At 34.4% G+C, this 142,130-nt stretch overlaps 15 protein-coding genes and 1 long non-coding RNA gene across 27 annotated transcripts; 10 read left to right on the top strand and 6 right to left on the bottom strand.

Annotated features, from left to right (window-relative positions):
* The first annotated feature begins 7,947 nt into the window (after positions 1–7,947).
* Positions 7,948–26,468, top strand: LOC110660496 (alpha-N-acetylglucosaminidase-like). The gene is made up of 19 exons (XM_058140305.1): positions 7,948–8,325; positions 8,467–8,543; positions 8,680–8,891; positions 9,042–9,163; positions 9,918–10,003; positions 11,239–11,333; positions 11,620–11,701; positions 12,016–12,122; positions 12,226–12,256; positions 12,441–12,558; positions 12,674–12,721; positions 13,143–13,252; positions 13,457–13,559; positions 14,237–14,335; positions 24,507–24,617; positions 25,041–25,273; positions 25,363–25,600; positions 25,695–25,773; positions 25,926–26,468. The coding sequence occupies exons 1-19, from the start codon at positions 8,104–8,106 to the stop codon at positions 26,180–26,182; spliced, it is 2,430 nt and encodes an 809-aa protein (XP_057996288.1). The 5' UTR covers positions 7,948–8,103; the 3' UTR covers positions 26,183–26,468.
* Positions 26,469–27,505: 1,037 nt separating this feature from the next.
* On the top strand, positions 27,506–28,081 carry LOC110656889 (uncharacterized). Its single transcript, XM_021813870.2, has one exon. The coding sequence runs from the start codon at positions 27,572–27,574 to the stop codon at positions 27,935–27,937; it is 366 nt and encodes a 121-aa protein (XP_021669562.1). The 5' UTR covers positions 27,506–27,571; the 3' UTR covers positions 27,938–28,081.
* A 4,037-nt stretch (positions 28,082–32,118) lies between these two features.
* Positions 32,119–37,961, top strand: LOC110660453 (aminoaldehyde dehydrogenase 2, peroxisomal). Its single transcript, XM_058138903.1, has 15 exons — positions 32,119–32,395; positions 32,606–32,748; positions 33,256–33,336; positions 33,410–33,558; positions 34,366–34,458; positions 34,555–34,678; positions 34,806–34,871; positions 34,955–35,021; positions 35,203–35,279; positions 36,403–36,516; positions 36,667–36,744; positions 36,833–36,984; positions 37,142–37,202; positions 37,306–37,412; positions 37,654–37,961. Exons 1-15 carry the CDS (start codon positions 32,287–32,289, stop codon positions 37,742–37,744), a joined length of 1,512 nt encoding a protein of 503 aa, XP_057994886.1. The 5' UTR covers positions 32,119–32,286; the 3' UTR covers positions 37,745–37,961.
* Positions 37,962–39,400: 1,439 nt separating this feature from the next.
* Positions 39,401–45,025, top strand: LOC110656953 (uncharacterized). Its single transcript, XM_021813970.2, has 15 exons — positions 39,401–40,060; positions 40,297–40,394; positions 40,539–40,639; positions 40,715–40,793; positions 40,975–41,035; positions 41,279–41,325; positions 41,439–41,531; positions 41,918–42,008; positions 42,268–42,316; positions 43,229–43,345; positions 43,434–43,581; positions 43,869–43,961; positions 44,100–44,168; positions 44,603–44,645; positions 44,752–45,025. The coding sequence occupies exons 1-15, from the start codon at positions 40,003–40,005 to the stop codon at positions 44,850–44,852; spliced, it is 1,248 nt and encodes a 415-aa protein (XP_021669662.1). The 5' UTR covers positions 39,401–40,002; the 3' UTR covers positions 44,853–45,025.
* On the bottom strand, positions 44,960–47,861 carry LOC110656954 (E2F transcription factor-like E2FE). Its single transcript, XM_021813971.2, is given in 12 exon segments — positions 44,960–45,297; positions 45,299–45,357; positions 45,616–46,006; positions 46,093–46,154; positions 46,227–46,299; positions 46,382–46,449; positions 46,774–46,891; positions 46,995–47,057; positions 47,188–47,265; positions 47,347–47,399; positions 47,500–47,567; positions 47,656–47,861. Coding segments are annotated over 12 exon segments (1,182 nt in total). The 5' UTR covers positions 47,748–47,861; the 3' UTR covers positions 44,960–45,240.
* A 417-nt stretch (positions 47,862–48,278) lies between these two features.
* On the bottom strand, positions 48,279–51,611 carry LOC110656951 (pentatricopeptide repeat-containing protein At1g74900, mitochondrial). Of its 6 annotated transcripts, none has more exons than XM_058138905.1 (4): positions 50,020–51,611; positions 49,737–49,890; positions 49,102–49,628; positions 48,279–48,502 (listed from the first exon to the last, which is right to left on the bottom strand). In XM_058138905.1, exon 1 carries the CDS (start codon positions 51,477–51,479, stop codon positions 50,025–50,027), a length of 1,455 nt encoding a protein of 484 aa, XP_057994888.1. In that variant the 5' UTR covers positions 51,480–51,611; the 3' UTR covers positions 48,279–48,502; positions 49,102–49,628; positions 49,737–49,890; positions 50,020–50,024. The 6 variants fall into 6 exon arrangements, with proteins under 6 accessions (XP_057994888.1, XP_057994890.1, XP_057994892.1 ...); XM_058138907.1 differs by having other exon boundaries at positions 49,102–49,254; positions 49,343–49,628; positions 49,737–51,611; XM_058138909.1 differs by lacking the exon at positions 49,737–49,890.
* A 69-nt stretch (positions 51,612–51,680) lies between these two features.
* Positions 51,681–56,362, top strand: LOC110656949 (anaphase-promoting complex subunit 8). 2 transcript variants are annotated; one of them, XM_021813958.2, is made up of 4 exons: positions 51,681–51,901; positions 52,870–53,176; positions 54,625–55,875; positions 55,969–56,362. In XM_021813958.2, the coding sequence occupies exons 1-4, from the start codon at positions 51,816–51,818 to the stop codon at positions 56,056–56,058; spliced, it is 1,734 nt and encodes a 577-aa protein (XP_021669650.1). In that variant the 5' UTR covers positions 51,681–51,815; the 3' UTR covers positions 56,059–56,362. The 2 variants fall into 2 exon arrangements, with proteins under 2 accessions (XP_021669650.1, XP_021669652.1); XM_021813960.2 differs by having other exon boundaries at positions 51,760–51,901; positions 52,860–53,176.
* A 1,107-nt stretch (positions 56,363–57,469) lies between these two features.
* On the bottom strand, positions 57,470–59,332 carry LOC110660502 (uncharacterized). Its single transcript, XM_021818840.2, has 3 exons — positions 59,169–59,332; positions 58,924–59,012; positions 57,470–57,908 (listed from the first exon to the last, which is right to left on the bottom strand). Exons 1-3 carry the CDS (start codon positions 59,196–59,198, stop codon positions 57,761–57,763), a joined length of 267 nt encoding a protein of 88 aa, XP_021674532.2. The 5' UTR covers positions 59,199–59,332; the 3' UTR covers positions 57,470–57,760.
* A 25,170-nt stretch (positions 59,333–84,502) lies between these two features.
* On the top strand, positions 84,503–89,960 carry LOC110660503 (two-component response regulator ARR5). The gene is made up of 6 exons (XM_058139845.1): positions 84,503–84,984; positions 88,006–88,579; positions 88,675–88,751; positions 88,875–88,952; positions 89,057–89,127; positions 89,358–89,960. Exons 2-6 carry the CDS (start codon positions 88,417–88,419, stop codon positions 89,620–89,622), a joined length of 654 nt encoding a protein of 217 aa, XP_057995828.1. The 5' UTR covers positions 84,503–84,984; positions 88,006–88,416; the 3' UTR covers positions 89,623–89,960.
* An 8,719-nt stretch (positions 89,961–98,679) lies between these two features.
* On the bottom strand, positions 98,680–99,583 carry LOC110660505 (uncharacterized). Its single transcript, XR_002495945.2, has 2 exons — positions 99,449–99,583; positions 98,680–99,085 (listed from the first exon to the last, which is right to left on the bottom strand). It is a non-coding gene; the product is annotated as an uncharacterized LOC110660505 (long non-coding RNA).
* On the top strand, positions 99,355–104,321 carry LOC110660504 (formin-like protein 4). Its single transcript, XM_021818842.2, has 2 exons — positions 99,355–100,655; positions 102,853–104,321. Exons 1-2 carry the CDS (start codon positions 99,595–99,597, stop codon positions 104,177–104,179), a joined length of 2,388 nt encoding a protein of 795 aa, XP_021674534.2. The 5' UTR covers positions 99,355–99,594; the 3' UTR covers positions 104,180–104,321.
* On the top strand, positions 101,485–102,863 carry LOC131175336 (formin-like protein 4). Its single transcript, XM_058139136.1, has one exon. The coding sequence runs from the start codon at positions 101,697–101,699 to the stop codon at positions 102,753–102,755; it is 1,059 nt and encodes a 352-aa protein (XP_057995119.1). The 5' UTR covers positions 101,485–101,696; the 3' UTR covers positions 102,756–102,863.
* A 4,428-nt stretch (positions 104,322–108,749) lies between the features above and the next one.
* Positions 108,750–111,655, top strand: LOC110660506 (protein EDS1L). The gene is made up of 3 exons (XM_021818843.2): positions 108,750–109,391; positions 109,826–110,599; positions 110,758–111,655. Exons 1-3 carry the CDS (start codon positions 109,062–109,064, stop codon positions 111,454–111,456), a joined length of 1,803 nt encoding a protein of 600 aa, XP_021674535.2. The 5' UTR covers positions 108,750–109,061; the 3' UTR covers positions 111,457–111,655.
* A 2,230-nt stretch (positions 111,656–113,885) lies between these two features.
* On the bottom strand, positions 113,886–115,705 carry LOC110660507 (uncharacterized). Of its 2 annotated transcripts, none has more exons than XM_058140208.1 (3): positions 115,421–115,705; positions 115,205–115,271; positions 113,886–115,076 (listed from the first exon to the last, which is right to left on the bottom strand). In XM_058140208.1, the coding sequence occupies exons 1-3, from the start codon at positions 115,484–115,486 to the stop codon at positions 114,154–114,156; spliced, it is 1,056 nt and encodes a 351-aa protein (XP_057996191.1). In that variant the 5' UTR covers positions 115,487–115,705; the 3' UTR covers positions 113,886–114,153. The 2 variants fall into 2 exon arrangements, with proteins under 2 accessions (XP_057996191.1, XP_021674536.1); XM_021818844.2 differs by having other exon boundaries at positions 113,886–115,082; positions 115,421–115,689.
* Positions 115,706–122,470: 6,765 nt separating this feature from the next.
* LOC110660508 (TORTIFOLIA1-like protein 3) lies at positions 122,471–127,428 on the top strand. 3 transcript variants are annotated; one of them, XM_021818846.2, is made up of 5 exons: positions 122,471–123,552; positions 123,662–123,770; positions 124,141–124,688; positions 125,372–125,782; positions 126,897–127,428. In XM_021818846.2, exons 1-4 carry the CDS (start codon positions 122,773–122,775, stop codon positions 125,765–125,767), a joined length of 1,833 nt encoding a protein of 610 aa, XP_021674538.2. In that variant the 5' UTR covers positions 122,471–122,772; the 3' UTR covers positions 125,768–125,782; positions 126,897–127,428. The 3 variants fall into 3 exon arrangements, with proteins under 3 accessions (XP_021674538.2, XP_021674539.2, XP_021674537.2); XM_021818847.2 differs by lacking the exon at positions 126,897–127,428 and adding an exon at positions 125,981–126,186; XM_021818845.2 differs by having other exon boundaries at positions 122,475–123,552; positions 126,982–127,428.
* A 4,871-nt stretch (positions 127,429–132,299) lies between these two features.
* On the bottom strand, positions 132,300–137,485 carry LOC110660511 (uncharacterized). Of its 3 annotated transcripts, none has more exons than XM_021818849.2 (4): positions 137,220–137,485; positions 136,882–137,046; positions 134,280–135,746; positions 132,300–132,639 (listed from the first exon to the last, which is right to left on the bottom strand). In XM_021818849.2, exons 1-4 carry the CDS (start codon positions 137,232–137,234, stop codon positions 132,607–132,609), a joined length of 1,680 nt encoding a protein of 559 aa, XP_021674541.1. In that variant the 5' UTR covers positions 137,235–137,485; the 3' UTR covers positions 132,300–132,606. The 3 variants fall into 3 exon arrangements, with proteins under 3 accessions (XP_021674541.1, XP_021674540.1, XP_021674542.1); XM_021818848.2 differs by having other exon boundaries at positions 136,870–137,046; positions 137,220–137,373; XM_021818850.2 differs by having other exon boundaries at positions 136,870–137,046; positions 137,177–137,325.
* Between the last annotated feature and the right edge of the window lie 4,645 nt (positions 137,486–142,130).

Raw genomic sequence — 142,130 nt, forward strand, 5'->3', positions numbered from 1 at the left:
ATGGCTGAGACAGAGAGAGAGACGAGCTGGAGATGACAGCTATGATGGTCATGAAGAGCTTTAATTTTCTTCATCATCATCTTTCACTCTATGTTTCAATTCTTTTGGGTTTTGATTCACAATATCCTTTTTGTTAAATTTTCACCCCCTTCTTTAGATTCTGATAATAAATTTTGAAATGATAAATTGATTTTGATTCTCATTGTAAATTGATTTAATTTGTCTTGTAATTATATGAGTTCTGAGATTATATGATTGTAGATTTGAAATTAATTCTATCTAATGGTTTTGGATTTGGCTTGATAATAATTTGTATTATTCTAGATTGAATTTGGATTTTGGATTATTTTCAATTGTGATATATTCTTGCTAGGGCGATTAAACAGAGCTACAACAGAGAGTAGGGGTGAGCATTATTTAGTTTAAACCAAATAAATCGAATTTGAATTGCCCTGATTTAGTAATTCGATTCGGTTTGTTTTTTTATTTTAAGAATTTTAGTTATTTCAATTCGATTTTGGAGAAAAAAATCAGTTGAACTTAATTGAATTAAATTGCTTTATTTATTTTTAAATTGCTTTATTATTATAGTAAATTTAAGTATTATATGTATTTATATATATTTAAATGTTTGATTTCATTGATTAATAGTTATTAGGTTCAAATCAAGGTCAAAATTAGATAAAATAACTTAAAAATCATGTCTAAAAAAAAAATCCATCAATGCCCAAAAATCGATCGGTTCAAAATGGACCGAACGAATCAGGATAGTTCGATTGGATTCAGTTTTTCATGCATTTTAATTTGGTTCAATTTTTGAAATATGATAATTTAGTTAATTCGATTTTGGTAGTTCAATTTAAACTGAATGCTTAGCCTAACAAAGAGTGAGAGATAGAAAGTGTGAGAGGTCTAGAAAGAGTGATACAAAGAAAGTATTAAAGCGAGAGAGTGTGTGTGAGGGAGAGAAACAGATAGTGTCATTAGAGAGAGGGGGGGGGGGGGGTGTGGAGATAGAGAGTGCCATTAGAGAGATAGAGGGAGGAAGAGAAACAAAGAATGCCATTATAGTGAGAGAAAGAGAGAGACAAAGAGGAGGTATAAAGAGGTTAGAGAGACAGAGAGAGAAAAGAGGTACAAAGAGGTTATATGAAGTATATGCTTAACATTGAGGGTCTCTTTAACATTGTTGTTGAATCTGTTATTGTGAAAATTAATTTTTTAAATATACTAATTAGATAGTATTAAAAAATAATTTAAAATTAAATTTGATAAGTTTTAATTATAAAAATATTAAAATAACAAAATAACTTTTTTCTAATTACTTTTTTCAACAACATCTAAAATGATATTTTTATTTAAAAAAGCAGTTTGAACCCTTCAAACTCAATATTAAATAAACACTGAGTTTGAGAGGCTAAAATTACTTTTTTTGAATAAAAGTATCATTTTAGGCATTGAAAAAAGCTGTTTGAAAAAAACCGGTTCATTATTTTAGTGTCTTATGATTAAAACTTATCAAATTTAATTTTAAATTATTTTTTAATAATTTTTAACTAGTATATCTAAAAAAGTATTTTTCTCAACAGCAGTTCCAATGACAATACTAAACAGACTAAAAATTAATTTTTTAAGGGGTATTTAAATTATTTTACTATGTTATAATTGGGAAACTAATTATTATAAGTCAAGGGCATTTTTATGTTTACTAAATTAATATTTACGGATTTTTATATTATAAATTAAAGTTTAAGAAATGCGCTATCATAAAGTCCTAAGTTTAAGTTTAAGGACAATAGCTAGAAATTTATCCCCAAGATAAGTCCTCTCATATATATATATATATACCTCTCATTTTTACCGGGTCATTATCATATGCTATCACCAATAATTTATTGGTCTAGTGATTAATAATAAGAAGAATTTTAAATAGATTCAAAATTCGAGCCTGAAGTTTATAAGTATATCATTTGATTTAAAATTTTATAACTCGCTATCTGATTAGAATACACTTTTTTTTATGACAAAAAAAAATTATCATATATTATCAATTTGTAATCTCTTACTCCTTAAATTAAATATACCTTCGAGCAAAATCCAGTTAAAAAGATTTTTACCTCCCCATTTTACCAGGTCATTATCATATGCTATCACTAATAATTTATTGGCCTAGTGATTAATAATAAGAATAATTTTAAATAAATTCAAAATTCGAACTTGGAGTTTATAAGTATATCATTTGATTTAGAATTTTATAGTTCGGTATCTGATTAGAATACACTTTTTTTTATGACAAAAAAAAAATTATCATATATTATCTATTTGTAATCTCTTACTCCTTAAATTAAATATACCTTTAAGCAAAATCCAGTTAAAAAGATTTTTGGCTTCAAATCATTTGACGGAGACTCGTTTGCTTTATGTACAGCAAAGGACATGATAAAAGGTTGGAACTAAATCTTAAAAGCAGAAATTGATGGTAGGCACGGCATGCATATGTCGCAATATTATGGTTTGTATTTGGTACCAGGAACAGCAAAATTGAAATGATATACGTCGCACGACAATATGTTTTGGTTATGATGAAACTATTTCTGCATAGCTTGTTTTCTGGAGTGGACTACAATTCCATTCTGCTTCTCTATAAGTATGTTTTACACTATAATTCTAACCATCCATGTGTCATACTCTATATTTTTCATATGATTATCAACCTTTTTAGGACTTAAACCGATTAGTTTTTTAGGGACTTGTCACGAGACAAGCCCAAACTCGCCTATACAACAACCAGCATTGGTCCCATTACAAGAACAAAGAAAGAAACTGATGACGTGTGGTTGGACTTGCACGACGAATATTTGGGAGTTAATGACTTGTTATTAGGGTCTCCAACCACTAATTCAAATACCCTTTTACCAATTTTACCTTTCATTTATCGGAGTATTGGACCTGTCACCAGATGGAGAGAAAAGGGGAGAAGGTTCACAGATTCATACAGTAGCAGGATTATGAGCATGTGGATTTGGGTCTGGTTTTATACAACTGCTAAATAGTCCTTTTCTCTTCACCCTGCCTATGTCTACCTAATTTTGTGAATGACCTTAATGCCTTAACAATTTTGGGTTATTTCTTTTGACCTTTTTGTCTCTGACCCTAAGGGTACAACACTTAAATGGAATAAGTAGGACCATTCATTGTAACCTTGGACCCATCAACAGTGAAATTTGCTTGGATTAGTATGCATAATTCTCCTTGTTCTTTATGCCTGACTATGACTTTTCCTTTGACCTAAATGGTCGGTGTGAGGTAGGTCATCTTGTCTTGAGAGATATAGGTAAGTGGCAATTTTGATGCTTAAGTTGAAATTATAGAGCCTCAATGCGATCCTCATATGCTATATGGTGATTTTCTTTTCAATAATTGTTAGCAAAAGATATATCTATTTGGTAGGCATAAAGTAAGTTTGGTGCTCATGATCCTTATCCAGCCCCAGTTTTCTTTCAAGTAAATGAATGATACTGCTTACGTAAAGATTGCTTATTCCATAGAACATGTAAATGTAATTAATTTTTTTTTTTGTTTTTCCTTAAAACAATATTTTTTTTAGCTTCTCTTTTTCTTTTTATTTTTTGTTTAAAAAAAAAGAACTCTGCATTTAAAATGATTTCGTTAAATACAAGAATTTGATTTCATTTTCTTATGTGTCACGACCTAACCTATGGGCCGGAACGGTACTAGGACCTGAGCCAATCTAAAGTCCCCGAGGCCCGTAGTAAGCCTAACTATTCCTCAACCCGTAGTAAGCCTAACTATTTCTCAACCCATGACCAGTCCCACGATTTAGGCCCAATATGCATATAAAATAATTTAAATTAAACTGTTATAATTTTATTTCGAGCCAACTTAGCCCAGTAATTATCAAAAACTAAAATTAAGGGAGCCCAGTTCAACCCTGTTACATCATTTACAATTATTTAAAACTCATAAAAATTTTTCATTTATTAATACAAAACTTAAATTCATGCAGTCCCTAACAGGATTAATGCTACACTAGTGCATGCAGAGTTCTAAATTACAAATTTAGATAATAATGATACAGTTAATAAATTTTTATTTTTCATAACCTGCGAGGAAATTGATAAGTTATTCTGAAAAATGTCTCCTCCTGTAGCCTTGAAAAATATGATGAACAGGAGTAAGCGTTCAACTCAGAGAGTAAAATATCAATTTTAACCATAATCTCTATAGCTATCTAAAACTAATGCACCATGTGAAGTGAAATGCAACATCGTCATATATTTCATACAAATCACATCAAAAAGGCAACTTGGAGCACTCACACACCCGAGAGTGCCAAACAATACATATATGGGAGTTGATCCCCTATACAGCCCTCTTAATCCAACCTCTGCCAGCGAAGATCTCAAGCCATACTTTCGCTTAATAAACCAAATACGGGATCCCAGCGAAGAACTCAAGCCGTGTCTATCCCGAAGGACTGGGTCCCAGCGAAGATCTCAAGCCGTGTCTACCCGTCCTGTCCATATCCAACACTATACCAAACGCACGCCAACGCACGCACACTGCTCCAAATTACCACAAACAATATCCATGACACTTTAACAGTTGTGAATGCAACATAAAACGTGCCTAGAGTTTAACTACATAGATATATGCATATAAGTGATGTATGGGTATGCTTGAATATATAATAATATCGAAATTACAATTAAAATTAATATTTTACTCACAGTACACTGATGACTATTGTGGCTGCTGGATGCAGGAAAATAGCTGACCTCGATCACCTAATAATTATATTATAAATTTATTAGTACTAAGCCAACATAAAACTCTAAAGAGATAACAGACAACCTAATTTATGTTGGAAATTCGGCAGAGTTTCCCTTATACCTAGGGCCTACTCAATCTGCACAAAGATCCAAATAACACTTCTAAATTCTCAATTTCCACAATCACATCTCATCAACATCACATGGCCCCTCCTGAGCCCTCCAAATCAAACAATAGTCATAAACTTGAAAAATTACGTTTTAGTCCCTATAACTAGACCTTTTGCAAAAACTACCCAAACGAACTCTAAAAATTCTAAAATTTTGCCCCGCGGTCTTTAATAATATTATAAGGCTATTGCAAAAGGAATTATAATTTTCTAATCATCCACGAATATTTTATGAATTTTATTCTAAAGCGGTATTAGCCGAAAATGAGTAACTTGGAGTTCGGGTTTACCTATGCCAATTCTAACACCTGGGACGCATCCAGAACATCTGAAAATGCGAAGATTGATTGTAATATCGATCACGTTCTGAAACGGCCTGTCGGGCAGCCGGATCTGACTGAAAACGCGGTCCCGGCGCCAGTGAGCTATCCTTGATCCGATTGCACCTAAATTAAGTCTAAATTGTGTTAATAATTATTATAAAATTATTTTTAAATTTTGAAAATCGAAAAAGTTTAAAAATCTCACCAAGTTATCTAGACCATCCGATTGTCCTCTTTTTCAAACGGTGTCCGATCGGAGCGGGACCAGTCCTATATAGAAGATCTCGTTGTCCTGAATCCATTGGTGGCCTCAGATTTCCGATCCGACGGTTGGATCGCCGGAAAAGTGGCCGAAAAGCCACTGCCATCATTTTCTCTCTCCTCTTTCTCTCTCTTCGAAACTCGCCGGAAACTCCACCATTCCGGGCATGGCTGATCAAAAAATGGAGCTGGGTTCGTGGGGAGTTGGTGGCACCTTGGATCGCCGGTATTGGTGGCTGGAATCGACCGAAAAACGGCCCACTTCTCTCTCTCTCTCTCTCTCTCTCTCTCTTCTTTTTCCTTCCCTTTCTTCTCTCTCTTTCTCTTCCTCCTTGCCGCCTGCTGCCGTGGCTGCCGCCGTTTGACGCCGTCCTGAGGTGGGGGAGTGCCACCAGTGCCTCGCCGGCTCTGGTGCTAGTCGAAAGCGAGAGGGAGAAGGTGAACGGGAGAGGGTGAAGCAAGAGAGAGGGGAGAGGGGCTGCTGCGTTTTTTTATTTTCTGTGTGTTTTTTTTTACTTCTAATTACATTATTAGTCCCCCAACTTTTTAGGAATTTACAATTAGGTCCAAAATTATGTTATTATGTTAAAATTTAATAAAATTCTAGTAATGATAAAAATAAATATAGTCTAGAAAAATTTAATTATTTTATTCTCATTTAGTAAATTAACTTTAATTAATTAATTTATTATTATTATTATTATCTTCTTTTATTTTAAAATCAATTCAAATAAATCCTATAATATTAATAACATAATATTTCCTTTTTATTTTATTTAAAATTTAAAAATTTTGGGTTGTTACATTTTGTCATTTTAGTGCTTTCAGTTTTTGAAAGTTAATAAGCATATTGATTATAATTAAAGAATTCTGAGTTTTGGCTCTTTAAATCAATTATATGAATTCTTTTTCCTTTTTTTTTAATATTTCTATATTTTTTATATGGAATAAACGAATTCTTTTCATGCTAAAGGGAAAAACTAGAAATATAGATAGAGTTTTGAAGGGCAAACCTCTTATCATTTTCTACTGCAATATTTGAGAGTAATAAGCATTAATGTCTTTCCATGGTGAATTTCTTGCATTAGGTTTATGCCTGGCATGCTTGAAGAGGTAGTAAACAATGTTTAGTCCACAAATAACTTCCTTTGCAAAGTTGGCGGCGTATTCAATTGGTAAGCAATGAAGTCTTCACACACCCACCCCCCAAATTCTCACAAGATCATTACTTTATATATGTTTGATCTAAAACTATTTTCGTTTTCTTTGAAGATTTTTGAAAGAATCATTAAATTAATAACTAGTTAGCTCAATGAATTGTAAAACAAAATATGTTCTATCTAAAACCCAATGAATAAGTCATCTAAAATAACATATAACAAAAAACTGTGGCTGAATTTTTTTATTTTTATTTAATTTTAATTGAAATTTAAATTTGAAATTTTTTTAAAAAATAATTTTATTATCATTAAATTAAAATTCATTGATAATTTTATGTTTGCTCACTAGTTATTAGCCTCTAATCATATAATTTTTCTCACTGATAACAGTACTTGTATTCTAACTCATGTGAGAGATAGATTTACCTCAATTATTTGTCTCTTACCTTGGACTTTCTTCAAGTTAGCTTCTACTACTTGAAGAGTTGATTTGAACTAGTTAGCTTTTGAAGGTGATGAAGGGACCAATAAATTTCAATGCAAGGATTAGAAACCTGTTTGAATGAAAGCAACATAAAAGTATAGCTAGCTAGTGTCGATGTTCAAATATAGCTATCTTTCACTTTTGATCTGTAATTACACGTACGATCATATCTATTTTCTACAATATAGGCCACTGGTACAACTTGCACTGCCCCATATATTTTTTTGTCTATTGGTCCCATGATTACGTGACTATTGGATCAGTAAGCTTTGATGATTTCCTGTGCTGACGCATGTGCTCTTAGAGCCTTTATCTTTTTTCTTCTGTATAACATATATCTTGTAAATATTTTATAATATATCTTAATTTTTATAAAAATAAAATTAAAATATCTTTTAAATTTCAGATAATAGATTATTATATGAATGTAATTAGAGTTCACATTTTTTTTATAAAGTTAAAGTATATTATAAAATATTTTAAAATTATATATATATTTTTCAATAAAATTCAATTGTGAATGATGCCTTTAATTTTCTTTTTAATCATAAGTTGGGTTATGCCAATCCATATTCATGTAATTACAGGTTCAAAACGACAAAACATCTCCCAATAGTTTAGGCTCAGCCCAGCATCCATCAAAATGTGGGACCAACGCCAACTGCCAACAATCGCAACAGACAAAACGACGTCGACGTCAAAAATTCAAATTCAAGAAACAAACTAATAAAAAACGTTCTCTCCATTTCTCCTTCTCTCTTTACTATACCTCTCTCTCTCTCTCTCTCGCCGGCCATCGAAAGTTTGTCCCATGCTCTCACCGCTAGAATGTCCTTTCCTCATCACCAATCTCCTTCTCTTCACCTATTCTAGGGTTTCTCACTCTCTCTCTCTTCATCTTCATCGCTTTCGATGGCTTCTCTGTTTCCCGCCATTTCTCTCGTCTTCTTCGTGTTCTCTATTCTCTCAACGGCTCACTCATCAACGATCGGCGTCGATTACATTTCGCGCCTTCTGGAAATTCAGGAGCGTGAGCGAGCTTCTCCCTCAGTCCAAGTAGCCGCAGCTCGTGGCGTTCTTCGAAGGTTGCTTCCGTCTTATTCTTCGGTATTCGAGTTTCGAATTGTCTCCAAGGTTCTCCCTTTTGTTGCCGCTTTCTAAGTGCTTTCTTGAAAATTTACTACACTGTTTAATCTATATGTGCATAATTTTGATCAAGTTTGAGATTTGGTATTGTTTGAATTTACTGCTAAGTGTTATTTGTTTCCTTATTAGGAACAATGTGGCGGGGAATCATGCTTTATTATAAAAAATCATCGTTCTTTTACTAGGCCTGGAGCTCCAGAAATTCTGTATGTGCATTCTTCACTGAGCATAGATGAAAGTTGAAACCCGTTATACCCATATATTATTAAGCGCCTGGAATTCCTTGAAAGGCCATAAATTACCCATGAAATATCTGACTATGGTTTTATTTTGGGTATTTAGAATTTCAGGGGTCACTGGAGTGGAAGTCTTAGCTGGTTTGCATTGGTATTTGAAGTATTGGTGTGGTTCGCATATATCTTGGGAAAAAACTGGTGGTGCTCAACTAAATTCAATACCTAACTTAGGCTCTCTTCCTCGTGTTCAAGATACTGGTATCTTGGTTCAGAGACCTATTCCTTGGAATTATTACCAGAATGCTGTTACATCTAGTTGTAAGTTTCTACCTTAACAGTGATTTCTATTTTCTAGTCTACTTAATATTTGGATTAACAGTTTTACATTCAATGCCTATGACTTTGAACTTTTGACTTTATAGTCTGATAAATTTTAAGTAAATTTAATGCATATATACCTTTTGGAAGATACTTTTGCATGGTGGGACTGGGAAAGATGGGAAAAGGAAATCGATTGGATGGCTCTCCATGGTATCAATTTGCCGTTAGCATTTACTGGGCAAGAGGCTATTTGGCAAAAAGTTTTCAAGGTGCCCTTTCCTCCTGTTGATCTCTATATTTTTCAGTTTTAGCTCCAAATTTTTGAACTTCCACTCACAAGAAACTTTTAATTTGATTGTTTTTACTTTGTTACAAGCTTGAGCACACTGAAGTTGTAGGACATAAGAAAGCTAGGGGTTGACTATGATCACGTGGGAAAGTGACAATCTGGATCTGTCCAGAGGCAACTGGATTTTTAGGGACTATGTATATCAGTGATTCAGTATATGAATCCTAGTATTTTTGCGTATGGTTAGTCTATGAGTAAAGTTAATGATGAAGTTTTGTATTGCTCATTTATCATGGTTTATCAGTCTGTGCAACTATAATAGCAATTATCACAGTTTGTCTTAGTCCATGTCACTACAAAAGCAATGGATGAATCAATATCTTCATATAATGAATTCAGTTCTTTTATTTTTTTATTTTCTTATTTTCCTCTTGCTAAATGTAGCATGTTATAATGGTCAAACAACATAGATTACATGCTGATACTGATATGCACTAAAATAAGTGCGAGTTGCATAATTTGGGCTGAAGATTATTGTCACAAAGTTATTTGTTGTTTAGTTATATCCTCCAAGTGCTTTTATGTTAAGGTACAACTGCACTGTGTCATATTGTTTATTTGTACATTAGTTATCATGTCACTATAGTTGGCTGTGGTAGTTACTTAGAGTCATAAGTTTGTAATTTCACCTTTTGATTTTTGTTCTTCTAGTGATCTACTATTTACTTTCACAGAAATTTAATATAAGCGAGGTGGATTTAGATGATTTCTTTGGAGGGCCTGCGTTTCTCGCGTGGTCACGAATGGGAAATTTGCACAGGTAAGCTTTGCTTTATTGTTCAGAAGAATATTATTGGGACTCGGAGCTTTTGTGGTGCGGGGGAGTGGTACTTTTTGTTGTATGGCCCAAGGGCTTGTGACATTTTCTACTTATGTCACCATATTATTCTTTAAAGCTCCTTAAGACTGGTGACAAACTAACTTAGGTTACTTTAATATCACAGGACTATGATTGTTCATGGTGCTTTGAGCAACAATACTCAACTCAACTTAACTAACCTTTTATCCCAAAAATTGGGGGTCGGCTATATGGATTCGCTTTCTTCACTCTAAATGATTTTGGGTTAAATCCTCAGAAATTTGTAATGCTTCTAGGTCATGTTGTACTACTTTCCTCCAAGTCAATTTAGGTCTATCCATTTTTTTCTTTCTATCCTCTAACCTAATGTGCTCTACTTGTCTAACTGGAGCCTCCATATGTCTACGCTTCACATGACCAAACCACCTCAATCTCCCTTCTCTCAAATTATCCTCAATTGGTACCACTCCTACCTTTTCTCTAATACTTTCATTACGGACTTTATCTAGTCTAGTATGGCCACTCATCCACCTTAACATTCTCATCTCTGCAACTCTTATCTTAGACGCATACGACTCCTTCAATACCCAACACTCACTACCATATAACATAGCCGGTCGTATGGCTGTTCGGTAAAACTTTCCTTTCAACTTATTGGGAATCTTGCGGTCACATAAAACTCCCGTGGCACGTCTCCACTTCAACCATCCGGCTTTAATCCTATGATTAACATCCTCCTTACATCCCCCATCTACTTGAAGGACTAAGCCGAGATATTTAAAGCGATTACTTTGGGATAGTACCACTTTATCCAAACGAACTCCTTCCCTATCACCAGTTTGGCCTTCACTGAACTTGCAATGCATGTATTCTGTCTTCGTTCTACTTAACTTAAAGCCCTTTGACTCTAGAGTACTTCTCCAAGGCTCTAGCTTTCTATTGACTCCTTCTCGCGTCTCATCTATCAGAACAATATCATCCGCAAACATCATGCACCGAGGAATACTCTCTTGTATATGTTTCGTCAATTCATCTAAAACTAATGTAAAAAGGTAAGGGCTTATAGCTAATCCTTGGTGTAATCCAATTGAGATTGCTTTGAAAACAATGCAAACAAAATTCTTCTCATGGTCATTCCTCTAATAATATGTAGAAACAGAAATTTTTATTTTGAAAAGATTGTTGTGCTGATACAGATGGGGTGGCCCACTACCACAAAGTTGGTTAGATCAACAACTAATCCTGCAGAAGAAAATTATCACCAGAATGTATGAACTTGGAATGAATCCAGGTAGAAATCTCTTGATAATTTTCTTTTTGGCTAAATTTCAAATTATTCTGTGGTTATGCTGTTTGATGTCATTTTTTGTTGAATTGATAATGATTTTCTAGTCAATTAAAATTCCTTTCCTAGTCTTTTTACTAGAGTTACTCTTAAAAGGATTTCGATTGCCACTTAGAAGAAGGCTAGCTATTCAAAAAAAAAAAAAAAAAAGCCAACCTGGAAAAATCTCATTTATCTATTGAATATTTGCTTTGCTTTTTAACTTTGTAATGCTCATGAATCTGGTTTTCAGTACTTCCGGCTTTCTCTGGAAATGTTCCTGCAGCATTAGCAAATATATTTCCATCAGCAAAGATAGCACGCTTAGGAAATTGGTAAGTATTGCTTTGCTCTAATTTGACATATCAACTTTGCTTTCTTACTTGTGATCATGAAATGCAATAACTTAATTTTTCCTGCATCCATGTGTGTATGTATTGCAAATGTTACTGATAACTTTTACGTTCTTAGACCTGATTTTGATTAGAAAACTGGTAAACCCAATCTTGTATCCAAGCAAAAATATACCAAATCATGGATTTGGACTGCAATGGCAAGAGGGATTGCGTACCAGAACATGATCAGTTGGGATGTAGGATTTCTGAATGATCAAGACTTCATAAATATAATGTTCTATATACTGCTTCAGGTTTTCAGTTAAGAGCGACCTTAGATGGTGCTGCACTTATCTTCTTGATGCAACAGATCCGTTGTTCATTGAGATCGGAAGAGCATTCATTGAGCAGCAAATAAAAGGTATGCTTATCTTGATCCCAGTGTTTGTTTAAAAATATACTCCTATCCTGAACAAATTTGCAAGTGTTCTGAAGTTTTGTATTGGCATTACTTTGTGGATCAGAATATGGAAGGACAGGGCACATATACAATTGGTATGATTTTATCTGCTTTTTCACTCTTACAATGACTTTGCAATATACAACTTATCTCCTGTACACTTGTCAGTTTTTTGCAAGATTAGTTAATCCGCTATACTTTTTGTTTCGTTTCATTTTTTTTTTAATACAGTTTTTTCTTCTTAAGATCTCTGTCTGATGATTTGTTGAATCTTTTCAGCGACACTTTTGATGAGAACACTCCACCTTCTGATGAGCCAGATTATATCTCTGCGTTAGGTGCAGCAGTCTTCAAGGGAATGCAAAGTGGTGATAATGATGCTGTCTGGTTGATACAGGTGAAGGAATAATGTGTTTAACTATTCAATCAAGTAGTTCATCTTTTAAAGTTGCTAATTAATCTATATGAACTTGATTTGGATCTGGCATTCTATTATTTACCTTTTCCCACAGGGGTGGCTGTTCTCATATGATCCTTTCTGGAGACCTCCGCAAATGAAGGTATATTTAATGATTTTGCAATTCTTGGTGTTTTATGTTTTATTCAACATATTATGATCTTCTCTTTTTCATTTTACGATTGGTGCACTCATTAAACCATTTAGTAATTAGATCAAGGATTGATGGAACCTCTATGATGGTATGAGAATTTTCTTTGAGATGTGGAAGGGCTGAAGGGGCATGGATCACTGGCTTGCCATGAATCTATTACAACTTTTCACTTCAATTTTTAGTAGTTGATCCCCATATCCAATTTGTGTTGTTTCCTATTCATACTCTTTTTGGTTCCCTTTTTTCTTTCAAATCTAAATTGTTTCACTGCTACATTATTTTCCTATTTCTGTCTTAAGATTCAGGAGGGTACAACTGATCTCTGTTATTGGTTGGTTGTGGATTGACAGTGAACCATGGCCTTTTGCAGGCACTTTTACATTCTGTTCCTGTGGGGAGGCTGGTGGTCCTTGATCTATTTGCTGAAGTGAAACCTATATGGATTACATCTGAGCAGTTTTATGGTGTCCCTTACATCTGGTAGATTATTACTCTTCTTTCTTTTTTGTTTTCTCCAGCTATTGATATACACAATTGCTGGTTGATGAGATTTGCATGCAACATATTCATGTATTTGTGTGTATGTGTGCACGGGTGTCATTCTAACTAATGAAGTTCCTTTTTAATTATTATTTGGCTTTTTTCCCCTTGTTTTTACAACTTTGCTGGTTGTTTGCTTCACAGGTGTATGCTACACAACTTTGCAGGAAATATAGAGATGTATGGGATTTTAGACTCTATAGCTTCTGGGCCAGTTGAAGCTCGAACAAGTGAAAACTCAACAATGGTAATCTTAATTACAAACCTTGCTTGATTCAACTCAATTTTAAGTAAGTTTGAGATGTTTCTGTGGCCCTACCATGCTGTATAACACTGCTACCTAAGTTTGTGACTGCAAACTATTGCTGCAAGATTGTAGCCTAACTCTAGTTTCCTGGATGCCATTTCAGCAAATGTGCTTATATATATCTTTTATCTTTAAATTTGAAAACTATAGTTGACCAAAAAGTATAAATGGAAATATTAAAATTCACACAGGAATGAAGAATGAACTGATGAATTGGAGCTTTGCTTAAGCCAATAAATCATGCGGAGGTTGTATGTGCATAATTTACTGACCACAATGGCAGATTCCTCTTGCAATTCCTTGTTGTGGTCAGCCATGTGAAATCTTAAAATTCACTTTTTTTTGTGAGCAAGATTTTTACTGTCATATCAAAGAGTAAAGCTATAGGTAAGTTCTAATGCTGTATGTAGAATCTACCTATTTAAAATATAAGCCTTCATTGGTGTCTTTGATGCTTCCAAATGAGCATGATTACTGCTCATATTTCATCAAAAAATCTATATCCCTAAATAATTAATTGTTTGAAGTAGTACACCAGAACTACTAGTCATTATTACTGATTATCTTAACATTTTATGTAATTATTTTTCTTATTACTTATGTTTCCTTCTCTGAAGGTTGGTGTTGGAATGTCAATGGAAGGTATAGAACAGAATCCTGTTGTCTATGATCTCATGTCTGAAATGGCTTTTCAACATAAAAAAGTTGATGTCAAGGTAATATCAAGCTTTCTCTTAGAGCCCAAAACTTTTCTTATTTTATTCATGTATATCTACATTATATAAATGCAATTAAGGCACCTAAAGAAAAGCTTTCTAGAGAAAGTATCTTTCTGTTTTTCGCTTGGAGGTCATCATCTGAGCCCATGTCTTTACAAGGGATGTAGCTTGTAAATTGTCATTTCCTCTTTTGTCAATATAAACTTTTAAGGATTTCATTACTAGACTTGGACCATGGATTTTACAAATGGCTTTCAAAAATAAGTTTTCTGAGCCTTTTTTTTTTTTTGGGACAACTTCTGAGCTGCTTGTTTGAGTTACAGGTGTCGCAAGGGTTTTGCGGTCACCGGACGATTCTCACCGAGTGAGAAAAGTGAGGAGTCGCCACTTTAATTTTGAGATAAATTAAAGAAAACCATTTGTAAAGATTAAAAACCACTTCGAAAACAGAGATTCTAGGTTCGGGATCAGTATGCGGGTGGGAAAGGTGTTAGGCACCCCCCCCTCGTCCCTCAACGAGGGTAAGCAGATTTAATGTTGTGCTCTTTATAAATTGAAATTGATAATTTGGGGGTTAGAATGATGATGTTAATCCTTTGTACGGATAAAAGGAATGTTTGATATTTCACTATTACGGGTTGCCCAAGAACACAAATACATGAGATGACCCTTCAGTGAATAGGTGTTGTGTAATAGGTATTTAAGGGGTTAATATGAATACTAAAGTTGTGATATTCTCAGGGGGGATTTTTGTCCTATAAATATGAGTGCCTTGAAGAGGACTCTCCATCGGGTCTCAATCTAATATTCGGGATACTTTGGGAAGAACTCTCCCGCCGATCCCTTGGTGTATTAAGAATTTAATTTGAGAGCTCGGGTAAGAACTCTCCCCCAATCTCTTAGTATATTTTAATTTGAATTTAAGCTAAGAGAATTCGGGTAAAAACTCTCTCCCGATCTCTTAATGTATTCTGTTAAAATTTAAGCGGAGGATTTCAGGTAAGAACTCTCTCCCGATCTTTATATATTTTATTAAGATTTTGGCTGAGAATTTGGGTAAGAACTTTCCCCCGATCTCTTAATATATTGCGTTAAAAATTAGGCTGAGTTCGGGTAAAAACTCTCCCCCGATCTCTTAATATATTGCGTTAAAAATTATGCTGAGTACGGTAAGAACTCTCTCCCGATCTCTTAATGTATTCTGTTAAAATTTAAGTGGAGGATTTCGGGTAAGAACTCTCCCCAGATCTCTTAATATATTGCGTTAAAAATTAGGCTGAGTTCGGGTAAGAACTCTCCCCCAATCTCTTAATATATCGATAAGAACGGCGTTTTATAAGAACTTCAAACTAGGGATTCAGGTAAAGGGCCTTTCTTGATCCCTTTTATATGGGAATGAAATACCGAAGACACAGGAAACCCCTATGTAAAGCTTTTCTTAGCCTACGAGACTTTATAACTAGATGGCGGATGATAGGCCGAACTCCTTGCCGATCTTCCGCATGATCGCTTTATCAGAACTCTTTGGTTTGCGACATACGATCTCTTTTTAGTCGCTCGCCCGAGACCCGAACTTGTCTTGATTCTCAATCTATTGTCTTATCGTCTGGGCTCGTTCCAAGGCCCGATCTCATAACTTAATTGTTTGACCTAATCTTGTTTCCAACCTATTCGACCTTTGCTACACCTATTTTCCTTTATCATTTTTTATTTATTCAGACCAAAAACTCTCATGTTAAAGTACTCATGCCTATATTCTTTGGAGTATTTACGAGTTGCCAATGACTCAAACATCTACTCTCGAAAGGAATGAAAACGAGGTGACGATAAATGGAATTTAAGAATGAATAAAAAGAAGACAAAGAAAATAACTACGGGCTAAGATAACCTATTCTGAGATTTAGTGTGACTGGATATATATATAAAAAAAAAAAAAACTTTAAAAGAAAACTTGAGAAAACAAACTAATGATATTCAACAAAATGACAGTTTAGACGCTTACCTGTGGAAAGTTGGGTTGACAGGCGAGCTGACTCCGGTATCCACAAATCTTGGAGAGGTGAAGGGTATTCTTTAGCCACCTTTTCGATGAGAGGCTGATCGGGATGCCAGGTTAATCCCTTAGTTTCGAGAGGACAGATATGACTGAGGATCCAAAGATGTAGCAATTAGGAACAACACTTGATGGTTCCCTTACCCTGTCGTAGGCAATATTGGGTTGACATTTTGCTTTTCTACCGCCCAAAACAACTCCGTGACGCTGTAAGTTATAACTCCCAAAGGCCAGGGAAACAAGATCAGGCCGTAAATTCCCAAAGCTTGTGCCAACGAAGCCTGTTCTCATTGCTTGCCCTGAATATGCAGATCCAAATGCTTTTTGATGTAAGTCCAATACCACCCATGTGTGCTTCCCTTGACGATTTCCTTTGCCTTTGCTTCCTCTGCAGAGATTCTAAGTATATGCGTGAACCGTTTTCAGGTCTGCCTATGCTCGAGGTGTAGATAAATCCGATTTTGCGCCACATAAGGGATTTCTAACAGCGCCTGATATTCCTCTATAGTGGGAATTGTATCAATATCGCTGAAGGAGAACACCCTATATCTGGGATTCCAAGTTGATAGCAGGCTTTTAATGCAGGAACTTGTACTCGGACCCGTATCAAAGTTGCAATCCTCCTATACTTTTTCTCAAACTTTACTTTGACATGATCGGGAAGTGATTTCCAACTGCTGGATAAATCCTCAAGACTAGTTATTCTAACCTCAACCTTACTTGGATCAAATGGAGGTAATGGGCAAATGTCTGCCCCTATATCATCAATCTGTAGGGACTTTGAATAATGAATTAGTCTGGATCATTGTTTAGCATTCTGTTCTTGCCTTGAAACTCCTTCAGTTGACTGACTCGAGGATGCAATTTTAAAGTTTTTGTTTATCCTTTACAGACACCAGTTTACAATACCTGTAGAAAGTAGGTCAGCAGAATAAACTTAGGTAATTTTGAATTAAGGTGATGATATCTTTACACCTATCAAGGTAGGAAGGTGTACAAATTATCTTATCAACATAATTCAAAATTATCTTTAAATTACATAAGAAAATTAAAAAGTAAACGAGGGAGTGGAGCAAGAGCAATTATGTCCCTTTTGTCCTACGAATAGGGAAAATCCTATTATCAGGTAAGTACTAACTAGTCGGATAGTTCTACCTTACAAGGTAGTTTGCTATGGCTTTCAGCTAACGTGATAGTTTAGCTCAAGTTCTAAAAGCTCAAAGGTTCCCAAATTGTCCCTACTGTATACAGTAAGGCCTCATTCCACCACTACGATACTAACGGGAGAATTCCATGGGTATCACAGTAGATGGAATGAGTTTCAATCTGAGCAGAAGCCTTCACGGATACTAACAGGGTAAAACTCAAGGGTACCGCTACATGACTCCCTCCTATTTCCTAAAGGGTAAGAAAGCCTAGGTATAAGGCTGTAGTGTGTGAGGACATCGTGTAAATAATCAGTGTGTGAAGGGACATATTTATCTCTTCCCTGTACAGGGGGAGTTTTAGACGAAGATTGCTGTAATAAATAAGATAATCAAAATCAGCAAAATGGTTAGAAAGAATAACAATAATCAATATATTAAGACTTTCAAATTTTATAAGTTACGCCCCCTAATTACGATTTTAATTTGCATGAGCATAAAATTAAATCTGCTTTTGAACCTCTAAACCAGGGTTAAGGATACATCCCTAGTGGAGTCGCCAAGTTGTCGCAAGGGTTTTGCGGTCGCCGGACGATTCTCACCGAAGTGGGAAAAGTGAGGAGTCGCCACTTTAATTTTAAGAAAAATTAAAAAAAAACCATTTGTAAAGATTAAAAACCACTTCAAAAACAAAGATTCTAGGTTCGGGGTTTGTATACGAGTGGGGAAGGTGTTAGGCACCTCACCTCGTCCCTCAACGAGGGTAAGCAGATTTAATGTTGTGCTCTTTATAAATTAAAATTAATAATTTGGGGGTTAGAATGATGATTTTAATCCTTTGTACGGATAAAAGGATATTCAACAAAATGACAGTTTAGACGCTTACCTGTGGAAAGTTGGGGAGACAGGCGAGCCGACTCCGGTATCCACAAATCTTGGAGAGGTGAAGGCGGACTGCCGAAGGATTTGAGCTTACCCGAGGTAATGGGAATAAAGCGGAATGAAGTTGAGCTCGGAGGGTAATGCACAGATATTAGAGTGGTGGGAATGAGGCGGAGTGAAGATGGGTTCACAGGGTAGTGCATGGGTACTGAAAATGAAAATCGCAGGATTTAAAGCTCTTTTACATTAAATACTTCAGAAAACTAGTTTCTAAAGTTTCTCAAAACTTTGAGAGCTTCGAATGGCAATGCAGTAAGACTGAATCAGAGTTTAGTGTCTTTCCACGATAATCACCACCTCCTTTTTTTCTACAGTATTGCATGCAGGTATTTATAGGGAATGGGTGTTCAAAATGAAGGGTCAGGATCTTATCAGGGGGAGACGGAAGGCTTGGATTCAAAAGGACATAATCTGATGTCTGAGAATTAAAGAAAATCAAAATGAAGGGTCGGGATTCCGTTCAGAATATCAGTCCTTTCATCCCTTAATCCAACGGTCAAGGGTCTCGCCTTACGAAATGGATCCAAAGATTGGGAATAAAAAGCGCCGAATCTGTCATTTGCTTTTGATCTGAGGGCTCCAGATCCATCCTTACAATTATAATCAATGGTGTAGATCGGGATGTACAGGGCTGCTTTAACCGTTTGGCATCTGGCGGCTAGAAGGGCGTCCTTGCAAATGAGATGTGTGGTGAGGATTTGATCATGCCTGCAATGCTTTAACTAACTCGGATCTGACGGTGAAAGGAGTTAATTGAAAGTTCTGACCGGAAGTTATTTAACCCCTCTGCGTTCTCCGATCTCGATAGGTCGTCCCCTGTTTCTTCCGATCTTGTTGTGACTGACTCATCTTAAGATTGTTATTCCGATCTCTATCTTCTTTTGCATCCGGTCTTTTTTATTTCCCGATCTCACTAATTTTCAACCTCCTATTCAATCTGACCTGTATCGGTCAAAGCAATAAATTCTTCGATTACCGATGAGCCCGCTTCGAGTTTCGCAATAAATGCCAGGGCCCTATATATATGCAGCAATAGGAAATCACCTTCACACTTCACTTTTTCCTTTTTCAGTTTATTTTCAATGCACCACTTCCCCAATTCTAGCTTTTTCGGTGATAATTCTAATTATGATGGCCATTTTGATCCTTTTTCGACTGTTTCCTTCGTCCATCGCCTGAAAATTTATGACCCTAGCGATCGGAGAGCTATGAGAACGTCATCTAATGACAGCGAGGGAATCAGACTAATTTACCGATCAAGGTCGAAAGTGACGGCCGTGTCGATCTCGAATCGGTCTATCGGTACGATCGGTAGACCGATCTCAGATAAGAGGACTGCTAATTTCAATCTTGATGTCGGTGACAGCCTCTTGAAGTTCATTTGGCTCCCAACCATATCGGGCGTCCCGACGGCAGCTCGGTTCTGGTCAATGACATCGGCGATGACTCCGCACAATATCATGAGTCATGGTCACCCTATCTGAGCTACACATCTATCCAATATTTGTGGCTGGCTTTCTGATCAAACACATCTTTTGATTCAGCCACAAGACTAGGTTTTTGACATAGGCCAATCGTGCGACATTTTGAGTTCAGAAGTAGTCCGAGTCTGGTAGAATGTAGTGTAGGGATACTTGTAATTGCTGATCTTGAGAGATCGCCTAAATAATGTAATCTGATCTTTTGGAAATGAAATTTTATTTCAATAGTTATTTTGTTTTATTATTGCATTATTTTTCGATCCCTTTTAATTGTGTCCGATCTAATTCGCTAAACGAACTCATAAACCGATCTCCTTTCCGTGCTTCTAGAATTTTCTCGGGGCACTGATCAGATCTCGTTTATCGATGTAGCATTTAATGCACTAGCAGGTATAAATAGGGAGGGAGTAGCCACTCGCAAATCATGCCACTTTCAGATTTCTCTCATTGACATCAAATTTTCTCTCGTTTATCAAGTTTTTCCCGCACCGACTGACACTCCGGTAAGAGCTTTAATCATTTTCCGATCAATTTTCCTTTTTATTTCGTGAAAATGAGTGGTACCGAGGGTCAGAGAGTTACGAGCCCGCCTTCCGTCCATATTTCGTGGACCTCGGAAGAAGGTGACGCGATTAGACCAAGCAATCGATCCAGCACAGCCATCATTCCGGTTACTGGTCCGACTACCAGACCAAAGCGAGGAATGCCTTTGAGAAAGGAGAACCTGCCAGTTGATGAACTGCCGTCAGTCCTTAGAGAGACTGATCTCCAATCTATAAGTCAAGAATACAATCTGCGGATCGACTCTTTTGAACTGATCAATTGTCATGGCGATCTTCGGGCCGATCACTTCTTTGAAGAAGGCGATTTTATCATAGTGTACGAGGAGCAGTTGAAGTCCGGGCTTCGTTTTTCCTTGGATGGATTTTACAAGGCCGTTCTGAAATTCCACCATGTCTCGGTAACTTAAGTGCATTTGAACTCCTGGCAGACTTTAGTAGCCTTCAGAGGTTTCTGCCGAGCCAAGAGACTGGAGCCCATGATTAGGGTCTTTGTCGAGCTGCATAGGCTTACCCGAAGAATGGATGATGAATTCTGGTTTTTTCAGGCAAAGCCGAACTGCGGGCTTTTCACCGATCTCCCTTCTTCGCTGAAGAACTGGGAGGATCGGTTTTTCATCCTTAAGAGCAAGGATCGAAACGGCTTTGAGGGGATCCCACGTAATTGGAATTATTTGGTCCCCCAAGTCTCTAAGAAGCTTACTTTAAATAAAGACGAAGACGTCATGGTGAAAGAATTAAAAGCTCAGGCGGCTACTCGTAAATATTTGTGCCTAGATCCGGTCATGGCTGAACTGAAATGGTGGATGATGCGACTGATCTCCCATGAAGATTATGAGCTTCAGCTTTCTGACCTCGGTCCTGCTACTGGTATAATCCAGATCTCTAGTCTCTCAATCTTAGCGAACTCACTGACTTCTTCTTTGTGCAGGTATGGCGGGTAGTGACGCTTCCAAAGAGAGCCGCAAGCGAAAGAGGGAGGTCTCCCAAAAGGTACAAGCGATGAAAGAGGCTACTGCCGCCTGCTCAGACATCTCAACGAGACTTGCTAGAAGTACCGAGCTCCCCTCCTCGACCTCAGGAGCAGCCGGTCTCGGAAGTAGAGGTCGTCGTCTCTCCACCTCAGCAGATTGAATGTGCACCTCCTTCGATCTCTTCCAATGTAGAAGGGGAGTCTTCTAGCCCTACTGTTAGAACGCTCTCCCGAGGAGCTCAACTCCTTATCCAATCGCTGGAAAGAAACCGCTCAACCCGAGGCAATCCTGGTCTAGCCAAGGTCATGAGCGCTTCCATCTGTTTCCAAGAAGATCGGAACCGGTTGGCTGAGGAGAGTATTGACGATATTCTAAGTCAGACAGTGAGTTTGGGTTTGGAGGCTATTGCAAACCAACACGTGATCAGAGGAAAAGCTCATTTCTTAAGGAAGGAGATTCTTAAGGCGGTCCAGGATGCGTCGACTGCAAAAGCTCAGCTCTCCACTGCCAATGATTACATCGTCAAACTGGAAGATCGGGTGAAGTATTGCGAAGAGAGGATAGCTGAAGTGTAGCGAGAACTTAAAGTCACCCGGGCTGGTCGATCTGCCAATCTCGCTTGTTTTTCTGAGGAACATCGGGCAAAGGAGGAGGAGCTCCAAGCAAAGGAGGAGGAGAGCACTACAAAAGAGGCTGGGGCATATGTGAACGCCCATAACGACCTCTTGTCCGAACTAAAGAAGCGTTATCTTGAGGAGGACTTTTCCTAGATGGATAAGCTTATCCCAGCGGCCGAAGAGGACAGCGATGAGGAGCACGAGGGTGAGGAGAGAGAGAGGAATGTAACTGGGGAGCAGGGCGGAGAAGACCCCCCTTGCTAATTGACTTGTATATTTTTTATTTTGAAATGAATTGAAGTATTTTATGTTCAATTTCTTGATAAGATCGGAAAGCATCCAAACCAAGTTGTCTGAGTACTTAATTGATTGAATACAGTTGAACATTAAACCTGAGAGCGACTATTAATCAAAAGATATCAAATTACTCCAAGAGATCGGAAAAACATTACACGTGAACATGAGATCAGACGGAACTATGACCAAATATCGAATGGAACTTTAGAATATTAGAATTGCAAAAATTTGACACTGACTTGAACTTTTAAGGTCGGAACCATTATTAGACCGGATAAAAATTTTAACTTAATTTGAGGAATATCTGGGCAATTCAAGCGAGAAGTCCGATCACAACATTAGTCAAATGGAATTTTGCGGTATTTGTACATAGAGAGATCGTAGAACAATAGCAGACAAGATTGGATGGTCCGAAGATCCAATATTGACTCGAACTCACCTAATAAAGACCAAGGGATCAAAAAGCAATCTAACTTGAGCGTGAGATCGATTTTTTCCAGAGACGAGCCATCGGTAAGTTCGGAAAACTACCTGTGATCGGGACATCGGTCAAGAATGGATAATAAAGTTTCAATTTTAAAAGAACTTTGCCTTCGAAGGTCGGTTAAGATATGGTGTCTACAACAGGCAGTGTGATCCTGTTATCATTTAGAATTCCTATGACCAGTTTCTCTACTGCTGAATGCATCACCAAACACCAGGATTTTAAATATCACCTATTACTGGAATTTGTAAGGGGGCAAAACAATATTTACTAATCAATGACTGTGACCTTCAGAGCATACTGTTTATCAAAGTGACCTTATTGGCTGTAACAGACATTGCTGGCCATTTCGCATGTGTAACTGCAATAAAACTGTTGACTATGTTTTTTATTTTACTGTTCTTCCTTTTCTTAGCAACCAGCTACTGAAACCACACCACCAGCTCCTCCTGCCTTTTTTTATTTCTAAACTTGAACAAGTTAACTTGATGCCAAAAAACTTGATGCTAGGCCTCACTTTTCATTTACAAGGATAACACAAAAACCGTTTGACAAAATAAGGTTTAGGTGTTAATTGTATTGATATACTGTATACTAATTTTTTTAGGGTAGAATATATACTCTATATTAATTAAGTTATTGGTTTAATGTTGATTTTGAGTAATTTTGATAATATTGTAAAAATACATAATGTAGCGGTAGCTGATTCAGGCTGATTTTGCAACTGTCTGACTGCAACCTATTCTAGGGCTGAGCAGAATTCGGTTCAAACTGAAAAACCGAACTGAACCGAGTCAATTCGGTTCAATCGGTTCAGTTTTAAAATTTAATTGGTTCGGTTCGGTTTTAATTTATAAAAATTTCGGTTATTTCGGTTCGGTTCGGTTTTGAGGAGGAAAAAATCGGTTAAACCGAATCGAACCGAATAGTGATTTATATAGTTAAATCGAACCGAATTGATTTTTGAATTAATTTATTTTTATGGAAAATTTATGAATTATATTTAATTTTATATATATTAATTGTTTAATTTCATTGATTAATGGTTATTAGGTTCAAATCAAAGTTAAAATTAGACCAAATAACTTGAAAATCAAGTCTAAATTAAAAAATCAATCAAAAATCAAACCGATCGGTTTAAACCGAACCGAACCGAAATAAAGCGATTTGGTTCGATTCGGTTTTTCACCAATTTCGGTTCGGTTCGGTTCGGTTTCTAAAATTGACGGTTCGGTTTTTATAATTTAATTCGATTCAGTTCGGTTCGGTTTGAACCGATTGCTCACCCCTAACCTATTCCATTATTTGAACCGCTATACTTAATGTCAATGATTAGTCCTGCAATAATTTCATTTAACTGCCCTTAATAGTATCCCTAATTTCATTGAAAAATGAAAATATGAAATTATGTCAATTCACCTTCATTGTATCTTCTTTTAAATGCTCTGTCAATGGGGCAATAATCATTATGTAATCCTACTGAAAACTGCAGGTTTTTAAGACTTCATTTCCTTTTATCTTTTTCATTTTGTTATTTCAGAAATGTAGGTAATAATGGATCAGTTGCTAGGGAAGATCAAACTTGAATTTCTCACTAACTCTTTTTTCTTCCTAGGCATGGATTGATTTATATTCAACAAGGCGGTATGGTCGATCAGATCCTTTAATACAGGATGCCTGGAATGTACTATATCATACAGTTTACAACTGCACTGATGGTGCCTATGTAAGTGCCCAAATTTTGGCCTTATTGTTGATTATCATGCAGTTGTTGCCTTTTTATTTTCTTCTTTGTGGAAAAACATATTGTGATTTGAGAGGTCATAGCTTCAACCACATAAACACCTCTTTCTTTGCAAGTTAGGGAAGGCATGTGTACATTTGACCATCTCTAGAGCCAATGCTGAAAGTCTTGTGCATTTAGGTGCCCTACCTTATCTTGTCTTGTTTGTTTCTTTAAGGATATTTATACATTAGTTTTACATTTAAAACAGTGCATTATTTATATGTAGTGTTTAGTTCCATCAATATCATGTCCAATAATGATGCGAGTTGAAATTATCTGTCCACTCACTCATCTTTGAAGTTGTATTTAACTGTGAAAAACGTAATGTACCTTGAGTTCATATGACTGATGATGTGGGACCAGGATAAAAACAGGGATGTAATTGTAGCATTCCCCGATGTTGATCCTTTCCTTATCTCATTACGGCACAAGAGGTATCACCACAATGGCAAACCAATATCAAGAAGGGCAGTCCTAAAAGAAAATTCTGATTCATATGATCATCCTCACCTATGGTATTCAACCTCTGAATTTTTACGTGCATTAGAATTTTTCATCACAAGTGGGGAGGAACTATCAGGAAGCAACACTTACAGGTCAGCATTTTAGGCTTTTAAAGCAATTTGCGTAGTTCTTAAATAAGCAATCCTTTATCCCTTTCTTGTTCTCACTTTTATATCCTCAGCTATGACTTGGTTGACCTGACAAGGCAAGCTTTGGCAAAATATGCAAATGAGCTGTTCTTGAAGATCATTGAATCCTATCAGTCAAATGATGTCAATGGAGTTGCTAACTTGAGTCAGAAGTTTCTGGATCTTGTTGAAGACATGGACACGCTCTTAGCATGCCATGAGGGGTTTCTTCTAGGACCTTGGTTAGAAAGTGCAAAGCAACTTGCCGAAGACAAAGAACAAGAAAGACAAGTGAGGAGCCTTGCAGACTAACGACCTAACAGATCTCAACCATGTGGAGAATCGTTTTTGTTCTGTGTTCTAATTAATTTGTTATCGAATGCAGTTTGAATGGAATGCAAGAACTCAGATAACTATGTGGTTTGACAACACAGAGGATGAGGCGAGTCTTCTTCGTGACTATGGTAAGGAGGTCAACAGTATCCATAAAACCTGTTGACATCTAATTGTCATGTGATAAGAAAATTGGGCACTTTATTGCGCGCATTTTAATCAGTCCATCTGCATAACTATTACAGTACATTGCATGTGATTCTTTTTCTTCCTTTTGTTGTAGGGAACAAGTACTGGAGTGGTCTTCTGCTAGATTACTATGGTCCCCGAGCAGCTATCTACTTTAAATACTTAATGTCAAGTTTGGAAAATGGGCATGGTTTCCCATTGAAGGATTGGAGGAGAGAGTGGATAAAGCTCACAAATAACTGGCAGAAAAGTAGGAACAACTTCCCAGTGGACAGCAATGGAAATGCTCTGATTATTTCCCGGTGGCTCTATGAGAAGTACTTGCGCAGCCCTGATACATATCATCATTAGGTAAAGTTGCCACAGCTGTGAAGTGGGAACCAAATGCAACTTCCTGGACAAGGTCATAATTTTGCCCTTTCTTTTTTAGGTTCATTTGGGATGACTACTAAGAAAATTAATTTATGGGGTGCACTGTAATTTCTTTAAAATGAAATTACAGAAATTACAGAAAGAGCTGCTCTAAAATAACAAGCCAAGGGAAAGGGGCACTCTGGTCTTTGGTGGGGTTGATTTGACAAAATTAGATTTCATGTTATGAAATTTGATATGAATGAGCTACCAAGTTTACATTCTATTATTGCATGTACATCAGTTTTACTTAATGGCTAAGGCATTGGATGACCTCACAATCACATTCCTTCAACTAAAAATCTAATGAGAATCATAAATGTTTATGTGATGATCAACAATAAAAGTAAAAAAGAACGAGAGAGAGAGAGAGAGAGAGAGAGAGAGAGAGAGAGAGAGAGAGAGAAGAAGAGAAAAATCTTCCGCCCAAAATTAGTTTTCATTTTTCAGCCACATGGGGCCAGATCCTGAGCTGGAGAACCAAAATCCTTGACCTTCCTTCACGGGAAGCATCTACAATACCACATTACTTGGAGTAATTGTAAGCAATTCTTTTCTTAATATATTAGAATATTACATCTGGCTTCCAGAAGAGTTAGCCGTAGAGTATGAATACGCGTACATATTATGGGGGTGATGGCCTACGCCACGAGAAATTATAATAGAAATCTATTATTTTATGTAGATAACTATGCATTAATAGCAAACCAATCATAAATTAAGAATAATATTTTTTTTTATAAATTATAATTATTTTTTATATTTAATTATTTTTTCATTTCATATATATATATATATATATATATATATTAACATAGAATCATGATTTTAATATATAATTTCACTGATGATTCACAATTTATTAAAAAATGTAGGGGTGGCTCCTAAGGTCAAAGGATTGACTATAAAATATTCGATGCTTCTAGAAATTATTTTTAATTTACCTTTATGCCCTTATTCCCTGATAGTACTGATTATTATAAAATGATATTAATAGTAATAATAATACAACTATTATTTTCTTCTAAAAAAATAATACTATTGTAAGTGTTAGGTCTTTACATAAAAAAAAAAAATTTCTTTTTCTTACCTTTCAAAGGTTTATAAAAAAAAAAAAAAATTATTATTCCGGTTTAAGAAAAAAAATAAAGGGATCTTATGTATAAAAATTAGCCTGTAATCATCAATCCAATCCAAAATATTTTTCTCCTATTATAATAATTTTCCTAGTGGTGATGCACACGTGTCAAAATTGATTGGTCCAAAATATACTTTCCAATTCCTACGTATTTCGAGTTGGACCAGGATCCTATAGCACGATAAATTGCAATGACTTGGTTAACAGATTCCCCAAGAAAACCTGACATCGCTAAATCTCTCTGGCAACAAATCTTCCCCTCCTCTGTTCAAAAACCTGCCATAGCCATACCTTCCCTTCTTCTAAGAATGAACGGAAACAGCTCCTACGAATCATCTTGGGCCGATCAATGGGACAACAACCCTGATGTTGTTTACGACTCCCAGAACAGGAAGAGCAGCAGCAGTTCAGCCGACAAATACAAGCAGAAGGTCGGAGAAGGTCTGGGAAAGACCAAAGCTGTTGCTTCTACTGGTATGAAGAAGGTCAAAGAAGGAACCATCACCGGCTTCCATTGGATCAAAGACAAATACCATAAGACTACCCAGAAACGTTAATGGATTCTCTGTAAATGTTTCCTTTCTGTTCTTTTATTTCTTTTGTTTATTATTTGTAGTTGAATGTTTCTTTTTTCTTGTTTCTTGATTAATAGATTTGTTATTAACATAATTGGGATGTTTGGAATATATTTTATTAGTATATATTGGGATTCCTTGCCAATTTCATTGAACCATTGACTCGGGTTGATTTTGGATTTAAACCATACCAATTTTGGTATGGTTTGCATTCCAACTCAAACCGCAATCAAATCTATCTGTGGAGTATTTGTTGAATTTTGGAAGTCTAAGGGAAAAAGGCTAAAAAATTAAGCTTAATTTATGCACTAAGCCAGTATTGTGCTAAGCCTATGCTCATATTATTGTGCAAAATAAGATTTCTTGGAAGAGAGCAAAATAAGATTTCTTGGAAGAGAGTTTCTTTCTTTGCCGCGTGAAACTCTCAACACGTCTGAATTTAATCTACACATACAAGCTTGGTAGAGGAAGAAAATCATATGAAACCAAGACTTATTTCCTCCATTTCACTAAACTATTTCATATATGTTATGTAACGACGCAAAATTTATGTGTAAACCTAATTTATCAGGAATTGAAGATACACATGAAGACTCATAAATTTAATAAGTAAATCTCCTATATATTTTAGGTTTATGATAAATTAGGTTTATATAAGAAAAATAGATTAGTGTAATGGTATAAATTTTACTATGAAACTCTATTCTTAAAAGGAAGAGTTAATAGTAACTAGATGGTGGATAAAATACTGTTAGGGCAGATTTGTGATAATATTGATAAATAATGACTAACTAGAGATATTTAAGGGTGGTCTATGTGGAAGAAATATTTAATTGTATTTTGCAAATTGCATTATAATTTAACATATGAATATGTATTGAAATTTCTATAAAACTGTGTTTTGATTTATGAGAAATAAGGTTTATTATAAATTTTGGTGGCAATTATCATCATGAGCTAATCATATTTAATATTTATAATATCTTGTATTTATTTATACTAAAATATTACGTTTATTTTTATAATTATTATTTTTGTTTTCTTGTATAACTTCGCTACATGATTGAAAGCATATTACTTGGTATATCTATATTTATATTTGAGTTTTCGCTCTATCAATCTTCTTATTTAAAAATATTTATAATTTTTTTCATATAATTTTACAAAATATAACATTATGTACAACATAGTGCCTTACAAAGCTAGTCATTTACAAAAGGAGTTGCAATTGGGAAATTTTATTCGGTGCAATTGGAAATTTTTACTTGGTATAATCATTATATATAATAGTTTAATTATAATCATTGATCGTGATTGGACTCATGTGAGACTCATTACAATCAATAGTTAGAATGAAATCATTGTACATATATCGGTTTCATTATATAATTTTTCCAGTAATCGAAGGCCATCCAATCCGTGGTTAGATCATTATGATTCATAAGATATAATTAAAAGCATGATGGAAAAGCAATTTTTATTATTATATATTATATATATATAAATAATAAATAAAATAATTAAATAATAAAAAATCAAATTATTATTTATATTATTATATATGTATTATTTATATTTTTTTTTTATTTTTATTATTAAGTAAGTAAGTAAAAAAAAAATAAAAAAAAATTATTTTTATTTTTTTTAAATAAATTAATTTTTAATTTATTAGTTTAAAAAAATAAATAAAATTTTTTTTTTTTTTTATTTTTTTAAATATTAAAATTAAAATTAATATAAAAAAAAAAAACTACAACTTTTTTTTTTTTTTTAATTTTTTTATTTTTATTTCTAAATATTATAAATATATTTTTTTAATTTAAAAAAAAATTTAAGATTTTTTTTTTTTTTTTTTTTTTTTTTTTTTTTTTTTTGAAAAATAAAAAAATTAGTTTTAAATAAATAAAAAATCAAGTAATTTATATTTTTATATTTTTATTAAATTTTAAATTATCGTTTATAAATTATGATCAATATTAAATTTAAATAAAATAAAAAAAAAAAAAATTTTATTTTATATATTCAAAAAAAAAAAAAATAATCAAATTTTATTTTTTTTTTTTTATTTATAAGTCTATATTTATATTTTTTATATATAATAACACAATATAATATATGAAAATATTATATATATATATATATAATTATTTATATATTATTAAAATAATAATGACATAAATAGAATTTAACAAAATTATAAAGGTTTATTTATAAATGGTTATAATATTTAAGGATCAATTTGTAAAATATAGATGATTTTGTAATTAATTAAATTTTTTAATAATATTAAAGTAATTAATTTATATTTTAATAATTTAAATTTAAAATTTTTTAATTTAATATGACTCATATTTTAAAAATATATAGATTAAATTATTAATAAAATAAAATTTTAAAAACTAAATTATTCAAAAAATAAAATGTTAATGACTAAATTATGTTTAGATTAAAAATAAAGACAAGGAAATTTTAATAATTTTTTATAAAATTAATTACAATTTAACGAAATTTTAACTATAGGAATTAAATTACAATTTTATTAAATTTTAAATACTAAATTATAATTAAATTTAAAATTTTATCAAACTTTAAAAGTTAAATTATTGTTTACCTATTTTATTTAATATAACGATTATTATATAATATATATATATATATATATATAGTAATTATTTATTTCTGAATTTTATTTTTACATTTTTATTAAAATGAAACCATTATTACCATCCAACACCACCGTGACCATCTAAGGCCACCACCTCTAAACAATTTAACAACATCACAACAAGTACATTATGTTTATATAATATATATATTTTAAATCAATTTTTTTTTAAATAAAGTGATGAAGAAAGAAAAGGAAAGTGACATCATGTAGCCAACCTCTCACCAGCCCCACCCCTAACTTCTCAACACATTCTCTCCCCTCAATTACGTCACCAATTCACTAAAAAATGGGGAAAAAGCAAGGTTTGGTACCGGTGCTTTCCACGTGAGGATGGAATTTCCCAATTAATTATAGAACTCATAATATAAAAAAAATATATATATTATTTTTATTCTATTCTATTAATAGAATTTAATTGATTTTTATTGATAATAGAATTTTTATTTCAAATAGATATTTTGAGATGTTAAAATTTAATTAAATTTTTTTATTTAGATCAAATCAATAAAAAAATTCAAATTGATGTATTTTCTTTTTTATTTTGATTATCTTTTAAGCTAATTATTTCTATTTATTATTACAAATAAATATTAATTATGTCATGTTAAAAATATTTTACTGAAAATTATTAATAATATTATATTAACATCTAAAAATTTAAATTCTGTAGAATTTTTGAATTATAATTATTGTACAAAATTTGGTATAAAAATTATTATAATTATTTTTTACATTTTAACTACAGTATAAGTGAATGAAGAGAAATTATTAGACGTGTTTAATATATATATATATATTATTATTTATAATTTTATAAAATTTATTTTTTATATTATATTTTTTAAAAATATTTTTTTTATAATTTTAATGTATTTAATAATTAACAGAAAATGAAGATGTTGTACAAATTTCAACAACTTTTGTCCGCGTGGTGAAAATGTATGGCCTGAAACGGCTTCGACGGTTTCGGTTGGATGGCGTGAAGATGTAGGACGCGGTGGCGTTGAAAGAAGTGGGTTTCTATTGAATTTTCACGAACGCATCCATTGAAATATTTGTTTATGATTTTTATTTTATAAATCAATGATCTATTGAATCAAATTAAAGTATTTGAAAATATATGTATTAAATATAAATACTTATAAAAATATTTTACTTGCAATATTTTTAATTTTAATAATGGTTTTTTATAAATATATAATTTAATTTATCAATAATTAATAATATAAAAATTATAACATCTGATAATAAAATATATATTTACTTTATAATAACAATAATAAAATCCTATCTTTCTAGAGGAGAGGAATTTTGAAAGAAAAATGAGAAATAAGGATTTGTGCAGAATTACTATTAGATTATCATTTAAAATTATTTTTTAAATATATTAATTAAAAATTAATTTAAATTTAATTTTAATATATTTTATTTATATTTTTTAAAATTTTTTTAACTATATTTAAAATAAAATTGTTTACCTCTCTACATTCAGTCTAAAATTATTTCATTTTCCTCCCAAATCCTTCCTCGTCGGTTTTCCTTTCTTTCCCAGACAGAGGGTAAAAGCTGTCAAAAGCAGTAAAAAATTTGGACAGCACAGGATGCTTCACTTCCACTATAAAACCTCCAATGCAGTCCAATCAATTCACAACAGTGACTGAAAATGGTGATCCTTGTGCCTAATCGACAACTTTTCTTTGGCGGTGAATGGAGAGAGCCTGTTCTCAAGAAACGCATCCCCATCATCAACCCCTCTACGGAGGAGATCATCGGTTTGCTTCCTTCTTCTTCTTCTTCTTCATTTTGTTTTCCCCTTTTAACTAGTTCAATTCTGTCGCTAATTTCTTTCTCTTTGTCATTGATTATGTGATCGTGGGCTAGTGTTATTTTCACATGTTTTGATGATTTTGGTTTTCAGCTGATAGAAGAATTCCAAGCCTTCAATATCTGATATGTGCGTTTTTGTTAAAAAAATGGTTCAGGTGACATACCTGCAGCTACTGCAGAAGATGTGGAGCTAGCGGTTGAAGCAGCCCGGAAAGCATTTACCCGGAACAAAGGCCGAGATTGGGCTTTCACTTCCGGTGCATATCGTGCCAAGTATTTGCGTGCTATTGCCGCTAAGGTATACTTAGATTTTGCTATTTGGCAGGGATCTATGCCACATGCAAAATGTATATGTGTTTTTTTTTTTTTTCCCAACTGATCCAAATGATTGTTAGTTCACTGAGTTGGAATGTTGGCCTAGATAATGAGCTTTTTTTGCAGGGTTCTGTCATTGCTTGAATACTGAGTGAATTGGCGGCTAAGTCCCAAATTGTTTATTTAAGTATTTCTCTTGTTATAGTTTTTGGTTTTGCATATTCAGGCTTTATCTTAAACTTTACTAGGAATATTTTGGATCCGTTATTGATGTGAATGAGGTGATGAATTGTGTGTACAGCGGTTTTATTTCCTGTATTAAGTAATGATGGGAATAAGAAAGGATTTGTGCCGCATTTGAAATATTGGTACTTCATGGAGAAGACTTCTCCCCTATTTGGTGATGAACTGATGGCCTGTGGAAGTCTATTGGTCAGTCTTACCTTTCATATATTAAATTCTCAATCCTAGTATATTTGTTTGCCTGCAGATAACCGAGAGGAAATCTGAACTAGCAAAACTAGAAGCACTTGATTGCGGAAAACCACTGGATGAAGCAGCATGGGATATGGTATGACTGTGATGCTGGAATCATATGATTCAATATTGTAGCATTGTTTTACATGTGTTTTCATGTTGTCTAGGATGATGTTGCTGGATGTTTTGAGTACTATGCTGATCTTGCTGAAGGTTTAGATGCAAAGCAAAAAACTCCTGTTTCTCTTCCTATGGAAACATTCAAGAGTTATGTTCTTAAGGAACCTATTGGTGTTGTTGCATTGATCACTCCATGGTATTTGCTACTTCTGTTTGTTAAATGCTTATGCATTTTTGTCTCTTTTTCTATTTTATTTATTTATTTATTTATTTTTGTTGATAGATTTGCTGTCCCAGTGATGTCAACTGCTTGTAAAATTATCATCCATATGCTGAAAATAGCATCAATATCAATTAGCTATAGTAACAATGTGCTTGAGTCTCATCATATAGGAATTTGGAATAATGATTTATGTGGACCTGTTTATTCACATTCATTCCTAGTCTATAATATTGTTCTTATATAATTGCTTCACAATTTGTTAGCCTTAGTGACATGTAAAGTGCATGATCCTTAAGCTTCTAAGCTATAAGTTCTATCCTTTCCATAATTGTGATGATTTTAATCACACTCCCAATTTCTTTATTGGCTGTTTCTACTTTTTACTGTCATCAATCTGAGCTGCATGAAATGAATCCTTACTAGTGCTGAGTTCTATGGCATATAATTTTCTCCATTTGTGTCTTCAGTAGTACTTAGGAACTTTATCTTGTTTCTTTAATCTTTTTTATGACTTTGTAAAGTCTGTAATTTGTTACCATGTGGACCAATTAAATTTTAAGTTATTCATGTTGATTAAAATGGTGAATATGCTTTTTTTCTTTTCTTTTTTTTTTTCTGGATGATTTGAAATGATGAATTTTCAAGTGGATTTTAATTTTATAATGAATGTTGATCTTTGATTTTTCTGGTGTCTGGTTTATATCACAGTCTCGTATTTATTTTTCATAAGAAACTTGAAGTTTAACAATCTAAGAGTTGCTTTAAATTTATGTTTTGAAGGAATTACCCACTATTGATGGCTACATGGAAAGTGGCTCCAGCCTTGGCAGCAGGTTGCACGGCAATACTGAAGCCATCTGAACTGGCATCAGTGTATGTTATAATTTATTTTCAACTTGCATAAACTTTGATACTGGTTAGTCATTCTATGTTTCTATGTTCCAGCTATAATAATTTTCTATTTCTCAGGACCTGTTTAGAGTTGGCTGAAGTGTGTAAAGAGGTTGGTCTTCCTCCAGGCGTCCTCAATATTTTAACTGGATTGGGCCCTGAAGCTGGTGCTCCTTTGGCATCTCATCCCCATGTTGACAAGGTTATATTTTTCTATATATATATATATATATTGTATTGGAAGTTCCTTCAAGATGAATTTCAATCAATATAATCTTTGGGTTGTGTGTATACCATGCAATAATTGTTAATAAGTAACTTGTTAACAGGTAGCATTTACTGGAAGCACAGCTACAGGGAGCAGGATAATGGCATCTGCATCTCAGATGGTCAAGGTATGCCAGTGTGCTAAACTTTCTTTTTCTCTGTTTGATGCTCTTTGTTTGGTTTGCTGTTACCATATGTAATTTTTTGGCAGCCGGTTTCTATGGAGCTTGGTGGGAAAAGCCCAATTATTGTGTTTGAGGATGTTGATCTTGACAAGAGTTAGTTCCTTCTGAAGCACATTTTAACACTGGACTGCCTCTGTCTCTTGCATGGTTGAATTTTCCTTTGGTGTCAAAAGCAGACATTGGCATCTGATACATCCCTAACATTGGGGAGAAATTCATATATGTATTCAGGTGACGATATTAATACTAATTTACTTATTATTTGATTCAACAGCTGCTGAATGGACTACCTTTGGTTGCTTTTGGACAAATGGTCAGATGTGCAGTGCAACATCCCGTCTTCTTGTGCATGTAAGTGTGAATAATACATGTCCTTGATGCATTTAACATTTCCATCTAAGAATCTCTCTCTCTGGCAACATGTAGTTTCCTTTTTCTATTATTTTATTATAATCTGGCTAACCAACCACAGATTGTAGAACTAAATCAAGATAACCAAATATGAAGTTCTGTGTGACTGCAATAATCTTAAGGTTTTCTGTGTAACATTATAGAACAAAAATTTGCTACTTTGTTGCATCATCAAGTGTTGATTTCTCACATGATATAAAATGAACATCACAGCACAGCCATTAAGTGAAAAATTAGGTCCAAGGGGAGAAACATAAATATTAAATAAATCTTTTAATTTATTCCTTTACAAGGAATTAGAAAGTCATCATTAATCCTATCTTATAAGTCATGATCTGAAAATTGAACCGCTAGTGACAAACTGTGATACTTACAAGTAGTGTAGGTTCATAAAATTTGTTTTAGGTTTTTGTATCATCAGTCTTTAGGTTGGATTGATTTGAAATTGCTTTACTATTGAAACAGAACTCAACTAACCAAAGTTCCTGTTAAGTAGATCCATAATTACTGGTATTATAAAAAAAAAAAATTCAGCTCCCTGGGCCCAGCAAATATATAAGCCAACATATTTAACCCCACACCAAACTCCCTGCCAACAGGTCAGAGCACATTCTACAACTCAACATAAGGAGCTACAAACAAACTATGGAAACAGATCTAGCAATTGGAAATTAAATTTTAGAATATCTAAATGAACAGAAGAGCAAAAAAGAAAATCTCAGGGCAAACCTTCCAACACTGAAATGACAGCAAATGAGTTATCAGAACATACATAACACTTGCAGCAAATATCCTTCATCTTCAAAGTTTTATTGGTAACTACTTTGTTTCTTCCAAAAGTTGGACTTCTAAAACAGAGCAATAAATACAAGTCACAATGACAAGGAGTTTACTGGGCTGAAGCAGAGCCAACTAAAAGTTTATGCTAGGTTTTACAAAGAGTGGAGAGAAAGATATAAAGAGCATCTGCTGCCATGAGCTTATTAATTTAGCATATGGAATTTGCATTTAAAATTCTTTGATGCCATAACTCATGAAGTTATATGCCCAATTAATGTTTCAGGAAAGCATTGCAACCGAATTTGTGGATAGGCTTGTTAAATGGTGCAAAAACATTAAAATATCGGATCCCTTAGAAGAAGGTTGCAGACTTGGCCCAGTTGTTAGTGAAGGGCAGGTAAGAATTTTGGTAAATCTGCTCTTGAAAAATCCATGATTTGGCAGTTCAATTATTAATTTCAGATAGTCATGATATCTATTTATTCAAACTTTTAACTCAATCTGATGAATCAAAGATGCTACTTAACTTCTTACTTCATTGCTGCAGTATGAGAAAATATTGAAATTTATCTCAACTGCCAAGAGTGAAGGTGCAACCATTTTGTTTGGTGGGGCTCGTCCAAAGGTATGTATAATTCCTGCTTTTCCATCACTGGAGCTGTTTTGGATGTCAATCTGTGAGGTTATTGGAATTATTTGCAAATGAATTGCAGCATTTGAACAAGGGATTCTTCATTGAACCAACCATCATCACTGATGTAAATACCTCAATGCAAATTTGGAGAGAGGAAGTGTTTGGACCTGTTCTATGTGTTAAAACATTTAGTACAGAAGATGAAGCCATTGAATTGGCAAATGACACTCGGTGAGTTAATTCTTATATCTCAATAATGATAATGGGTGTACATGAATAGGTCTGCTAGTTTTCCTTTGTTTCTTGGGTTGATTTTTTTCCACGTCCCTGCTGTCCCCCCATCCCTTGATGTTTTGGTCTGTAATGACATTGTATGGATGATCTGCAGCTACGGCTTAGGTGCTGCTGTGATATCAAAAGATCTGGAAAGGTGTGATCGTGTAAGCAAGGTGAGGCTTGAAGTAACAATGTGTTTTTTGGAAATAATCATAATGCAATAGTTGAATGAGATTATTTAACTAGTGAGTTTTTTTTTTTGTCGCTGCTGTTTAGGCTTTCCGGGCAGGTATCGCATGGATCAATTGCTCACAACCATGCTTCTGTCAAGCTCCATGGGGAGGCCTCAAGAGTAGTGGTTTTGGGCGTGAATTAGGAGAATGGTATGGTTTTTATTACCCAAATTAGATATGCAAAATCTATTTTTCTGAAACAAGCCAAAAAATTTAGGACTGGAATATCACACAATGATTTCTTTTTTTTTTTTTTTTCCCCTCTGTTTTGAAGTAAAATAGAGGGGATTGAGTTGTTATGCTGAGACTTAAGTCTCCACATATTTACAGTTAGCCTGAATGAAGAGCTAATGCTGACTCATTTTCCCCTCTAATATTTAATATTTTACAGGGGACTTGAGAACTACTTGAGTGTGAAGCAGGTGACTCAGTACATCTCTGATGAGCCATGGGGCTGGTACCAGTTCCCTTCAAAGCTGTAAGAGATCCTTGTGAGAACTAAAAATAACTGCAGATGTGCCAGAACAATGGGAATAAAAGGATACCGAGTACTGAACTCGACATGTACTGGAGTAAATTTGTAGAAAAACTTGGAAATGCCACAAGTACACAGAACTGGCTTGTTCCCGTGGATGTTCTATCATGTTTGCCGCAGAGTTTAGACCCAGTATTTACTTGATATGGTTTTCTCACCCTTAATTCATTGCCCAGTCCACTGCCTTGCACATTCTACCAAAATGATCCTGTGATGACGTGTTTCAATGCCAGCTATAATTATGTGCCACAAACAAGGAATTTCAGTTCCATTGGTGTTTATTGAACACCCTGGTAGGAGATTTTCTTAGCTGGGCTGCAAAATTCTGGGTCACTCGTGGCAAGTTGATTTTCTCATAAAGACCAATTTGGCAATCAGTGCAAGTACTGCGAAGAAAACTGGACACCACCATTCACGCCTTACCTTGCTAGATCACAATAGTGGAGACCGATATTCACTTGGAGAGTATGAACTAGTCCATACTGATTCACACACGTAGGTACTTTTCCTTCGTTTAATACACATGGGCATGTAGCGTCCACGACCACAATGAATTGAACTAATTAATTATAACGCTACGCAGAAATTATTGAGCGAGACAGGAATATGCTCTTTCTTCTCTTACGCACGTGAGAATGAAACTCTATTTATGATCATGAGTGGGAAAAAAAGGGCTTCTTCCTAAGCTAATAATTTATCTTGAAGAGATAAATATATTATCCTCGAATATTGATGAAGTTAAATTTTATTTTGATTGTAAATTTTTCCAGTATCTGTAACTGGACATGAGAGATGCTCCTTTTCTTTGAGGAGAGATGGGATCAAATCTACCTCTAGGTAAATGGAATATTAATTCGTAGTAACCAGAATTCCAGAAATGTTGAAAGTGCAAGACCCATCCATCATGGCACAAGTCAATAGCCCTGTGTCTGAGAACATGTATCTTTAAGCAGTCTTTAGTTTCAAGCTTGTTCCCGAGAGGGAGTTACAGCTAAGGTCGAGTCAACCTTAGCCTGAGGAAACAACGAGATCTTCTTTTTGCCTTCTTAGTCAGGAAGCAACCAAGTTCATAAAATATTATGCCATGTGTGTGGCTAGGTTGATGGCCAAATCAAAGTTCTGGTTTTGTGGCCAGGCCATCTTGTTTCCAAGTTTCGATGTCAATGTCAATTGTCCCTAATCCCAACTCCCAACACAAATAATTAGGAATCATGAATATATTAAGTTCACAAAACATTCAGCTATTTTATGGTCCTCTCTTGGTAATAATTCTCCAGTGAAATTGGTGTTACATCATAATGCTTAGATCTTTTACAATCAGGAAGTTCATGAAATAAAAGATCTAAAAGAATAATTTAGTTTCCAGTCAATAGCGAGCTGAATTTGCTCCAGTTGAAATTGAACTATACTTATCCTACCCTTGCTTCCTGGAACGAGAAAAATTGGTTAAAGCCAAGAATGCTGGAAAGAATACATATTAAACTAAAAATTAAAACTTATTTTTTTATATAAAATTTGTTAATAAAACAAAAATCTCAATTATTAATTTCACATTGGCCTGGAATTTTTTAAGCGAGATGGTAGTTCCGACCAACGGTGATAATATATGTATACTTTGAAAAATCTTTTTATTTAAGATTGATTGGAAATAACGTCTGGTTAAGATACGATGGACGATGGTGAGGATCCCGGGTCCCGCCAAAAGGTCCAACTGATGCTGATCTCTCTCCTAACATAACGAAAACAGCCATAAGAGTAAGGATCCACTGGAAATAACATAGAAACTTCTCTTCTCAAAAGAATTAACTCGCTGTATCAGCGTATTTATCGCCATCGAGAGGCTTCTGGTCTTCGTATCTGCAATACAATTTCCTGTCTTTCACTAACCGACACCTTTACTAGATCGTCAATATCCTCGTATCTATTATATCATTCGTTTCAACAACCCTCTCTCTCTCTCTCTCTCTCTCTCTCTCTCTCACGCGGAGTGTAAGCTACTAGCCAAAAAGTACAGATATTTGGGTCTAAAGTTAGCTCTCTTGGCTCCTATGAATAGTGGTTTGGATGGTGTGAAATTATTTTTTGTACGATTGGGCGGTAGTTACCACTTCAGTGCTTTAAAGATTTGAGCCTCTGTTATTCATAAATAAAGAGTCTTTATTCGTAATTTGGGGAATCGAAGATCTGGGTTTGTGTTGATTTGAGATGGGCACCTCTGGAGAGAAGGTTGTAGCTGTGATTATGGTCGGTGGACCCACTAAAGGTATAGCTTTGCTCGAAATTCTTTGCCCAAATGTTCTATTGTAGTTTAGAAATTCTCAGTTCTGCATTCCCATTTCGCATCAAGCGTTGTTTAGCTTCATTTAATTTTGTTTCTGCGTACTGAATTTTTTTATTTCTCTTTTTTCAAGATTTCTAAACAATGTGATCCATTTTTTTATGTAATTTGTCAATAATTGTTTAATTCATTTGAGAAATTTTGTTGGGACACCTTTCCAGGGACTAGATTTCGGCCATTGTCATTGCATGTTGCCAAGCCTCTTTTTCCTTTAGCAGGAAAACCAATGGTTCATCATCCAATATCTGCTTGCAAAAGGGTATTCTTAAGCTGTCATTTAATTGCAAATGTAGAATTTTGCGGGAATCCAGTCTTCAGTCTGTTAATATCTTGTTTCAGATTCCAACTCTCTTTGTCGAATTTTTCTTCCTACCAAATTCTGAGATTGCATTTTCTGTTTCAGATTCCAAACCTAACGCAGATCTATCTTGTTGGTTTCTATGAAGAACGGGAATTCGCATTGTATGTTTCATCAATCTCAAATGAGCTTAAAGTTCCTGTGAGGTGATTAACTTTATGATTTACTCCATCGTTTGTTTTATTTCCCAAGTTTTGCTGCTTACTAATCTTTGCTTCTAGATATTTGAGGGAAGACAAGCCTCATGGATCAGCTGGTGGGCTTTATAACTTCAGAGATCTAATCATGGAAGACAGTCCGGTTTTCATCTTAACCTTCGATTTATTTATTTATTTATTTATTTTTATGCTCCCTTTTGCATCTTCGTGACTTCATCTCTAATGGTGCGTGAACATGCATGAATCGTAACATGTTCTGGAGATTAGAAGTAGACCTTGTTTACTTTGAAAATTCATTGTGATGCTTGATAATCCTTTTGCAGTCTCATATCTTCTTGTTGAATTGTGATGTTTGCTGCAGTTTTCCACTCCCAGAAATGCTTGGTAATCACCTTCTTCTGTCAATAAAATCTTCACAATTTCTTGAATTTATTTGCATGAATTGTTTAATTCTTCTTCAAAATATCATGCACTATCAACCTTCAAGGCTATTGCTTTTGAGGCTGTGATATTTTTGTTGTGCTTATGGTTGAATTAAGAAAACAGCTTCTTTGTGCAGGTCATTACTTTTTAGTTTACATTTGTCTGGCAGAAGTCTTAATTTGTGTTTTGCTTTATCTTTTGCAGAGGCTCATAGAAGATATGGTGGGATGGGAACCATTCTAGTAATCAAGGTTAGTTGAATGCAAAATTTTTGATAAAGGAAAATCTGTTTGAGGTATTATCTTCATGTGGCTGAATGTATCTGTGTCTGCATTTTTGGCTTCATTATTTTTTTCCTCTGCAGGTTTCTGCTGAGTCAGCCAGCCAGTTTGGTGAATTGGTAGCTGATCCAGACACCAAAGAATTGTTGCATTACACAGAGAAACCTGAAACTTTTGTATGTACTAGTTTGGAGATTCTTTCGATATTTAACATTGTCAAGCTTTTGGTATTTCTTAGAATAGTCCATTTGATTCTACATTTTTGCTTTTGCTTTTCGAGAAATGATTTATAGATTTTTTTTTTCTTTTTGCTATAAAGTAAAATCAATCAAGACAATATATCGTTGTGTTTCCAAAAGGTTAACTTTTCTCTCCAAATTTCTGGTATTTGAGAAGTAATCATCTTAACATATAACTATTACTTATTTGCTTTTTCTTGGGGGAAAAGAGAAGCAACAATCTGTTGTATTTCTACTATTCACTACGACACCACCTACACTCCACCTTAATCTTCCCTTTCTTTCTTTATCTCTTACCTTTTTTATTTAATGCTGTGATGCAGGTAAGTGACTTGATAAATTGTGGTGTGTATGTGTTTACACCAGATATATTTACAGCCATCCGGGGTGTTTCTTCTCAACGGAAAGATAGAGGTTAGATATACAGGCTATGTTGATATAGGGAATAAGTTAGAAAGTTCCCAGAATACTGTAGCCCACAAGCTAGATTGTTTGATAATTAAATATTGTTTTTTAAACAAGGGTTTATTTTCAGAGTCTAAAATATGCATCAACTAAGAATTTCAGCATTCTTCTTCTTGTATTGGTTGATTTATTTATTGCATACCAGCTAACTATTTATTTTATTAGAATCCCTGGCTTGTAATCTTAATTCTGTTTAAATATTTTGCAGCTAATCTCAGACGTCTTTCCAGCTTTGAAGCACTACAATCAGCCACAAGGTATGCTGATTCCTGTCCAACTTTTCATCTTTATGGATTTGATGCCTCTAAGTAACCATAGTTATTAAAGGCACTAAGGCGCTAAGAGTCCTGAAGCCTAGGTGCAAGGCACATGCCTGCTCCTGCTGCATGTCCCCCACCTTTGGCCAGTTGAGGCAGCGTCTCTTCCACCTTGTTGCCTTGTGCCTGAGGCATGTCTTTCATAACAATGAAGCTGATTAATACATTTTTAGTATATTTAGTCTTGAAAACATCGACAAATTTAGGTGCAGCATATGTGACATTATACATTTTGCCTGTATTCCTATGTCTCTGCATCTATAGTTTCAGTTTCATGGTTAATTCACTTCGCTGGTAAAGTGGAAGAATTTTAATATTTGCATCAAGTTAATAATTGAAGCCAACTGAATTATGTATTTGATTATTAATTTTGGCAAGGTCTTGCCAACTACATTGTGTTCTTGTTGGGAAAATAAAATAGCAACTAGATTTTAACTGTAAGAAACTTAAATGGTTAGATGTATCTCTTGACTCTTGTATCCTTAACATTAGGGTGTTAGTATACCATAAATCCAACTAGGATATTGATTTTGGCTGGGCTAGTATGAATTTTAAGGCTTAATCTACAACGCACATGAACTAATAAATTTACCATTTTGCTTGGAAAAGTTCAGATACTACTCTAAATCCTTAGGATCTTTTTTTTGCTTTTTATTCAAATTTCCATTAGGGTTCATTTGGATACATGGACATTTGAAATGAAGGTAGATTTGAATTTGTATTTCAAGTGCAAATCATAAAACATCAACACAATGCCAAATTCAAATACACTTCATTCAAATTATCATTTATCCAAGTGGAGCCTATTACTCAATTTTGGAATTAGTAATCTGATACAAATTTCTTCAACAGGAGTCTTCCCACAGATTTTGTAAGACTGGATCAAGATATCCTGTCACCACTTGCAGGGAAAAAGCAGCTATATACATATGAAACCATGGATTTCTGGGAGCAAATTAAAACTCCTGGGTATGCCAAACTATTTAACATGGTAGTTTTTATGTTGTTTTTCCCTTCAGAGCAGTCATGTGACCTTTTCCCAAATCAATACTTGCAGAATGTCCTTAAAATGCTCTGCTTTGTATCTTGCTCAATTCAAGTACACCTCCCCACGTCTTTTAGCTAGTGGAGATGGCTCAAAGGGTGCCACAATTATTGGTGATGTTTTTATTCACCCATCGGCAAAAGTACATCCAACTGCTAAGGTAACTGTTCAACTTGTTTCTGATATGGATGCAGAATGAGTGAATTATTACTGTTTACTACAATCTGGTTAGTGTAAGATTTAGTTGGGACTTATTCTCATAGTTGCTATCCAACCTGTTGAATGGATGTTTAGGGGATGAGAATCAGTGTCCATAGCTTTTGAATGCCTTTATCCCTGTGAAAGTGAAAATTTTAAAGGCAAATGACATGGAAACATTATCTAATTTTCTTTTTTCCCCTTTCTACTTCAACTATGATATTGAGTTTCTGGAATTTGATGAAACAGATTGGTCCCAATGTCTCAATATCTGCTAATGCCCGAATAGGACCAGGTGCAAGGCTCATCAGTTGTATCATCCTAGATGATGTTGAAGTCATGGTAGGAACTGAATTAATGGGTTTAAAGTGTTTAAGAGTTGAGTTTTATATACACAGTTACACATGCAACCATGGGAGTTGGGGTGGAACACACAAAAGTTTATCTCAAACTTGACTGCATGTTTTTCTTTGTTCTCAGGAAAATGCAGTTGTTATTCATGCTATTGTTGGGTGGAAGTCCTCCATCGGGAGATGGTCTCGGGTCCAGGCAAGTTAGCATTCTTGTGATGCCTCTGAGTGATAGACTGTTGACTGTTTTTTTTATAAGCATCTACTGTTGACTGTTGACCATCATATATTCTACTACCCAAAATTCTTACTCATGACAATGCAAGTATATAAAGGATGAGATTGGCAAGAGTAAATCACATGAAGGGATGTTTCTCAACATCCATGCCACAAATTGTAATGACGAATATCAGCATCACAATTTTAATATTAAGCTAGTTCTGGATTACCATTGGGCTAAAATTTAGGTGATTTTCCTATATATCTCATTTTTTGCTTGTCCAAAGTTTGATATACAACTCATGTCTTCTTTATTTTTATAATTGTGCTATTATTTGTTCTATTCCCGCTTGCTTTTACCAGTAATAAATGGTAGCTCTTTAGTTTGTTAAGTTCAATAAACTCTGGTTACAGGCTGCAGGAGATTTCAATGCCAAACTTGGGATTACAATCCTTGGTAAATTCTAGATGCGTCAATCCTCTTTTTCTCTTCTTGTTGTTTTTCCTTCCTAGCTAGAAAAGTTCCAGCTTTGCGGAATCTCATGTTATTTTCTTTGCTCCAGGTGAAGCTGTTAGCGTTGAAGATGAAGTCGTGGTGGTTAACAGCATTGTTCTTCCAAACAAGACGCTCAATGTTAGTGTTCAGGAGGAAATAATCTTATAGTGGACCTGGATGTAGACCCCACATCCATTTTCACTCCCTCTCTCTCTCTCTCTCTCTCTCTACGGTGCTATAATGTTGATCTAGAAACGCCAATATTTTTGGACTTGTTACCAATTTGTAAATTGACATCCACAAATTTTAATAAAGAAATTTGATAGTTTGATATGAACAAATGCTATACAGATTTGTTCATATTTATGTCTGTATAGCATTCGATTGGCATTTGATAGTGTTCAGAAACATGAACAAATCTGAACACTACAATAAATGAAATAGAATATCCGGAGGATGGGCATAATCAGTTGGGGCACATCTCTTCTTTCCTTTTTCCCCTTGAAATATGAAAAGGTTCAAGGGACTACAAAGCTGTCCAAATTACTTGAGTTCATTAGGAAATGCAGAGAGGTGAAGCATCAGGATACTTGTTGTATCGGTTTCTTGCCAGCGACTTCAGTGTACCATGATTTCCAGGCTTCCATGTAATGAGCAAAAAGTTCTCTCAGAGCTAAAAAAAATTCTCAGCAAAATCAGCTTCCTATTGATATTTTCTAATACAAAACATTGACAAGAAAATAAACCAAATGATAGGAGCATTACTTCAGATGAGCATTGCTAGATAGACATCTTAAAAGAAAGGTCACTAAAATGCTTTCAATTTACAATCTTTGGTGAATGTTAATGAGAACACAGTACCTGTCGCAAAGTTTGTGCAATGGTCCTAGCATTTCTTTCAATTGCAAGGATTATGTTTGTTAAGTTATACCTTGGTTGTGATATTGAGGACGGTAAGTAGACGCAAAACTATCCCAATCATGAGTTTGAGTCGCTTTGTTATCAGAACCACCAACTTTGGCCACTGTAGCAGGAGCAAAAGGGCCAAACTGGTAACTGTTAGAGAAATCCTGACACAAAGCACTTCTATCAGCGATTGTTACCTCATTCTCGACTTTTATTTGGTTCTGCAATTTTAAATTGTCGTTTCTGTCTCCATCAGGTGAAGAATCCACTTTGTTTCTTTTGAAACAAATGTTAGTAACATCAGCTCCAAATGTTCTTTTCCTAGACTCGGCCAAGGCATCATCAGATCCACTTTCAGGTTTCCCTCTCAAACCCAACCACCTGAATGCTGGTTTCCTGGCTTCTGCTGTATGAGTCTGCATATCGTTATTGAAACTTAGAGATTAGACGAATTTTAATGGTGATTGATTCATTTAATCTTTCAGGTAAGCACTCGGGACACCTTTTCAATAAGTTTCAAGGAAGATAGCACGTTTGCAATGTCATAAAGCCGTCTTACTTTTGCTGCAGTCATAGAGAGATCATCAGTAAAATCCACTAATTTCAGATTTAAAAAAAAAAATTGAGAAAAATTACTTCTCATTATTGATGAATTGTGGGCATCCCCAAGCAATAGCTTTGCAACTTCATCAAGGGAAATTAGATCCGCCTGAAAATAAATAACTGCTAAGTACCAAATAAACAAATACTTTCTGAGAAAATCAATAAAGAATCAACACATTCCTACTCACTTTAGAGCAAACAAAGAGCTTGACAAAATTCTGTGTGAGAAGTCCCAAAGATTTTTCTTTTCTGTTATCTGTGAACAATCGATCTTGGTCATAAAATGCCATGAAAAGCAGCTTGACGATCCAATAGACAACTGATAATCAGATACCATTTCTTGAATGACCCAATTCACATTGATTAATTCGCCCAATATTTTCAACAAAACACAAACGCATCAAAATGCACAATTGTGATAAAAGCTAAATGGATTTTTTTTTACCTAATGTAGTCAAATTGATTAAGCTAGTGTTCATCTACAGTGTAACTAAATCATGGGCAAGATCAATAAAATACATGTGCAGATGATTCAATACAAAAGCCAGATAAATAATCGTGCTTGTAGAAAGTCATTTACCAAATCTTGAAGCTGCCGTTGATTTGACAATGCCACTGGGAATGGAATTATCATTCTGGCTTCCTGTGTTAGGGTTGGAATCACACTCATCCTCATCATCATTGTCATCATATGATACCTATGAATAAGAAGAACAAAAAAGTGAATTATACCTCAAATCACTGTAAGTTTCACACAAACACACACACACACACACAGTTCATAAACCGTAGTTCACTTACTTTCTCATAATTGCTGCTCCGATGCTTATCAAAACTGCTTAAATTCTCCCTCAAACCCTCTTCCTATTATCCCATAAACTAGCCAAATCAGTGCTATTTTCAAATACAACAGCACTGCAACAACTTGTCAATCAACCTCAATAGACTTATAGACCAATGAAATTTATAGAAGAAAAAAAAAACCCTCTAATACCTTCAACTCCTGAAGAGCTTTAGGGATTGCCTCAAATCCTTTCCATGTATATTTATTCTTTGCTTTTCTTGCAAGAACCTAAAAGACATCAAACTCCAAATGAGGAAAAGGTACATGCATACAAAACTGAAATTGACAAACAAAAATACAAAGAATTACTCCGACGCCCTCTAGAACATTGACAATATCATAGATCCGCCGTCTCTCAACGCCTGCAGATCTCAAAAACAAATGAATTTAAGATCCTGCCTGTAATCAGATCACATACATAATCAACAAAAAGGTTGTATCACAGAAACCAAGAAAAAATACCTAATTTAGAGGCAGCTTCATCCAGTCCAACGACTTCAACACCGCCTCTATCATAAAAGCTCAAGAAACTGCAACGAGCAGGGGAGCAATTAAAGAAAATGCAGCAGTCAAAAAAAAAAAAAAAAGGAAGAAGAAGAAATGGGAGAAGAATGGTACTTAGTGCAGAGGAGACCGAGAGACTTCTGTTTCCTGCTGTAGGTGTGGTGCCGACAGGAGGATTCCGGCGCCTCGCTAGATGATAAAGGCATGATTTTGCAGAGGGATCTGAGATATTGAAGGAAGCGTAAGGACCGTAAATTAAGAAATGGAATTGGAGGGAAAAGTGCAGAGAAAGTGTATAGTGATTGTGCGGCAATGGGCCGTTAAAAAAAGAGAGAGAGCGAGCGGAGAAGAGGGGTTGATTATTAATGGCGCCGCAGCAATTTTCAAAGAGAGGGATGCGTTTGGGTTTTAAAACTTTGAATCATGGGGACAGCTTAGCGGGAATTTGAATAACCATAACGCGCCCCTGGACACCACCGAAATCACTACTTCGCCCTTGAGAATTGAGCAGTTCCTTTTTCTAATGGGCTTTAATTAACAAAACTCGAAACTTCACGTGTCTGAACTTACTTAATATTAAAAAAATAGTAATAATAAATGGAGATATATTTCGTTCTAATTTCTCTCATCCAAATAAGAAGAGAGAAAATCAATGAAGAAATTTTCCCATAATTTTTCCTTGTATTTTTCCCCTAAATTGCAGCTGCAAATTTAATAAGTGCATTACACATTAAGACTAAAACCCAAAATTTGAAATTATTCATATTTCTCCTCAATATCCTCTTACAATGGATAATGGTTAACGATGCAAGTATCAACAATCAATTTCTCAAGTACAAGAGCGTGCTAATACATGACAAATCCAAGGTCTATAGCTCAGTCATTATCACGGTCAATTCCACCACATTCTGGTGCTAAATGTATGATTTGCCAACTTCTCACTTGCATTTGAAGGAGAAACCTGTAGCAAGTATCAAAACAATATTTTTGAGGCTTGCTCAAATGTAGAAAGGAAATGGCACATGCACACGCTCACACTACTGCAGCACCAATGATATCGTTAATGTGATTATTAGCACATATAGAGAGAGGACATTAATCTTCAAGTTTCTAAAACATCAGATGAAATGGTTCAATTGGCTGCTAGAACAAAATTAACCTATTAACAATCTTAAACTCCTTCAATGCACACATTGCACAAGTCGCATTTGAATTTATCATATTGACAATTTTAGCATATTCCCCAGCTTATGAGTCCATTAGCAGTAATAATCGCTAAAGTTCTAGTAAATAAATGATCAATGTGTCTATTTATGAACTGTTTCATTTCCAGCAAGACATCAGTTTATAAGATCTGTTGCATGCATGCCAAACATTGCCTTTTGCCCAATAAACAAATGATTTATTTATTGAATTTACACAACCTATGAAGTCTAAAAGCACATTGGACTAAAGAAGATAAAACTTCCCTCAAGATGGAAGCCTTTCACAAAGCCAGGCCGGACAAAACATATAATTTGCCTTTCATAAAAATATTGTTTGAGGTTATATTAAACTTACCCACAAGGCCACAACTGAAACACAAATATCCCCAATCACCATGAATAGAGAGGCCTCTATTTAAAGGAGACTATTATTAGTCTGTAGGGTAATCTTCATTTCCAAGTGCTTGGGATTTCTCAGTTCAGGAAATTCATCAAGATTTAACATTTCCTGAAAAGGGGAAACAAGTGCAACTGTGCAAGGCACCACAATACATAATCAACAGATTAAAATTCATTATAAACTGATTTATACTAACCTTCAAATACACAATCTCTTATCATAGAAAGCTGAAATGCAGCATGAAAGCTGGGGGAGAATACATTCTAGAAACCCATTAATAAAAGACCTAAACAAGCCAGCATCACTCAAAAGGAAACTTATCTCTTCTCCACAATAGTAAAACGAAACAAGATTTTGTTTTTCCAACAGAAATATGCCAGTATGCGATACCCATTGCCCACCTATTCTTGCTTCCAGAAGTATGCATAAGAAACCCCAAGCCAAGTAATGCCCATTGTAGTTCTTCATTCAATGAAAATGCACTACAGAACACAAAAAAAATTAATTTAATAAAAAGAACTTTCAGGACGTTTCCCATTTCACTGCAGGGCACAGTTCCAAATTGAAAGCAAACAAATTAGTGATGCAACCTTTTTCACTTTTCCACGTTCCACAGGGATAAAGTGTAGCATTTTCCATGCATAGTTCTACAAAAGTTGTATAAAAGCAACACAACTTGCAAATTGAAGGAAGCCCTGCCTACTTTACCATTTGAACATATACTCTCCTAGCTTTTTAATTTCACTGCAAATATCATAGAATGGATAACAGCAGCATTGTTAATTAGTATAGTGCAGTAGTATTGTTATCTTACAAATAGAAAAGGTAATGTAACAAGATCCGCATAATTTAGAGGCCAATCTGAATTCTTACAGGCTTCATAGTTTAAATTTACTGGGAAGATGGCCACATCTACTCTGTAAACTCAGAATCTCTTTAGCGAAGCCTTGGTTACCAGTTAATAAAAGCCCATCAAGAACCCGATTGAAAGTAAGTTTTCGAGGAAGAAATCCTCTATCAATCATCTCAACCAATAACTTCCCTGCCACCAAGATATCAGCTGACTTTTTCCTCACAAACATTGCACTTATTAGTATATTATAGGTGTCCAAATTTGGCAAGCAATCTTCAGTGCCCATCTTCTGAAATAAATCCAACCCCTTCTCAATCTCTCCTGAATCACAGAAGTACCTAATCAAAATATTGTATGTTTGAACATTTGTCTTGCATTCATCATATTTCATTCTCTCCGTAAATGCCAATGCCCTCTGCATTTCACCTGCATGACACAATCCTCTAATCACCAAGTTATAAGTTGTTGAATTAGGGACATAACCCATCTTCACCATCTCCTCGAAAACTAATATGGCATTATCTACATTATCCTTCTTACATAGTACCTGAATCAAAGCATTATAAGTTGGTACAGAAGGGAGTACCCCTTCCTTCACCATCTGATCAAAAACCTTTCGAGCTCTCTTAATCTCACCCGCAACACCAAGCCCATGAATCACAGTAGTGTAAGTAACAACATCAATCTCACATTTCCTCTTCTTCATTTCCAAAAAGAAATCCCAAGCTGCATTAATTTGACCAGCTCTAAAATACCCTTTAAGCATTATATTGTAAGTAGTCAAATTTGGTGTTAAACCTCTCTCCACCATCTCCTTCAACACCTCTAAGGCTTTTGGTGTTCTCTTAATCAAACACCAGCCATTAACAATTATATTATAACTAACACAATCAGCCTTAAACCTACCCCTTAAAGCCCTAAACAAATTATAAGCCATTTCTACTCGTTTCGACTTACACAACACATCAAGAATTGTATTAAATGAAGAAAGATCTTGAAAACATCCATATTCATGCATAGACATGAAAACTTTCACTGCCCTATGGGCTTTTCCCGATGCAGCATACCTTTCAGCAATAATTGCGAAGGTCTTCGGGGAGGTTCCGAGGCGGCTAGAGCGCATGCGAGAAACGAGGGCCCAGACGGTGCGATTATCACGGAGGCGGGCAGAGATGTCGATAGCGTGGTCAAAGGAGGAAGCGTGGTGTGAGTAGGAAGGATGGTGGGAAAGGAGGTTGAAGAATTGAAGGGCCTTGGGACCGTGGTTCCAGAGACATTTAAGGACTGCATTGACTAGCTGCGGGGTCCATTGGATGGCGGGAGAGTGAAGCGAATGGGCTAGAGTTTGCGGGTTTGATGAATTGAGAACAAGGGTGGCTAGAGTTGTGGCTTCCACCAGTGTGGTGGTCGAAAAGTTGTCGGCTTTTGGTGGATGGAGACGGAGGTGGGAGCAGTTATCTCTGAGGAGCTGGGTAAGCATTTTGGGTCACATTTTGCTGGTTCAGTGTGAAAGATCGCGTTTTTTAACTTTCGAAAGCAGAGAAAATTACGGTTTCTGAGTTATGACTATGCAAAAAGTTATCTTCTGGGCTTGGTTGAAATGGGCCTTCTCTTTTTCTTTGTTTAAGTCCATGAACTGACAACCCTGTGTCTGCTTTCTTATTCAAAATCCTGGGCCCTCAGCGCCTAACAAAGCCACCAAAAACTCATTTTGATTTTACAATCGGAGAGCCGGAGCGCTAGATGCTCACTGTGGCACAAGAGCGCCAGCGTTACTGCAAGTTGAAGTAAAGAGCAGCGAGAGATAGGGAGAACGATGAGTTCAAGAGAGAGTTGCAGAAGTGAGCTTCGAACTGCGATTCGCCAACTCAACGATCGTTGTCTTTACTCTGCCTCCAAATGGTACCCTCTTCTACTCTAAAACCCTAAACCCAAATTAGCATTCTCTTTCTTGCTCTTCCTTCACATGTGATAATGAACTTTTATTCAGTGTCTGCTTACAGTTTTTTTTGTTCGAACTTCTGTTCTTACTTTAGAAACCGCTGTTTGTGCTTATGTTGGTAGAAGCACTTCAAAGTTGCTGCTTCTGCAACACCTAACCCTCTTTTTGATCTTAATTGTGCAAGGGAATTAGAGAGAAATTAATTAAGAGAAATGAAGAGAAAAAAAAAATTCTATTGTTTTCTATTGATTGGATAGATTATTAGGATTGGAGTGAAATGTAATTTCTCCCTAGAAAATAACAATTATATCCTTTTCTTTCCTTCTTTCTTATGTCTACCATTTCGTAGAAAGACATTTTAGTATATTACTATAAATTTCCCTCCATTTTCTGCTAATTTGAAGAGAATTGGTATGGATTAATTATAAAGGAGACATTTCTCTTCATTTCTTCTTATTTCTCTTCCCTTCTATCTTTTACCTGATGTCCAAATAAGGGAATGAGGAGAAATCAAATTTCTTTTCTTTTTTCTTCTCTCTATTTCCCTCACAAAGCATAAAATAAATTTTTTTATTTATATCAGCTCTGATCCTTTTGACTAGTTTTGAACTCTCTCTCTCTCTCTCTCTCTCTCTCTCTCTCTCTCTCGCACAGACACACAAATTATTTAATCTTCATTTGTGTTTTGAAGAAGAAAGATTGGAAATTTTGGGAACGGTCTTTTATCTTCATTTACAATCATGTTCAACTGTAACTCAACTATCCTAAACATTGTCTGCTCGATTTAATGAACTTTCAATTATTAAATGCACAAATCAATATAGAATATAGGGAATATAATGAGACCTTCAATTTTTATAAAAATAAAGCAGTTTATCAAATTTCTTTTGGAAACCAATTCCATTTTTTTATCATTAGTGGTTTTCAGGGCAGCAGAGCAGCTGGTTGGAATCGAGCAGGACCCTGCGAAGTTCACTCCTTCAAACACCAGATTCCAGCGGGGAAGCTCAAGCATTCGCAGAAGATTCCACACCAATGATGTTACTTCTACACCACCAGCTGGCGTATCATATGTTTCTACTCCGGTGATGGAGGAAGATGAGGTAGTGGATGGTGACTTTTACCTTCTGGCAAAGTCATACTTTGATTGCCGAGAGTATAGAAGGGCTGCACACGTGCTTCAAGATCAAACTGGAAAGAAAGCCACGTTCCTGAGATGTTATGCTCTTTATCTGGTCTGTTTCACTCTCATCTACATGTCATGTATCTCAGTTGAAACTTTTTTTTTGTACATTTATTTTGTTTCTGTGATGACAGAGCTGTATGTATCGGGGACTTAACTATGGCTTTAAATTTTCTCCAACAAGTTCTTTTTGGATTAATTGGTTTAAATGCCCACAAAAAGTGCCTATATCTTCCTCTGTTGAACATTGGAGAAACTATAATGTAATTAGAATCACAAAATGCAATGGAACTTTATATTTATTCTATTTATTGGGTGCAAGCTTTCAAAGGAGAGTCTCATATAGTGTTTAACCTAAGAGGATTGTTATTAGCCAACTAAAAACATGAAGTAAGGCAAGCACTGGACCTGTGAGAATCAGATTTAAAGATGTTGTCTGGGGGGAAACAAAGAAAGCTCTCTTTATGCTGTAGAGATTTAACGATACAATGATACATATTTATGTGCATGTAAGCATTCCTTGAACCTAGAACAAGACTAATGTTGTTACTATCACATTAATTTATTGCTTGTCTGTTGAGGAAGGGAGATAAACAGAAGTATCAAGCAAGATGATGAGGATACACTTCTATACAATAGGCTTGAAACCTCTCAATTAGAATGAAGTTATCTGAATTTCTCTGGTTTAGCAACTGGAAATAGAAGTAATCATTGTCAGGCACCTCTTAACAAACTACTGTTCTCGTTTGCACCCTGAATGAGAAATCTACATGTACCACCCCTCTCAAACTAGAAATTTAGTAATTCTGAAGTTCTTAGCTAAGTTCATTATGAAACTTTGGAGGGGACTGGGGCCATTCATTGTTAGCTGAGTTGGGGGGATCCTCATGATTATTCTGCTTCTGCTTTTTAAAGATTTATTAGGAGAATGTGTCACATAAATCAAGTAAAAACACAAAATAACAGAAACTAACTACTGAACCTTATCTAAATTCTGAAGTTTTTGTTTCTATGTGGAAGATACAACTGGTTTCTCTTGAAACTTCCTGTTTTATTTCTTAAGCATCTGTAAGTTTTCATGTTATTTTCTTCTTCTGTTGGGATTATTCTGCTGGTTTATGCTGAAAATATTAGGTAAAAAAGTAAAAACCTGAGATTTGTTTATCATCACCTGCATTTCACATTCAATTGCTTTGCAAAAGGAGTAGGTTGGGGAGAAGACATCTCTTGAATGATTGCTTTCCATCAAACTATCATTTAATTATGTTAGAACTTTTACAAGTATTTGTGAACATTGCTTATTCCAGTTGCAGACTTGTAGTTGCATTCACAATCTAAGATTGACAACAAATGATGTAACTCTTAGAAGATGCATGCACATTTGTTTGGCATTTTGTCTGGTATAACCAATTTACATGATATCAATCCCAAATTAAGTTTTTGTGATGTTATAGTTATGAAGTTTTTAATTTTTATCTTACCCTTTTATTTTGTTTAAAGGCTGGAGAAAAGCGGAAAGAAGAGGAGATGATAGAACTTGAGGGGCCCTTAGGTAAGAGTGACGCTGTGAACCGCGAGGTAGCATCTCTGGAGAGAGAGTTATCAATACTCCGCAAGAATGGCATTATTGATCCCTTTGGCTTGTACTTGTATGGTCTTGTTCTTATAGAGAAAGGCAATCAGAACCTTGCTCGTACAGTTCTTATGGAATCTGTGAATAGCTATCCATGGAATTGGAGTGCTTGGTCAGAGCTGCAGTCTCTGTGCACTACAATTGAGATATTGAATAGTCTAACCCTTAGTAACCATTGGATGAAGGAATTCTTTCTTGCCAGTGCTTATCAAGAACTACGGATGCACAATGAATCCCTCACAAAATATGAACATTTGCAAAACACTTTTAGTTTCAGTAATTACATACGGGCTCAAATTGCAAAAGCCCAGTACTGTCTAAGGGAATTTGAACAAGTTGAAGTAATATTTGAAGAACTTTTGAGGAATGACCCCTATCGGGTAGAAGATGTGGATATGTATTCCAATGTGCTCTATGCAAAGGAGTGTTTCTCGGCCCTCAGTTACCTTGCCCACAGGGTATTTATGACTGATAAATACAGACCTGAATCCTGTTGCATCATTGGAAATTATTACAGTCTGAAGGGTCAGCATGAGAAATCTGTTCTGTACTTTAGGAGGGCACTCAAGTTGAATAAAAATTATTTATCTGCCTGGACTCTTATGGGTCATGAGTATGTTGAGATGAAAAACACTCCAGCTGCTATTGATGCCTATCGACGGGCTGTGGATATCAATCCTCGTGATTATCGAGCTTGGTATGGGCTGGGACAAGCATATGAGATGATGGGCATGCCCTTCTATGCTCTTCACTATTTTAAGAAGTCTGTTTTCTTGCAGTCAAATGATTCTCGGTTGTGGATTGCCATGGCTCAGTGTTATGAAACTGATCAGCTTCACATGCTTGAGGAGGCAATCAAGTGTTACAGAAGGGCTGCAAGTTGTAATGACAGAGAGGCAATTGCCTTGCACCAATTAGCAAAGCTCCATGCTGAGCTTGGACGTTCTGAAGAGGCAGCACTTTACTACAAGAAGGACTTGGAGAGGATGGAAGCTGAAGAGAGAGAAGGACCAAATATGGTTGAAGCTCTGCTGTTTCTTGCCCAACACTGTAGAGAGCAGAAGAGATTTGAAGAAGCAGAGGTGTATTGTACCCGTCTTCTGGATTACACTGGCCCGGTGAGTTCAATGATCTAATGTCTACAAGTTTAACTAAGAAATTGACAATAATTGTAAATTAAGTTTATACTTTCTGGCTTCTGGCCATTTCAGGAGAAGGAAACAGCAAAGAGTATGCTTCGAGGAATGAGAACAGCAGAATCCAGTTTCCCTTTAATGGATATTGAACATTTTCATCCCTGAATTCAGATCCTACAAAGCATGTCTACCTTTTCTCAGTTTCATGCTTATCAAAATCAACTACAATGAATTTCTGGGAATTTGTCAAATTGTGATACCTAAATATCTCTCTGTAGTTAAATGTTTTAGAGCTGTTGGCTTCTTTTGTTGTTACTCTCACCTTTTAAGAAAAAAGAATGTTGTTATCAAAGCAGAAAAATTGTCTGAATGTGGCGTGGTAATTTCTAGAATGCATGGCTGTAATGTGATGTATTATCATTCATGACCCAATGTCAATGCTGTATTCTATCTAACCTTGCAATTGACAGTTTTGATCTGAAGCGTCAAGCCTCTGCTTTCTGGTAATGTTGCTGAAGCTTCATGCGCAAGGGTCAGTGAGATATCCAGACCAAAATAGAGAATTTAACTTATGATGTATTACTTAGAGTTTCAAGCTAAGTTTATCTTTCATCTTTCTCAAATGATATGCGAGACTTCGATTTATCTTATTTTCATTCCCGGAGAGAGTGGCAAGTATTGGGTAGTGAAGTGTAATGAGAATTGCAACCCCAGCTCTTTAGATGGCAAGCAGTGGATAGATCTCTACAACAAGCTTAGGAAGGTGTCGTGACCAAAGTCAAAGGAACTGACAAGTGATAACAAATTAGTTGAGCTTATCAATTCGTGCAAGATTCAGATCGTAGTCATTACTATGTGATGACTGATAAGTACGGGCAAGGGACATCTCACTTTAGTTTGAGGTTTTCTAGCTTTGATGTCATGAGGGTTTTCCAAGTTCTTTTGCAATCTCAAGTCTGAAAATATCATGTATTGATTGTCTTTACACAGCTTCTCCAGTTATAGTAATTAAGTACATATTCCAATCCAATTACAAAATTTAAGAATTCTTATTTGCAATTCTGCACGGTGAAACCATGCTAGAGGGGCAGCGTTTGCAAGTTAGAAGAGATTAGCTCAGGCTTTTATTATGGAAGATTCATGTAGTACCACACATTTACTGTTGCAATATCTCTCGCTTGGAGAACTAACAGTTTCGTTCGTCACGGTCATGTCAGTCATGGCTATTCAATTTGCACCCTACACATCGGTCTACATATTCTTACACACTGGGCCTAAGCCAGTGAGCACCACATGAGAAATAGGCCACTTAGATAAAACTTACCCTTCCAAACCGTCTTCAAAGGAAAGAGTGCAACCTCACCAAGATTGTTGTTTGAAGATAAAGAATCATAACACAACCTTTCTACAGCTAATATGCCATTCAACTAGAAAGTCATATTGATTTCCATCAGAATTGGAAGTGGTGCAAGTCCGTTGAATCCTGCCCAATCCACTCTTTAATGTTCAATTTGGTAGATTTATAACGTCAACTAAATGGAGTACCCATTCGTCTCATTTTTGTACTCCATTGCAATTTCCAAGCTGCAATCTTCACATAACATTGAAATAAAAAAAATAATAGTCAGTGATGATACTGATGATGAAGTCTCGATGCCTTCCAAATAAAACAAGCTTAAGTATAACCCATTTCCACCTTTATTTTAGTTCAAATACATTCAGAAGATCAAAATGTTACACAAACTCTCTCTCACACACACAAACACACACACACACACACACATTCAAAACAGGCCACAATAACTTGGTAGACATTGTATCCAACATTTTCTGCAGAACTTAAAACGTGAAGGGCCTATTAATTAATTCATTTTGGATCTGTGAAGAAGCTGTTGACGGATGGCATAATTTCGGGGGCCCTCCTGCGGACGAATTTCCTTAAACCATGTTCAGCATACTTTTCTCCCTCTGCAAAGTTCTCCAAAACTCCGGCAGCCCTGTCGTGCTTGTTAACCCTGTTTCAAGGGGATCCCAAACCAAAAATGAAAACGGTAATTCAATCGGTCAAATTATCGATCTTCTAATTTCCAATCCCTTGATACACTTCCTACTTCCAAAGCATAAATTACGGCAGGAAGAAAACTGAGACGCGCTTTTTGCATCCAACTCTTCATAGAATCAAACAAGAAGAAACAGAGTGTAAAATGTTGGAACTCAACTCATTCAAAAATTTTCCTTTTGTTGGCTGAAACACAAACTCCAGTCTCAACGGTAGTTAATGCTTTCCAGTTTCCTGGAATAGCAAACAAGGCACAAGGGATAAAGAAGTCCTGCACGTATTTTGCCCAGACGGCCATACCCTTTTTCTTTCTGATCGCTACAACCTAAAAAAATTAAAAGAAATCCTACAAACAATCTCGCTTCACCAACATCCCATAAGAACTTCCATATTCAAATCAGCATGGAATTTCATTTAGGCCCAAATTACATAATCATCAATGATCAAAAGGCTTAAAAAACATATATGGAGAAGGGAAAAAGCCATTTAGCTACACAAAAAAAAAGTTTTCTCCTTACCCTCAGTTTGGGAGGAGATAGAGTATAGTAAGATTTTATAAAGTAAAATTCTTCTAAGTAAGATTTTCCATGATTATCAGAGACTCATAACTTTTTAGCACTAAGAAGGAAAGGAAGATTTTTTTTTAAGTATTTGAAGGTTTTAAACCTCCTAACACAACATTTTAATAGGTTGAAAAATGAAACAACAATTTAATGGTTTGAAAAATGAAATTTTTTGAGATTTTTAAAAACCTCAGAAAACCATTTTTTAAAAAACCTTCGATCCTCAAAAACAAAAAATTCAAGGTTTTTAAACCTTGAAAAACCTTCAATTACTTTAAAAAAAAACTCCTTTCCCAAAGGTTTAACCTCCTATAGAAACCAGCTTTTAATCTTTATCATCCACACACTTTATCATCCACACACTTTATATAAACATTTATACAATTAGCGAGAGAGTGAGAGACAGACCTGACTTCAGGGTTGATGCAGATGTTGCGTACCAGCTGCAACCCACAGATCCCAACGGCAACTCCAACGGCGGCAAACAGAGGATACACCTACACATGCACATACACATATAGTAACACTAAGATCTATCTATCTCCATATCTATAGTCCTATATCCATAAAAATACAGGGAGCAGAGTCAAACAAGAATCAATAACGAACACGAAGGAAGCGATCTGGCCAATAATACAAGAATCTTAACACACCTCAGGTCTAAGCCATCGACCTCCTGCCATTTGAACTCACCAGAAGGACGGAATCGGAGCTAGAGGGACAGATCCTGGGCTTTTCTGTGGGCGAATGGGGGAGAAAATGAAAATATTGAAATCAGTAAAAAAAAAAAAGAGAGAGACTTTATCTTGACTTGGGAATTGTGCTATTTCTATTTTTTAATCATTTTCAAAATGGGACAACGGTTGAACCTGATTGGATAGTTTTGAAAGAAGCAAAATCAGTAGCCCAATTGGATAGTCCACTACTGTACTTTCCAGACCCCTCACAAACCTCATCAGTTTTCTCAATATATATATATATTTTTTTTTTTTTCCGAAAGTTGTTCTCATTCACTAATCTTGCCCAATTTTGTTCATTTTTAATATTTGGGAATATGCTGATCAGAAGTTCGCATCCTTGTAGAAGTGAGTTTAACCATTCCCTTCGGAGCTGATAAAATAAAACCTTATCTTCCAAAACATCGCTGCTAGCCAAACTAATATCCATTTTTTATGGGTTCTTCTATAATCTTATTCAATTCTACATTCACAAATCTTCCTTTAACAGAAATAGCATCCCTCGCAGCAATGAATCAAGTACTTCGTTCTTGCGAAGAGCAACTTCCCTCGTCTTTAGAAGAATCTCATCATAATAATTAGTTCATTAGGCCAGTGAAAAATAAACATTACATGATAGGTTTTGAAGAAAAATGAGCAATCACAAGAATGATCGTACAATAATTGGAGCTGTTAGAAACCCCTTACTAGCATTCAGCATCACAAGAAAAAGATTTTAAAAAAAAAAAAACGTTGGTGGAACTGAAGCTACACTATTACTTTCCTAATCCTCTCTTATTGCAGCATTTCTTGGATATTACAAAGCGGGGTACAGAAATTGTTGGTCCCATGGAATTCTGGGAAACAAACTTTCACTTATCAAATGCAACACTTGTGTGAAGTTCTGAATCATATCAGAAATCTACTTGCAGCAACCAATGACAATTCTTTTTCTTGCACTCACCCTCCACCAGCCATCAACCTCTTGATTCAATACAAACAGGACCATGCCCTCAACCCCATGAACTTCCTCATCTAATTATGCTTTACAAGTGGTCACACCATGAACCTTGTTGCTTTGCAAGCACCTGAAGCCATACAAATTTGCTTAAATTACTTCTCCTGCTCTCTTACACGCATGAACTTACTTACCTTCTCACTTAAAAGGCCTGTGGCCACTCTCCTCTTCATTGTTGTCCGCCTCTGGCTCGCTTTCTGAAATAATAGATCCTCAAAATGCTGGTACCCAAAACACGGCCTCATCATGAGCAGCTTTTACTGCCTCCTTCCTTCTTGCCTTCGTTTTTGCTTGATGTATAAGTTACATCAGAAGCCATAGACATTTATGACTTAAGATGACCAAATTCCAAGGACCAAGATCTAAGATCATCAAATGAGATCTAAACTCAATGACTGCAACATAGACAAGGCAGGTACCTCCACAGCAGAAAGGCTGAAACTCTGGACAATGTGTTTGAATAGTCCAGCATCATCTTCTGCAGCTGCACATTAAAGCAAAGATATATTGTTAACCACACCTTGCACAATAAACATTTGGTCAATGCCAACACTACTCAATGTTACAAGCTGCAGTTCCCAAACATCCAGTTAAATTAATTACAGGCACATTCATATAATCATACTAACATGATATATGATCACATCATTTGCCCAACAGTCTGCTTGACCACAGTTTATATCTCCATGCTCATAGTTGTGGTCCTTGTGCACAAACGCAGTTCTGAATACAAGGTGATATAACATGCAGAAAATTTTACAAGAGAAATATATATTATTTCAGGCATGGCCACAATAGAGGCAATTTATGATGCATTAACATTTAGTGATTTATCATTTATACATGCCCACTTCACGGAATGAGTGATAAATATAAACCCCTTCATGAAGTCCCATCCTTCAGTAGGGCAGTTTCCTGAAGATGGAGTGGGAGGAGGAAGTGCAGCACAAGAAGGGTATTTTATCTTCTCATCATAAAACATTTGCTCACATGTCTGCGCATGAAGGAGGGAGGGAGATAAACACAAAGGAACAATGGAAAGAAATGTATGATCAACTAGATGTGATTTCAAGTTCCTTAATGAGTTGTATATCCAACACTGCTACATAGTTATTGTAAAATAGTACGAAAACTATCATTATTCTAGAACAAGACAAGTTAAAAAAAAAAAAAAAAATCTTCCAACTAAATAAAGATAAGCTGCATGAACAGAAGATAGAGGCAGTAACAGCATAGTATATTTGGACACCAAAAACCATAGTTTTCAAAACCGAACTGGCCAGTCAGACCAAATTAACAGGGAACCAGACCACTAGCTGGTCCAGTCTGGTTCTAACTCCATTAGAAGGAAAAAGGAGAAGTCTGCTTCCACTGAGCGTCAAACCCATAACCGGAGAGCACAATGCAATGATTCTCCACTCGGCCAACATTTGCATTTAGTATAAACTGTTCTGAATAATTTATTATATAATTATTAATGTGAATTATTTAATAATCTTTCTATTTTATTATCTTTTATATCATAAAAAGTACTTAAATTTTGTTTATTTATTGTACTATAAAATTTAAATATGAAGTTAAATTAACTTTATTTTGATAATAACTCAACGACCGGCTGGGTTTGAAAACCTTGCTAAAAACACTTTAGGATATTTTTCAATTCAACAGTCACTAGCAGAATCATGCAAACAAGATTTAAAAAAATAATAATAAAATAAAATGTTACTTAGTAGAGTATGCTGGAATATGGCAAGTGGAAACAAGTCCCATATCAGTAGAGCATAGGAAAATTAAAGGGCATATAAGCTCAAAACAAAATAAATCCATTTTGACGATGGTGAAACTAATTTCAAGCCCAGTTCAACATGCAAGCTTGCCTGTATGATGATCCACACTCCTAAGCCATGATTTCCAGCAGAGTATAATAAAAAATACAACATGGATAATTATGTCTAAAGTCCTATTTAGTATTGAGTTTTAGAGTCTGAAACTATTTTTCTAAATAAAAACATTATTTTAGATGTTATTAAGAAAAGCTGTTTTGTTATTTTAATGTTTTTATGATTAAAAACTGATCAAATTTAATTTTTAATTATTTTTTAACACTTTCTAATTAGTATATTTAAAAAAGTGATTTTCTCAATAACAGTTTCAACAATAATGCTAAATACAATAAAATGTTATGGATAAAATTTATTTGCAAGAGAAAATGCACAAATTCAAAAGCCAATACCAGTTCATTCATGCAGTAAAATTCTGGCAGGAGTAACTGAGGAAGAATGGGGTGTCTATTGGCAAGAACTATCGCATCATATCATTCAACTAGATATTCCAGGGCTCAAAAAAATTATAATAATTTAAATCTAAAATTGAGGCAAGGTTGTTGTTTATCAAAATCTAGCAACAACTTTAAGAAACAAAAACAAAGAGTGCATTTAAATGCTGTTCAGTTGTCCCTCAAATATACATGCAAAAAACAAACAATACCATGAGCAATGAATTTGTCTCGCAACGCATACATGTAACCATGAGCAATAATCACCATATGTCTCAATTAAGAGGGACACTCATAAGTGATTAGAAAGTTGTCAGGCCCCATTCGCTCCCATAAAAACACATAACATGAAAGTTCTACATATAAAATGAAATTTCTATATAGACCCCATATCTACTGTAGGAATACTAAAACTAATTTAGAGAACATTATGCTGCCATATTAGCTTTTCTCAGAATAGCCATGAGCAAAATCAAGAGTGCGTCAAGAAATGCATCAATTTAAGACTCTTGACCAAACACAAAGAGTTGTTAGTAAATCAAGCACGAGTAAAAGAATTACTTCCCTTTAACCCGTGTCTAGTCTGTGGTCACAACTTTCTTCCAAAACACAGAATAAGCAACTATAATTTACTTTAAACTATTGCGGAAAGATTACCACTTTTACATTTTCCACTTTAAACCATTTGCCATAGATGTCTTACAAACACTACATAAAACTTTTCTAATAATAAGTTATTTGGATGAAGTCATCAACCTCAACAAGTTCCTATGCATTTCAAATCCAGTACAGGGGAAAATTTGATTGCAGCATCCTGACTTTGGCTTACCATCAGTATGGTTGTAACTTGCAACATAAATTCAATATAATAAAATTAGCATCTAATATGAAATGCAAATTACCAGGCCATTTTCTCATAAAAATAATTCCTATCTTTAACATGGTATCCACTACAATATGTTTACTACAATCTCCAAGTCATAAAATATCAGAAGTCCAAAGCCAAACTAGACCAACAGAAGCAAACAACTTCATGCGCATTAGAGAAATAAGAATGATAAAATAACAGAACTAACCAGGGAAATCCTTCAAAATCACATAGTGCAACATAGTGTTTAGATATAGTTTATTAATATCAATACAAAAATATTTAACTTGGCCATGCCACTTTTGAATTAAGATGCCCCAATCCAATATTGAGTTTCAAATAACCACTTAAAAGTTTTATATGACTCAACATTTTGTACTAACTTTATTTGAAAATATAAGTAATAACTAAGGATTATGAGGGTATTTGAAATAGTGACACATGGCTAAATGGGTTTTGGAATAATAAAGGTGCTAGAGAATACCCCTGAGATAAAATACTCGATATGATAGGTAAACACATAGGTGTCAAAACTAAAAATCTCTATACAATTGTCACTTTGTCATTGTTTTGCATACTGCCCATAGGAACAAGGATTAGAGGCTAAACGCTACACGAGCATGGTCTATGTGCTTGTTTGGCATTGCGTTTGGAGGGCTAAAACTACTTTTTTGACTAAAAGCACAATTTTAGATGTTATTGAAAAAAATAATTTAGAAAAAGTTATTTTGTTATTTTAGTGTTCTTAAGACTAAAACTTATTAAATTTAATTTTAAATTATTTTTTAACATTCTCTAACTAAGATATATAAAAAAGTGATTTTCTCAACAGTAATTCCAACAGCAATGCCAAGCAGGCCCTATGTTGTCTTCCGGCTTGTCTAGGTCGGATTGTACTCCCTAAGCAAGTCGGCACACCTACTTGCCTCGAACAAATTAGTCAGATGAGCCACTTACCACATCAATCCCACTAGCTATCACCTGATACTATCGGCTCAGGTGTGTCAGAGTTGTTATTACTCTAGAGACAACTTGATTAGGCCTTGAAACAGACTCTAGTGATTAAAACAGTGGCTCACTTGTAGTAACTTTATATGTATCAAATAAATATTGGCTCACTTGTTATATAAATAAGGACCCCTCCCTATTGGGGAGGGCAGATTTCTTCTTAAGCCTATACCATGGCTGTTGTTAAACTGTTCTCCTCCATGTCCTCTTCACCATAACAGTCAATAGTAACATGCTACGATAATAGAATAGTTGTATTTTTCTCCAAGAATAATCTACCACCCGCATTATCCCAACACCCTTTTAGCCACATGTCACTATTTCAAATACCCTCCTAATCCTTAGTTATCAATAAGGTTGTCTTACTGATATGTACCATCAATATCATTCCTTGATTTTATAATTTCAACCAAAAAGCCCTTTAGAATAGATCCATGTAAGATTATGTTGCCAATGACTTTCAATTAAAACAGTAATTTCTGAAATCTCTTCAGACGAGGGGAAAATTGATACCAGTTTCATCAAGCTCAAGTTTCATCATGACTTCGACTCTTTCAACCAGTGTCTGCTCAACAATGCAACCCAGTTATCAATGCTTTATAATTAATAACAACAACACACACCTGCAAATAGGGAGATTGGGTTTCTTCTTACACAGTCCTTCTCAATCCGTATTTAGGAGACATAAAGCATATTTTATCTTGATATTTGAAGTGGCTTGGAAGAAAAGATACAACTATCCACAAAGCAATTGTAAAATAATGTAATGCTTTGGAATACAATATTCAGTCCTGTTTACTAGCATGAAGAAGCAATTCTAATCTTGTTTTCTAATATTCTCAAATGTTTTTATGCTTTACACCCATGATACGAAAGATATTAATTACAATTGAGAATCATTGAATCAGTATGCTGGACCCTATCCCAATTCCCATGATTTAACTCCAAGAAATCGAATACCAAAGAGTCAAAATATACGTAACCGCCCTTTGCTATGGGTCCAACAATGTTCTTTTTTATCACACAGAGAACAGAGCCAGCAGGCCTCACGCATTCAATAGCCCCAACATTTCAACTCATTCCTTGAGGCAATTCAATACAAGCTTCTGCCAGATAGAATTCATAATTTTGCAAGACATCAGAGCTTGTTGGTCTTCGAGCAATGATAAATCATGCGTTGTTGCATTCTCAATTGCGAATAAATGTAAACAAAATCAAATTAAAAAAAAAAAGAAGAAGAAAAAAAGAAACAGCAAACATACCATTTTTTTTTTCATAGCCTTGAATCGACTGTTAATAATCAACGCCTTCATTCCTCTCCTTTCCTGCTCTCTTACCCTCCACATCTCCGACTACGATTTCCTCTTTCTGATCTCCGTTCCCACCGCGGGGACATGCTCCGACTCGCTCCTGCTTCTACTCCTATTTTTATCCCTTTCTCTATATATCTTCCTGCTCCAGCTTCAGCTTCTGCTTCTGCTCCTACTTCGCCTCCTGTGATGCCTGTCTCTGTCTCCGTCCCTGTATCTATCTCTATCTCTCTCCCTACTTCTGGAAAGATGCCTACGGTTCGATTCTCCGCTGCTTCTTCTGAAACACTAGTCAAGAATTGTAGGAAACATTTAAGTTATACAATAGCGGGAAATTAGCTGGATGGTAATGGTAGTTGTAACAGTTAAGTTAAGCTGGACTAAATTTGTTATAGATGCTGTTACAGCAAGATGGTTGTAACTTTCAACTGCATACTTTCTGTATATAAATTGAGAAACTATCAATCAAAGGCAGTTATCTTTGCTCATTTCATCTTTTGCATTACTTTCTCTTATTTGGATTGGCATCTCAAGATGGTATCAGAGCATTTTTCTTGTGTAAATAAGGATTTATTTCTTTTCTTCCTTTCAATTACATAACAAATTGATACTGAATTATGGTAGTTGATAACACAAGTGATGTTTGGGTGGACAAAACCATGGAGGAGGCATTCCGATTACAGACTTCTGATAACCCAGACATGATTCTTGTAAGCACACCATTGAATAGAGCAAATTAACTATCTTGGAGCCATTTGATGGTAATTGCATCGTGTGCAAAGGACAAGCTGTGATTCATCGATGGTAAGATCCAAAAACCTAACCCAAAATCATCACTATATGAGAAATGAAGGCATGTGGATTGCATGGTGTTTTCTTGGATATTAAATTCTACTTTCAAAGATTTAGTTGCTGCATTCATATATGTTGCTACTGCAAGAGAACTATGGAATGAATTAGAACAGCGGTTTGGCAATAACAATGACTCCATTGCCGAGAATGATACTCCATCAGTTGATATGGGTAATGAAACTATCAAGAAATCTGACAAATAGGGAAAAGACTTTTTCTGGTTTAGCTGGCTTTACAGGTACGTGCACTAAACATTGTTATCTTAATTGTAGCAGTAAATGGACAGGAAAGTGGATTATTGACATAGGTGCATCTACACATATGATTTCTAACCCATCCTTGTTTGATCCAAACCAGACTTTTAGAACAAACCAAATTGTTTACTTACCTGATGGCTCCACACGATATGTTGAAAAAATAGGAATAGTAATCTTACACCCTAAACTGAAATTAACCAATGTTTTTTACCTACCCAATTTCAGGTATAACCTTTTATCTGTAAGTCAATTAACCAATACCTCTCAACTCGTTATGACTTTCTCTCCTAACCAATGTTTTATTCAGGACCGAGGGACTAAAGAAGTGGTTGCTGTTGGGAAAACGGTGAGAAGATTGTACAAACAGGACAGTGCAACTTTTCCTATATCCAAGAAGGCTACATCACCAACTCTACATACTGTACACCCTGCTGTTACTAATCAATGTATATCATCATACAGCACTTGTATTGGCATAAATAAAACTTTCTCTGACCACACATCAGCTAGTGCTATTTCTCATATACAAACCAATACTTCCCATCCAAAGATTGATAATTGCAACATATGCCACATGTCAAAGCAGCACAAATTTCCATTCTCAACTAGTCAATCATATTCGGAGTCACCTTTTCATCTTATACGCATTGATTTTAAATGAGCGGAAGCATGAAAATTGTTAGATTAGAACATTGAATTCAAAAATTTCTTCTATGGTTTCATGCATCATGCCATATCCATTATGTACCAAATTGATTTCAATGTTCAATTGCATATTAAAACTTTTTTAATATGTATTAAGATCTACATTTGTCATTTAAAATTTTTGAATTAACAAATTAATTCATTAGAACCCTAAATTAATACAAGAATATGTGCACTAACCTTTTGATGCACTGTAGATGCGATTGGTACCTTTGGGAAGTACCTAGGACCCCAAATGTTATCCCTCCAGCTTGTCCACACCAAGATCACCGATGACAGCTCCTAAACCAGCTTCTCAAGCCTTGCCAACCAATTAGAAATTAGGGATTTGCCTTTAGAGAGGTTATAAATGTATATAGGACACTAGAAATAATTTATAGCAATTTTAAATCAAAGAAAACAATTGATTTCTCTTTGAATTGATAAGAAAAATGAAGAAGATGAGAGGAGAGCCTTTTGGGTGGCGGCACACTTGATGGAAAATAAGAAGAGTAGCTAATTTTTATTTTCTCATAACATCATTTTATATAATTAGGTCATCACTTAAAACTCTTGTCACATGTCATCACCTGATTGCATCTTAATATTAATTGACCTAATCACATTAAGCTAAGTGTCAAAGCTAGATTTAATATTGACTTTGATCACCTTGCATAGTAGAAAGACAAATGGCAAACTTATATGGTGTCATGTGTCACCATCTCATGGTGCCACATGTCACCTTATGAAATAACCAAATTACCGTTGTGTTTTAATTTTGAGTTCTCAATCCAAAATAATTATTTCTCATCTTCTAATCAATTTATATCAAATATAAATTAATTAATTAATCTTTATTAATTAATTTCTCATAATTAAATTCATATTTAAATACTTTAATTATAACACTAAATACGTATCTCACAATGATTACCTTTAAAAGGCATAACATGATCCTCTACGAATATTTCCTACACTAAATTAATTTTTACAACAATTTTTATTTATTTTTTTTTTTTTTTTTTTTTAAATTTTTTATAAAAATTATAAATTAAAATTAAAAAAAAATTTAAAAAATTTTTTTATAAATTTTTTAAAAAAAATTTTTAAAAATTTTTTTTTTTTAAAAAAATTTTTAAAAATTTTTTATTTTTAAAAACCAAAAAAAAAAAAAAAAAAAAAAAAATTTCAAAAAAAAAATTCACAAAAAAAAATCATCAAAAAATCAATTCATCAAAATTCAAAAAAAATCAAAAATCATTCAAAAATCAAAATCAAATTCATCAATTCAAATCACAATAATTAATAAATAAAAAATAAATAAAACAAAAAAATAAAAAAATATTAAAAAAAATAAAATATTATATTATTAAAATTATTTATTTATTATTCAATTTAATTTCATATTTATTACATTTACATTAATAACAAAAACATAATTATTAAAAATAAAAACAATTACATAAAAAATAAAAATCAAAAAAAATTCAAAAAAAAAATCAAAATTCTGCTTGCTCTCTCCGCTAATAAAAAATCTATAAAATAAAAAATAAAAAATAAAAAAATAAAATAATAAAAAAAAAAAAAAAAAAAAAATAAATAAATAAAAATAAAAAAAAAAAAAAAAAAAAAAACAAAAAAAAAAAAAAAAAATAAAAAAAAAAAAATAAAAAAAATTAAAAAAAAAAAAAAAATTTTAAAAATAAAAAAAAAAAACCAAAAACAACACAATAAACACACTCATAACAAAACACACACCAACACAAAATTTTCAATCACACAACAATGTTGCACACAACAGCAAGCACAATCCCAAAATGAGTCAAAATAAGAAGAGGAGATCAATCTAATGAATACTCATCCTCAATCTATCGAGATCAAACAGAGCGGAGGAGAGGAGGAGAGAAGGAGATCATAAAAATAAGGAAAGGAAATAAATGGAAATGGAATAAATGTAACAACAAAAAACCATAAAAAACAAAAAAATTTATTCAAACAAATGAAAAAAAAACAAAAAAAAATCAAAAACATTTTTAAATATAAAAAAACACAAAAAAACAAATAAAAAAAAAAAAATTTTTTTTAAAAAATAAAAAATTAAATTATATATTATTAAAATATTTAAATTATTCTCTCTTCTTCTTTTCTTGCTCTTTTTCTTTTCTTTCATGATTCACACAATTTCAACATTTTTTTTCATCATAATTATAATATAACTTAAAAACAAATAAAATTATAATTTTTTTAAATTTAATTTAACTTTTATATTTAAATTCAGTTTTTCTATTTTTTTTTTTTTTCAATTTATATTCACTCTTTATCAAATCAAAAATACTTTTTTTAAAGCTTAATAGGTATTACAACCCCACACACACACTTTGGTTTTTAAATTCTAAATTTTTTTTTTTTTTTCACTTACTCAAAAAACTATTTTTTTTAAATTAAAATTTTAATTTTTTTTTTTTGGTTTTTAGTTTTTTCTATTTCATTAATTTTTTAATGTTGGAATTCTTTCTTCAAAACTTCAAAAATTTTCTTCTTATTATCTTCTCCTTTTTCTCATTTTTGGATCACTCAAATCAAATAAGTAGCTAGTTTTATTGGCAAAAAAATTTCTTTTTTTCTCTTCTTTTTTCATGCTTTTTTTTAGGGTTTTGGTTTTTTTTTTTGGTTTGTGTTTTTTTTTTTTTTAAGTTTCTTCATAATTTGGTCTAACTTTTTTTTTTCTTTAATTCTATTATATGTCTTCTCTGGTTTCGTTCAAGAGAAGAAAGAAAGAGTTAAATCCAAAGAGTTATAAATATCCAAAAATTGCTGCTCAAAAAAAATCAAAAGTTGCAGGTTGCAGGTTTAAGTTTTTAACTAATTTAATAAAATAAAATAATTATATAATTTGTTAATTTGATGTTCTTCATGAAAGTTTAGTCTCTTTTCCCTCACCCCCCCCCAAATTAATCAAATTTGTTCTCAATTTGACCGAGTTATGACAGTTAAAACCAAATGAATATATATTTTTCATTTTTTTGGCTTCACTTTATCTATATCAATTCAATTTTTTTTTTTCAATTTTTTTAGTTTTTTTTTTTTTTTTTTTTTTAATGTTTTTTAATTTTTTTTTGTTTTTTTTTATTTCTATTTTTTTATTCATCAATTATTCAATTTCTTTTTAAATTTGAGTTTTTTTTTGGGTTGGGTTTGGTGGGTTTGTCATGTTTGCATTCATTTTTATTTTTATTTTTTTTTTTCATTTTCATTCTATTTTTTATTATTTATATATTGATTTTATATTTCATCACTTCACACAAGGTCAAACATTCCATTTATGCATTATTCATTTTTTGCCAAAAAACCCTACCCCCAAACCCTAATCCTACTAAAAATTTATATATATATATAATTTATATCATATCATCATCATCAAACACCACCAACAACACACACACATTTAATCACACCAAGTTCATCAACACACCCATAAACATCCAAAACTCAAAAAATTAGTTTTCAAAATTTTTTTTTTTTTTTTTTTTTTTTTTTTTTCAATTTTTTTTTTAATATAATAACTTATAAAAAAATAATTTAAAAATAAAAAAAAAAAAAAAACTAACCTTTTTTTTTCTTTTCTTCTCTCTCTTCTCTTCTTTCTTTCTTTTCTTCTTTTGTGTGAAGATGCTTGTTAAAAAAAAGAAGAACAAGACTTTTAAAGAGTTTATAAGATAAAATAATAAAAATGAAAAAAAGCTTGAAAAAGGAAAATGGTGAAAAAAAAAAATGAAATGAGGAGGAATGAGGAGGAGAATGGAGAATGGAGAAAAAAAAGAATTTTTTTTTTTTTTTTTTTTTTTTTTTTTTTTTCTTTTTAAGACCAAAAATTTAAATAAATAATATTAATAAATTTTTTTTTCTATTCATTCATTCATCATCATCATCTTTTTTTTTTTTTTTTTTTTTTTTTTTTTTTTTTTTTTTTTTTTTATTTAATTTTTATTTTTTTTTTTTTTTTTTTTTTTTTTTTTTTTTTTTTGGAGAGGTCAGTCGAGGTCAATTGTGAAAAAATCGCCCGCCCGCCATCGTCGGTTTTAATAAAAAAAAAAATATTTTTTTTTCCCTAACCTATTATTTTATGACTTAACAATTCTTTTTTTTTTTTTTTTTTTTTTTTTTGTTGTTTGTTCAAGGGTAAAGGACCAACAACACTTTTTTATTCGGAAAATTTGAGTTAAAAAGCGACTTGATCGTTCAGGGAGTCATCATCATCATCATGGATCGGCTCGTTTAACCTCTTATGTTCTGTTTTTCTTATTTATAGTTAACTAATTAAACATTACTAATTATTTGTGTTTATGGCTTCTCAAGTTGTCTTAAGTGTGGCCCTAATCCCATTAATTATCCGGACCGACACCGGTCACCGGAACAGTGAAATATACCAAGCTATGCAATGGAGGTGTTACATTAAATATAAATTTAACTTATACTATACATCCAATAACCTATATTTAGTTTCAAGTCATGTTAGGGACTTTGTAATCTAATTGCAAACCAAACCTATTTAATTAATCAATTAAACTCTTTAATTAATCAATTAAATCACATTTAACCTGGTGATTACTTGTGTATGTGTGTGACTCACTAGACTCATCACTAATTGACAATGAGATATGATATTAACTCTGAATATCATCAGAACTCTTTCTTAACATAAATGATTTCTCTACATTATTTTGGGCATCTCATAGACCATGGTTGACAACTAGCATAGCATGTCATGGCCACCCAATCAGTAATAAGGAATACCTTTGAATGAACCTATAATCATATGTTACCATGCACTAGAATATCTCTGTTATAAAATCTCAATTCGAGCTGGAGTCATGGTTTATGTCAAATCTCATTTGCTATGAATATTATGTTCTTTTTTAATTTTAATTCTTGATTAAAAAGATTTTTTTATCAGAAACTCTTTTCTGACTAAATCTGTCTGTCCTGGCCAGAAATTTGAAACATCAAGAACAATTAAATGAACATAGGATTTTATTCCTATTTACTTAGGGTAACAGATTCCATCTTGATCAACACCTACCTCCATATATAACTAGTAGGAGCCAACACATGCCCATATACCCATACACAGTACAAGTATGAAAGCAGTATCAAACTCAAACCACCTATATACAAGATAACTGTGTTATCTCAGGTCTAAAGATTATATGCACTGATATGATTTATGGCAATGCATTGACAAGAGTAAACTCCACGTGCTTGTCATAAGTGTTACTGGTTTGGCCTACTTATCATGCATAAGTGTCTATCATGTTTGTTATATGGCATGAGACTCACTATTCTATCTTATTTACATCTCATATAAATAATTTGGGAATAAATATGATTACAATCTTTCTAGATAAGTCATGTCTTTATTGTGAAGTATCCTCGATTGTGAACCAATTTATGATACTTTACGCTAGAAATACTGTCACTCATATTCTTAACAACTTAAGAATATAATTTCTAACAAAATATCAATGGATCTTTTCTATTACACATAAATACATTATATAAATGAAAAAGTGAAATTGTCTTTTTATTAATAAAATATGTACAAGATACATACTAAATGATATGCTCTAAGGCATACTACTAATAATCTCCCACTACCATTAGAGCCATTCATTATAATATCTTAGACCCATCTTCTCAAGATGTCGGTCTAACTGAGCTTGTGACATAGACTTCATGAATGGATCAGCTGGATTTTCAGCTGATGCTATTTTTTTGCATGACTATATTACCTCGCCCAACTATCTCTCTAATAATGTGGCAGCGCTTTTCTATGTGTTTGAATTTTTTATGAGACCAGAGGTCCTTATATCCAAACAGCCTTTTTTGCAACATATAATGCAGCAATGTACTCTGCCTCTGTAGTAGAATCAGCAGTCGTACTCTGTTTGGAACTCTTCCAACTGACTGCACTTCCATTACAAATGAACACAAACCCAGAGGTAGACTTTCTATCATCGATATCTGATTGAAAATCAAAATTAGTATAACCATCCAATTGCAAGTCACCACCTCCATAAATCAAGAATAAATCCTTAGTTCTTCTCAAGTACTTAAGAATATTCTTGATAGTTATACAGTGTTCCAAACCTGGATTGGATTGAAACATGCTAGTCAAACTAACAGCATATGCGATATCAAGCCTAGTACACAATATTGCATACATCAAACTTTCAATAGCCGAAGTATATGGAATCCTAGCCATTTTATCTCTTTCTTCATGTGTCTTTGGTGACATCTCTTTAGAAATATGGACACCATGTCTCACTGGTAACAATCCTCTCTTAGACTCAAGCATGTTAAACCTCTTTAACACATTTTCCAAGTATAGACTTTGGGATAAACCAATTATTCTTTTCGCTCAATCTCTATAGATGCGAATCCCAAGAATATAGGTTGCCTCCCCTAAATCTTTCATGGAGAATGTATTTGACAACCATACCTTTATAGCTGTCAACATACCTATGTCATTATCCATCAATAAAATGTCATCCACATATAAGACAAGGAAAGTGACAACACTATCACTAACCTTCTTATATACACATGGCTCATTCTCATTTTTGATAAAACCAAATGACTTAATGGCTTCATCAAAATGGATGTTTCAACTCCTCGAAGCTTATTTTAACCCATAAATGGATCGCTTTAGCTTGCATACTTTGGAACCATCTTGGGATTCAAAACCCCTAGGTTGTTCCATGAAAATATTTTCTTCAATGCATCAATTGAGAAAAGTTGTTTTAACATATATCTGTCAAATCTCATAATCATAGTATGCAGCTATTGCTAATAGAATCTTGATTGATTTAAGCATGGCAACAGGGGAGAAAGTCTCCTCATAGTCGATTCCTTGCCTTTGGCGAAACCTTTTCACTACTAGCCTTGCTTTATAGGTCTCTACCTTTCCATCAGAACCAATTTTCTTCTTGAAAACTCTTTTATTCCCTATAGGTACAATACCTTTAGGTGGGTCAACAAGATCCCAAACTTGATTCTTATACATGGAATCAATTTCAGATTTCATAGCTTTAATCTATTTTGAAGAGTCTATATCTAATATAGCTTCTTCATAGGTAAGTGGATCATCTCCATGATCTACTTCTTAATGAGTAAACAACTCTTGTTCATCTTCATGAAGAAAACTATATCTCACTAGTGGGTGAGATATCCTGGTTCATCTACGAGGAATAACTTTAGACGTTTCATCAATAGGTGTAGGTTGACTAGATGGATCTATACCCATCTGATCTATTGGTTGGTCAGAATTCTTCAATTCTAACTCTGTTTGCCTTCCTTTGCCTCCTTCTTGAACAAACTGTTGTTCAAGAAATGTGGCATCTCTACTTACCACAACCTTTTGTGATGTAGGCAAATAAAAATAATATCCAAAACTCTCTTTTGAATATCTAACAAATTGACATTTTTCTGATCTGATTTCCAATTTATCAGTGTTCAGCGTTTTGATATAAGCTGGACAACCCCAAATGTTAACATGCTTAAGACTTGGTTTTCTTCCATGCCATATCTCATAAGGTGTGGAAGAAACTGATTTTGATGAAATCCTATTCAGAATATGCAAAGCTGATTCTAATGCAAATCCCCAAAAGGAGATTGGCATATCAATATAGCTCATCATACTACGTACCATATCTAATAAGGTACGATTTCTCCTTTCAGATACACCATTCAATTGTGGTGTTCCTGGAGGAGTCAGTTGGAAAACAATGCCATGCTTTTTCAAGTATTCATCAAATTCAGTACTCAAGTACTCACCTCCACGATATAATCGAAGAGCTTTCATACTTTTTCCTGTTTGATTTTCTACTTCAGATTAAATTTTTTGAACTTTTCAAAGGATTCATGTTTGTATTTCATCAAATACAAATACTCAAACATTGATTTATCATCAGTAAAGGTAATAAAGTAATGAAAACCACCTCTAGCCATTTCTTTAAATGGACCACATACATCACTATGTATTAGCTCCAAAATATTTTCAGCCCTTAGTCCTTGTCTAACAAAGAGTGATCTAGTCATTTTGCCCTGAAGGCAGGATTGACAAGTTGGAGTAGGTTCAGAACCCAATGAGGATAAAATCCCCATTTTCTCCAGTTTTACAATCTTATCTTCAGCAACATGACCTAATCTTAAGTACCAAATTTATTTTGAACTTGAGTTGATTTTTATCATAGCATTGCATTCTTTTAGATTGATTGCAATAGATTTGTATTTAACATTATTATCTAAATAATAAAGTCCATCATACATATAACCCGAACGAATATATTTATTTCCAAAATAAATACTGCAAATATCATTTATGAACTGAAATTCATAACCATCTCTAGTCAAACTAGATATAGAAATGATGTTCTTAAAAATATTAGGTACATGCAAAACCTTATTCAAATACAAAACATGTCCACACATGTATAAAGACGTAGATCCTATGGCTAAAGCTTCAACAGTTGAGCCATTGCCAACCTGGAGTCTAATATCTCATTACTGCAAGCTGCTACTACTTGCTATACTCTGGGCAGTTCCTATTCCTGTGCCCATCCTTCTGGCAATGGAAACACTTTCATTTACCTCCATTAGCTTTGGTCTTCTCTTTCTGTTTGGCTATTTTCTTGGAAGGTCCAGGAACCTGAGGTTTCCTTTTCTTATTGCCCTTCTTCTTGTTGGACTTTTCAACAGAAGAAGATGCAATCAAAGCTACCTCTTTTTCTTTATTGCCCAGTATATTCTTTTAGGCAATAACAAGCATGTTAAGTAAACTAGCCAAGGTGTATTCCTGCTTAGTCATATGAAAATTTGTCACAAAATTCCCAAATGACTCAGGTAGGGACTGAAAGATCAAATCCGTCTACAGTTAGAAATTCATGTTAAAGTTAAGATGTTCTAGCTACTCTATAAGCCGAATCATCTTATGGATATGATCCCCAATATTCTGTCCCTTAGACATCCTCATACAGAATAGTTGTCCAGATATCTCATACCTAGCATTCCTGCTGTGTTCACCATATAACTCTTGTAGGTGAAGGAGGATCTCACTTGCATATTGCATATTTTCATGTTGCTTCCATAACTCATTACTCATAGAAGCAAGCATGTAACACTTGGCTCTCATATCATGCTCCTTCCACTTGTCCAAAGTTTCATGTTCCTCTTAAGTGGCCTCTGGAGGTTAAGGACCAGGAACCTTTGAGTCTAGAATATATCCTGTATGTTCAAAGTTCAAGACAAGTCTCAAATTTCTGAGTTAACCAGAAAAATTAGGTCATGTCAACCTATTGTGATAAATTATGCTTGCAAGGATATTGGATGGTGGTGGTTGTTTTGTGCTCATTATTATCAGAAGAATAACTGTAGAAAATAACCAGATTAATTAGTAAATGTATCATATAATTTACCAAAATGATTATGGTCTTTTAATCAAATTGGTCCTCCACTAACTTAGCGAATCCTATACTTCCAAAGTAGGAAATGAAAATCCTAATTGGGTGGATTTTTAGTGGGTGATTGAATTCTTATAGTCTTATTGATCATCCTCAGGCACATCTATTATTGGAATTACAATAAACTGTAAGTGAGTAACTCCTTACCCATCATATCTCATGTGAGGTTCAATCCTTTTACCTAGCCCCTAATGCTCAAAATCTCAGGCACATCCATTATTGACTTATCTTGCATTAGTTAAGTTGATCCCATTGAGCCAATAAACATGCAAATAATTTTAATGTCCTCAAGCACATCCATTATTGGCCACAAAACCATTTACATATTTACAACATCTCGTGCTTAATAATTATTCTTAAGAAAATCTCTTAAATTAATTGCATCATATGCAAGTATTTAAATTTTCTTAAAATAATTACCTAAATGGAGGGCCCATGATATAATTACCTTAATTATACCATTTCCAACTTAATCATTTGTTTGGAAGATTTACTGGTCAGCTTAATTACTATTATGGTCTCACTTTGCACATTATCCAATTAGCATGCATATATCATATACCTACATATATTCCCATACTTCTCATGCATACATGGATAAATATATAATATGGTATGATCATGGACTTTCTAAGGGATTCAATTCTGAGCCACCAAGAATTGAATCAGGGCATTCCTAGGTGCATTTCATTCATTCATATTATAAGAGTTGTTGAATGAGTACATAATCAATACTTGATCTTGAATTCCTCTCATTGGTTCCACTAATGCTCTTGACCTCCTTGATGAATTACATAGTAATCCAATTACATAGTAATCCTTAGCATACCAAGATGAATTTATAAGAACATGGGCTTTAAAGTCCTCAAATAAATAAAATTACAACCCAAAATATTACAACAATTATAATACAATGCCACCAAAATAAAATTAATTATTTTACAACCCAAAGAAAAATAAAAGAAATAAATCCAATCACATTGGTCTTTTATTATCCATGATCATCCATAATGCATATTACTATTTAACAATTAAATAAAACATATGTACTAAGATTAAATTGAATATCTCATATTCAATTAAAAAATTCATATTTGAATCACATTCAAACAAATTTAAAAATTTAGATTTGAATCACATTCAAATAAATTTAATTGTGTGATCATTATTCCTAATTAAACAATTTAATTAGTCATAGGCATAATTATGGGCATCAAAGCATACAACAATTGCACATTGAAGCCCATATACCTTGCGCACCATTGTGGTACTAAAACTATACGCACTATAGAGCACAAACATGATGCCGCCACCTCTTTGTGATCCAACCAGCAATAAATCAATCAACTTTTGATCAAATCACATAATTAAATCCCATATTATATAATCTAAATGGCAAATATAGTGGCTCTGATACCAATTGAATGAGCGGAAGCATAAAAATTGTTAGATTAGAACATTGAATTCAAAAATTTCTTCTAGGGTTTCATGCATCATGCCATATCCATTATGTACCAAATTGATTTCAATGTTTAATTGCATATTAAAATTCTTTTAATATGTATTAGGATCTACATTTGCCATTTTAAGATTTTTGAATTAACAAATTAATTCATTAGAACCCTAGATTAATACAAGAATATGTGCACTAACATTTTGATGCACTGTAGATGCGATTGATACTTTTGGGAAGCACCTAAGACCCCAAATGTTGTCCCTCTAGCTTGTTCACACCAAGATTACCAATGGCAGCACCTAAACCAGCTTCTCAAGCCTTGCAAACCAATTAGAAATTAGGGATTTGCCTTTAGAGAAGTTGTAGATGTATATAGGACACTAGAAACAATTTTTAGCAATTTTAATTCAAAGAAAATAATTGATTTCTCTTTGAATTGATGAGAAAAATGAAGAAGAGGAGAGAAGAGCCTTTTGGGTGGCGACACACTTGAGGGAAAATAAGAAGAGTGGCTAATTTTTATTTTCTCATAACATCACTTTATATAATTAGATCAACACTTAAAACCCTTGCCACATGTCATCATCTGATTGCATCTTAATATTAATTGACCTAATCACATTAAGCTAGGTGTCAAAGCTAGATTTAATCTTGACTTTGATCACCTTACATGATAAGAAGACAAATGGCAAACTTATATGGTGCCACATGTCACCATCTCATGGTGCCATATGTCACCTTGTGAAATGGCCAAATTACCCTTGTGTTTTAATTTTGAGTTCTCAACCCAAAATAATTATTTCTCCTCTTCTAATTAATTTATATCAAATATAAATTAATTAATCTTTATTAATTAATTTCTCATAATTAAATTTATATGTAAACACTTTAAATATGAATTTAACCAATAACTTAGATTTGGTTTCAAGTCATGCTAGGGATTTTGCAATCTAATTGTAAACTAATCCTATTTAATTAATCGATTAAACTCTTTAATTAATCAATTAAATCACATTTAATTTGGTGATTGCTTGTGTATTTGTATGACTCACTAGGCTTATCACTAATTGGCAATGAGATATGATATTAACTCTTAATATCATCAGAACTCTTTCTTATCATAAATGATTTATCTACATTATTTTAGGCATCTTATAGACCATGGTTGACACCTAGCATAGCATGCCATGGCCACCTAATCAGTAACAAGGAATACCTTTGAATGAACCTATAATCATATGTTATCATGCACTAGAATCTCTCTGTTACAAAATCTCAATTCGAACTGGAGTCATGGTTTATGTCAAACCCCATTTGCTATGAATATTTTTTTTTTAATTTTAATTCTTGATTAAAAAGATTTTCTTGTCAGAAATTCTTTTCTAACTAAATCTGTCTGTCCTGGCCAGGAACTTGAAACATCAAGAACAATTAAATGAACATAGGATTTTATCCCTATTTACTTAGGATAACAGATTCCTTCTTGATCAACACCTACCTCCATATATAACTAGTAGGAGCCAACACATGCCCATATATCCATACACAATACAAGTATGAAAGCAGTATCAATCTCAAACTACCTATATATAAGATAACTGTGTTATCTCAGGTCTAGAGATTATATGCACTGATATAATTTATGACAATGCATTGATAAGAGTAAACTCCACGTGCTTGTCATAAGTGTCACTGGTTCGGCCTACTTATCATGCATAAGTGCCTATCATATTTGTTATATGGCATGAGACTCACCATTCCATCTTATTTACATCTCATATAAATAACTTGGAAACAAATATGATTACAGTCTTTCTGGATAAGTCATGTCCTTATTGTGAAGTATCATCGATTGTGAACCAATTTATGATACTTTGTGCTATAAATACTGTCACTCATATTCTTAACAACTTAAAATATCAATGGACATTTTCTATTACACATAAATACATTATGTAAATGGAAAAGTGAAATTGCCTTTTTATTAATAAAATATGTACAAGATACATACTAAATGATATGCTCTAGGGCATACTACTAACAGATTTATGGGGGCTGTATTGTGTGAAGTCCATAACAAATGCCAACTACATGCTCACAATTGTTGATGACTACAGTAAAGCTACATAGACATTTTTATTGCATAATAAAGCTCAAACCCCAAACATCCTCACCACTTTCTCGAATATGATTCGAACGCAATACCAAGTCATGGTCAAGATTGTTAGAAGTGATAATGGTAGTGAATTTTAAACACTACCTGCACTCGTTTGTTTCAAGATCGTGGAATAACCCATTAGAAATCGTGTATACACAACCCACAACAAAATGGGGTTGTTGGACGCAAACACCAACACCTACTGCAAGTAGCCCATTCCTTAATGTTTCAGTCTCATTTGCCTAGCCAATTTTGGGGTGAATCACTCCTCACTGCAACATTTATCATCAATAGATTACCAACAAAGACTTTAGATTGGAAATCTTCATTCAAAGTACTTCATGGCCAACCACCTGATTATACTCTCTTAAAAACTTTCAGCTGCCTATGCTATGCCATTAATTTTACACCACACAAACCAAAGTTTGCACCTAGAGCCTACCGTTGTGTCTTTCTTGGTTACCCACCAGGCCAAAAAGCCCACAAACTTTGCAACCTTGACACTCAATCTATCTGCATATCTCAAGATGTTATATTCAAAAAAATTATATTTCCTTACTCTCCTATCACTTCACAACCTGTTCTTTTACCATCATAGCCTATATCTTCCATTGTTATTCCTATTGTCAACCACGATAATATTAATTTTGCACCAAATTCTATTGTTCACACACCAAATTCTACTCCCATAGATTCTTCTATTGGTCCAGTAGATACTACCAATATTATTCCAATACCACCCGATATCTCATCCCCTGCTTCTCATTCCAATATTAATGACCTTACACATGCTAATCCTTTACCTGCTATCCAGCCTATCAAACGTAGTACAAAGACATCTTCTAAACCAAGTTGGCTTTGTGATTTCCTCGCTACTGTCCAACTTTACACCTCATCTCATCATGATCCTAATCAACCACAACATATAAGTACATCGGATCCACTTCTTTAGCCATGTGTTTTTCTTTCTCACCCTACATTTGATCCATCTTATCTTCGATATTTTGTAAATGAGTCTATGATTCATGAACCTACCAGTTACTCTAGAGCTAAAGATGACCCACACTGGGTTAATGCTATGCACAAAGAATTAGAGGCTCTGGAGAATAATGGAATGTGGGAACTCACTCATTTGCCACCTCACAAGAAGGCAATTGATTCAAAGTGGATTTTTAAGGTGAAATATCATCCAGATGGCACAGTAGATAGATAAAAAGCCCATCTTGTTGCGAAGGGCTATAATCAATTACCAGGAATTGATTTTACAGCTAATTTTTCTCCAGTTGCAAAAACAGTCACTATCCGGCTTCTTTTAACCATTGTCGCTTCAAAGAATTGGGTCATACATCAATTAGATATTAATAATGCCTACTTGCGTGGATTCATTGACGAGGAATTATACATGAAACCACCTGAAGGGTATTTTAAAGCTCAACCAGGACAGGTTTGCAAATTACGTAAATCTCTTTACGACCTTAAACAAGTCGGTCGATAATGGAATAAAGAACTAGCGTCTAAGTTGATTTCCTTTGGTTTTACACAATCTGCCCATGACAATTGCTTGTTTACGAAAGGTTCTGATGCTTCTTTTCTTGCATTACTTGTCTATGTTGATGATGTGCTCATTAAAGGAGTCCAAGAATCTCATATTCTTGCTGCCAAGGAATTTCTTCATCAATCTTTTACAACAAAAGACTTGGATATGCCAAGTACTTACTCATTGTTGAAATTACAAGATCACCATCTGGTTTATTTCTCAGCCAGCGCAAGTATATATTGGACATCATTCGTGATGCTAGTCTCATGGAGTGTAAGCCGAAAGAATTTCCAATAAGTAAAAACTTACGTCATCACAATTTCCAATGAGTAAAAACTTACGGCTTGATGACATAACTGGAGATGTCTATGTTGAACCAGAAAAGTACCATCACTTAGTGGGTTGTTTACTCTGCTTGAACCTCACACGTCTTGATATTTCTTATGTGGTTCAAAATCTTAGCTAGTTTTTGCAACAGCCAAGAAAGGTTCATTGGGATGCTCTTCAAGCTCTGTTGCGTTATTTTAAAGCAACTCCCTCTAAAGTACTATTTTTCCCCACAAACACAGACTTACATGTTCGCGCTTACTATGATGCTGATTGGGCTACTTGCCCAATGACCAGAAAATCATTAACAGGTAATTGTATCTTCTTGGGGTCCTCTCTTGTGTCTTGGAAATCAAAGAAATAGTCCACCGTAAGCAAATCTTCTATTGAGGCAGAGTATCGAAGTATGGCAATGACACTAGAAAATCATTAACAGGTAATTGTATCTTCTTGGGATCTTCTCTTGTGTCTTAAAAATAAAAGAAGCAGTCCACCGTAAGCAAATCTTATGCTGAGGAAGAGTATCGAAGTATGGCAATGACAGTATGCAAGCTTCAGTGGATTTCATATTTGTTACGTTACTTGCAAATACCTCTTTCTCTGCCAATTCCCCTTTATTGTGATAATAAAGCCGCTGTCCATATTTTTGAAAATCTGATTTTCCATGAACGAATGAAACACTTGGACATTGATTGTCACACAGTTCGCCAGCAAGTTTAAAGCAAGTTTATTGTTACTGCTCATGTTTTAGCCAAAGACCAACTTGCTGATTTACTCACAAAACAAGTTGCCAACTCCTCCTTTCATCACAATTTGTCCAATATGGGATTGGTTTCCTTAAACCTATCTCCATCTTGGGGGGGCGCTATAGGAAATATTTAAGTTGTACAATAGCAGGAAATTAGCTGGATGGTAAAGGTAGTTGTAACAGTCAAGTTGAGCTAGACTAAATTTGTTATAGATGCTGTTACAGCTTCTAGAAAATGGTTGTAAGTTCCAGTTGCATACTTTCTGTATATAAATTGAGAATCTATCAATCAAAGGCAGTTATCTTTGCTCATTTCATCTTTTGCATTACTTTCTCTATTTTGAATTTGTATCTCAAGAAGAATCATCCCTCGCTTTCCTCTAGTGATTATTTTAAATGACTTCGAGCTGCTCTTACTTTTCAAATTTTGAAGTCTATAAGGGGATGAAGGATTTGACAAAACTACTAAGAAATGAAAAATAAGAAGGGAGAGTTGAGACTTTAGAAGGAGCAGAATCGTTGTTGCTAGAGAAGCCAAGGCCTAGGAGGCTCCCTCGCCTTTACGAGTGAGTTCCTCGTAGTAGGCACTAGGCAATTGCTTTCTCTTCTTCCATTTTTGATTTAGAAGTTTTGATTTTGGCGATCCAGACCAAATCCGTGATAGGGATGCCTTTGGCTTTGCTACTATCTATGCATTAGCGTCGTACGCATGTAACGGATTCTATGGCCCATGGGCCATTGGACTTTCCACGTGGAATAAGACTTTCACTTGTTAGTTTGACTTAAATTTTTTAAAATTTAAATCTATTTAATAATGATTCATCGAATGATAAAAGTTAATAAGTTGCTACAAATAAATTATAATAATTATTATTTAGTTATTGAGTGATTTGTTACGTCGGATAAATTTTGAGAAAGATTAACTCCCTCTTTTGATAATATTAACTAGGTTTAGGGTTTAGAACATAACATGGGGGATTAGATAATTTGATGCATTAAGTATATTAAATTTAATAAAGATACAATTAAGATGTGTTATTAAAAACATAATTCAAGATACAATTAAAAAAAATAAAGTTCAGACCCATAAAAATAAATGCAAGTTTAGTCCAAATAGCATAAAATTTGATTAATATCATAAATAAGTACATTTTAGGTTTTATTCCTTGAATTTGAAAGACGAAACCCTGTGACCTGTCACTCCCGGATTCACTCAGCTGAAATGAAAGGACGAGAAAAAAAAAATGAAAAAAAAATCTCTGCCCATCCGATTTCATGTTCCCATTGGATTCCCATCGCAAGCTGAGCCTTTCTTCAATGAGGCCAGTCCAAGCAACAGAAACAAAAAGCAAAAAAGCAAAAAATCCAACCACATCACAGAAAGAAGGATGGAGCTCGCACTTCAAAGCAAATCCAAAACAGATTATGCTTTCCTTCGTTTCTGTCATCTTTAATTGCCTGGCAAAATGGATGTTTACTGATTTAATGGATATATTTTTAAGATCCGATCTGAAAGCACGCAAATGGAGGAGATCAGGAGAGATAGAAGCACAGAGAGACGGTGATATGGGTCCCACCGATCCACCGATAGTATCACATCTAAGATTTTGTGACTGTACCTAACATTTTGACACACAAGCACAACCACTCGCGGCCAGCCCAGGGGCGGCTTTCCAATTTTAACGCCGCCGTTTCTGCCCCGGTTGCCTCGGTTTTAGCAGCCTTCACCACTTCCAGGTCAGCTCCACTTCAAATATAATATATTTGACGTTATAGATTTGACTTGTAGTCAAAGGGATTTATTTTTTTGGGTGAGTTTGGGTTGAGTCCGATGCCTGCCCTTCTTGGAAACCGGATTACTCAGCCACCGTTCTCTCTCTTTTCAGCGTGTTGACTTCACTTTTTAGTGTGTTGTGTTTTTATTTTGGTATTTAACGTAAAAAAATTATTTTTAATTGAATTGGATATTAACTTTTTGGGTACTGTGTAAATTTTTAATCTTAGGAGACATTTAGTTATTAAATCATAACATGTAAAAATACGTTAAAATAGTTATTTTTAATTATAAAAAATATATTAATAGCATGTATTTCATATAAAACAAATATGTTTATTGAATAGTTGAGTGGTTAATAATTTAAATTATGATAATTATCTCTTTAAAAAATATTAAAAATCTAAAAAGTTATAAAGTATAATAAAAAAAAAAGGTTGTAACCTTTTAATGTGTTGAAAATACGATGATATTCGATGATTGCTACGTGAATTTACAGTAAATTAAAAAAAATTACAAAGATGATGGAAAGTTCTCAACGACATTTTAATGTTTAAGTCAGTTACTTATGGGAAATCTAGAGTTCTTACCGCCAAAATGGACATCAACACTGTTTAGAACAAAATTTTTTTTGGGAGGAAAGAAATTAAAAAAAAAAAGAAAATTAAAAAAAATGTTTATTACTCACTTTCTCTCCCATTTGGAGGGAAAGTTACTCGTGGGCTTACATAATATTTTTCTTAACTTATTTTATCCAACTTCAAATAGGTAAAAGATGAAAATTTCTTTTATTTTATACTTTTATTTTTCTGTCACTTTTATTTTCTAGCCATCTAATTAAGGTGGTTAAAGATAAAGTTTTGAGAGATTGCCAACTGGATACATGTGTTATGCTCACATAAATATATCACCTTTTATTAAGAAGTACAACTGAAATTTATATTTTACAGCGTTATTAAACTCATATCGATTTATTGAGTTAATCTAACGAATCAATAATCTATACACTTAATGTTATTGTGAGTATTTGAGTCACTAGATTTAAGTAATTGGATTGTGAATACTTGAAACTAATGACAAACTGGGATCAGTAGCCATTTCAACATTCAAGTTATAAAATGTTGCAAAAGTTTTGACAATAAAATAGTGAAATTGCTATAGAGTGTAAAGTATATATAGATAGGTGCTTAAGGCATATTTTATATTGTGATGTGAGATGATCAACGTTAATCTTAGGATTTTGTTGGCCAATTTCAGGTTCTCTTATTGTCGTACATAACAGAATTAAATTATGTCAACATGATTCCCCACAAGGATCATACTAGCCTAGCCATATTTAACTGCATTTATCTCAAGAGCACGTTTGGTTCTATAATACTGATCTCTTAGTTCATCAGTCATTATCATTATTCCAGTTGTGCTTGATAAAATGATATGTTGATCTCAATGAGATCATATATTACTTGACTTGAACTAAGCAATGCTTGGGCTAATTTGTGATTAGGTTCGACTTGAATGAGATTAGATTCCAATACGTTAAGTTTGATCCCAATAAAGATTAAATTTTGAGTTAGATTGCACCAGCATTAAATCAATTTAGGTTTATAATTTAATTAAACAATGAATGGAATCACTAAAAATTAGATGACTTGATCGATTTTTTTGTTACTCACGTGTGATCCAACGACCAACCAACAAATAAAAATTGTCATGTCATTTTTAAGAAATAAAAAATTAAGTGGTGATATAGATATTTGAATTTATCAAATTTAGTTTGATATGACAGCTGAAAACGTATTACTGACTTGGTAAACTAAAATTTGAATTTTCACTCATTCAATCTTATTATTAAAAAAGATTTGAATCTAATATTTTATGTAGTTTGAAAATCAAGATAATTGAGTTAATTTGTATTTTTTATTCCATAATGTATATTTTTTAAATTAATTATTTTATTACAAAAGTTCCTTATAAATGTTGAAAACACAAATTATTGTTAATAATTAGAACTTTATATAAAAATTAAAAATATCATTAAGACATATACAAATATAATATCATAAATGTTGAAAATTTAATTTTAAAAATTTAAATTACACAATTAAATTTACTTGTATTGATAATTATAATATTTAATTATTTTTAATAACTTACTGATTATAAATTAATTAAGTAAATGATTTTTTTTTTCAGTCGGATCAAGATTTAGATGGAGTTTAACAATCACCATATATATATATATATATCACAAAAAAGGTGAATCAAACTTTCCAGCACTGTAATAACATTTTTCATGATTAAATCATATCTAATAATTTATTAAAATTTTATCATTCCTTGTAATCTATATTTTATATTTTATGAATTTTTTTTATAATTAATTCTAAATAAGACTCAAATTTGAGTCTATATAGTTATAAAAATGATTTTAATATTATTAAATTAAAACCTTACTTTTTAGATATTTTTAAATTGTAATTATAAAATAAAAATAAACAAAATAATTATTTTGTTGATATTTTATTTTACTCCATTAATCAAATAAAATCTAAATGTGATATAGCTCAATCAATCAACCAAGGTATGCAAGCAATAGTGTAAACGAATCTTATAATAAATTCAGGCATAGCATAAAGGCAATCTCAATCTTAAAAATAATCTACACAAATCAAATCTAACATGCCCAATTTTTATACTTCATTATCTTTTATAAAGCATATTCACATGCCCAGATAAAAAGCATAATAGAAAATAAAAGGATGTGACCATATGGAATTATTGATATATTTCTTTCTGGTCCACAGGCTAAAGTGTCTAATTGGGAGGCTTGACATATTACTGATTTAGCGTATCACTCAAATAGACGTTAGGTTTAAATTTTCATTTATTTTAAAATAAAATTTTATATATTTTTTTAATTTTTTAATAAGTATATTTTTTTAAATATCTGAGATAATAATTAATCAGTGGATTAAATTTCTTAGGGCAATTAAATAGGGAGGAAAATGCAAGGAAAGGCATAATTAAACAGCAAAATCAAAAATCAATAGTCAGGACGCGGTGTGTCTTCTGTCTTGTAGGTAATCTTCAAATCCTGACCTGGACTTTGCCTGAAAGATTTGTAAAGATCTCAATATATTAGATCCGCAGAATCTCGACTTTATCATCCTCTCTCTCTCTCTCTCCCGTTTTTCAAACCAAAAGCAAATCTTTCGCTTTCCTTGTTCGCTCCTTTGCTTGTATAAAAGCCCCACCTGAACGTCCCTGATAGGATGCATCAAATCTTTTACAACACACTCTCTCTCTAAGTCTCTCTCTCTTTCCCCTTTCGTGTCACCGCACATTCGACGGATACCACCCGCAGAGCAAGAAAATTTCATTTGTTTTCGGATTTCATGGCGGCTGCCAGTGAGGTTTTGAGGCGGAGTTTGCCGGAGGAGGTTGGAGTTTCTAATGGGTCATCTTCGACTTCAGAAGAGCTTCATGTTCTTGCTGTAGATGATAGCCATGTGGACCGGAAGTTTATTGAGCAGTTGCTCAAGATCTCATCATGTAAAGGTACGGTATTTTTCTTTTATTTTCCAGGGCCATAGTTGTGATTTTCGTTTTGGATTATTAGAGCTGATTGGAATTGGGTATTTGGCTATTTGCAGTTACGGCTGTCGAGAGTGGGACTAGAGCTCTGCAGTATCTTGGATTGGATGGAGAGAAGAACTCCGTTGGGTTCAACGTAAGGAAAAGTACTTTGGTTCAGAAAATTTTTTCTTAGTTTTCTGTTTGTTTGCTAAGGAAAGGATTTAGCTGATATTCAGTGTTCTGATGTATATGATGGTGGTGTTGGGTTTGATTATAGGACTTGAAAGTGAATCTTATAATGACGGATTACTCCATGCCGGGGATGACAGGATATGAACTGCTTAAAAAGATCAAGGTGGGTGAGAGTAATTCGTTTCTTTCCATGATTTTGAAGATTTTATGGAATACTTACTTGAAAATAGTAGAGTTAATGGGTTTTTAATTCGAATTTATGAGCAGGAATCATCAGCTTTTAGGGAGATACCTGTAGTGATCATGTCATCTGAGAACATTTTGGCTCGAATTGACAGGTACCATTTTTTGGCACATTCTGGTTTTTTGAGCTAGGGATTGTCGTATTTGGAAGTAGCTTCTCAATCAATACAGGAACATATTGTTATTAGGTTGTCTGTCAGATGGACACTTGTGAATTATGGACTGGAGTAAAATCGAATTCTTTAGATTTGTATTTAACTTTAGCAGCCCATGATCATGTACTACCAGCAATGGCTAAGAATCTAATGACAAATTTGATTTACAGGTGTTTGGAAGAAGGAGCAGAGGAATTCATAGTGAAACCAGTAAAACTATCTGATGTGAAACGGCTGAAAGATTTCATAACGAGAGGAGAGGGAGAAGAAAACGAAAAGAGAAGGATTCTGAAGAGAAAGATGGAAGATGATGTCTTTTCATTATCTTCTCAGTTGCCTGCTTCTGATTTAGTGTCATCGGAACTGGAGTCTTCAACACCATCATCGACCTTGTATATATCTACTAAAAGAACTAAATTGTTAGATAGAGGCTAATTTGGTCGATCAATTTTTAAGTTTTTTTTTTTTGGTTAATTTTTGTTAATACTGATGGATGCAGAAATTTGTTCATTCCCACTCAAAAACTGATATGAGGAAGCAAATAGAAGTAGGATAAAGATTGGACAAAATATTGTTGTCATCATATAGAATGTTAGATTTGATGATTTAATGTGGATAAAATCTCAAGGATTTGAGGGATTTTGTTGCCTAATCATACCATTAAAATTTCATTAGAGGCTCATTAGTGATAACTGATGTATCTAAATAAATGATACGTCGTACGGGTGTTACCGTGTGAATATGAAAGGTCAAGCATTTTTAGATTTGTATTATTTTCAAATGGTTTCGAGGGTTTCACTAGTGTAGCCATTTGAGAACTGGCGATCTCTTGGTGAGCGTTTCTTGATTATGACAGTGTCAGACTGGGTTATCTTTTCAATGGGACTCCAAGAAGAGAGCCAAAGGGAGCCTTCCTTTGGTACTCCAATGAGAAAGGATAAGGGTGAGAGTTGGGGTTTTTCAAGTTTAGTTACTGATCTTCCTATTTATAGTATGAAATATCTTAAGGCTGTGTTTGGATTGCGGGAAAATAAGAGAGAGAGATTATGGAGGAAACTAAAAAATGAAAAAAAATTGAGGAAGCTGAAAAATAGAGGTTAAAAATAATAAATAAATATTATTATTTGTTATTTATTTATTAATTTAAAAAAAGTGAAAGAAAAATAAATAAAATTATTTTTTATTTTTATAATTATTTATTTTAATTTTAAATAAAAAATAAAATAAATATTTTATTATTTAAAAAGTTATTTTTTCTCTTAATATAAAATAACTCTTATAATATATTTATTTATTTATTTTTTTCTCTTTCTAACGAAGTTTTTAAACATGGGCTATCTGACCTGTTTGTTAGGGATAGCACACCAATCGACACGTTTATCTAAGGCAATCATTGAAAGTAAGTAGGAAGAGGATGCAAATCCAAGCGAGGTTAATATTTTTTAGTTCTAACCAATAAGGTCATACAAATAAGGTAAATAAATATGATCACCCGAATGAAGAAATCAATGTTATACTTGAATGTATTTTCATGGCAAGGTTACCCTTAATTGGAACCTGATAATTGCATTCTTAACCCAAAAAAAAAAAAAGAATATAATTAATGGTAATCGGCAAATTTTTAATGAAATGAAATTTTGTTTTTTTTTTAATTAGAAGTCAGAAGTCGAGTATATAATCTCTTTTTTCTTCAATCAAGTGGTAACACAAGTCAAAGTAGTCGTATGAGAGAAGCGATGCATTTTGTAGCAGATAAGTAGAGTATACGTCTCCTTTATATAAGGACACGTATTTCTTATTTAAAATTATATTGTATCAACTGGAGGTATGTGCAAAATAGTCTATTAAAATGACAAACCCAAGGGAGAGCCGAGAGAGGCCATCTAAATTTTTTTATCAGCTAATTGGAAAAATAAAAAATTCATTTTATCAAAATTTAAAGGATTATTTTTTTATTGATTCAATTAAATTAAAAAATTAGAGTCCATATTTTCATAATTTCCTTTTCAAGTAATAAAAAGAAGAATTTTAGAAATATTCACATTCGTAGTAAAATACATAAAATATTTATGTCTAAATATTGTATATCCCTGAAAGAATCATTGCCTCCCTTTTAAAATTTTAATTCTTAATTTAGCTTATTTTAAATGCAAGCATGTCTTTAATAAATTATCACATCTAGTTTTTAACAAATTTATAATAAGATTTTAAAAAGTTATTTTTTTTTAAATTTACCTAATTAAAAAATTAATGTGCTCATTTTTTAATAATTTAAAAATTATTTTTTTTATTGATAGGATTAAATTGAAAATTAATGATTCATATTTTTTAGTTTTTAAGTAATAAAAAATAATTATAAAATAAAAATGTTTAGTGAAGCACACAAGAAACTTAGCTCAAATGGAACTGTAGTTTTGCTGAGGTCAATAATTGGGACTTTCATAAAATACTTAAATTAGACCATTAATATTTAATTGATAGTGTAGGAGATTATGATGGCCATAGTCACTTTAAGAAGTAACTGTACAATTCATTTATAAATTTTAATAATTAATAAATTAATATTTTTAATTATTTGAATTATAATGAATATTATTTAAATGAGACTTTTAATAGCAAAATACTATATTTGATATTCTAATGACTAACATTTGTTAACTTCAATAGTTTTATTATCGCCCTTTTTTTTTTTTTTTCTTAAAAGATATTAGCACCCTTCTTAGACTTGATACCATCAAAGAATCTAATTCTGTAACACCCCCAAAATTTTAAATTTTATTATTTTATGAGCATTTTTGATATTTTAATTTTATTTAAATTTTAGAAATTTTTTTGAGATTTTTCAGATTTTAAAAATCGGATTCGATTTTTCGAAAATATAAACTTTGATGATTTTTAAAAATTAATTTAAAGACCACGTGGTAAAACTAAAAATATATTTGGAATCTACAAATTTTTCTGAGTTTTCTGGAATTTTTTCCAAATTTTTGGACCTCGTTTTCGGTCCCGAGGCAAAGTAAAAATTCAAAAATTTTGTATGCTGAATCGAACCGGCCGAATCGAACCTGAACGGATCGGACCGATCGAATTGGACCGGCCTTTTCTTTTTCTTCTTCCCTTCCCCGCGTGCGTCCGACCTCCTCCCCTTCTCTCTCTCTTTTCTCTCTCCTCCCTCCTCTCCTTGCAGCGCCGCCACCTCCCCTGCCTCCCTAGCTCGCCGGCGCCGACCCCCAGCCGTCCGAGCCCACCAGCCGCCGCCCCAAACGGCCGAAAAACGTGCGCGAACGTCCCTCCCTCGCGCGCGCGACCGTTCGTCTTCCCGGCCAAAATCCGGCCGATCCGGTCACCAATCGGACAGAGTCTTGTGTCTAAACTCATCTACTCGTCGAGAGCTTTCCATAGACACCAAGAACACCGAAATCCATCGAGCGGTTTGTCCAATTTTTGTCCGAGAAGTTTTAAGCCATTTTGATTTTCGGGCTAGATTTCTCGCAAACCGTGAATCCCACGAGAAAACCGAGAGTACCAGGGCGCTCCACTCGTCGAGAACTTTGCGGCGACATAAATTTTGAATTTTTCCGATGCCGTTTTTCGATGGGTCCCACGGAACTTCGCAGTGTCTTTCTGAGCATTAAATGAGCTTAGAAAATTCTGAAAAATTTATGTACTAACCCCCGTGTTGTGGGCTTCGTGTAGGTATCCTCAATTCACGGAAATTGGCGATTGACCGGTGCGTGAATTTCTGCTGCATGCACTGCACTGGAAAAGTCTCCGAATTGGACCGAGGATTTGGCTACCCCCTATTGTCAGACGTCCCGAGCGCGTTCCCGAAGTCGGAATCGGCAAATGTAAACCCGAACCTTGCTTTTTTGTAATTTTCTAGTGCTTAAATAGGATTAAAAATTCATAAAATATTTGTGGTAGCTCAGAAAATTATGATTCTTTTTGCAATAGCCTAGTAATATTACTAAGGACCGCAGGGCAAAGTTTTAGAATTTTTAGAGCTTATTTGGGCAGTTTTTGCAAAAATGATCAATTATAAAGACTCAACTCAACTCAACTCAACTAAGCCTTTATCCCAAAAATTTGGGGTCGGCTATATGGATTCGCTTTTTCCACTCTAAACGATTTTGGGTTAAATCCTCAGAAATGTGTAATGCTTCTAAGTCATGCTGTACTACTCTCCTCCAAGTCAATTTAGGTCTACCCCTTTTTTTTCTTTCTATCCTCTAGCCTAATGTGCTCTACTTGTCTAACTGGAGCCTCCGTATGTCTACGCTTCACATGACCAAACCACCTCAATCTCCCTTCTCTCAACTTATCTTCAATTGGCACCACTCCTACCTTTTATCTAATACTTTCATTACGGACTTTATCTAGTCTAGTATGGCCACTCATCCACCTTAACATTCTCATCTCTGCAACTCTTATCTTAGATGCATACGACTCTTTCAGTGCCCAACACTCACTACCATATAGCATAGCCGGTCGTATGGTCAGATGCGGTAAAATTTTCCTTTTAATTTATTGGGAATCTTACGATCACACAAAACTCCCGTGGCACGTCTCCACTTCAACCATTCGGCTTTAATCCTATGACTAACATCCTCCTCACATCCCCTATCTACTTGAAGGACTGAGCCTAGATATTTAAAGTGATTACTTTGTGACATTGCCAATCAATTCAAACTAACTCCTTACCTATCACCGCTTGGCCTTCACCGAACTTGCAATGCATGTATTCTGCCTTCTTCGTTCTTAACTTAAAACCCTTTGACTCTAGAGTACTTCTCCAAAGTTCTAGCTTCCTATTGACTCCTTCTCGTGTCTCATCTATCGTAACAATATCATCCGCAAACATCATGCACCAAGGAATACTCTCTTGTATATGTTTCAGTTCATCTAAAACTAATGTAAAAGGTAAGGGCTTATGGCTGATCCTTGGTGTAATCCAATTGAGATCGGAAAATCTCTTGTGTCCCCTCCTTTGCGCACAATAGTAGTTGCTCCTTCATACATATCTTTCAATACTTGTATGTACCTAATAGATACCCTCTTTTGTTCTAACGCATTCCATAAGACCTCTCTTGGAACACTATCATAAGCCTTCTCCAAATCAATAAAAACCATGTGTAGATCTGTCTGCCCCGCTCTAGATTTCTCCATCAATCTTCTAATGAGAAAGATCGCTTCCATAGTTGAACGACTGGGCATGAAACTAAATTGATTGAGAGAGATAGAAGTATCATGACGTAGTCGATGCTCCACAACTCTCTCCCACAACTTCATAGTATGGCTCATGAGTTTAATTCCCCAATAGTTGGTGCAACTCAGTATGTCTCCTTATTTTTAAAAATAGGTACTAAAATACTCTTCCTCCATTCAATGGGCATTTTCTTTGAGTTTAGAATCTTATTAAATAATTTAGTTAACCATGCCACTCCCATATCTCCCAAATACTTCCACACTTCAATTGGTATTTCATCTGGTCCAGCTTTACCTACTTTCAGTCTCGTAAGTGCTTCCTTTACTTCTAAAGATCTAATCCTTCTAGTATAATTTACATTCTTTTCTATTGTTCTATAATCTATATTCACGCTATTTCCATTTTGACTATTATTAAAGAGATCATTAAAATAATTTCTCCATCTCTCTTTAATGTCCTCATCTTTCACCAACACTTTTCCTTCTTTATCCTTAATGCACCTAACTTGATTGAGATCTTGACATTTCCTTTCTCTACTCCTTGCTAATCTATAAATATCTTTCTCCCCTTCTTTAATTCCAAGTTTCTCATATAACTTTTCAAAGGCCTGTGCTTTTGCTTGGCTAACTGCCTTTTTTGCCTCTTTCTTTGCTATCTTGTACTGTTCAGATGCCTCATTATTATCACATTTAGGTAATTTCTTATACCATTCCCTTTTTCTCTTCACTACCTTTTGTACTTCCTCATTCCACCACCATCTCTCTTTTGAGGGTGATCCATGTCCTTTAGACTCCCCAAGTACTTTTCTAGCTACTTCTCTAATCTTTGATGCCATCTGTATCCACATATCATTGGCCTCCATATCTAGCTTCCATACTTCGGACTCAAGAAGCTCATTTTTGAACTTCACTTGCTTTACTCCTTTGAACTCCCACCACTTTGTTTGAGCTACACTATTTCTTCTGACTTTACTTGAATTGTTCCTAAACTTAACATCCAAGACCACCAACCTATGTTGACTTGTTAAAGCCTCTCCTGGAATGACCTTGCAATCCTTGCATAGAGCTCTATTTGTCTTCCTGGTTAAGAGGAAGTCGATTTGGCTTCTATGTTGCCCACTTTTGAAAGTCACTAAATGTGACTCTCTTTTTATAAAGTAGGTATTTGCTAGTATTAGGTCGTATGCCATAGCAAAATCCAGGATACTTTTTCCCTCCTCATTTCGACTGCCAAAACCAAAACCTCCATGAACATTCTCATAACCTTGCCTATCACTTCCTACATGTCCATTCAAATCTCCACCAATGAAAACATTCTCTTCATTCGGTATGCTTTGCATTAAATCATCCATATCTTCCCAAAACCTTTGTTTACTCTCACTGTCTAGTCCTATTTGTGGGGCATAAGCACTAACTATATTTATTGTTTCTCCATCTAGTACTAGCTTTACTAGTATAATTCTATCTCCTACTCTTTTCACAGCTACTACTGCGTCTTTCAATGTCCTGTCTATGATTATACCCACTTCGTTCTTGTTTCTCTCCTTTCCGGTAAACCACAATTTGTACCCTGAATTACCCACTTCCTTACTTTTCTCTCCTACCCATTTAGTCTCCTGAATGCAAGCAATATTCACCCTTCTCCTTTCTAAGGTATCCACAAGCTCCATTAATTTTCCTGTAAGTGATCCAACATTCCAAGTACCAACCCTGATCCTCCTCCTATCCTGCTCCTTCCTAATTGGTCTCCTTCTATGATATCTTCTATTATTTTCTATGTCTATCTTGTGTTCTGTTCCACTATTTGTTCTATTATCTGTCTTATGGACTAACTTCTTTACCCATACCCGTCCATGATGTGGGAACCCTTGCTCACTTAACACCACACCCGGGCGCCGGCATGGCGCGTCGCTTTCGGTGAACGCCCTACACCCTTGTATATTTCTCACTACACCTGGGCTCCGATGTAGTGCGTCGTAAGTAGAGGACGCCCAACATTCATATCATTTGAATCCATATCATAAGGTGTGATAAAATTTTTAAGCTGGTTGTCACCTACCGCAACCCTCCTCCTTTATCTGGGCTTGGGACCGGCTAAGCGCAAACTACTTAGGCGGAGTTTTACATATTGTGATGGATGACTGATTTGGTGGGCCCAGGAGGGGCTGTGTGATGTGATTGAGTTGTGGATATGTGGATTGTGGATATAGAAGTGTGTTTTAAGCTCTTTTGCAGGTTGGGTAGGTCCTAGGTATAGAGGAGACTCTGCCAGATTTTCGGCACGACTTAGGACGTATTTGGTCTTTTTCTTTGTTTATATTGAGTCAAATTTATTAAATGATTGTAATAAAATTGTCAGGTGAGTCGGGACAGCCTTCTTCCTCCGCCCAGCCGCCTCAGTGACCACCGTCAAGTCTGTGAGTAAAATATTAATTTTAATTGTAATTTCACTATTATTATATGTTCAAGCATGCCCATGCATCACTTATATGCATATATCTATGTAGATAAACTTTAGGCACGATTTATGTTGCATTCGTAACTGTGAAAGTGCCATGTATATTGTTGTGGTAATTTGGAGCAGTGTGCGTGCGTTGGTGTGCGTGTGATGTGGTGTGGACTATGGATAGGACGGGTAGACACGGCTTGAGATCTTCGCTGGGACCCAGTCCTTCGAGGTAGACACGGCTTGAGTTCTTCGCTGGGACCCCGATTTGGTTATTAAGTGGAAGTCCGAGCTGAGTTCTTCGCTGGCACAGTTGGAATTAAGAGAGCTGTATAGGGGATCAGCTCCCATATATATATATGGTTGATATTGCTGGGTGCGTGAGTGCTCCAAATTACCTTTTTGCTGTTATGATGTGAATTTATTGCTGATGCTGTATTTCACTCTACAGGGTGCATTAGTTTTAGATAGTTATAGAGATTATGGTTAAAATTGATATTTTACTCTTTGAGTCGAACGCTCACTCCTGCTCAATATTTTTCCAGGCCACAGGAGGATATTTTTGAGGTTAACCTGCTTTCTTCCTCGCAGGTCGATTATTAATGTTTGTATAAACTTGTTAAATCTTAGAATTTCCGCATGTGTTAGAAATGTTTATTTGATTTGGGTCTGTAAACTAAATTATTATTTTGGACCTGTAAACTTAATATTCTATGCATGTTTGATGGATTGGATGAGGGACCTGAGCTCCCATTTATTTTTATGCTGATGAGTATGTGGAGGGTGAGCTGAGCTCCCCAATTGAGTATTTACTGTGTTTACAGGTCGGGTGAGTAAAAAACTCCCCGTTGGTAGGTCCATTTTATGGCCGGAATCTGTCCGGTTGATTTCTTGAAATTGGGCCCAAATGGGCCTTAGAGTTAGGTTGAGTGAATAGTTAGGCTTACTACGGGCCTCGGAGGCTTTAGGCTGGCCCAGGTCCTAGTGCCGGTCCGGCCCATAGGTTGGGTCGTGACAAATTCTAACATGTAATTTTTATAAAAGGTCAAAATCGCTTGTAAAATGGAGCAATCCAGTGCAGTCTAAGATTTTGAAGATGCGTTTTGAGCAAAAAAATGAGAGAATTGTGAGATTAGGTGACGTTTTGAGCTAAACATTAATCTTAAAGTTTTTGAAACTTTAATAAGTTAGTCTGCATCTTTTTTCTCTCACTAAACGAATCGAAGCAAATTAATTAAAACTATCAAGAATTATAATCAAACCAAATCATATTCACCAAATAATTTAGCAGAAAAATTAAATTAAAATAATTTAATTCACTTTTTTAATTATAATCTATGGATGTTTGACCCTAGTTTTACACTATGTTTGGGAAATTAGAGGGGAAGGAAATAAGGGAGAAAAATAAATAGAGAAAATAAAAGTGAATGAAAATTTAATTTTCTTTGCTTGTTTGGATATTAAAGAGTAAAATGATAGAGAAAAATAACTTTTAAATAATAAAATATATATTTTGTGCTTTCTATTTGCAATCAAAATAAATAATTATGAGGATATATATATATATAATTTTAATTATTTTTTATTCATTTTCTCTCTAATTTAAAAAAAAAGATACGCAAAAACCCACATAATATTTTCACTTTTTTTTTTCTTTTATTTTCTCCCTTTCCAAATAAGTGAGCGGATGTAAAAGTCTTTTACTTCCTATTATCATTTTTCTTCCCTTATTTTCCACCAAACGGAGTGTTAATGCAAGAGCTTGAATTGCACTCAAAGCAAGAATTCCTGTGTTGTGATAACTAATTACTGATAGAAATATTGAATGTAACCAGTTCAAGGGACCAAATAAGATACTGGTATAGATTCTTTCCATGTTCCATGTCCATCCCTGGAAGAAGAGTATAACCCAAAGATCATGGGTCCATTATCTTGGGCCAACAAAACAATGGGCTTGTTGGTAGGCTAAGCAATAAGTGATTGACCTACTTCAGTTTCAAATTGCTTGTCAAATTTTGATAGCTAGTTATGGCTTGCCAACATCAAAATCCCACAACAAACATAATTGATTGTGATTTAAGAGCAGAGTGGTTATGTTGGATGTGATTTAGTCAGGGGGGTCACCCATATATTGGCACAAGAACTGTAGAGTTTGTCTGATGCATTGTGGCGTATTTTTATGATAGAAAGCTTCGTCCCCAAAAAGCTTTGTTGTCCCTTCCTTCACCAATGTCGCCACACGGCAACCTGCAAGTGAGTCCATGGATTATTATAATCTTACAATATTGCAATGTTGCCAAGGAGCTCCAACAGGTAAAGTTTAACAGTCAGAAAAAAAAATCCAAAGTATACATCGTAAAGAATAAACATTAGACCATAATACATAACAATGATATAAGACTCCAAATTCAGGAGTAATCGTGGATTGCAATGGAACTGAGGCAGGACGGCTAAAGCTAAACTATCAAAATCCAAAATCATCCAATCTAGATGCCAAAAATGCATACCCTTCAATGAGAATCCTACAGTTGCTACTTCAAAACAAGGGCATTTGTGCAATTTCATGATTTAAGGGAAAAAAATGGCTCAGAATGAATAAAATAAACCTACCGGCAACAACCAACTTCATTGAAACTGTCAGCAAACACAAACAACACAGTACAGAATGGCTAGAAATTTGAAAATGGTTATAACCAAAGAGAACACTATAACAAAAGAGTTTCTTTCACTTTCTCTTTGTTGCTGTTCGAATTGGCATGATGATTCAGCCATGGCTATGCTTATCTTTTATCTTGTTACTGTTGTCCTCCTCTGTTCTTTCCCTTTCTTCTGTTAATCAATACCCCTCACAGAACACCGCAATGTCTACTGAAACGATCTCTTCCATTCAAAGTCTTGCGATGCCAGTGCCTCCTCCAGCACCGCCACCACCACTATCTCCACCGTCATCAAATCGAAAAGTTGTGATAGCTGTAATTGCCACAGCTACAATCGTTCTTATCATTGCTGCTATCATCTTCTTTTTCTGCCACAAATATGGTAGATGCCGGCAGAAAAATAAAGTTGACACAAGCTTCCAACAAGAAGGCATCGTGACTTCTGAAGACTTCAGAAAATTTGGTAAAAGAGTGAAAGGACTAATTGTCGATGAAAATGGAAGAGATGTAGTTTATGTCAAAGATTTAGAAGACAAAATACTTAAATCCAAGTTCTCAAAGATTTCGTTCAATCCTAGCTATGAAGAAGAAGAGGAAGAAGAAATGAGGGGGGATGTGACAGTAGAGAGACCAATAAAATGTAAGCCTCAGGAGGTGAAAGATAGTCATGGGAAGGAGATAGAATCAGTTCAACCAAAGCAGCAATCTCGGGCAATAGTTCCGTCTATTCGAAGTTTGTCACTACATCCCCCATCATCCTCTCTAAGAAAGAAAGTTCTAGCACCATCATCACTAGCAGCAAAGCCCCCGCTGCTGCCACCTCCACCGCCACCACCACCACCACCTCCTCCTCCTCCTCCTCCTCCTCCATCACCACCGCCACGTCCTTCTCCTCCACTACTACCACCACCAAGAATATCAAAGAGGACTATACCACCACCTCCTCCACCTGGGGCTGGCGGTTTGGTTTCATCACTAAGACCCCCAACAGCACCAAAAGGGAACACAAACAACAAAAGTGGAGCACGGGCTTCAACAGAAAGATGCTCAAAAGGGACTAGTGTTGGCCAAATGAAGTTAAAGCCATTGCACTGGGATAAAGTTATAGCTAATGCTGATCATTCAATGGTTTGGAATGAGATCATTGATGGCTCTCTCAGGTATTCTGCTTTTAAATTTTAATTCCTTGACCATTCTTCACGCTCTAAATCATTTCCCTTAGTAGGAATTCCTTAATGCATTGTTGTTTCTCTTTTATTTCTTCTTTCTTCTTCTTCAGATTTGATGATGAGCAAATAGAAACACTTTTTGGATACACAAATTCCAACTGCCAAATCCCTAGAGAAAATGAGCTCTCATCAAACATAAGCAGTTCCAGCCCTGCCTCCACAGCTCAAATTTTCATCCTTGAGCCCCGGAAGTCCCAGAACCTACTTCAGTTTCATATTGGTTGTCAAATTTTGATAGCTAGTTATGGCTTGCCAACATCAAAATCCCACAACAAACATAATTGATTGTGATTTAAGAGCAGAGTGGTTATGTTGGATGTGATTTAGTCAGGGGGGTCACCCATATATTGGCACAAGAACTGTAGAGTTTGTCTGATGCATTGTGGCGTATTTTTATGATAGAAAGCTTCGTCCCCAAAAAGCTTTGTTGTCCCTTCCTTCACCAATGTCGCCACACGGCAACCTGCAAGTGAGTCCATGGATTATTATAATCTTACAATATTGCAATGTTGCCAAGGAGCTCCAACAGGTAAAGTTTAACAGTCAGAAAAAAAAATCCAAAGTATACATCGTAAAGAATAAACATTAGACCATAATACATAACAATGATATAAGACTCCAAATTCAGGAGTAATCGTGGATTGCAATGGAACTGAGGCAGGACGGCTAAAGCTAAACTATCAAAATCCAAAATCATCCAATCTAGATGCCAAAAATGCATACCCTTCAATGAGAATCCTACAGTTGCTACTTCAAAACAAGGGCATTTGTGCAATTTCATGATTTAAGGGAAAAAAATGGCTCAGAATGAATAAAATAAACCTACCGGCAACAACCAACTTCATTGAAACTGTCAGCAAACACAAACAACACAGTACAGAATGGCTAGAAATTTGAAAATGGTTATAACCAAAGAGAACACTATAACAAAAGAGTTTCTTTCACTTTCTCTTTGTTGCTGTTCGTATTGGCATGATGATTCAGCCATGGCTATGCTTATCTTTTATCTTGTTACTGTTGTCCTCCTCTGTTCTTTCCCTTTCTTCTGTTAATCAATACCCCTCACAGAACACCGCAATGTCTACTGAAACGATCTCTTCCATTCAAAGTCTTGCGATGCCAGTGCCTCCTCCAGCACCGCCACCACCACTATCTCCACCGTCATCAAATCGAAAAGTTGTGATAGCTGTAATTGCCACAGCTACAATCGTTCTTATCATCTTCTTTTTCTGCCACAAATATGGTAGATGCCGGCAGAAAAATAAAGTTGACACAAGCTTCCAACAAGAAGGCATCGTGACTTCTGAAGACTTCAGAAAATTTGGTAAAAGAGTGAAAGGACTAATTGTCGATGAAAATGGAAGAGATGTAGTTTATGTCAAAGATTTAGAAGACAAAATACTTAAATCCAAGTTCTCAAAGATTTCGTTCAATCCTAACTATGAAGAAGAAGAAGAAGAAGAAATGAGGGGGGATGTGACAGTAGAGAGACCAATAAAATGTAAGCCTCAGGAGGTGAAAGATAGTCATGGGAAGGAGATAGAATCAGTTCAACCAAAGCAGCAATCTCGGGCAATAGTTCCGTCTATTCGAAGTTTGTCACTACATCCCCCATCATCCTCTCTAAGAAAGAAAGTTCTAGCACCATCATCACTAGCAGCAAAGCCCCCGCTGCTGCCACCTCCACCGCCACCACCACCACCTCCTCCTCCTCCTCCATCACCACCGCCACGTCCTTCTCCTCCACTACTACCACCACCAAGAATATCAAAGAGGACTATACCACCACCTCCTCCACCTGGGGCTGGCGGTTTGGTTTCATCACTAAGACCCCCAACAGCACCAAAAGGGAACACAAACAACAAAAGTGGAGCACGGGCTTCAACAGAAAGATGCTCAAAAGGGACTAGTGTTGGCCAAATGAAGTTAAAGCCATTGCACTGGGATAAAGTTATAGCTAATGCTGATCATTCAATGGTTTGGAATGAGATCATTGATGGCTCTCTCAGGTATTCTGCTTTTATATTTTAATTCCTTGACCATTCTTCACGCTCTAAATCATTTCCCTTAGTAGGAATTCCTTAATGCATTGTTGTTTCTCTTTTATTTCTTCTTTCTTCTTCTTCAGATTTGATGATGAGCAAATAGAAACACTTTTTGGATACACAAATTCCAACTGCCAAATCCCTAGAGAAAATGAGCTCTCATCAAACATAAGCAGTTCCAGCCCTGCCTCCACAGCTCAAATTTTCATCCTTGAGCCCCGGAAGTCCCAGAACAAGGCAATTGTGCTAAAATCATTAGCAATTTCTCGCAAAGAAATCCTTGATTCTCTTCTTGAGGGCCAAGGTCTTACCACTGATATCCTTGAAAAGCTTGCTAGAATTGCTCCAACCCAGGAAGAAGAAGCCAAAATCCTCCAATTCATAGACAACCCAAGTAAACTTGCAGATGCTGAATCTTTCCTTTACCATATCCTGAAAGCTGTTCCCTCAGCATTCCTCAGGATCAATGCAATGCTGTTCAGATCAAATTATGATGCAGAAATTCTCCATCTCAAGGAATCCTTACAAACGCTTGAAATGGGATGCCAAGCACTACGAACCCGAGGCCTCTTCTTAAAACTTCTTGAAGCCATTCTCAAGGCAGGCAATAGGATGAATGCTGGGACATCCAGAGGCAATGCACAAGGTTTCAACCTTACTGCTCTTAGAAAACTATCTGATATTAAAAGCACCGATGGCAAGACTACTTTACTTCATTTTTTGGTGGAACAAGTAGCTCGATCAGAAGGTAAACGACATGTGCTAAAACGGAACAGAAGTCTTGACAGAAATGATAGTCAAGGAAGAAGGAACAGTGATTTAAATTCAGATACTCTAGCAGCAGCAGAGAGAGAGAAAGAATATGTACTGCTAGGATTACAAGAAATGGGGGGTTTGAGAATTGAATTCTCCAATGTAAAGAAAGCTGCCACCATAGAATATGATAGTTTCATCAACACATGTTCCTCTCTTACATCCTGTGTCACAGAAATTCAGCTGCTCATTGCATGCTGCAGCAAGGGTGAGGAAGATGGTTTTGTGAGAGAAATGAAAGGATTTTTAGAGGAGTGTGAGGAGGAGCTTCACATAGTCGCAGAGGAGCAAACAAGAATTCTGGAGCTTGTGAAGAGAACAACAGAATATTATCAAGCAGGAGATTGCAAGCATGACAGATTGGACCTTCAACTATTTGTCATTGTGAGAGATTTCCTTGACATGGTTGATCAAGTCTGCGTGGACATTTCTCAAAAGATCCAGAAGAAGAATTTGGCATTGGCAGCAAATTCAGGTTCAGCGTCACCACCATTACTACCAATAAGAGCTCCACTGAAATTCCCAGACTTCCGTATACATTTGATATCAGATTCATCAAGGACTCCATCTTCTAGTGAATCAGATGATAATTTCTGAAGACAATTGGATAAGGTTGTATGGAAATTCTAATTAGCATAGAAAATAAGTTGCAGGTTTTGGCCTCATGGAAATTGAATTATAAAATTTATGATCTCACTAGCTCAAAGACTAGATGTATGAGCCAAAATTAAACAGTCGATGCCACCAGATTAAGCTGTTCTTAATACAACAAAGAATTCTACTGATCCATATAAGCCATCCCCAGGTAACATGAATAGGAATACAAAGTATAGAAAAACAACATTGAATCAACCAATTATAAATATTCTTGATTTGTCAGTAGAAAAATAATAAAAGTTAGCTTCATATTATTACACGAAGGACCCAACTAATTCAGTTAAATTGTGGCTCTTTATTAGTAGTCATTTAATTCTATCAACAGAAATGCTTCAGAATGGTTATCAAATATTAAGAGATTGATAGTTTTCAGCTACTATAACCAAGTTCTTACAGACATCAACCTTAAAAAGCTACCAGAAGGCTACTGAATAGGTTAACATGTTAACATCAGGATGGAACTGATTAAATTAATGCTGCGAGCCTGAAGGCTGCAGCCCATTAAATCTCAAGGGAGAGAAAGGAAAGAAAAATCAAGGCATGAATGATATAAAAACACGGGAATTGCACAATCACATCAGTGTATTGAATTTGAGTTCTAATATTTCGGGAAATTAAGCAAGCTTATGCAAAGTCAATTGCTTGAGCTAAGCTTGTCACCGGTTAAAATGGTACCCATATGATAAAATCATTACTTATTTAACAAAAGTGGGGACTTTTTTACCTAAAACCTTCGTTGCCAACTGGTGATGGATGGGTTGAGCGACATCCATTGTAGACCAACAATTGCACTACAGAAGATTGAGCATCTTGAAATTGAAGGAGAGAAGGACAAGGGATAGACCTAAGACAACTTGGGTTGAAGTGCAGAAAAATGATTTAGTCCTCTCCGCAGTAGTAGCTCTAAATTGCATAGAATGAAAGAAAACTAATCCATACAGCAGACCATAACAAAATTGGGATTGTGGCAAATTTGAGTTACCACTAACAACTGAAACTGGTCAATTGTAATCTCTGTCAGTCAGAATGCATCACCCATTGCTATACATCAGAGGAGAATATCTGTTACTGTAGCTGTGTTGGAAGGAGAGACAATAGAGATAAGGATTTAAAAGTATAAAAATTCAAATTTCACCCTCATCAAAATTATATTGTTTTAATTTATTTAGTTTAAAATATTTTTCTCTTTATTTTACTTCTTTTCATTTTAGAAACTTTTGCTTTACAAGAATCAATTTATTTTAATTATTTACATAATAATTATAAATTATTGTACAAAATAATTAAAGTAATTAACTAGATAGTTGTAGAATCTATTAATTATTTAATATAATGTCTATACTTAATTACTTAAGCTATTTTATAAGTTAATAAATTAAAAAATTTAGTTTAAAAATTAAGAAATTAAACTCATTTATTTTTTATTTAAATAAAAAAATTAATTTATAAACTTTAATTTTTAGATTAAATTGTTACCCCGAATTATGGGTATAGCAAGATCTAGCTACCCCAAAAGCCAGGCAGCAACTAATAGCTTTATTATAAGCTATTAATAAGCTATATAAACAGGCCAGTATAATAATAAAATATAATTTAAATAATAATTTATATTTAATTTGTCTAAATTTAATTTTCAAAAAAATTAAAAATAAAAAAAATACTCATCATCAGAATATAAAATAAAAATTTACATTAAATTATTTAAAAATTTAAATTAATAAAATTTATTAATAATAAAAAATAAAAATTATTATACTAAAAATTTAATTTGATTTTACATACTAATTAAGAAACACTATTAGATTTATTAAATTAAAAGAATAAAAATTTTAATAAGATAAAAAAATAATTAAAAAAAAAAGAAAAATCTCTCTGAAAAAAAAAAAAAGTTCAGTGATAAAAAAATAAACGATCTAAAAAAAATATAATAAAGAGCATAAGTCTATAACTATCTATAAAATAATGCAAAAATAAGTGAAATGCAACATCAATAATAAACATTCATCACATAATGCAAAAACATTATAAAATACAATACATCATAACATCACATAAAATACAATAAAATCAATATAGATCCTAAACATCTGTATCGGTAATTAAATAATAACACTGCACAAGTTAAACTCAACAACCAACAAAATAACAGAAAACGAAGATCGAGTGAAAAGAACTTATCTCAAAGAAGAACCACTCAGTGAAGACTGAGAGAACCTCAAAAAGTGACAGCGTCATATCCCACCGTGACATCACACACCATCGCCGCGTATTGCCACCGCCTGCGCGCGCCAACACACGCACATGCACACACAGCCACAATGCAACATATGAAGCATATATATATCATAAATGCAGTTATATACATATAATATATATGCATATATATGAATGGGCATAAATATATATAAATAACAATTAAAATTATAATTAACAATTAATATTAATAAAAATTAATATTGACTATTGTAGTAAATAATAAAAAAAAAAATCGATCACCTAATAATTAAATTATAAATTTATTAATTTAAATTAAAACTAAAAAGTAAAAAATCTAAGAATTTAAAAACTAACTAATTTTTAATAATAAAAAGTATCCTCCTACCAAATGGCCACCCACGCAAAAACTTCTAACAAATTCTTCTAAAATCTCATCATCACATCAATCACACATCTCATCTCATGGCCCAATATCCTCAAATCTAAAAATCAAAAAAATCAAAAAAATTTAAAATAATATTTTTATTAATAAAAATCAAAAAAAAAACAAAAAAAAAAAAAAACAAAAAAAAAAATGAAAAAATTATTATAATATTATACTATAATTATTTTAAATTAATATTTTTATTTATAATTAAATAATTTTTATATTTTTTTATTTTATTTATTTCGATAAAAATGCGAAAAATGTTCACTTTTTTTTTGGTGACATACAGATTCGATGCCACACAGTGCGAAAATGCGAAAATGCTGAATAATCTATTATTGATTTAGATGTGTAGACGGATTGGGTTGCGATGAAATTGGCCGCAAAATCCGATCATCGATCAATCGAATCATCGATATCATCGAGCTATTTAAATTCCAATTAAATTTAAATTAAAATTAATTTAAATTTTTAAAAAAAAAAAAAAAAAATCAAAAAAAAAAAAAATCAAAAATGAAAAAAATCATTATCGCCATTCCATTTCATCCCGATTTCCGGTCGGGGAGAAAGATCTCATCGATATCCATCCATCCTCTTCCGTCATTCTTGTCTTCCAATTCGGCGATCGGTCCGGATGGGAGGAAAAAGTGGAAAGCCAAAGAAAATATGTTTTTTTTTTTCTTTTCCCTCCCCTTTTCTCTCCTCCTCTCTCCCACTCTTCTTGGGAAGCTGGTTCTTAAGCTTTCTGTCTGCGGACGCAGAGCGAGCCCTGCCCGCGGAAAGCAACCACCCGCGGAAAGCACCATGAGATCGAAAAAAAGCGAACCTCGCACTCGCGTCACCTCCCTCTCTCCTCTCTGAACCTCCCTCTTGCTTGCTGCTGCCTTTTGCTTGCTGCTGGGAGTATCTTTTGGCTGAGACTCGGAGACTCACCGGTCTCATCGCCCGGTCTTGGTGTGAAAATGTGGAAAAAAGAGAAAAAAAAGAGAAGAAGAGAGAGAAAAGGGAGAAGAGAGAGGGAGTGAGGGGGGGGGGGGCATGGTCCAAATTCAAAATCTTTTTTTTTTTTTTAATTTAAAGGTTGGCAGTGACAGTGGATTTCCACTGTCACACGCCAACCTCAAATCAATCAATATATTATTATTATTATTATTATTATTTTTTGAATTGTTACATAAATTGAATTTAAATTAAAGTTTTTATATTAATTTAAATAAAAATTAAAAATAAATTAAATTAAACTTCTCCAATAAATAATAAAACTAAATCTTCTATCATTATTATAAAATATTTGATAACTCAATGGATGAGAATATATAAAATTTTCTAAACATACTTTATATGAAATAATATTTTGTATTCGTAATTTAAATTTTATTATAACTTTAATTTTAAAATATGTTTAACTAATATGAAAATTACATATAAACAAAAATTACTTATAGATAATTGTACACAATTATTATTTTTATATAAATATAATAAATTATAAAATAAATATTTTATTAAGTATAAATATTAAAGTAATATTTAATTATGATCATAATTAAAAATGCTAATACTGGTAATATATATATATATATATATATATTATATGATTGTACACAATAATTGATGTGGAAATCAGGTCAAATTATATAGTAAATTTGACCTGATTTCGACATCAATTAAATCATAATTTTCTATTTTTATATTTTATTCAAGAGTTATTTTTAAAATTTTAATATTAAAAATATTAATTTAAAATTATTTTTATAAAATGTTTTAAAGGTTGATAAAAAAAATAAATTATTAAATTAAAAGTAAAACATTTTTAATAAATATTTTAAATTAAATATTTTTTTTCCACTCAATTGAATCACAAATGTCCAGGTAACAGTAACCATAAGGCCTGCTTCAACGCTAATCTCAAAAAATTCGAGAATTTTATACTTGCTGATGGGGCTAAGAAATTTTCTTTTCTAAAGCTCGAAAGCTTCCGAGAATTTACGATCCGACTTGACCAAAGTCGAGTCAATGGCAGCCGCGATCGTCATATGTACCCTTTATCCAGGCCCCTCAATACTTTCTCATCTCCTTCAAGCTACATCGCAAGGAAGAAGAAGCAGCAACAGCAGTAGAAGAGGCAGCTGAGTTTCTAGCATCAGAAGCTGCATATTCTAACAAGAACCATAAGAGATGGCTAGTGTTAGTCTTCGAGAGAACTTAGGGATCAGAGAAGAGGTAATCAAGAAAGCATGCTCAGTGAGCATGAAGACCCACAAGTCCGCAGGGAAACAGTTATATGTTGCCGAAAAGATTCGCAATTCACATGAACTTGTTTTTAGCTTCCCTGGATCTTGGTCTTTAAGTGATTGGTTCATCGGAAGTTCCTTTGGAGAAGTGAACGTGGATCTTGAGCTGTTCCCTTCCCTCAAATATATTGGTCTCAATCAAATTGCAACCGTCAATGGAGCTTTCCTTAACAGATTCAACGCAATTTTGGATAATACACAGTTCAAGAAGGAGGTATGCGTGTTTAATTATTCTAGTAGAATTCTATTTTCTGTTATGGGTTATGATACTGTCTTTGTTTAGTAGTTGGATTCTTGAGCGTACATGTATTTGTAGTTGTTCTTTCCATTCCAATATCATCTTATTTAAGTATAGTTATGGGTTTATTCACTCATTCATTTCAATTTTCCTTGTTGTGTCCTGTATATATTCTGGAAAGCGTTTGGATTCTACTTATATACTTGAAGCATGAAAGCTTTCCAAGAGTGCTATTTCAGTTCCATGAGAGAAATTTTCTGATAAGATTGGAAACAGTGTTAAATTGGAAATTTTGCATGAATCCTTAGGAGTTCTGAGGAATGAATAATCAAGGGTACAAGAAAACATCGAAACAAGTGATTGCTTAGTCAAGTTGATTTTGTTTTGCTTTGGTTTTCCAATTTTCTCAGGTGGGAACAGCTGTGACAGATAGGAAGCAAGTTCAAGTTGTGTTTACAGGGCACTCTCTTGGGGGGCCTATTGCTATACTTGCGGCAATCTGGTTCTTGGAAGAGTACATAAGACCAGACCCCAAGAAAATGGCACCTCTATGTGTGACTTTTGGATCTCCTCTTGTTGGCGATCGCATTATGAGCCATGCACTTAGGCGTGAAAACTGGTCTCGCTACTTCGTAAATTTTGTCATGAGATATGACATTGTCCCAAGGATGTCACTCACCCCTCTCTCGTCTGTTGAGCAGCAACTGCGGCAAGTTCTCAATTTCTTCAAGGCAAGATCCCAAGAAAATGTGGTTGAACCCTCAGATTTCTTTGTAACTGTGATGAGGAATGCATTATCTGTTGTAAGCCATGCCGCCTGTAAGATCATGGGGAATACAAATCTGTTGTTAGAGACACTGTCGAACTTTGTTGAGCTAAGTCCTTACAGACCATTAGGTACCTATGTCTTCTGCACAGGAAATGAGAAACTTGTGGTCATAAGGAACCCAGATGCTGTTCTGCAGCTACTGTTCTATACCTCTCAGTTGAGCTCTGAAGGGGACCTTCCTGCAGTTGCCCGCAGAAGCCTAATAGATCATTTGAGCTACAAAGATGAACTGGAAGAATGCTTAAAAATGCAAAGTGTAACCTTTTTAGATGATCATCATTTGGAAGCACTTCCATTATCAGATGATGCAAGTGCAACAGCAGAGAGTAACATGGCCTTGAAAGACCTAGGCCTGGTACGTTTACCTTCTTTCACTTACTGCTGAATTCACTATTCATTATTTTAGTTGATAAAGTCACTATAAACTTTCAGTTTAGGTAATGAACTAATGTTAGAATGCTGAAAAATTGTGCGAAAATAGTCGATACTGATTTGTTGTGTATGGAATTCCAGAGCGCTAGAGCTAGATTGTGTCTCCGTGCTGCTGGACAATTGGAGAAGCAGAAAAAGAGTAACCAGCAAGCAATTGACAAAAAAATGGAAGATATTAAGAATGGACTTGGAAAACTACAAGGGTACAAGGATAAATGTAAACATAAAGTGGGCTACTATGATGCCTTCAAGATTTCAGAAGACAAGGAAGACTTTGAAGCTAATGTGAATAGGCTCCAGCTGGCAGGTATATGGGATGAGATAATCGAAATGCTGAAAAGAAATGAACTCCCTGACGAATTTGAGGGTCGGAAGGCATGGATTGATATAGGAACCCAGTACCGCCGCATTGTTGAGCCCCTAGACATTGCTAATTACTATCGACACCTGAAGAATGAAGATACAGGACCTTATATGGAAAGGGGCAGACCTAAGCGGTATAAATGTACCCAAAGATGGCGAGAGCATGCTGAGAGAATGTCAAATGAATCCTTGGAATCATGTTTTTGGGCTGAGGCAGAGGAGCTCTGCAATAAATCTGGAAACCCAAGCATCAGAGACAGAGTTTTGCAGCTGAAGAGAAGAGTTGAAGAATGGATTCGAAATGGGGTTCTAGATGAAGATGTGTTCTTGAATGGTTCCACCTTTGAAAAATTGTTGACAGAGCACTCTTTAAAAAACTCAGATCAGAATGTTGTATTTCAAGGATCATGGAGCTGATCATGAGGGACACCGTGCACGTAATAAAATATAATATTATTATGCGTAGGCCTTGCGCTGTAAGGACTTCTGGTGTGTTGTACTTCTTTCCGTTAATGTAATGCAAGGCATTTGGTTAAAGAAATGTTAACTATAACCACCTGCCTCTGCTTGAACCTTTTTACTATGCTCTTAATTGCATTGCTTTTCTTTTTGATCAGTCTACTAGAGAGAGGGATGCAAATTTAAATTGCCCAAAATGGTCCATCACTCTTAATATAGCTTAGCATTTTGCATGTATCTTGTAGCGTTGAAGGCAGTTCAAAGCAATTTTAGAACTACAATTCCGAAAAGCATAAATCCTTGTTAAAAAAAATGCACTAGGCACGTATATGTTCTTCCAACTGTCAACATGGTTACATGCATTTAACACCAATAAGCCACACAATCAGCTCAACGGAGGAAGCAAATCTCCCTTTAATCTGTAAATTAAAAGATAAAAACAATTGCTGTTGGCAGATGAACCCTATCACAAGGCTTATTATCAACTCAGCATTTCTATAGTAAAATTGAAACTTGCCCGTTGCCTCTCCGAGGAAACTTCCAATTGATGCGACAATGCCCTCAACACCGTATGAACAAACTGATACGTAATTATTTCTCCAACCCACTAACTTCAGCTGATCAACTGCCAGAGTGGCAGTCTATCAAATTGGGAGCCAATGCCAATATCTAATTGTTATACCCAATTCCCTATCAAACTCGCACTAGCCAACAAGTTTCAATCCCCCATGCACCTTGACAAATTCCCAACAAATAATAAAGCCAATAAATAATTTCATATTTTTATTAATGTATTCTATTCTAGCTTGTATACAATATGCATCATCCAATACCAAAAACACTAAAAATGTACACTTCAGAATTTACGTTCAAGTTGTCTATAACAACACGCCCAGCAGAAGACTAACACAGCATAGGAAAAATCAAAATATTTGCTTAATGGAACACCTTATGGAATATGCTGTCCATGAAAACAACACCAGAAGAGTAAAACTTAAATGTCCACATGCAAGGTGACAGACGCATGACCATCATTTCATAAGGATACGTTTTGGTCCTTCATTCAACAGGAAGTTGAGATAAATCCTCATGCTATTGGACCTAAATGTTCTACCATCAAATGTCTCAAAAAAAAAAAAAAAAAAAAGCTATTTGCCAGTACATGTTATCCAAGACTCAAAGATGTAATAATGTCTGTGTGGATTTGTTAACTTACCATGCGTCATGCATGATACACTAAAACTCCATGCACTCAATCAGTCTGCTCATAGTTATGACTTATGAGGATAAAACCAGACAAAAAAAGGCTAATCATTTATATCCAAGTATTTCAATGAAGTTATTTCACAAGCACGGGAACCATCAACAAAAGAAAAAACCAATAAAATAGCCATTTAAAATAACTTCACCCGGGAAAGGATATAATGATTACCGCAACAGCACCACAAGTACAGTATAGACAATAATTACCGGTGCAAAATGAATAAAGATCCCAACCGTTCAGTTAAGGAAAGATTTCAGGATGTAGATACGTAAATGCCCCCTTAAATAGTTCAAATTGTAATAAGGACTTCCAAAGAACAAAGAAAAATCATAAGCATACCTTAACCAAATATTTCAAAAGAGTATTTGAAATGGAAATTCTTCCTTAGCATTTAAAGTCATCTTTAAACAAGTTTTCATCCTCATCCTTCGAATTTAATCAGCGGCATGATAAAAACCACATGCTACAAGAGATTATATTAATGTTACCCTTAACTAGAAAGTCTAAAGTTGAAGCATCTAAAGTATCTATGGTGATATAAAATACACAAAGAATAAATGCCTGAACAATGAATGCATATGAAAAACATTAAAAATGACTTTCAGCCTGTGTAGAGACATTTTCTCCCTTTCATGCACAGTGACAAACAAACAAATGTCAAAGTTACAAGAGAACTTTACATTACTAATGAGAACACTAGTCATAAACATAAATTGAAAAGCAACATCAAGAAATGAGGCTCAAACTTATCAAATCAATGCCCACCAGATAAAAACCACGACAAATATTTTAGGCTCAAAAATTTCCTTTGATTTTTTCAAAATTCAACAATTGGAACCCAAATCAAAAGAACATGAAGATAAGTTCCATTTATGTGAAAGACAGACACCAGTATAAGAGTTGGTGCGTCCAACTCCAAAAATATAATTATGAAGTATCAAGATTCAGGAGTTCAAGACATGCACTGTGATAAAAGCAATAAACTAGAAATCAACCTATCCCTAAAACTTCTAAGATAAGGGTCCTCTACAAAATCAATTACCAATCAACATGGTCAAATCAACTGAAAAGAATTAAGGATAAAGTAATCTAAAAAAGGATTAAAACAAAAGAGAGAATAACATATTGTAAATTTTTTTTATGTATTTCTATACCGCCTTATGTATTCACAGACCAAAACATTGAGTTCCCTACATCAACATATGCACCAAACAGATAAGAACAAAGCCCATACGATAAGTAAATCAATTCCGGGTGCCAAAAGACAACCAGCTATACCCCCGCAACAAGAAGTATCTACGAAACTGAGTCTAAAACAGAACATGCAAGTCGAGATAAAGGGGAGCGATAAACCCAACATATGCAATTCAACAAAACATAGGTTCATCCTCCTAAGACCTAGCGACCATGCTATAAGAACGAGACAACCTAAAACTCAGGCTACCTCCATTCACGCTCAGCTCTGCCTCCTCAGCATTGCCCTCATAGTTCTTCCTACAACCTGGACAGCGCCCATCCTCCACGTGCAGTATTCTATTGTAACAAAAGAGGCAAAGCCGATATCCGCATATGCAGGGCAAGAAACTCGTATCTGTGACATCCAATTCCTCGCAACATATAGGGCAGGAAGAAGGCACGTTAACAGCTTTTGAACAATGCCACGGGAATCCACCCTGTCCACGATGCCCCTCTGCATTTGGAAAGCTCCGCTGCTTCGACAAATTAGGAAGACTCTGTGGGCGAAATGCATCATCCGGCCTCCACGCCCGGCTATTCCCAGGAGACAGTCTAGGTAGTGCCTTTCTTGGGCCCTCTTGCTTCAAATCCTCACAAGTAGAACCCAAATTATTGGAACTAGAATCTGATCGAACACCATGTTCAATTTGCAGGGAGGACTCCGTCACCAGGCATGGACACGGATTGTCGTTTCGATTTTCTTGCTTGTTATCATCATTGGCAGCTAAAGCATCAGCCACAGCCTCCCAATCGTCCAAGCAATCATCATCCGCTTCTTCTTCTTCCTCCTCTGTAATGCTGCCAGAGCAACAGCCACCACTGCTGCTACTACTGCTGCTGCGGGAGGAGCCCGAGAAATTGGTGCCAGCATCGGTGCCGCTGAGAACGCTGCTGCCAGCCGGACTGTGGGAAGGGGAGTCAGAATCGAAATCGTGATAGATCGTACCATTTTCCTTCTCATCTTCATCTCCTCTTCCTCTTCGCTTCGTCTCCAAATTCTCTGTAGCATTCTTTCTCTCGTTGTCGCACGGGGACACTTGTTGGCCACTCGGTTCTTCCTTGCTTCCTTTGTTCTTAACTGCAACTAATTGAATCCCACCACCATCTATTGTATCAGAATCTAAATCCCCGCGAAAATAATAAAACAACAAGACATAAAAATTAACAAACATTCATTAAAATGACAGAAAGATAAAGATATCAAACCTTGAGATAGCCATTGCTCGCGACGAGCATCAAGCTTGCACTGCTTCAGTTTGGCAGAACGGTTCGCCTAAAATCCCCAAACGCAAATAGAAAAATCATCAATCAATCAACAAAGGCCAAGAAAACAAAAATACATTTTTGTACGAACATTGCAGGGAGAAATTAAAAAGAAGAAAGCTAGATTGTAGAGAAAGGAGAGAAAATAGATTGACGCACCTTCTTCTTCTTGCCGAAATCCTTAGGAGCATAAGGAATGGAAGCGTTGATCGAATCGGAAACCATGGCTGCAAAACACAGGGATTCAAATTCGAACAAGAGAGATTCGCAAAAACCCTAATTAATTTGATTTCGAAAGATAAGAGATTATCTGAGAATTTCTAGAGAGAGATGAGAGATGGCTATTGCTAGATAGAGAAAGATAATGGATAACGGAAACTCCTCTGCTCCTCTCGCCCTTGTTTCTTAGAATCTGCAACATAGGCTCCCTGATAAATATATAGGGTGTCCAAAGTACAAAAATACCCCTAATTTTTACTAAATTTGCGAAAAAATGCTCTCAAGTGGCGTGAAATTTTCATCAATTTTGTGGGGAAAGTATTTGTTTTGAGGTTATCTTTGAGAAGATTGAAAGGCTAATATAGAGCAGCGACACCGGTTAAGAAGTGGTTATGTAGATGAAACGGCAGCGTTTTTCTTTTTCTCTTTTAACTTGAATACCGATGAAGATTTCCATTAACTCAAATCCTAATCTTGGAAAGATGCATTAATTATATGTTTTAGTATAGCTTGAACCTTTATTTATTTTAGAAGGAAGGTTTACAGAGGAGCAAGCCTTTTCAAACAGAAAAGATACTCTGCTGCTTCGCTGGTTTGAGAGTTTCGTGAGTTTCAACCATTAGGACGGCTTTTCCTCGCCCTTCCAGACAGTAAAGCTTACCCTCAGTTCCCCTAACTAGATGTAGTTGTTCCTTCTCACATCAGGTGAGGCTGTACAATTTTGTTCTTCTGGTGGAGGAGCTTGGATTTGAGTGAGGGTTATTTGTTTTCTTCCACTTTTTTACATATCGATATTTATTTAAAAATTGATTCTTAGATCTATATTTGTTAGGTTTAGAGGTGCAGGAGTCTCACAATTTGGGAGCAACTACTTTATCTGTATTAGTCGTCGTCTTCTTTCGACGAGATAATGTTTAGATTCGCATAGTGGTGGTGAGGGTGCAAATTAAGAATGATTTATCCTTTGTTCTCAATGAGCTAAAAAGCTTGAAGTCTGACACCTCATAGCTATGAAAGACTTAAACGCCATGGCTTTGCTCATTCTCTCTCTATGCGTCTAAATTTTACCTGTTATTGCCGCTGAAAATGTTATTGGTGCTGCTATGTTTGCTACCTGATAGGCTTTGGTTGGCTTCTATGGAAGCTTGCAAAGTATGTTGGGTCATTCATGCATTTGTCTCCGGTGATTCTTTCTTCTCTCCCCAACATCGGTGATGACCTATATTTATTTTTGTTACTCTAATTTTTTTGGGTAATGGACTTGATATTGGATGGGCTTACTTATATTTTTCATGAATATACTCTTGTAGCTTTTTGCCTTTTTTGGACTTTAATGCAAGACTATTGCAGAAAAAAAAGAAAACCTTTATTTAAAAACATCAATTTATTAAATAGGCCACTGGAATTTTATTAAGTTTTGAGCTCATTATCTTTTATATATTATATTTTTTTTAACGAATTCAACATTAACATTAACCTACCATTAATTTAGCAAAAACATCAATTATCTATTTTAATTAAACCTTTTAATTTTATCAATTTAATCATAAAATTTTTAATATTATATTCAAATTTAACAATAAATTTAATTAGAAATTATTTAACTCCTCAATTGACAATTTATTTAAATTGTATTTTCAGTTTTAGTTAAACTATTTAATTTTATTAAGTTGTTTAATAATTTTAATATTTTTATTGATTTTAATAAATTTTCTATCAATAAAAAAATATAATAATGAAATAATATATCTAATATTATTATATTAATTTAAATACTTTTTCTCTCTCTTTCATTATACTTTAATTTATATATTTTTTAATATATTACCTAAAATTTAAGACTTAATAAATGAAATAAATAAATAAATATTTAAACATATTTAAAAAAAAATAATGTTTAAACATAAAATATTAATAAATAATATAACTAACATAAATCTAATGATAACTTTCAAAACAACAGCATTAATTTGATTCAGTAAAATAATATTTTTATATTATTTATTTGAGAATATATATATTCTCATTCATTTATTTTGAGGTTATTTATATTTAATTGATTGTGTTTTCATTGAATAAAAAAAATAATATACATAAAAAATATCCACAAATTTTATTTAATATTAAAGCAAGACTTAAAATAAAAAAATTTAATACGTATGTTATGAATGTAAAACAATAAAATTTCAATCACTTCCATTAAGTTTCCAACACCATTTGACAAATACAATTAATTTCAATATAAAGCGTGCATTTACAGCAATATTGCTCTAAATCAAATTTCACTCTTGTTTTTAAATTAATTATTTTTTTTTAAATTCATACAAATAAAAATGCTTGCAAGTTTTTTTTTTAATTTAGTTTAATTATAATTTTCATGGTATTAAGATTTCTAATAATCTAGAATCAAAATTATATATATATTTTTAATAATTGGTATTTTTATAAATAATAAATGGCGTTGGTGTGAATGCCGTTCCAGTATATTAAAGACAAACGTGTACGGTGATGATGTTGCACTTCCCATTTGACAGGTCAACTTCTCTTCTGTGGATCCCACTAACTCCTCGCGTGGCCGTTTTTAGTGGTTATAATGTATATACGTTGTCCTTTTATTATTATCATGGTAATAGCATTGTGCTTTTTTTTTTTTTCATTTTATGTTATCAATTCGAAATTAATGTTGGTTGTTTAGATTAACTTAAATTTCTAAGAAAATAAATTTGAAAATAATTAAATAATAATATTAAATAAATTTAATTATTTTCATTCAGTTTAATTTAAAAAAAAAATTAAATCGAATAATATTTTTTATTTTTAAATTAATTTATTTTTATAAAAAATTTATAAATTATATATAATTATATATACATATAAATTATTAAATTTTATTAATTAATGATTATTAAATTCAAATTAAAATTAAAATAAAATTAAATAATTTAAAAATTAAGTTTAATTTAAAAAATTAAAAAAAAATTAAAAATAATCAATTTGGACCGAATCGAAATAAAATAATTTAATTCGAATTAATTTTTTATTTATTTCAATTTAATTTGATTTTAAAATATAATAATTTAATTTTAATAATTTAATTTAATTTAAATAGAATACTTATTCTTATTTGTAAAAGGGAAAAAGGCATATTAGAATTTCAACATGTTTGACTTTGGAAATAAAAGGAGTCCAAAAGATGAAAGATCTCGATAGAAAGTTCAAATCTGGAAAGTTCAAATCTGAATTATAAATAATGCTGGCATGGCATCGCCATACAATTGCTGACAGGAAACGTATGCGATTGCCCCGTCACTCCATAGCTCATCAACGACACATAGAGGTCAGCAGCAGCACAGCCCTTTCAACTATAACATCATACTCACCGATCAACCCAATCACCTCATGGCCCATTGAGTCCAGGGTTTTAGAGTGTCTATTTTGTGTTTAGAGTTTTAAAATTATTTTTTTAAATAAAAATATTATTTTAAATATTATTAAAAATAAATAATTATTTTTTTATTTTAATATTTTTATAATTAAAATTTATTAAATTTAATTTTAAATTATTTTTTAACACTTTTTAAATAATATATTTAAAAAATAATTTTTTAATAACAGTGTTAAACAGTCAAAGTTTAGCTACTTTTAAAAAAGAACTTGTACTAGTCCCTGGCCTTCAGTCCAATTCCTGGTTTTTACGTTATCGTGACAGAAGCCCACAAGCCCAGGTCCCAATTTTAATCCCCGGAATTCTTTTTTTTTTTTTTTTTTAAATTGAGTGAATATAAAATGTCACCGTCGCATTTAGTTCACCTCTCGGTTTCGGTCCTAATCACATATTAAAAATTTTAGTCATTCAAAGTCCTACATCAATTATAAAAAATATATACATGTAATTTATGTGAAAATAAAAATTTTATTTTAATAAATATTTATTTTTATTATTAAATTATATATATGTATTAGTTTATTATAAAAAAATTAAAAAATTAATTTTTATATTAAATTTAATATATTTTAATTATATATATATATTTTTTACGATATCTAAAAATATAATGTTTTGAAAAGTAGAAATTTTTAAAAAAAATTATGCAATTTTAGTATAAATTACACATCACACGATTAAAAAAGGGATACCAAATTTTATTTTCCATTATTAAAAAAAAAAAGATCAATATCAAAGGGACATAAAGAGAATACATTATTAGTAATTTGTTTTCTAATACAATTAAGAACGTAGAAATCATATTCCCAATTGGGTATAATTTCCTATCAATTAATTAATATGTCTTAAAATAGATTGTGTACCAGAACTACATAAAAACATGAAAATAGGAAGTAAAAGAAAAAAGAGTCAATGTTAATGCTTTGAAAATTAGATGGGTTGGTTTGGAAGAAATAAAATACTTCACCAAAAATAATTTATATATAAAATATTTTTTTTATAAAAATTATTTTTTATAAAATATTTTAAAAAAATATTTTTATTTTTTAATTATAATATTAAATTAATATATATATATATATAAATATTTTCATAATTTAATAAGATTGTTAAAATTTAAAAAATAATTTTATCTTTTAAAAGGAAAAGTTATTTTCTTTAAAATTATTTATTTAAAGTTATATTTTTAAATTATTTATTTTTATTTGATAAAAAATATTTTTTTTTTATTTATTTTTTATGTGTAAATATTATAAAATATAAAAAATATTTTCATAAAAAAATTTTAATATTATTTTTTAATTTTTATTTGTAATTATATGTTTACATTTAGTTTATCCAATCAAGTTGATTTAGGATTGCAAAAGTTTCTGACCCTGTCTCGAATCACTGTATACCTAATTAATTGTTCTCAATCGCATGTGGGGAGGATGAAAGAACCTTTTTCTCGCTCCAAATATCTGTAACCTACTTTAATAATGATATATTATTTTTTATTTAAAAAATATATTTTTTTACATATTTAAGTGATTAAATTTTATAATTTTAATATAAAATATGTACATTATTAAAATTATATTTAAAATATATATTTTATTTTTTTATGAATAAATTTATATTGAATAAATTTATATTTTATAATAATATATTTAAAAAAAAAAAACAATTCTCACGGAAAATCACCCCTCTTTCTTTCCTTCAATTCCAAGTCACGAGGAAAGTTTTGAGAAACTACTGGAACTCATTAAAGTGGGGCGTCTTTCGCGCTGGTGAATGGAATGGAAAGGAAACCAAGCTATTCAAATCAATCCTTAAAGTAACCTTATGATTTTGGAAATAATTTTATTATTAATAAATTTAAATTAATTAATTTATTATATAACTTTTTAAAAAATACAAGAAAAAATGGATCATGCATCGCATTCAACCAACATCATGTTAATCTTATATATTTTTAACTTAATAAGTGGATTATACCATTCAATCTTTAATTTAATCTATATGATAGAGATGCAACATTTGGATCATAGTGATCCCAATCCCAATCTTGAAGGCTGACCCAAGTTAAAAAACAAAACAAAATTACAAGTTTCCTCTTTTCCCCTGCACACCTCATCCTATGGAAGATGGATTCATGATAATAGTTCGAACCATACCCGAAATATCACTATTCATCAAGTTTTCAAGCAATGGATAAATGGCACTATAGTGGATGAAGGGACAAAACAGTAAGAGGTGGATTCAATTTTACGTCTGTTTAGAGGTTATGATTGGTGGTACCACCACTTTCTCTATACTCTTAGCAACTAAAGAGAAAGTTTTGATCCCATTTCATTGGCTTTTGCATTTCTTGATTTCTGATGAACATCTGTTTCGAATCATGCAGACAAGTGCCACCCCCAATTCCACTTTTCCCCTTCCTCATTTGCAAATGGCTCTATTCAGTGAAATACCATTTTCTATAGATGTCTCATTCTCTCTTCTCAATCTGTTTGCCATTTTCCCCCCCTTTTTTCTTTCATTATTATTGCCACTCAACTAATCCACAGCAACTTTTCACCAACTGGGGAGACTCTTTTGAATTAACAAGTACTAAACTTCAAAACTTCTTTTTAAATTAGAGAGTTGAGCTGGTTGTTGAGACCCACATATCCATCGAGTAGGTTTCGACTAATTAATGAAACATAAACCCAATACAACCATCACATAGTACCTTAATTAACTTCTAATTACATTTGATTCTGCTTCTGTTTAGTGGTTTAAGAATAATGATTATAAAATTTTTCATTTCTCGTCAGGCTTTGTGGGCATGCAAGGAAGGAAAGATGAGGGCCTAGCAATCAATGACACAACCCACCACCTTTCCTAGATTATACTTTTGGCCAAATATGATATGATATTACTATTAATTACATATTTAATTTACAAGGAAGCTTAGTTAGGTTTTCATAAGCAGCAGAGGATGGCCCAATTGATCTTGTCACCTTTTCTTTTCGGCTAATAGAACCGTTCAACCACTCATAAAAAATGGGTCCTTGAAAGCCTCAGCTTTGCACCTCCAAACCCCTTAATAAAACTTGATTACTAAACACTCTCATTGCTTGCATGGTAACGTGTGTTGCCACTCTCACGTGCCTCCTTAATTTTGGGCGCTAATTTTACCAGCATTAACTGCCTCTCAGTACCATAGTTTCTCCGTACCATGCCCTTCGTCAGTCTTCATGATCACTGTGGTCCTGCCCTCATCCTAATTTTTCCCACTCGGGTGTACCACACGCCCATAAACCGCGAGTTTCGTGGCCACTTTAAATTGAACCCCCCTTATGTCGGTGCTTTGAGTCATTAACCAGGGGTATCCAATCACCCAACGCAAAAACAAGTTAGTTGGACCAATAGAGAGCCCACACGTCATGACATTGATGGACTCGACCTCATCTAATCACCAGCTCTTAATTGGTTTTTTTTGCTGACTTAAGCAGCGCTTAATTAGTTATGCATTAGATTAACTGCCATGCTTAGGAGCTTCCAGCTCTGTTTATTCTCTTTGAGTGAAGTGAAAAATTAGAAACCCCATGTTCCTTTATCTACTCTATCATAATTACTCCTTAAACTGCACCGTTTGGTGTCCTAATCGTGTTAAAACGACATCGTTTATTTCCTTTAATCGATAATCACCTTCTCCCTCGCTCCGCTCCTTGTCACCATATTTCTACTTTAAAAGGTTGATACTCACATGCCCCGCTCCATGCCCGACCAAATTATCACCGGCAATGCAGCTACTAATTCCGCCAGCGCCACCTCCTAACCAGCGTTAACTCCATTGTGCCACTCAAGCAAAAAGAAGGAAATGGCCCAAGGCCTGAAGCTGAAAGTGCTTACCTTGATCACCAAACTATCAGACAGGGACACCTACAACCTCGCGGCCACCGAGCTAGAATCCATTGCCGGAACGCTGGATAATACGAGTCTTCCCACCTTCGTTTCATGTTTACTCTCCACCGACTCCACCGACAAGCCTCTGGTCCGTAAGCAGTGCCTTCACCTCCTCTCCACCCTTTCTGTCCTCCATTGCAATTCTTTCTCTTCTTTCCTCCCCAGAATCCTTTCCTACGTCGCACGCCGCCTCCGTGACCCTGACTCTTCTATCCGCTCGCAATGCGTCTCCACTGTTTCTTCGCTTGCTTCGAAAATCACGAAACAGCCATTTTCTTCCTCTTTCTTGAAGCCATTGAGCGAATCTGTTTTCACGGAACAGGACTTGAATGCGCAGATTGGATCCGCGTTGTGTTTGGCTGCTGCGATCGATGCGGCGCCGGATCCAGAGCCTGGGAGGTTAGGGAGGGCGCTCGTGCCAAAGCTGGAGAGGCTGTTGAAAAGCGACGGTTATAAGGCGAAAAGTGCAGGATTGGTTGTTATGGGCAGTGTGATTGGGGTGGGAGGAGTAAGCGGATATGCGGGGATGGGCGGTTTGGTAAAGTCTTTAGTCGGCTTCTTGAGCAGCGAGGACTGGGCAGCGAGGAAGGCAGCAGCGGAGGCGCTTGGGAGGTTGGCGGTTGTGGAGAAAGATGCCATGGCGGAGTTCAAGAGTGGATGCTTGAAAGTTCTGGAGAATCGGAAATTCGACAAGGTTGGATTTTCAATTATCTTATGATTTACTTGTAGCTGTGCTTGTTTAGCGTTTAATATTAGGTTTTACTGGTGTTTTCTTTGGAATTTTGAATCATTGCCTCGTACAGGTAAAGGCTACAAGGGAGGTGATGAATAAGATGCTAGAAGCATGGAAGCAGGTTCCAGATGTTTCAGAGGATGTGTCGCCACCACCTCGATCTCAGGCTTCTTCAAAAGGTAAAAGGAGTCGGTGCTGCCCTTTTTGGTTTGATAGGATATCTGTGGATGATAGATGTTTCCGAGCCACTTGATTTGTTATGGTAAAGGGATAGATTTCAAAAGGAAAATTTCCTGCTGATTGAAAGCTATTGAATTTCTAGCTTTTGGATTCTTTATTTACAATTATTGGATTTATAATGGTCTACACTGTTATAGATCATTTGTGACGTTTTGGATTCATTTTTAGACTTTTGAGTTGTAGTCATCTACCTAGGATAACCATCATCTTTGTATGGCAGATTATTTAAAAGCCATGACAACTTCAATGGCATTTTCTCGTTGTTCATCTAAAAGAATAGTCTGTGGATTTTGTTTTTTGTGGAAACAGATGTTGCAAGTGATGGGCGCTGCCCACTTGGTTCCAAAAACTCTTGTGCTGCTGGATCTGAATCCCCTCAAATGAGGAAAAAAACCAGTTTAGCAAGCAGGACTACTCCACCTGATCATTCAGCAGTGAATATAGCTAGGAGGAGGGGTTCTTTAAAGAGTGCTGAAAAGAAAACAGGTCCATCATTGTTCAGAAAAGTGGACTGCAAGAGGCCCTTGGACTGGAAAGTTGAAGTTGCAATTCCTAATGGTACTTCATCTGGGTTTGGTGATAATGATAATGCCCCAGAAAGAAAGTTGACAAAACCAGAAACAAAACGGACCCCTCTGAGTAAGAATTCTGACCAGAAGACACTTAAATTTGGATGTCTGAAGTCTGGTTCTCGTGTAGTTCCTTGCCATGAGGAGAGTCCAGTATCAACTGTTGTAGCAAGTAATGTCATTGAGAATCACCATAATAACCACAAAGAGTGTGAGGATTTATCTTTGATTCGCAACCAACTTGTTCAGATTGAAAGGCAGCAATCTAGCCTACTAGATCTCCTACAGGTTTGTTCAACTGCTTGAAGTTGTGTTTTATTTCCCTGTCATTTTCCATATCATAGTAGTAACAAAACATGTGTTTTTTATTCCTCTGTTAGTAGAGTGTATGCCTAATGAACTAGTGATCTCATTGTTTATTCTACCTAGTTGGGCTGCTAAAATTTGGTATATAGAGGTGAATAATAGGGTAGAGGATAATTCTGTAAAATTATCACCAAGATAGATGCCATTCTCTCAATATATCATAAATCTTGATTTTGGACTTTCCTAAGATCTCGCCTGCAAGAAATGCATTGTCTTTTCCTTCTATGAGTTTTTCTTTAGGTTTTACACAACCCAATTCCAGTTCCTTACTTCTATTTTGCCAAAATAGTTTCAAAATCTAGGGACATCAGATTATGAATCGATTCATCTATTAATATGTATGCATTAATGGCATTTAATTTTTGGACATAACTAGGCACAACATTAATATTTTAAGTAAACCGTAAGACCAAAATGGCACATTCACGGCAGAATGTTTACTGACAAGTGACAACAAATGATAAATTTCTTAGCCAATTTTGTTAAAAAAATATTCTTCATCGAATAATTCAACAATTGCTCATGGTTTGCGCTTCATTATAATTCGCTAGTACTTTTTGAATAAGGTTTCTGCTCACCTTCAACCCTTATCTTCTTGCATTTAGAGATTCATTGGGACTTCACAAAATGGAATGCGTTCTCTGGAGACACGTGTTCATGGCTTAGAGTTGGCACTGGATGAGATCTCATATGACTTGGCTATATCAAGTGGAAGGATGACGGGTTCCCACAGAACCACCTGTTGCATGCTACCTGGTGCTGACTTTTTGAGCTCCAAGTTATGGAGGAAAACAGAAAGCCGCTATTCAACCTCTAGGTTCTGTTCTACTGGCACTCCGTCATTGGCTTCCATGCGCCATAGAGCTGATAAAAATGGCAATCTTGAAACGCATAACTTGGAGAGTCACAGGTTACGGCTTCAGTGTGGTGGTGGATTCATAGTGAATCCCTTGGCAGAAATTCACGAATCAAGGGGAATCTCAGAGGGGGCAAAATTCTAGCCGAGGAATCAGCAGGTATTTGATAATGAATTTCGATGTTAACCTTCTAAGCATCCTTCAATGTTGTATATTTCATAGGCTTGAAAGATATGTGTCCTAATGTGAATCGGTAAAATGCCTGGACGCACACACTCAAAGTTGCTTTTTAAATACTAGCCTGATTAGCATGCAATAGCAATTCTTTAACAAATGCTTTGTATTCTGAGAATGTAGAAGGAACTAGCTTGTTGACTTCCAAGTGCCCCTTGTCTTGCCTTTGAAACTTAGGATAATCTGGCAGGAGGGCAGATGGTAGGTGCCGTTTGCAAAGTTAAGCCTTCTAGACCTTCATGTTCTGTTAAATGTTCTAGTAAACTGTTTATAAATAATTTCCTTGTCAAGCTTTAATCAAGGAAATGAAACTTCCCCTGCTGCCAAAACTTCTTTATGCTGTCCAGCCTGTTTGTTCAACTTGGGTGCCCCTTTACCATTGTATTCATATCCAAGGATGTCTTTGCACAGGAGCGGAACTAGGAGTTTATCTTTTGGAGGGCCAAAAATAGATACTAAAAAAGAAACTAAATAAAATTTTGATAAAAGTATAGGGACTAAAATAAAAATATAGAAATATTTTGAGATCAAAATTAAATAATGTAAACAATATGAATGAAATTTTCATTAAAGTGCAGGAGTCAAAATAAAAATATTAAAGAGCTAAACAATATATTTAGGTAAAATTTAAAATTTTTTTTTAGGGGAGAGGAACACTAATTTTCTTGAAGAATTTATGGCGTAAAATTTTAATTTTAAAAACTCCTCCTCCCTCCTCTCCCCATCGGCAGGCGCCCCCCCAATAAAACACCTATGCCCGCCTTTGTCTTTGCATGTTGTATCTTGGAAGTTATGGTAACTTCCAATGGTATGGACTAGGTTAAATTCCCCAGATGTGCTAGATTGTCATGTATATTGCACGGATAAAAATTTATAAAGATACTAGGCCATGAGCAGTACGCAAGTGATCAGTTTTTATGATGACCATTGGAGAATGGATTTGCCTTTTACTGTTTTTAAGTATGGAAAATGAAAGTTGGTGATTAAATTCTGTTATCCCACCTAACAAACCAGTTCTTTTTCCCCTCTTATTTTGCAGATATATATATGCTTTAAAAATGGTACAATTTGGTTGGACACTTAATTGTTTGCTGTATTGTTAAGAAAACCATGAAATGATGTAGGAACTAAGGGAGGTCAAGATTATTAGTACGGGGGATGCATCCAACCAGTTCGAAGTTGCCTAATGAAAATTATATGACGGATGCAATTCAGTACAGCTTACTGGCCAGAAGTAATATCTCATCATGCTCTTTTGGAGTAACAAAGTGACAGAAGAGACGCCATTCATTCAGTGATTCTTCATTTTAGTATAAAATTTTCTCTCTCTCTCTCTCTCTCTCTCTCTCTCTTTCCTTTACTAGTATTTTGAAGGCTGGAAGAAAAATTACCACCAATTATATCCCCAGTCCGGTATATAGAGTGTTAAATGTGTATAGAGAGTACTACTTTCTATCGCCTGGGTTCATCTTTTATCCTTCTTTCTTGATTGTTATAATTTTCAATTATAATGACGGCGTGATTCCGGCAATATCGTCATAGTTTAAATTTTAAAAATAGATGCTGATTGAGAGGGTGTGGTTCCAGTACGGTTTGAGGTCTACTTAGAAATCAAAAGTGAACTGAAATTTTGGTACAGTTTTGATTCAGTTCTTCATTATTTTGATTTCAGTTCGATACAGTTCTTAATTTTTCGGTTTCGATTTGATTTGGTACGGTTTTAATTTAGTTCTCGATTTTTAAAATAATTTTATGTAATTATTTTTTAAAAAATTTATACATAATTTATCATTTAATATATTTTTTAGCTTTTTTAAATTATATAATTTTTAATTATAAAATACATATATAATTTAGGATTAAGTATATTATATAATATAATATTATAAGTGTCATATAATATATATTTTAACTATTTATTAATTATATAATATTTAACTATAACGTGTGTATATATATATATATATATATATATATATATATATATATATATATATATATATATATATATTAAAAAGTATCTAACACATTTTAAAAAATTATAAAACAATATATGTATAAATTTGATTCTTGTTTCAATTTCGGTTCGGTTTTGGTGCAATTTCGATTTGATTCTTAGTAAATAATTAGAATCAAATTAAATTATCAAAATAACATTGGTTTAGTATGATTTCAGTTGGTTGGGTATGATTCTTCGATTTGGTTTGAGACCTCAAGAATCGTGCACAATCCTAATGCAGACAACCATGGTTCATCTATCCTTGCCCTAATTTGGGATCTTGGTAGATTTGATTATCACGAAGAAATGGCAGTGGAACGAACTGCAGAAAGATTGCGTTACAAAACCCCTAGGCATAAGGGCTAAACGGATGACTAGTTACCCGAACATCTCCCATAGCCTACGCTGTGCTATACTGCTACGAGTTATTTTCTCTTATCTGCTGATGTCTCATTTGGGTTGCGCCCCGTCCCCTTGTCGCAGCCGAGTCAATTGCAAAATTTTGCCAAGCTTATTTCTACGACATTACCAAGCTCATGCCTCTTCTAAAGCAAAAGCCTCCTAACGTAGCTCAGGTGCAACAATTGACAATAGTTATAACTACAACTTTCCCTTTACAATTTCTGCCTATAGTGCTACTCCAAGCTCTGGTTTTTTTCCTTCAGTCCAATTCATCGCTATTTTGGGGCTGCCTTTCCTTGCAATGGTAGGGAAATATTGAGGAACTAGTTATTGAGCCTTCAAGAGCCAAAACTTCCTATTACCCAGCTGGTTTTTTTACACCATCAAAAGAATTAAGGATGAAAATTGAGCAATTGATGCTTAAAGACACTCCTGATTCTCCACAAATCCAGCCAGCGCTGGCATGACTTGCGTACAACCTACCATTTATGGGATGCACTTTCAAATCACATGTCAAAATCATATATTCACTTCCTTAACGTTTATCAACAGATTCGAGTGTATTGTTCGTGCTAAATTCTTCCAAGAGTTCAATGTCACACAACATAAGAAAGTTCCCAATGATTAGTCCTATATCTCAAACTAGTTAAAATCTAACTGTATGAATATATTTGCTGTGTTTAGAGACTAAAAACGCATTAATATAAAAAAATTATAAATATTTTAATATTACTTCCTTTTTACTTCATTTTAAGTCTATCTTATAATATTGACAAATTACCAGATTATCTTGTACAATTTCTTCAACATGCTACACGATCAGAAATAAACTACTGCTCTTGTCAAATCAGTCTTTAATTTTTAAATGGTCGGTTGTCTCCTGAAAATCGTCATTTTCCAGGCTTTAAATAAAACATGAATTAACAAATCTGTGCAGGGTTGTCACACAGTTGGTCAAATGACACCAGATCATCCGTTTTCTCAATATGATAAAAATATTTAACCAACCAAAAAATTGCATTTAAAAATGAAGTCCACTAACTGTCAACTTATCAAAGCAGCATTATTTTTTGCTGGGAAAGAAAGACGCTTGTAAATGCCAGGTAAACCATATCACATTGGCTGCAAAATCAAACTACAGGATGCTACATCCATGTAATGCATAAAGTTAAACATTTTAGGCACATTGGCCTTGAATTCAATTGTTACCCTGCTAGACAACATTGAAGTTGAGATGCGAGTTACATGTAAGTTCAGGGCCCTGAAAACAGCAACGTTCAAGTCATGTAGATTGTTCACTAGTGCTCTGCTTGTCGACTTTCTGCAGAAAAATGCCAAATCCCAATTAGAGAGCTCTCCAACAAGAATGGCTTTGTTGCAAAATAAAAATTATGTATTTAGTGAAAGAACCAGTCAACACATGTAAATTAAACTTTTAAAGAAAAATTGTGAAGTTATGCTTTAACGAATTCAAGAAAAAACTAATGAATTGTGAGACCCACTACAAAGGGATCTAAAAATATCATATATAAGCTAAGCTCACCTCATCCAGTAACATCATGCATATTCCAAACACACTTGAATGGTAAATTTATAAAGCTTGGCACTAGAAACCTCAGCTCATGTCCAGCAAGGATTCCACAGATATGATGGTAGAAGCCAATATAAAAGTGCAAGGGAAAAAAAAAACTTCCCAATGTTGTTTTAGCTAGTCCCTTAACAGACGTTTATGAAAACAACAGGAAAAAAAATGCTTCTACATTTAACATGCAAGTATGCAACAAACATGCACAAAGAAATTTTAAATGGATAACGGTCGAATATGTTGAGAATGATCAGGAACACAGCCTTATAATCAGCAAGAGGGAACAGAAAAATAATAATGCCTAAAAAATTTATGTGACATGAAAACAGGAACAAAGATACGGAAAACACATTTAATGCTTTGTAATCAAGCACACTAAGTAAGCATTTTAATTCCTCTGAATCCATGAGTACTGCAATGCTTGGTCATTTGAGTAACTCATCCATTTGAGTAACTCATCCATAAGCCAATTCCAGAAGACTAAAAGTGTAAGCACTGTCTTTCACAACCACCACCCTGCCCGCGCATCCCCACCCCCCCCCCCCCCCCTCCTCCTCCTCTTCTCTCTCTCTCTCTCCAAAAAAAAAAAATAAAAGAACAAAAAAACTTGCATTCTGGCCAATGTTTTATGAAAACACGAACAAAGATACGGAAAAACACATTTAATGCTTTGTAATCAAGCACACTAAGTAAGCATTTTAATTCCTGAGTCCATGAGTAATGCAATGCTTGGTCATTTGCGCAACTCATCCATAAGCCAATTCCAGAAGACTAAAAGTGTAAGAACTGTCTTTCACCCCAACACACCCCCCCCCCCCTCCCCCCCTCTCTTCCTCTTCTCTCTCTCTCCACAAAAAAAAAAAAAAAAAGAAAAAAAAAAAACTTGCATTCTGGCCAATGTTTTAAAGTTCTCTTGCAAGCTTCAGTTGAAAGAATTTCACATACTCAACTTTCATTGACGTAGGTGCCACTAGGTCAGTTGTTCCTACATGGCGATGGCTAAGCAAACAAGATCCAATCCTTTTGACATGAACACAGTTTCCAAGTCTTTCAAGATGCTCAAATAAACAGAACCGAAGAGATGCCTACACAAATTCCAAGTCATTACTGGATCATGTGTTAATCTTCCCAGATTCCCCTTCATTCCTTAAATAAGATAATTTTTATTATTTTTTTGTTATAGGAATTATCGCTGACTAGAACAACCCACATGGATTTAGCTCATACAATAATCACTAACACCTGCCTATTAAAACCTAGAGGTTCGAATTTTAGCAATTTACAGAATAGCCCATATTGTACATATCTCTAAGATGATATATAAAGCTGGAAATTTTATGGATCGTTATTGAGGAACGGAAATGATGAGTGAAAACATAAGTATTAGGATCAGCTGATTGATATTTAAGACAAAACGAATAAGCCATAAGTGAAAAGCAAAGCCCTAGGTCAGGCCAGAAGAGGAAGAGAAGGGGGAATAAGAAGTAAGAAAGTACCGACTGAGCGTTGTGCCAAGCGAGGCCTCTATAGACGTTGACGGAGAAAGTGGCGGTGAGATAAATGGTGGCGACGCCTAGACTAGCGGTGAACGCCTTGAAAGCCCAATCTCCTACTCTGCTTGACAGTCCCATACTTCTCTCTCTCTCATACGCCGATGCTTCCTTCACCTCGACTGTCCTACTCCTTGGGTTTTGTGTGAAATCATTTTCGCTCTAACGAAGGAGTTTTTCGACTTTTTGCATTTGGCATACCCTCCTTTTTTCTTTTCTTTTCAATTATTTTTTTCTCAAAATAATAACATTAAACTTTTTAGAGATTGACTTTATTATGGTAAAGAGTACGAATACTTATTGTTGAGAAGCATTTTTACATGGGTGATTTTCTTTTTTCTTTTTTTTTTTTTTGAAAATGACATGGGTAAACTTTAAATATCCTGGTTTTTGCACTTAAAATAATCTCAAATTTTTATTTCCAGAGATAAAAGATAATTCCATTAATATCAATGATTAGCATAGTACAAATCCATAGCCTAAACAAGTTAGATCCCAACCTCCCAACCCACAATATATCTAAGTCCATAGAAAATAAACCCCCAACTAGGATAGGAGATCTGCCAAGAGTAGGGGACTTCTGCAGTAAGGAGGCAACCGCGCCACAGCCAATAACATAAAAGGGCCATCACCAGGGAAGCTTTAACCCCAAACAAAGGAAAGCTCAGCCCTATCCTTTAGCTATTGTGGTTTTTTTTTTTTTTTCCTTTTACACCATCTTTACTCCAAGGAATCAATGCATCTAACGTGAATAGTTCAAATTACTGCCCACTAAGATCGACCTATATAACTAAAACGTTTTACCTATTAGATATTGTCTACCAAGCCCAAACCAACTAAAACCCGTCTACAATAAACATGCTTGAAGCTTGACGCCTATTCATGACCACCTACCAAAGAAAGGCGTAATACAAATGGTATCATATCATTGCATAATCGGTAAAAATTTCAATTGTTTTAACCAAATAGTTCAAAATCTTGACAACTTCAATACTCTATAGAGATCAAAGAAATACTATAATGCAGAAAATTAGATGGATATAACAATGCCCAAATATTAAATAAGCTAAAGAATCCATTGCTCTTTCTTGAAAATTTAGCTGCCATTTTCATCGGACTTCCTTCATGATACGCCATCTTTGAAACTACATTGCAGATCATAAGGTTTGGTTTCATTGTCCAAATTCAGAATCCACATGACTTCAATGAAACTCTACTGCCACTTCTTTTCAGACAAGGATATAAGCTGCATAAGAGAATTTAAAAGAAGTCGGCTATCTATACAATGGCATGAGACTGCAAACACCATATACCAACTATGATGCTACTTACAACACAATAATGAATGATAAAGCTGCTAACAGCAACAGCAATGCTATCGGCGTAGCACATGCTTTAATCTCATTACACATGTTCCCCTAGTCTCACATGCATGCTTTGATGTGAGGATATAACATGGTTCCTGAATGAATAAAAATCATAAACTCTACTTTGCCAACCCCTATCCTCTCCTCTCCTCTCCTCTTCAACTTTTGCTTTTATGATGAAGGAAGCTTACTCCCAAAGAACAATCAAGTTTCATCACAACTTTTGCAGTCAAATTAGTTAACATCATAAACATGGTGGGGTATGGATTGGCACTGCATCAACAGCACAAAAATTGCGGCAGGTTGAGTCACATTGGTGCATGAATTACAACATAGATTTTTGCCTTTGCCTCTAAATTAACAGCTCCCACAGGATATTTACCAAAAAAAGAACAAACAGCTTTACAAAAAGCAGATATTGGAATGATCACAAAAATGAGTGTAAATTGTTCCATCAGTAAACAAAATTTGGCCTAAATTTCAAGTTGGTCACTAAAAGTCAAAATTTTAAGATTTGCAATTGGAACTTCTATTTTGTTTACAATTTGGTCATTGTTACAGAAATATCAAACATTCCAGTGAATTACTCACCTTTTTCCAACACAGATTAATATTTCCACATGGGTGTCATTAACCACTCAAGTATTATGTTCAATTTCCTGGGAATCATGTGTAGGGAATTAACTCATATGGATTTTGTTGGAGATGATGAGTTTATATATGCACAGTTGGACACACACATACCTTCGCACGGCAAGAGTATTAAACATAGAGTACAGATCAGCAGCACACAATAAAAGTTATCAAACAAGAGTTTATGAATGAATCTTTAATGGGAAAGATTCAAACTACATAGTTGTACTAATGTCTCCTATGGTTGATTATGCAACTAATTATTCCTGTCTTATGTTGCTAAAGCATTGCTCTAATTTAATTGAGTCATTGCTAATAATGTATTTGTAAAAATTCTTCTGAAAAGCTAGGACCCATGATGATGCCGGTGGGATGGTTTTTACATATCTAAATTTAAACAAAACACATTAGAATATCTACATTGTGGAGATCCCATGATATTTGATAGTGCAAGAAAACCTACTGTCCGTAGAAAATTGCAGATCTTCTAAGATCTCCAAAAGCTTTCAGTGACCAGGTTGCTTCTGCTGGGGCATACCATGAGAAAAGTATAAAAGTGGAGAGTATCTAGAAGTCTTCCATGAGTAAGGTTCTCTGTTGTCCACAGATATGACTCTACTAATAAACTAAGCAAGCAATTTCATAACAATTCATCCTGAGCAAGATCACAAGCATAATTATTCCAGTTCAGAACAGGGCTTCATGTTATTGTTCCAATTGTGCCTGAACATGTAGTGATATCATTTGAATTTGATCTAAAACTTCATCAGTTTTAGAGATAATGTCCATGCAAAATTACAAGATAAGCATATAGGCAAACAAACAAGCAGTGACGAACAACCATAGAAGTTGTACACTAAACAGGCAAACCTGAACATTAACCAACCTGACAAGCAACCTGTGCCATCCTCTGATTGTCTCTTGATGATTCAGTTATCATGCTCGACTCAAGTGACTCCATAGAACTACTTTGTTTCTCCCCCATCTTTCTCTTAAAAATACCATTGTTAAGAGAGGAATCACCATCTGGGCTGCTTGGCAATTTCCTCTTCCTTTTCCTTTGGAATGTGTACTTGAGAAATTTATTACTCATTGATTGAGTAGGAGCAGCGTCGGTCGCATCAGGCTCTTTTGGATTTGAATTTGACAGCAATACACTGGCAATCCCAAAATCAGTTTTGCTAACTGGAAACTCTGAACTCTCTGCATATTCAATATCTTGAACAGTCAACTCCAGTTCATCTATTGACAACTTATTGCTTTTTGTATTCCGGAATGAACATGTCCTATCAAATTCTAATTCACTTTCAGCAACTTCTACAGATCCTGATTGTGTGATCATTTCACTTGTACTTAAAGGTGACTTTGAGGACGTTATGGGCACAGGATCCTTCTGAGATATATTATCAATTGTCCTATATTCTTCCTTGGTTTGAACATTGTTTACTACAGCCTGATGATGAAAACTCTTACATTCTCTATGTCTCCTATATCTAGCAGCTCTTTTTCTTCTTGGTCTTCTAGGAATACCAACTCTATCATCCTTGTCTACATCTGGACTTTTCTCTACATCACAACCATTATCAACCATGGCAGTGAGGTTTTTGCAAATACAGTTATCTTCTTCTCTGATAAATATCTGATTCTTCACACCACCAGCTTGCCCAAAACGAGATAGATTTCTTTTTCTTTGTCTTTTCCTAATCCTGTTAGCAGCTTCAATATCCTTGAATATATCTGGACCTTTTTCTACATCACAAATATTGTCAACCTTGGCAGTGAGTTGTTTACACATATCCTTATCTTCTTCATCTACTCCAATAAATATCTGATTCTTTACACCATCAGCTTGCCCAGAAAGTGGCAGATTTCTGCCTAAAAGGTTCCTTTCAAAAGCACGAATTCTCTGTGTACATCCATTTCTATACAGCTCAGGCTCTTTGCTTCTCATCACTATAGAGGCAAAATCAGGATTACAAACAAAGCAATTGTCTCTGTCACAATCATTTTCACTGTAGCACTTATTGCCATCACGTGTCATATTCAAAGTTGAATTTTTCGCCTCAAGACTTGTGACAGGATCACACTGTAAGGCTGTTAGAGCCAAATGAGCTAACCCAGAAGTACTTGGTCTATTATCCTCGAATGCAATTACCTGAGTAGCATTTTCGCCCTCTGAATTTTGTTCACCCAAAGGCTGCATCTGGCTGTTTGTCACCTTTTCCAATTCATCCTGTAGTTCTCTCAACTCTGCTCTAAGGTCTTTTACTATATCCTCAGCTTCCCCAAGTTGGGCTTCTAGCTCTTCAATCCTTCTCTGTTGACTCAAGGATCTCATTTCTGCTTCACTCACCTAGAAATATAAAGAATTGGTCAATGCAGGAGTTTTTTAAACTGGTTGTGTTAAAAACAAAAATAAAATAATAACTAAATAAATGAATAAGTATATAAAGGTAGAGTGAGAATAGCAGGTTGAAAGAATCAAAGAGAATTCCTAACATTAGTTACCTAACTAACTTCATTATATCTTATCGACTCAATTAGAGTTAATCCCTATCCTTGGTGCCAGCTACATCAAGTCGATGTTAAATAAAGTTCACCAGTAACTAATATTTGGGAGAATTAGCAACATATAAAATCTAAAGACACAACATCTGGTTGTAGCTGAACCAACAAATTAATATGACTACAAGTTATCTGAAAGAATAAAAGCTTTCTGAACACCCGTGAATTTCCTTAATTACATATATTACTTGTTCTCTATGAAATGATTTCTTTCAGAGCTATCAAATCATAACAAGATTTCGTTGGCGGAGCTCAAGTCCATACTTCCATAAAAATTCTTCATAAAACAATAAAGAATCCAATTACAATGAATGAAATTTCTATATTGAGTTTCGAAACTAGGATATCAATCCTCACCCCTGCCAACCCTTTGGCACTTGTGTAACCAGAACACAACTTACAATAAAATTCACAAGGCATTTGTATTTGTTAAAAGATAACCCACCTTTCATTAGTGAAACAACATTATACTATACGCTAATCTCAATATTAGCGGACAAGATCTCAGAAATAGAATTAAGAAATGTTTGCAATGACTTTATATATATATATATATATATATATATATATATATATATATATATATATATATATATATATATATCTCAGCATTGTACATTGGCACCTGGTTTTGAAAATGAAGAACTTTAATTACAAATTGACATAAACATCAGGATCAATAATCTTGACTCATGCAGAAAAAACACTGTTAAGGGGCACATAACAAACACTCTATGCTATGGAAATCAATACCAATCACACAAGAGGTGCTCAACCAATCCACTCGGATAAATCAATGAAGGGCGAATCCACACACCAAACAGCAACTCAACAAGACCATAAACACTAGCAATCGCCCCAACTACAACCACCACCAACAACAAAAAGGAAAAATGGAAAAAAAAATGTACCTCAGAATTAACCATCTGTTTGAGCCTAAGAAGCAGACGCAGCGACTCGTCTTTGGCTGCAAACAGCTCACGCTGAAACCGTTGCGCTTTCCTCTCCGAGACCATTATCCTCGCCGCCGCCTCCTTCGCCGTATTCAGTATTATATCGGCGTAGGCCTTCTTCAACGCAGTCAATTCCTGCCCAAAACCCAAAAAAAATACCAAAAAAAAAAATCAAAGAAAAGGCACAGACATTTAACATGGAATCATCAAAATTCCTTTCCAACGCCAAAAAAAAAAGGTTGTTGGAAGTGGAAGTGGTGGTTACAGTGGCGGCGAGATTGATAGGAAGGGTAATGACGTAATTGTACCTCGGAGTCGGTCATCGGGTCCGAGAATGAAGAGAAGTGTTAGTTAGTTGCCGGTTAAGAGGGGAAAAACGGTGGGTGGTTTTAGTTTTTTTTTTTTTTTTTATAAATTCCTTCACACGCCGCTGTCTGTTATGAATCGAAAGACCTGTAGTGTCTACAACATATTATTACTCGACTGCCACCGGGAGTTTCATTTAATTTCAACGTTGCCCCCACACGCGTGGTTTTTCAAAACGAAAACGTGCCTGGGAGCATGTCGTGGTTTGGTGATGGGGAAGTGTGCATTGGGAAGCGTGGGCATAACAGTTGTTGGCGGTATTGATAGCGGGTCTACGATGGGGTGGAGAGTAGAGGAGCAGGGAAGTGTGCCTCTTTGACGACGAAGAGTCGGTTGGGGTGTTTTGTGAATGTAAATAAAGAGTGGTTGGGCACTTGAGTTGTCAACTTCGTTACAGTTATTAAGGAAAACGAGTTACTCTTGCTTGCACTGCAGCTTCGTAAAAACGACATGATGGAATCAAGTAGTGTTCCTCTGTCTCTGTCATTTGTGATGAAGAATATTGCTTGGCTAATAAACAAATAATTATGCAATTCTTTTGTTTTTTTTTTTGGTAATTTTACTTAATGAAAAAATCGTTATTTCTTTAAAACTAAAAAGATATATATAATGCTACTCATATCGAGTGATCAGCACTCAGAAGTATTTAATATGGTAGTTTAGAGATCAGAATAAAGAGAATGATGATAAGAAAATTCAGACTATTTAGACCTATTAACTCAGTCGGAGTAAGAGAATGCTCAGCTTGATGGGGCTGAACAAACAAAATATCAAAATAAGCGTGGAGGCTCGCCCAACGACAGTTCAAGTATCAACCCTACCGCACCGAGCATCACCCAATACCAACAGATTTGTAGGCAGAAATTTTAGGAAGATCAGCTGAGTATCCACAATTATTGCAGATAGCTGCACAGTTTTTTTTGACTTTAGTCTATAAATACGAGAATCAAACATTATTGTGCTAAATTTACCATTCAAGCTCTCTCTCACTCAATTTTCTACTTTTACTCAAAATCTTTAACTCAAGTCAGAGTTGCTGACTGATAGGTTAGCAATCTTTTCTTTGCTCACGAGCAGGGTGATTTAGCATTTGAACTGGTTTTAAAAACTTAATGATTGATGTAATCTCCATCTTATTATTGCAAATTCGATATCTCATTACATGATATTTTAATTATGAGTTTATGCAAAATAATATATATATGTTTAGACGTAGACAAACCATCAAGCGAAGTGAGATTGCATTCACTGGCACACAAAATCATGTATGTAACTAATTTGTTTTTCATCTGTCCGTTTGAGTATTCGGCCACATTAAATACTTCAAAAGAAAAAGGCCAAGCAGATTTGGAAAGTGGCAAGAGCAGTCAGCAGAGCCAATCTCTGATTGATCTTCTACTGTTATATCTTCTGATGTTTCGATTTGGTGGAAGATGCACAACAAGTCGGGGTTGAGTTGGATATCAGCTCACCAAATTGCTGAATGAATCAGAGGGAGACGATTTTAGTAAGAGAGGCTTTGTTGCTTACCACTTTGATTTCAATGACACTTGACGAGTCTTAATTTAGCAGTGGTAGAAGCTTAGGTGATAAAAACTAAGAAGGATTGTAGTTTAACTGTAGTTTAGTATTCTTCATGTGCAAATGGATTTTGTTTATTCTCTTATTTTGAAGAAGTTAAAGAGAGTAGGTCTTGTTAAAACTTAAAAATCTGTCCATCTCAAAATATGAAACTGATTGATGGTATTCGGATGATTATTCTAACTAAACAGGAAGTTTTCTTGAAGTTGCTAGTGGAAAAGGGAGAGAAAGTCCAACGGCTATCTTCTTTGATGAATCATTGTGATAAATGGGAAATTTTTTCTATTCATATCAAATAGAAAAGTACTGTTAACCTAGTTCTGATTCAACAAATGTGACATTCCAAGAAATTGATGTCCTATCCAATGACTGTTTGTGTGGTCAGGTACAGGTTCACAGTGGCACCCAAGGAATCTCTCCAAAGCGGATGAAGAACAAGTTGTCTGTTGCCTGTTGACATTGAGAACTCTCAATTTCCAGAAAAAAGGAGTCTTTTTTTTTTTAGTTTTCACTTTTAACTCCAGTTTGATGGTATGGCCATTTTAGCAATGATCTAAAGCATGTGTAACCTGAACAGTATCAGAATAGTAATCCTGCTAAAGGAAAATGCTCACAGTGGAGCTCCAAAGAGAAAAATTTACGCTTGATAAGTATGTTTGGCTGATAATTATTTATATACATATGCACCTGATAAGTATGTTCGGCTGCTGGATTATTAGGCCACTTGGTTAAGAATGCATGTTTCTAAGTCTTTTTTCATGGCAAAATTTAATAAATAAAGGAAACCTCAAACGGGAATATGCAGTCCAAGTCCATCTGTTTGAGTACAAGAATGGTTGAGATGAGAATGATTTGAGATTGAATCCAAGTGAATTTGTTTATGGCTAATGTGAAGTGGGGAACTATTAGTCAAACTACTGCCAAGCATGTCAGAGGTATTAGTGGTGTATTGTTAGAAGACGATATTCTGTAAGTAACAAATTGCAGACTATAACTATGGTGAGAGAGTGTTAATAGGAAGAAAGCACCGTTGTGTTATATTATTTGGGTTTGATTTTCTGTTTTTTGTATCGAATAGATATATACTTGTCAATTGGATACTTTAAACCTCTATTCTCTAGGACATCAACAAGCCATGTAAAGAGTAGTCAGCATGAGAATTCTAATCCTGAAACAATGACAGAGCTTCTGACAAGCAGCTGCTTTAACATTCCAAGACATTGATATCCTGTCAAATGACTGTTTGTGTGGTAAGATACAGCTGCAGAGTGGCACGGGTACCCACAGAATTAATCTATCCAAAGTGGAAGAAGAACAACTTGTCTATTGTCTATGAACACTGAGAATTCTCAATTCCCAAAGAAAGGAGTTTCTTTTCAGTTTTTACTTTTTAAGTCCAGTTTGGTGATATAGCCATTTGGCAAATGATCCAGAGCTTGTTTAACCTAAAGAGTAGGAGAACATTATTCCTGCAACAAGAAAAATAAAAAGAAAATGCTCAAACAGAAATATTTCAAAGTTAAAGAGGTGTGAATGCCTATATTGATACAAGCTATAGAATAATCATGGAGCACTAACATTAATCAAGACAGGAATGCAATTATAGAAAGGCTGTTATGAAAAAATAAAGAAGGTTCAATACGGAAGAATCTTTGAAAAATTATGTATTATATAATAAGCATACGTTGCTTTGCCCACTTTACAGCCTTTAAGTTTTCATTCTTATTGTTTAACAAACATGATGAGAAAGAAGAAAAAAAAAAAAGCAAGGAAAGGTATTTATTGCAATCTTGCAGGGTGAAATGAATCATTACCATTTCTTTATATATTTATATATATATTTTCCACTCATGTCAAAGCCATCATCACCATATTGTTCTTACTTTTTTATAATAATTATGCCACCTTTCTTAAAGATAATTCTACATTCCATCCAATTTGATTTTATCATTGTTCTCCCAATTGGCCTTTTTAGTCTGAGAATCAAAATCCTTGTGCTGTTTCAACTTTTATATATATATATATAACCTTGCTTCTGCACTGAACTTGTGTTATTTGCATACGGGATGAGCTAAGGCTTATTTCCTTTGACACTAAGAAAACCCTTTTGGGATAAAGATTCAGCTTTTGATTCATAGAAAAGTAAAGAAGCAAATTATGAATAACACATGCTCAAACTGAAAACTTGCACATAGTCACAATTAAGGTTAGTTTCGAGTCATAATCAATTATTTTGATTTACAAAGAAAATGTTTCCAACACAAATTGAGATTTGGTCCGATCTAATCGTACAAATAGATAATAAGAATAATGGATTTAGTTATCTTATTTATGTTTTGTCATTATGTCAAAATCCATAATATATTTTGTTTGAAAATTTTTCTTTTGTTACATTAAAGCTCAAAGGGTAAAGTACATCTAAAGAAGCTTAAGCCTAATACATCAGAAAGGCTTAAGCTTTGAAAAAAATTACACCCAATCTAATGCAGGCAAATCCTATGAGCTCAGAACCCAACAACCAACCCTAACCCGAAACATTCCAGCCAACCCTAACCCGAAAACCTTGGAGACCCAAAGCCGTGATTTTCATCCTTGCTGCACCTCCACCATCAAGATCAGCTGGAAGAGGCCGCTAGAAACCAGAACAGATTTTGTTTGAGCATTTAATTAGGAAATTAATAAGTTATAGTAATTAACACTTAACAACATATCTTAGATTGAAAACACCATCTAGGCCTCAATTTAATAATGTCAATTGAAATTTCTCTTTTTATATTGATTTATTTAAGTGATTCTTAAAATAGTACCCATTAATTAACTGATTAATTCATTAATTTAATTAATCAAATGGATGAAATTCATTAATCAAGTCTATAAATAGAAATATAGTTCTTTGGTAAAAAATAAAGAAAACCTAAATTGAAAAAGACCCGATCTAAGACAATAGAGGCTAAGCCCAAAATTCAATAAACCCTAGCATAAAATGGGTCAAAGACCCGACCCAGGTTGTAACCCAACAGAAACACTCATTGCTAGGAATGGCAAAAGTTTCCAAACCTGACTCGTCTCATTTAGAACCCGATCAATTTTTCCTTACTTCGATTTGTGCAGGGTGGAAATGGAAAGACTCTCTTCTTGTCCCAAAACGCTGATACCTACCCCGCACAATAATATATTAGTATTTTTTATTAAAAAATAATTTATTTATATATATTTATATATTTAAATATTATAATTTTAATAAAATATATAAATATATTATTAAAATAATA

This window comes from Hevea brasiliensis, chromosome 17 (genome assembly GCF_030052815.1).
Source record: "Hevea brasiliensis isolate MT/VB/25A 57/8 chromosome 17, ASM3005281v1, whole genome shotgun sequence".
In the NCBI taxonomy this organism is placed as follows: Eukaryota; Viridiplantae; Streptophyta; class Magnoliopsida; order Malpighiales; family Euphorbiaceae; genus Hevea; species Hevea brasiliensis.

Excerpts from the sequence above, each read along its gene's own strand:
- LOC110660502 (XM_021818840.2), bottom strand. The coding sequence starts at position 59,198 with ATGGCAGGAGGTCGATGGCTTAGACCTGAG. Across the intron at positions 59,013-59,168 it reads GTCGATGGCTTAGACCTGAG|GTGTATCCTCTGTTTGCCGC; the intron begins GTGTGTTAAGAT and ends GTGCATGTGTAG. Across the intron at positions 57,909-58,923 it reads TGCATCAACCCTGAAGTCAG|GGTTAACAAGCACGACAGGG; the intron begins GTCTGTCTCTCA and ends CCCTTGAAACAG.
- LOC110660503 (XM_058139845.1), top strand. The coding sequence starts at position 88,417 with ATGGCGGCTGCCAGTGAGGTTTTGAGGCGGAGTTTGCCGGAGGAGGTT. Across the intron at positions 88,580-88,674 it reads CAAGATCTCATCATGTAAAG|TTACGGCTGTCGAGAGTGGG; the intron begins GTACGGTATTTT and ends GGCTATTTGCAG. Across the intron at positions 88,752-88,874 it reads AGAACTCCGTTGGGTTCAAC|GACTTGAAAGTGAATCTTAT; the intron begins GTAAGGAAAAGT and ends GTTTGATTATAG.
- LOC110660496 (XM_058140305.1), top strand. The coding sequence starts at position 8,104 with ATGGCTTCTCTGTTTCCCGCCATTTCTCTCGTCTTCTTCGTGTTCTCT. Across the intron at positions 10,004-11,238 it reads CGAATGGGAAATTTGCACAG|ATGGGGTGGCCCACTACCAC; the intron begins GTAAGCTTTGCT and ends GTGCTGATACAG. Across the intron at positions 12,123-12,225 it reads CATTGAGCAGCAAATAAAAG|AATATGGAAGGACAGGGCAC; the intron begins GTATGCTTATCT and ends TTTGTGGATCAG.
- LOC110656951 (XM_058138909.1), bottom strand. The coding sequence starts at position 51,479 with ATGCTTACCCAGCTCCTCAGAGATAACTGCTCCCACCTCCGTCTCCAT.
- LOC110660506 (XM_021818843.2), top strand. The coding sequence starts at position 109,062 with ATGGCTAGTGTTAGTCTTCGAGAGAACTTAGGGATCAGAGAAGAGGTA. Across the intron at positions 109,392-109,825 it reads ATACACAGTTCAAGAAGGAG|GTGGGAACAGCTGTGACAGA; the intron begins GTATGCGTGTTT and ends CAATTTTCTCAG. Across the intron at positions 110,600-110,757 it reads CCTTGAAAGACCTAGGCCTG|AGCGCTAGAGCTAGATTGTG; the intron begins GTACGTTTACCT and ends ATGGAATTCCAG.
- LOC110660508 (XM_021818846.2), top strand. The coding sequence starts at position 122,773 with ATGGCCCAAGGCCTGAAGCTGAAAGTGCTTACCTTGATCACCAAACTA. Across the intron at positions 123,553-123,661 it reads AGAATCGGAAATTCGACAAG|GTAAAGGCTACAAGGGAGGT; the intron begins GTTGGATTTTCA and ends TGCCTCGTACAG. Across the intron at positions 123,771-124,140 it reads ATCTCAGGCTTCTTCAAAAG|ATGTTGCAAGTGATGGGCGC; the intron begins GTAAAAGGAGTC and ends TTGTGGAAACAG.
- LOC110656953 (XM_021813970.2), top strand. The coding sequence starts at position 40,003 with ATGGGCACCTCTGGAGAGAAGGTTGTAGCTGTGATTATGGTCGGTGGA. Across the intron at positions 42,009-42,267 it reads TTCTCAACGGAAAGATAGAG|CTAATCTCAGACGTCTTTCC; the intron begins GTTAGATATACA and ends AATATTTTGCAG. Across the intron at positions 43,962-44,099 it reads TAGATGATGTTGAAGTCATG|GAAAATGCAGTTGTTATTCA; the intron begins GTAGGAACTGAA and ends CTTTGTTCTCAG.
- LOC110656949 (XM_021813958.2), top strand. The coding sequence starts at position 51,816 with ATGAGTTCAAGAGAGAGTTGCAGAAGTGAGCTTCGAACTGCGATTCGC. Across the intron at positions 51,902-52,869 it reads CTTTACTCTGCCTCCAAATG|GGCAGCAGAGCAGCTGGTTG; the intron begins GTACCCTCTTCT and ends AGTGGTTTTCAG. Across the intron at positions 53,177-54,624 it reads GATGTTATGCTCTTTATCTG|GCTGGAGAAAAGCGGAAAGA; the intron begins GTCTGTTTCACT and ends TTTTGTTTAAAG.
- LOC131175336 (XM_058139136.1), top strand. The coding sequence starts at position 101,697 with ATGATGATTCAGCCATGGCTATGCTTATCTTTTATCTTGTTACTGTTG.
- LOC110660504 (XM_021818842.2), top strand. The coding sequence starts at position 99,595 with ATGATGATTCAGCCATGGCTATGCTTATCTTTTATCTTGTTACTGTTG. Across the intron at positions 100,656-102,852 it reads ATCATTGATGGCTCTCTCAG|ATTTGATGATGAGCAAATAG; the intron begins GTATTCTGCTTT and ends CTTCTTCTTCAG.
- LOC110660511 (XM_021818848.2), bottom strand. Across the intron at positions 135,747-136,869 it reads AACAGATGGTTAATTCTGAG|GTGAGTGAAGCAGAAATGAG; the intron begins GTACATTTTTTT and ends TTATATTTCTAG. Across the intron at positions 132,640-134,279 it reads TGGCACAGGTTGCTTGTCAG|CTTATATCCTTGTCTGAAAA; the intron begins GTTGGTTAATGT and ends TCTCTTATGCAG.
- LOC110656889 (XM_021813870.2), top strand. The coding sequence starts at position 27,572 with ATGACTTGGTTAACAGATTCCCCAAGAAAACCTGACATCGCTAAATCT.
- LOC110660453 (XM_058138903.1), top strand. The coding sequence starts at position 32,287 with ATGGTGATCCTTGTGCCTAATCGACAACTTTTCTTTGGCGGTGAATGG. Across the intron at positions 34,679-34,805 it reads CTCATCCCCATGTTGACAAG|GTAGCATTTACTGGAAGCAC; the intron begins GTTATATTTTTC and ends ACTTGTTAACAG. Across the intron at positions 36,985-37,141 it reads GAATTGGCAAATGACACTCG|CTACGGCTTAGGTGCTGCTG; the intron begins GTGAGTTAATTC and ends GATGATCTGCAG.
- LOC110660507 (XM_021818844.2), bottom strand. The coding sequence starts at position 115,486 with ATGGTTTCCGATTCGATCAACGCTTCCATTCCTTATGCTCCTAAGGAT. Across the intron at positions 115,272-115,420 it reads ATTTCGGCAAGAAGAAGAAG|GCGAACCGTTCTGCCAAACT; the intron begins GTGCGTCAATCT and ends TGGGGATTTTAG. Across the intron at positions 115,083-115,204 it reads CGAGCAATGGCTATCTCAAG|TTGCAGTTAAGAACAAAGGA; the intron begins GTTTGATATCTT and ends GGATTCAATTAG.